The 139,806-nt window shown below is 47.9% G+C and overlaps 3 protein-coding genes and 1 non-coding gene across 4 annotated transcripts; 3 read left to right on the top strand and 1 right to left on the bottom strand.

The window, feature by feature from the left end:
- Positions 1-49,266: 49,266 nt before the first annotated feature.
- Positions 49,267-98,799, bottom strand: LOC126524262 (heparanase-like). The gene is made up of 10 exons (XM_055067403.1): positions 98,325-98,799; positions 94,685-94,854; positions 78,139-78,314; positions 76,857-77,027; positions 75,660-75,810; positions 73,817-73,864; positions 62,334-62,534; positions 56,222-56,459; positions 53,284-53,636; positions 49,267-49,362 (listed from the first exon to the last, which is right to left on the bottom strand). The coding sequence occupies exons 1-9, from the start codon at positions 98,556-98,558 to the stop codon at positions 53,325-53,327; spliced, it is 1,701 nt and encodes a 566-aa protein (XP_054923378.1). The 5' UTR covers positions 98,559-98,799; the 3' UTR covers positions 49,267-49,362; positions 53,284-53,324.
- On the top strand, positions 56,643-57,971 carry LOC140216299 (uncharacterized). The gene is made up of 2 exons (XM_072286686.1): positions 56,643-56,667; positions 57,073-57,971. Exons 1-2 carry the CDS (start codon positions 56,643-56,645, stop codon positions 57,969-57,971), a joined length of 924 nt encoding a protein of 307 aa, XP_072142787.1.
- Positions 66,600-66,792, top strand: LOC126524783 (U2 spliceosomal RNA). The gene has a single exon (XR_007598066.1). It is a non-coding gene; the product is annotated as a U2 spliceosomal RNA (small nuclear RNA).
- Positions 98,800-116,685: 17,886 nt separating the features above from the next.
- Positions 116,686-119,887, top strand: TAF1B (TATA box-binding protein-associated factor RNA polymerase I subunit B). Its single transcript, XM_050172932.2, has one exon. It carries the CDS (start codon positions 116,995-116,997, stop codon positions 118,951-118,953), a length of 1,959 nt encoding a protein of 652 aa, XP_050028889.1. The 5' UTR covers positions 116,686-116,994; the 3' UTR covers positions 118,954-119,887.
- The last annotated feature ends 19,919 nt before the right edge of the window (positions 119,888-139,806 follow it).

Here is a 139,806-nt window from a genome sequence, read left to right as displayed (position 1 = left end):
TCTTGTTCATCTCTTTGAGGCTCACAGATGGCCGTAGCTTCTGGCCTACAGTCTCCTACGTGCGGCGTACTAGACGGACAGTCCCGGTGAAGAAAACGCCGGCGACGTCTTCGTGGCGCTGCGCTGGGTACAGAGCCGGAGCATAGATGAGATTGGAACTGCATACGTCTGTCACCATCCCTTGAGAGCTGTCGACGTTCAGAAGGTGTGTACTTTTCAGCGGCGTCACTTCTCTGTGCGCCGTCAATGACAGGCGGCGTACCAGGCGACATCATTGTTGACGATGTTGAACGGGTACTGGCTGGAATTGTTTCGATGGCTGTCAGGAGCGAAAGGAAACATCGCTCTAACATATACAAAAGCAGAAATACCGCAGCCAGGCGACGTTCAACTCTGGCCAGCTGCACCGTCGCGTCGGTAGATGACTGGCCGTTGGGACTTGTGTATTGCAGATTGCTCACGTCGGCTTCCAACCGCTGGGGTGCGAGAGCAGCGTTGTCCCTTTCCGTTCTGGCGGAACGCGTGCGGAGCATTCGCTCCGTCGGCGCAGGGGCGAATGGGAGTGCGCACGTGATAATCTCGTGTACTCGAAAGGCGCCAGCTTTCGCTGCCCGAAGGTCTCTTTCGACTTGATAGTGTGAGAGCGAGTTGCCACCGATGATTGTGGAGGTATTCATTCCAACGTCATCTGGACTCTTTGCAGAGCAGCATACCCCCGAGTCCAAAGAAGAGGTCGAGTTCTCTCCCATTGTGACCACCAGGCTCTAGTTGTGACAAATGTGCAGCAAAATTAGGATCTAACTTTTCGTTGCTTTAAACAGGTTGCTCGAAGCAGCTTCCATCGGCTCAAGGGCGAGAAAAGTCTGCGACTTGCCTTTCTTTATGCTTGCGACACGCGCCAGCGACCTCGGCGTTTCAGTATGTATATATATACCACTCGCAGCGTTCTCTGAACCGTCAACGTTGATTCGAAGATAATGCAGCCACCGTTCAGTCAGATCGGCCGTAGAAGCAGGACTGAGAAACTCGCTGCGGTCTGCAGTACGCCATACGGCGTCACCATGGCTACTTGCTTATCTGACAATGAACCACTGCGGATGCGCGAGGTGTATCGAACACTCGTTGGAAAGCACTTGAACTTTATCGCAGTTTCACGTTTTGTTTGCCTTTCGTGATCAGGCAGGCACCGTTTTTCCTGAACGATGTCATTGCGTAGCATATCCATTCCTTCTTGCTCTAGGTGGATACATATAGAGGCTGCGCATTTGTATCGGGCGATGACGGTGAGTCCAACGTTATCTTCCCGCACCGGCACATTTATTTTCTCACCCCTCTCCAGCGACTATTTAGAGTCATATTGTGCACATTGGTATCGTATGGTTTCGTCCAAATGCTTCCTGGACGTCTTACGTATTATTTGCTGCTCTATTAAAGTATCCTACTGCTGGGGGGGGGGGGGGGGGGGGCTGCTGCTGCTGCTGCTGTTGCCGTGCATACTGAAATACTGAAACAGTGGTAATAGATACGCCGGTTAGAAGACTCACACTAGCAGCGCTGTGCATTGAGCAGATTCCATAGCCCGATGACCGACGCTTCCACCACCACTGCGTCCGAAAACGTGCGCAGAAGAGATTTATTTCGCAAACTTCTCCCGTGATTGCAGAGTAATCCTTCGCACTATTGTAGGGCTCGAGAAGTACAAAGAGAAACTTGCCGTCGTTTTCGTATTTTCCCATTTCATTCCTATGATACGTGATAAACAAATATAACGACACCGTGTCCCACTTCGAAATATTATTGAATACGTGTTGCCTCTCACAGCTAAAATCCGCAGCGAAAGTGACACTATTGCGGCCCAAGTTTGAATTTATCAAGTACAGCACAAAAGTTCACGCATTTGGTAAGTCGATCTGCCTCAAAGTAGAGACATATTCACCTACAACTTAAAGTTTTTCCAATCCAATCAATGAGCAAAAGCACGCACTGCGAAATGAAACTCTGTGGGCTCTGTGTGAGATCAACTCTGTGTGCAGAGATTTCTCCCTGGTAACTCCAGATGAGGAAATGGGCTGAAGCGAAAACATGTGGGAACCATGTTGTAAGAGTACAAGAATAATTCTGAACACTATTTCAGCACTTCAAACCACCTTGTGCTCACGTAACTAAATTTAGAGGCAGAGGTAATACTGTTTAGGGTTTCACGCCTTGTGCATAGCTCTACAGTCCACAGTATTGTTTACAGGTCCGTTAAAGAGATGAAGAAAGGAATAATGCTAAAACGTTGTTTACCGTCATCGCCGCACAACAGAATGGTGTAGTTTTGTTGTTGCTGCTGTTAGCGTAGTTTTTATTGTCGTTATCGTCGTTAACTCCACACACTATGTCTATGCACAAGACTGAGGTTGGCTCTGTCTATGGCTATGTCTACGCAAAACACTGAGAAGGTGATAAAACAATCACCTAGCCAGCTAAGCAACAAATAAACAAAACAAATTAATTCGTACAATAACAGAAAGTAAGCAGAATCCACGCAGTGTGAGAATCAATTTTATGCGAAGCATTTTGAGGGTAGATGGATAGCAAGCCTTTTTATGAGCTGCGCAAGTGTCCTGACTGCAATCGTCCTCGTAAACGGCGATCGTGTCTGTGACGAAAGCTACAAGACCATAGCACGACCACCAAGGCATCACGACGACGTTGTTGCCATGACGACAATTGCGTGAAAACGACGTCGATGTATGGTTTGACGACGGTGGCGTGATGCTTGCTCAGCCCGCCATTTCTTTTGCGCTTCCTTTTAAGAAGCAACAACTTCTCGCCTATGAACCGTGGGGAAAGTGACTGAGGCCCACGGATCTGCTCTGGCAAAAGCATACTGTGGCTATACGACGCCGCTCAATGGGCAGTCGTCTCGAAGCTTTACCTGCTACCGGGTAGAAATTGCGTACAAATTAGTTCACTCGTTCTTGGATGGCTCAAGTTCCATGCAGCGGGACACAGTCTGTTTTTGTTTAATATGCCTCAAATGAGGTGAGAGGGGAACCTAGCTGCAGCACTTGGTAAAATGCAACAAATGTTTCGCGTTTCGCTTTAATATAGCCCGAGATCAATAGCATAATGGCAGCAGTAAAAAAAAATATTATAGCCAGAGCTCACTATTTGCATTCTCTCTTGTCCTTGTCCTTTTTTTGACCCTCGCTCCGGTATACCTTCTGCCTTTGAATTGTCATTGCCTCTAGCGTAGTCCGACCACTGCTTGATATATATATTTTTTTCTGCGCCAGAACAACTGGCCTGCGGTTTTCCATATTTAGGAAGTGCTAATACCGTGAAATCAAATCAATACCAAAGTCCCCGTACGAAACTTTGTCTCAGTTTCCACTGCATTTTTCGCCCTAACATCGGATATGCACCTGCTTTGTTTTCAACGCTTCTTTCCCACCTCCGCAGCCCATCAAGTCTGCAGCCTTCAGGTTTCCACACGGCACGCATTAGAAGGACGGCGATGATGTGAGTCGCTTCTTTAGCAGCGTGTATGTGCTCGTGACCAGTCGCTGTGTCTCTCTGCTGGCATACGTGCCTTGCCTTGTATGGCAGTCTGTGTAGGCGCGACGAAATCAGTGCCAAGTCGGCAACCGTGCGCATACACGAGGCCCACCGCGTTGCGCCGCGCACTCGAGCGCATGATCGAGATAAGGAAGCCGGCGCCGGCCACCTTGGTTTACTCAGCCTCCTCTCTATGCCCTCCCTTCCGCACAACACAATAGCCTTCTTTTTTTTCACAGTTTGCCTGCCTCGTGAAGGTGACACCGGACGCGCGATTCCGTATGGCAAGGTTGGACAATGTTGCACCTTTGGCACTGGCACCTCTTTCACGCAAAGAAAAAAAGTATTTTTTTCCCGCTTTTCTGTGTGCCTTTCAATACTAATCACCGTGAACGCTTTTTTGACAGAATGTCTCCACCCACCCGTGAGCATCACATAGACTTCCCTATAAGGAACAGATTGACGTGGACGACGAATCAGAATGCAAGGAATAATTCAATCAATCAATCAATCAAGTTTTATTTTCGCCGCAGACAATACGTTGTTACTAGGAAAATAAGGGGCCAGAGAAAAAAATGGCTGTGGTTCAGCTAAGGTTAAGCCCAGGATGCGAAGCATACTAGCCTTTATTTTACTGGCCTCGACGAGAGCGCGCCGCTCTTTTATACAGCTGTTGTGACGTCAGTGCCCTAGCGCGAGGAGCGGGAGTTAGACCGCAGTACCATCTGTGCGACCGCAGGCGAGCGCACGAGCTGAGACCCGGCTATGTAGCTACGCGGCCGCAAGCGAGCGTACGAGTTGAGCCTCCACTTTTGCAGCTGTTATGACGTCATATGGTAGCTACGCGGCCGCGCGCGGCGCAGCAAGGAAGAGCGTGGTTGTGTGGCTAGTATGCTTCGCATAAAAAGCTGCATCTGCGCAGCTTGACTAAGCTCTAGCCACCCCTTACAACAGCAGTGACACGACGATTTGTTATCTTGATTCAGTTATATAAACATATCAGCAAATAAACGATAAGACAGTCCGATCACAAATGACAATTACAAGAACAATTAGAAGCATAAGCAGTTTCAATACAGTCAAACAAACAGGTCAAATAAGGTTTTGTTAGTAAGGGCCAGAACGTCCACACCTTTCCGGTCTAGCTCATTTAGTGCAGTTGCCAGGGCGTAGTCAAGTTTTTCTTTACCATAATGGGTGCGCGATGAGGGAACGTAGTATGGCGGTTGATATCGGAATGGGTAGGGAATTGTACTTTTCCTGAGATTTGATAATTCTTGGAATAGTTCCGCCCTACCTAATGTGGCGTTTTTATAGGTTCTTAATAATTTGTATTTGTGTATATTGTGGATTTTTAGAGTTTTATGTTTGTGAAAGAGTGGTTCTGTGTGTTCTAAGAACGAGGAATTTTCTGTAGATCTAAGTGCTTTCTTCTGAATAAGGAAGAGTTTCTGCAAGTTCAATGCTGTCGTGTTTCCCCACATTAGCATGCAGTAATGTAAGTGAGAGTTAAAGAGTGCAAGATATAACATCTTTTTAATGTTGACTGGAAAAGTGTGACGGTTCTGGCTTAATACACCGGCGGCTCTGCTTAATTTTGGTAATAAAGTTTTCACATGTTCATTCCAAGACATGTTTTCTGAGAAAATGACACCTACAATTTTAACAAACTTTTCTATTTTAATTTTGAATGGCCCGAGAGCAATATGGTCGTCTATATTTTCTAAGGTACCTGGGGTGCGAAACAACACACACTTAGTTTTTGACTCATTAAGAATGAGCCTATTGTTCTGGCACCAAATCTGCAAGTTGTGACAGAACGCACTTCCCTTTTGTCTTACAGCATCAATGTTTTTTCCTTTAACGAGCACCGCGCAATCATCGGCATAAATAACATATCTACAATCCTCATATATTTTTACAATGTCATTAATATAGAAAAGAAAGAGAATTGGTCCCAGTATGCTACCCTGTGGAACTCCAAATTCAATAGACCGTAGGTGAGATTTATGCTTATTTACTTCGACTTATGAATGGCGCGCACTCAAGTAAGGTTTAATAAGTTGTAGTGTTGTGCCACGAAACCCATAATGCTCTAATTTATCTAACAATATTGGATGGTTGACTCGATCGAAGGCTTTGCTAAAGTCTAAGAGTATACCCAATGTCATTAACTTATTTTCAAAATTGTTTAATATTTCTTCCTTCTGAGCTAGAAGTGCTGTCTCGGTGCAGCGTCCCTTTCTGAAACCAAATTGGTAGTCCGTTAAAAGGTTATATTTTCTAGTAAATTTCTCAATGCGAGAATTAATCACTTTCGCGAGTCCCTTAGAGAATACAGGCAAGATTGACATAGGGCGATAATTACCTAAACAATTTTTGTCACCATCCTTGTAGATTACTCAAACTCTTGCTACCTGCATGTTGTTTGGAAAAATCCCCGTCAAAAGACAGACGTTATATATGTGTGTAAGCGCTGGCGCAATTAAATCTATGACGTATTTGATTGGTTTGATTTCTAGATGATCTACATCACGGCTACGGCTATTTTTAAGCTCCTGATATAATGCTACTTCAGCGATGGATGTAGGCAGTAAGTACATTGTGTGGGGTAATCTCGGAATATGATTAGCAGCTTCATGACAGTATGTACTAGTGCCAATTTCAACAAAGAAATCGTTAAAAAGGTTAGCTAATTCCTTTCCACCAACCTTTTTGTTATGTATAACAAGGTTGTCAATCGTGGCATCCTTAGTACTCTTGTTTAATACCTCGTTAATTTTCCTCCACACTTTGCCGCTATCACGCAAGCAGTTGTTGTCAAATACACGCTTATAATATTCGCTTTTTGATCTTTTTATATCTTTATTCAACCTATTTCGAAACATTCTAAATTCTTTTAATTTTTCCATGCTACGTGACTTAAGAAAGTTGTCAAAGAGTTTGTTCTTATGCTTAATAAGCTTGATATGTTCATGTGTGATCCATGGTTTACGCAACCTGTTTTGTTTACGGTATGTGCGTAATGGAAAAGACTCGAAATAATGTTTCTTGAAGATTCTTAAAAATGAGTCATAGCACTTGTTGCTGTTTTCAAAAGTAAATGTTTCCTTCCAGTCTGTTTGAGCGATCTTATCCCTAAAATTTTCTGACGTGATAGATGATATTTCCCGGTACGTGAGTTCAGGCCACTCCTTTTGTTTCAATGCGCTGTTACGCTGAAGGATACAAAATGTAGGTAAGTGATCACTGATGTCACTGTTTATGACACCAGAGAAAACGTTATAAGGATTTAAGTTAGTAATGAATAAATCTAGCACAGATGCAGTTGAAAGAGTAACGCGTGTTGGCGTTGCTATAACATTCTGAAAACCATTACTCTGCAACAAAAACAAAAAGTCATTCGCCCGGCTTGAGACCTTTTGAACATCGATATTCATATCACCGCCTATTGTTAGTAACCATCAATTTTCGTTGGCACAAGAAAGTAAAGAATCAAGGTAGTTTAAGAACGTGACGAGATTGCCGCTTGGCGGTCTGTACAGCACAGCGAACACAATCTTATTTTTCTTAATACAAATTATTTCAATATCACTGGTAACGGTGCTAAATTTGTGTAGCATTTCAAAACCTGGTACAGCAACCTGAATGGAGACTCCGCCACCTCTGCAATTTTTCTGATTTAAAAAGAAATGATTGTAACACGGTAAAATAAAGTGATCTGAGTTTTCACCATACCAAGTCTCAGTGAACATGAGTGCATCAAATCTAACACTGCATGATTCTAAAACGGTGATAATTTCGTCAAATTTATACTGAATGGATCTTACGTTTAAATGAAAAAGCTTAAAAAGCCTGTCTGGATTCTGAGTTGTGATACCGCGTATGTCCTGAGGTAGCACACAATCGGTAGCCATGTTTGCACATGCTGGGAAATCTTAGTGCTCGCGCCAAGCATGCGCACTCTTATCCTGCCGCAGTAATCTTGTCCAGATCACTCTCGCGTCTTATTGCCACAACGGCTGACGCTTCATCGCGACGGGCAAAAATGCCACCTTTTTTGACCCAGACAAACTTCCAGGCATGTTCGCGCTTGCGCGCAACTGCCATACCAAGCAATCTCTTCAAAAATTGGCACAGGTGTTCATTTACAAAGATAGGCAAATTTGCCTCTGTTTCGGAAGCTTCCAGTGACAAACCCAGGTTTCCGTTCGTAAGTTTTGTTTTCTTTGCCTTCTCTAAGACTTTGTCTCGCTTTTCGCGCTTTATGAACGGTACAATAATGTTCTTTGTTTTGTCTTTGGTTGTCACCCTGTGAATTACGTCTATATCGCTGGCGGAGACGGGTTCACTGATGGCCGCACCTATTTTAGCGAGGATATCGGTTAAACACTCATTCGGAGTTTCCGCAACGCCCTTAATCTCAAGGTTTCTGTTGCGCGAGTACTGCTCCGATTTCACAAGACTGGTTTGACATTCAGCCAGATCCCTCTCCAATGATCGAACTTGCTGCCGGAGCACTTCATTTTCTTTCTTAAGAGAATTATTCTCAGTCAAGGTAGCATCAAGTCACTGGTTAGCATCGTCAAGGCTTTTATGAAATTCATGCTTTGCTTCATGTCATCAATATCGGCCCGGAGCCCTCTTTCTTCCGCACGCATGTTTCTTTCAAGGGATTCCTTTAAGTTTTTGAATTCATTCCTTAGTTCGTCTTTGAGTTCTTCTAGCTGTTTTGAAAGATCCCTAGCCATTTCTAATGACTGCAGCAACGAACAAAAGTGTCACACTTTGTGGCAGCGGTGACAGCAAAACTATACTTACTAAACTTCTAGAATATCTGAAAAGTTCGCTAACCTGCAATGTGCAACAGTCAGGGATTATGCCTTCTGCTCCGCCGCTGTCACCGCTGCCAAATGATGCGTCCGCGAAACAGCGGTAGCTTTATAGCCAGGGGGTGGCCACGTGTTCCGTCGTCCAGCCTGCGCAGTCAGGACTCGATGAACCAAGCCTGTGCGCTGCCGCTCTTTGTTGTAGACTTGCGCTGTCTTCTTGCGCAGTCCCACCTGCCCGTTGGATAAAGCTGTCGCAGTGACGCCTTGAAGTAGGTGCAAATCTGCAATGTGCAACAGTCAGGGATTATGCCTTCTGCTCCGCCGCTGTCACCGCTGCCAAAATCAGAATGCAAGGAATAATTATGCGTTGTTGCGCGGCAAGATGGTACCTTTAAATTAAAGGGTCTTCGCAGAAAAACGACGTCTGAAAGTACTTGATTTAGCAGGCTTAGGTCACTATAGCACGTGATTGCACTGACGTGCTCTCGGCACAAATACAAACGCGACAAAATTGAAAGTGACTATTTAGGCTGCGTTATTGCGCATACAACTTTGCCTGCATTTGTAACAGCTGCTCAACTCAAGCTCATCAATGTATGTTTGGGCTCACGCGTATGTTTAACGACCCACTACGGAACGTCAGAACATCACAGTACCTCCAGGTTACAAAGGCCAGGTATTACGATAGTTTCATTTTCTTGTTCGTGTTTCCAGTTATGTTGATGGTATAGGTGCTGTTCCTCATCAATCGTCGCTTTGGGTAAACGTTGACGAATTTGCACAAGCAAGGCACATATACTATGGGACTCGGTGAAGCCCCTGTGCTCCTAACGTCCCGAGATAAAATATATCGAGGTAACGCCAGTCTTACATTCAGCTGTCGTCGTGTTCATCATCTCGCTCTCCCGACATTGGCCGTGCATGATTGGATTAGTGGTGTCACGTGGCATTTCTGCCGGTTAACAGAGGTGTTTATTTATTATGACTATTATTATTATTATTATTATTATTATTATTATTATTATTATTATTATTATTATTATTATTATTATAAATATATTGTTTTCAAAAGTTTGAAAAGCACGGTAAACGGCAGAAAACGCGCGGATTAGGGCTTACCGAACAGAATACACTTTCAAAACAAGCACGGATACTGATGATAAATCATGTGTGTTCAAATCATGCGTGTTGAGAGGTTTGGACGAGGATTAGAGCTGGAGGGAATCGGGAAAGGGAGCTCGGCGCCACCTTGAAACTTATCTAGCGACGACCTTATGTGCTCCTTGCGGTGCGGTATAGAAGGGGCGGGGCAGGTGTAGCGGCTCCATCTAGCGCCCTCTGAGCGAACGATGACTCTTGGCTGTGAGATTGCGATGAACACTTTCGCGACATTTTGCCACTCGCTCTAAGGTGATTCGGCAATGACTGTCAAAAAGGCTGAGGTGAAGTATGAAAACACTAAGTACAACCTTCCTATAGCAAATAACGTTTCCCAACAATTTGAAGCCACATTTACAGTGTAGGAGGTTCCGCCTGCAGCAAGTTGTCTACTGTCTTCTTCTCTGACGTAATGCTTCTTCATTCAAAATCAAATAAGTACTTATTTTCATCTATCCTTTCGCCGTGATCATTGTGTCTTGGTTTCGCGTGTTATGAACTGAAAAATTCCCGAAGAAACACACACACACACACATATGCGTGTGTGTGTGTGTGTGTGTGTGTATTTGTGTGTCAGTGCAGCGTTGAATCACAGGCTCCTGCAGAGAAACCCGTCAAAAAAGTCTTAGTCGAAGAAGAGTGGTGACCGTCATGTGCACTGCCAGCGGAAGTGCATGCAGCAATACAACGCCTGCTTTCCTCTTCTTGCTGTATGCCGCAACAATGGATTAATTGCGATGAAATCATTAATCTAACATATACAAATGTATATGCCTTTGTGAATTCTTTGTCATTGCAATTGATGTAAAGAAAAAGAGAACCTCTCCTGTCTGGGCAGCACTGCTGCCTGCAGTATTTTGAATATAAACAAAATAAATAAATAAATAAAATCGAAAAATTAGAGGGATAGAATTGTCCCGGGAAATGCACTACTGTTAATAAAATAACCTCGAGCGCATGTCGAACGGGTGGCGCAGTGCTGCAGTTGGCCTGCCGAGGGGGGGGGGGGGGGGGGGTCGTCGAGCCCCTCTTTAAAGATTGGAAAGCGTGCCCCCACCCCCCTCCGGGGCCCTTCTGAGTTTTAGTGCTTCCCCCCCCCCCCCCCCCATCTACTGACGCCACTGCACGTCGTTATAATGAGACAATCCTGTGTGAATATGTTTGGACACACGCGCCGTGCATGGACTACACAGCGGTGACGCCAGATGGCGCAGCGCGTCCAGATCGGGAATTATGATCTTTAATGAGAAGAGTATTTACGTGGTGTGATTTCAACGTCAAGTCATACCCATAGTTAAGTAATGTAAGTACCTCTGCATACACATAAACTAAGGAAAGACGTACTCTAGCACCCACCCAAGATAACCTTAAAATAAAAGGGAAGCGGAATGCAGCGATAACGAAACTAAGAATTCACAAACGTCTTAAGAGGAAGCTTCAGCTCAGGCCCAACTCCCACGCGGCCTATTCAAATACATGTGAAAGGCAAAAACGTTTTTATGAGATAACCCCTAGACCGATTTTAACGCCATTTGTTGAAGTTGAGGGAGAAAGTTAAGTTCTAGTGACTGTTGGAAGCACGATTTCTATTTAGGGTTTGAATTTTGTATAAAGAATTTTCAAATATTTGACAGTTTGAAAAAAAAATAGAAGCACGAAGTTACAAATTCATAGCTCTGAATCAAGAACAGATATCGCGGTTTTGTAAAAGGCATCCATTAGGTCATTCAAAGAGAAAAAATTCGATATGTCATTTTCCATCTTACGTGAATTTGTTACGTTGTTTAGAAGGGTTCTGCAAAAGCGGTATTACCATATTACGGAATGTTTTGATATTCATGCGTAACATATCAATTTTGTCCGCTTTAGATGTGCTATTCGATGCGAATCACAGAATTGTATCATCATTTTTCGTTGTTGAGTTACAGAGTTGTAAACTTGATAATTTTGTTTCTTGAAAATTTCAGATTTTGCCAATTTTTAATAAAAAGTTGACGACCTAACTCCAAAATTCTAAACCAAGAGTCACTAGACTCAGTTCTTCTTTTAAATGCAACAAACCTTGTCAAATTTGGTGCAGTAGTCGCCGAGAAAAACGAATTCTCCTTTTATATGTATTTACATAGGAGCACCCCAGCTAAAGCTTCCTCTTAAGCGTGCTCCTATCTAAATTATACATATAAAAGGAGAATTCGTTTTTCTCGACTATTACTGCACCAAATTTGACGAGGTTTGTTGCATATAAAAGAAAACTCAATATTTAGTGAACCCTCGTTTCCAAATTTTGAATTAAGTTGTCAATTATTTATTAAAATGTGGCAAAAATTAAAAAAATTTCCGAAAACGAAACTATCAAGTTTACAACTCTGTAACTCAGGAATGAAATGCGATATCCCAATTGTGTGAATTGCATATAATAGTACATCAAGAGCGGACAAAATTGATATGTTACACATGAATCTCTAGAAATTTAATAATATGGAAATACAGCCTTGTCCGAAACCTTGTACACAGCGTAACTTATTCACGTAAATTATAAAATCACGTATTAAATTTTTCTGCTTCCAATGGTCTAGTGAATGTCATTACAAAACCGCGACATCTGTTCTTGATTCAGAGCTATTATTCGTAAACTTAATAGTTCTATTTTTTCACAACTTCGTAATATTTTAGAATATCTAACAAAATTCAGGCCCTAAATCGAAATTCCGCTACCAACAGTCACTAGAATTTAACTTTCTCCTCAATTGCAACAAATTTCATTAAAAATCGGTCCAGGGGTTATATAAAAACGCTTTTGCGTTTTACATGTACATGAAAAGGCTGCGTCGTAGTAGGGCCCGAGCTAAAACCCCCTCTCCAATGGATGAAGACGGCAACATCTTCGAAGGTGACGACGCACAGCGATACATCAGACACGTTATTAGACATAACCTCGGCAACAAAGAAAGCGTAGTCCAGGCTCAGACAGATCCAGCAACGAAAAAGCCAACAAAAATGAATGGTGGCGCTGGCTAACACTCCCAGGGTTAGTTCTAGTAGCAACACATGAATACCCCGACATAGTTTTTCAATATAGCGACAAACTCTATGAGTACCCCGTGTTGTTCTTGGTGTGTGCGTTGGCTTCTTATGACGTGATTAATAAAAATCGGACCCTTCGGTTAACCACGTTTCTTCTCGTTCATGGCGAATGTTGTGTTTCGAATATCGAAGCAGTAGCGCTACCACGTATTGAGAGGAGCCGTAAGGACGTGTTCCGACCGGGGACATACCTGTACACTCTAGCATCGTAATAGCAAGTGGCGTTTTACCGTGTGCCGGAATGCCGGAGGGAACGCAGGTATCGCCACCAGACACCTAGAGAAACATAGGTGGCGACCTAATCTTCTCGCGGGTGCTAATCTTCTCGCACCCGCGAGAAGATTAGCACGACGAAGGAGAAAGAAGGTCGCCACTCCACGCGCCGTTACACGGGGGTCGCGAACGCCGCTCAACTGGCCGGAATGGCCTTCAACAGCAACAACAGAACAGCCTTGGCTTGGACCACATTCCCCGTCAGCCAGAAGGCTGACGACCACGGCGGGGAGACCGCGGGAACCAGTGCTGACGGACGACCGAGGCCGAGGGAGTGCACCTAGCTGTTGCCTCCATGACGCAAAAGGAGGATCCAGCCAAGATGGAGGCGGCCCTGCCCAAGACGACCCGGGCGAAGCGGAAGCCGGATCGATGCTGCCGGTAATGGCGGCAGCCCATCTCAAGAGGCCACTACCGTCAAGCGCCCGCGTGCAAGGCCTGCCGATAAGGACCCGTCTCTACCAACGACGAGGTCCTGGTCTGTGAAGCCGGCCACGCCGAAAGCCATCGCCAGCACGGCTTCTGTCAAAGTGAGGAAGGCTTCAGAGCAAGCGGTAGAAGACGCCGATGCGGACGTTCCGTGCACCAGCGAGCCACCTTCACGGAAGGCGCAAAGGGTGAGCCGCAAGACGCGAACACGGAGCTCCTCCCCGTGCGATGCCATCTCTGCCACTGCTCAGGCAGCCAATTGTCGACACCGCTCGCCAGTTCACTCCCTTGGCGCCAGCAGTTACCGCGTCAATAAGGGGAAACACTCGTCTCGCAGCGGCCGCGGTGGCAACAAGCGCAAAGGCAGCCGCCGAGGAAATTCCACCACCGACTCGGACAGTAACCATGGAAGAAAGAGGGGCCGAAGCAAGGACTGATGCCGCCAGTCCAAGAGCAGCACGTCTGCAGAGAGCACTAGCAACAAGAGCGGCATAAAGAAAGTCGCCACCACGTCCGTTGTCGCCATTCGTCGTCGAGCAGCGTAGCCAGGCGAGTCGAATCGAAGACGACAATCGCCTTCGATTTCAAAGAATTGAAGCCGATTAAATATTGAAGATGAATTTCGAAGATTCTAAGAAGATTAAATTTCGAAGGTTCGTAGACGACAATGAAGAAAGCGTGGTTTGTGCGTCTGGGAAATAATTCAAAATAAATGTTGCTTTCAATATGTTTACTCTTTTTCAATTATTCTCTGCGCAAAAGGTTTCCAAGTATGGTTTTTAGAGCACAGCTCTAAGGTACCTGTTCCTGGGCTGAGCGTCGGCGTTCTTTAGCTTAACCGCGCGAAAGTGCTCGTGCCTCTACTCGCTCGTTTGTCGTTAGTGGCTCGTGCTCGTGCCACTGCTAGCGCCTTCGTTGTCTTCTTCCACAGCTGTCCCTGATGCCGCTCATTATGCCAGCGTTCCCATACTACCCCTCGCACTCGTGCCACTGCACGCGCCTCCTTTGTCTCCTTCCACAGCTGGCTCCGATGCCACTAATGATGCCGGCGTTCCCATATTGCCCCTCACGCTTGTGCCACTGCTCGTGCTTCCTACGTCTTGTTCAAGAGCTTGCTCCGATGCCACTCATCATGCCGGCGTTCCCATACTGCCCCTCACGCTTGGGCCACTGCTCGCGCCTCCTTCGTCTTGCTCCACAGCTGGCTCCGATGCCACTCATGATGCCGGCGTTTCCATACTGCCCCTCACGCGTGTGCCACTGCTCGCGCCTTCTTCGTCTTGTTCTACAGCTGGCTCCCATGCCACTCATCATGACGGTGTTCCCATACTGCCCCTCACGCTTGTGCCACTGCTCGCGCCTCCTTCGTCTTGTTCCACAGCTGGCCCCGATGCCACTCATCATGCCGGCGTTCCCATACTGCCCCTCACGCTTGTGCCACTGCTCGCGCCTCCTTCGTCTTGTTCCACAGCTGGCTCCGATGCCACTCATGATGCCGGCGTTCCCATACTGCCCCTCACGCTTGGGCCACTGCTCGCGCCTTCTTCGTCTTGTTCCACGGCTGGCTCCGATGCCACTCATGATGCCGGCGTTTCTATACTGCCCCTCACGCGTGTGCCACTGCTCGCGCCTCCTTCGTCTTGTTCTACAGCTGGCTCCCATGCCACTCATCATGACGGTGTTCCAATACTGCCCCTCACGCTCGTGCCACTGCTCGCGCCGCCTTCGTCTTGTTCCACAGCTGGCCCCGATGCCACTCATCATGCCGGCGTTCCCATACTGCCCCTCACGCTTGTGCCACTGCTCGCGCTTCCTTTGTCTTGTTCCACAGTTGGCTCCGATGCCACTCATCATGCCGGTGTTCCCATACTGCCCATCACGCGTGCGTCACTGCTCGCGTCTCCTTTGTCTTGTTCCACAGCTGGCTCCGATGCCACTCATCATGCCGGCGCTCCCATACTGCCCCTCACGCTTGTGCCACTGCTCGCGCCTCCTTTGTCTTGTTCCACAGCTGGCTTCGATGCCACTCATCATGCCGGCGTTCCCATACTGCCCCTCACGCTTGTGCCACGGCTCGCGCCTCCTTCGTCTTGTTCCACAGCTTGCTCCGATGCCACTCAGTATGCCGGCGTTCCCATACTGCCCCTCACGCTTGTGCCACTGCTCGTGCCTCCTTCGTCTTGTTCCAAAGCTGGCTCCGATGCCACTCATCATGCCGGTGTTCCCATACTGCCCCTCACGCTCGTGCCACTGCTCGCGCCTTCTTCGTCTTGTTCCACAGCTGGCTCCGATGCCACTCATGATGCCGGCGTTCCTATACTGCCCCTCACGCTTGTGCCACTGCTCGCGCCTCCTTGGTCATCTTCCACAGCCGGCTCTGATGCCACTCACCATGCCTGTGTTTCCATACTGCCCCTCACGCTTGTGCCACTGCTCGCGCCTTCTTCGTCATCTTCCACAGCTGGCTGCGATGCCACTCATCATGCCGGCGTTCCCATACTGCCCCTCACGCTTGTGCCACGACTCGCGCCTCCTTCGTCATCTTCCACAGCCGACTCTGATGCCACTCACCATGCCTGTGTTTCCATACTGCCCCTCACGCTTGTGCTACTGCTCGCGCCTCCTTCGTCATCTTCCACAGCTGGCTGCGATGCCACTCATCATGCCGGCGTTCCCATACTGCCCCTCACGCTTGTGCCACGACTCGCGCCTCCTTCGTCTTGTTCCACAGCTGGCTCCGATGCCACTCATGATGCCGGTGTTCCCATACTGCCCCTCACGCTCGTGCCACTGCTCGCGCCTCCTTCGTCTTGTTCCACAGCTGGCTCCGATAAAACTCATGATGCCGGCGTTCCCATACTGCGCCTCACACTTGTGCCACTGCTCGCGCCTCCTTCGTCATCTTCCACAGCTGGCTGCGATGCCACTCATCATGCCGGCGTTCCCATACTGCCCCTCACGCTTGTGCCACGACTCGCGCCTCCTTCGTCTTGTTCCACAGCTGGCTCCGATGCCACTCATCATGCCGGTGTTCCCATACTGCCCCTCACGCTCGTGCCACTGCTCGCGCCTCCTTCGTCTTGTTCCACAGCTGGCTCCGATAAAACTCATGATGCCGGCGTTCCCATACTGCGCCTCACACTTGTGCCACTGCTCGCGCCTCCTTAGTCTTGTTCCACAGCTGGCTGCGATGCCACTCATCATGCCGGCGTTCCCATACTGCCCCTCACGCTTGTGCCACGACTCGCGCCTCCTTCGTCATCTTCCACAGCTGGCTGCGATGCCACTCAGTATGCCGCCGTTCCCATACTGCCCCGCACGCTTGTGCCACGACTCGCGCCTCCTTCGTCTTGTTCCACAGCTGGCTCCGATGCCACTCATCATGCCGGTGTTCCCATACTGCCCCTCACGCTCGTGCCACTGCTCGCGCCTCCTTCGTCTTGTTCCACAGCTGGCTCCGATAAAACTTATGATGCCGGCGTTCCCATACTGCGCCTCACACTTGTGCCATTGCTCGCGCCTCCTTCGTCTTGTTCCACAGCTGGCTCCGATGCCACTCATCATGCCGGCGTTTCCATACTGCTCCTCACGCTTGTGCCACTGCTCGTGCCTCCTTTGTCTTGTTCCACAGCTGGCTGCGATGCCACTCATCATGCCGGCGTTCCCATACTGCCCCTCACGCTTGTGCCACTGCTCGCGCCTCCTTCGTCTTGTTCCACAGCTGGCTCCGATGCCACTCATGATGCCGGCGTTCCTATACTGCCCCTCACGCTTGTTCCACTGCTCGCGCCTGCTTCGTCATCTTCCACAGCCGGCTCTGATGCCACTCACCATGCCTGTGTTTCCATACTGCCACTCACGCTTGTGCCACTGCTCGCACCTCCTTCCTCATCTTCCACAGTTGGCTCTGATGCCACTCATCATGCCGGTGTTCCCATACTGCTTTTCGCGCTCGTTCCACTGCACGCGCCTCCTTCGTAATCTTCTACAGCTCGATCTGATGCCACTCATCATGCCAGCGTTTCCATACTGCCCCTAGCTCTACGGAGGCAATGGGGTTACTGGCCCACCGTCCGTCGGTGCGGTGATTTCGGTCTGAAATTCTTTCCCTCAATATATAGCGTAAGGAAAACACGCATAGAGCTGCGCTCAAATTTCGCGTTAGGGAGTGTCATAGTTTTCGGACATTTTTTACAGCGAAGCAGTTAAGGGCTTGTTCCCCCAGTATCGTGTCCGTGTGTAGACACAAAACTATCATCATCAGGATTGGCTCCAGCGTCGTCGTCTTATTCCACAGCTGGCTTGTCGGCGCCCCTCGGCGCTACGGTGCAAACCCGCGCAGTTTGCAGCACGAACCAGCCAAGTGCAGCAAGAACGAGCGCGTGTACAGCACAAAACAGTCTGCCCCAGCGTCATAGCAGTAAAGCTAGCTTCTCTTCCAATATGACCCAGCTCTTCTACAGCGTTAGGGGGGAGCATCGCGCATCACGATTCAAGCGAAGAGTGTCGTATCCCAACACGTGGTGAAAACGTCAGAGCACCGAGGGCACGTCCGAGCGCGCGGTAGGTTTTAGTGCTTCCGGTTGATTTTTTCCCATGTCCATTCGCATGGAGGAAGGAAAAATATCCTCCATGTCGGCAAATCTCGATTATTTCTCCATGATCTCGACGCAAGAGGTCACGTGTTGGGCCGACGCTGAGCAAAGGGACTGACGTCGCAAAGCGTTCGCTTGCCAAGGCTGGTTGCGGGACGTAATGCTCATTACTAACATTTTCCTTCATTTTCTCGCCGGTGCCCCAGTGACTCCCAGCGAGCGCCAGCGTCCTCAGTGCGATTCAGTTTCAACAGAAGCGCTGGTTTCACACTGGAAGGCGCTGGTTCTTGCAGTAGCACAGGTTTTGCTCTACAATGACAAGAAAGGTTCCTTAAGTTTCGTTGATACTGAGCGGAATCGAGCCACTACCCAATGGTTCATCAAGGAGAGCAAGCCGCCGCATTAGCATGCTACGCCACAAATGCACTGGGTATGGGCCGCTTTTCAATGAACGCCTTTGACGACAACGCTTTAGCGAACTGCATCCTGAATGCAGTGGGTATGTGCCGCTTTTCAGTAACCCTCTAGCCAACATAGGTGTCTCAGAATATGCCACTTAGCGTGCGGAAAGCGAGGGAAGAACCGAGGGAACGTTCGCAAGCACTGGCGTACCATGCTTGTTGTCTCGGAGGCCACACTTAGACTTCTCAGCAGTGTCACTAGATGGCGCAGCGTGTCGTCGTTGTTGTCAACATCAGCAGCAGCAGCAGCAGCAGCTCAGCTCCATTTTATTCTGTTAATGTCAGTTAGAATATCGGCTATCCCCGTGTGCTCTCTCATCCATACCGCTCTCTTCCTGTCTCTAAACGTTACGCTTGGGAGTTTCTCCTCGGCATAACGTCATCTGGGAAATTAGCCGAGGCCAATTTAGCCACCTCCTGCTGGGCCTGTCCAGTTGAAACCAGGAAGCTCTCTTTCGTTCCTACGGTTTGTTTACGTCGATGAGGCGACCACCTCGCCCAATGGTGCGCTGACGCGTCCGGCTTCTTGTGTGGCATGCTAGTTTTGCTCGTTCGGTTCAATAGCTTCACTTCCTTGTTCAGTTTGGGACAATCCTTGGAATTCGCCTTGTGTGGTCCATCACAGTTCGAGCACTTGGTTTCTTTCAATGTGCATAAAGATGCGTCATGACTGCCAGCGCAAGCGGAGGCATGCCGTCTGGCCTGCGCAAACAGTGCTGACGTTGCCTAAGTTTAAGCACCTGCGACATTGTAGCGGTCGGTGCACATAAGGACGCACAGGCTGTCTGATGTAGCCCTCCTTGACGTGATCAGTTAGAATGTCTCCCTCGAAAAGAATCTTGACGCTCGTCGACAGGCCGAAGCGATGAAAGTTGAAAACCTTCACTGTTGAGAAAAGAATTTTTTGAAATTATTCGTCGCTGTAGTCAATGAGGACATCGGAAGTGAGCCCTGCCCCAGTGCGACGAGTGTGTGCGACGAACGAGCCCACTTCTATATGTCCTTGTACGCGCACGGCTTTCAGATTTTCCAGGGCGGCCTGCGTCGCTAGTTCCACCATTACTACGGGATTCTTGTAGTTGAACTGTGCTTTGTTAATTCCTGCAATAACCAAAGTACAATGACAGATGTTCAGTGTCTGTCTGTATACCGAATTTAAAATCCACTACACGTCGAGAGGCACGTATGCAATCGTGTAAGTCCGAGTAGGCTGTCCGGTGGGACCTTGTTCACTCCCGTCATTCATTGTTCTGTGGTATTTCTTCTTGATTTGTTTCCCTTCCACGACGGTGTAGCTGTTGGCAGATTCCATGGGCTCGCTGTTGGAGAAAAAGGAGCCTGACACCTCCGTGTCAGGGGGCGAGGCTCGCACTTTAGCACTGAGGCCCAAGGGCGAAGAGACGGGCTCGACCTCGACGCAGGAGTTGGCGTGCCGTCTGTCATCGCCTCGGACGACTTCTCGTTCTAAAAGCGCAATTAATCCTTCACTGTAACATAAACTATCAGAGCGAGGCAAGAAACTACGTTTGGCCACTTCACTTTGTCTTCGTCGCTCCCCCGTGGCGTACTAAGCAGTTTACAAAGAGAGACCTTGGTAGGGTTCCGGTATTCCTCACAGCGGCTAAAAAGGACAATGGCAACCCATGGCAGCTAACAGAACAGCAGACCGAATTACAACGCGAACAGCTTTCTTTTGCTGTTTAGCCCGTTTTGTGGTTGTCAGTAGCCGGACATTTTCAGCCGATACAAAGGCGCCAATGCAAATGGCACGTGCTTTTGCGGAACCGATTTGCGGGTCACGTTCGTTGCCGAACGCCAACTATCACCTTGAGACGCGCTTGCTTTGTGGCGTTTGGCGGTTTAGATAATGTGGTCGGTGGTGGTGCTTTGTCACGCTTGTACACTGCCTGGGCAGATAGCGCGTGGGCGCATTCGTCGCACCGGAGTCCACTGCGGGCCTCTTGCCGCTTTGTTACACCTCTCGTTTATACCTATTTCTATATTGCCTGGGATATATTAAAGGGAAAATCAGACATCCACCCGTTTGTAGCGATTGCTACAAAGGAAACCCATATAGATTCCTCGAAAGAAAAGCCTCACAGTTGAAGAAAAATTCGTCCTGGTCCGGGACTCAAGCCCGGGACCACCGCCTTTCCGGGGCAATGTTGGGCCAGGACGTATTTTTCATCAATTGTGAGGCTTTTATTTCGAGGAATCCGTATGGACTTCCTTTGTAGCAATCGCTACGAACGGGTGGATGTCTGATTTTCCCTTTATTAATTACTTCTCTCCACCTTGCGGGTTTCCGCAGAACTATTATGTCAAACTCGTCTCTTTGCTTCGTGTTGTCGACAAATTCGACTTCGCTCTACCATCTGCTAGCCGCCTGGTTAGCGCAGATGGTAGAGCGGCTGCCCCGGAAAGGCGGTGGTCCTGGGTTGGAGTCCCGGACAAGGACGAATTTTTCATCAACTGTGAGGCTTTTCTTTCGAGGAACCCGTATAGGTTTCCTTTGTAGCAATCGCTACGAGCGGGTGGATGTCTTATTTTCCCTTTATTAATTACTTCTCTCCACCTTGCGGGTTTCCGAAGTACTATTATGTCAAACTAACGCTTGGGATTTGCCTGATTTAAAGCAAAACTTAGAGAGAGAGAGAGAGAGAGAGAGAGAGAGAGAGAGAGAGATGCAAAGCAGACAAAGGCAGGGAGCATAACCAGAATTAAAGCCTCCGGTTTGCTACCGTGCACTAGGAGAAGGGAAATGGGAAGTAAAGACGGAAAGAAGAGGGGAGACAAAAAGAAAAGCGTGAATGAAAAAGGGGGGACGGGATGGGATCATTATAGTCTTTCTCATAGGCCACTGCCACGCAAAAAGGTCAACAAAGCCTTGACCGACTTTCGGTACGATTACAGTTATATACAGTTAGATTACAGTTACAGTTACAGTTAGGCATTCCAAGGCTGTCTGTTCTGAAAGTGGCCTGTCGTCAAGGCGTGCCAACACGGCCGCTAGGGATAGCCGGTGCGCGCTGTATCGAGGACAGCGGCAAAGTACGTGTTCTATAGTCTGCTCGCCCCCGCAGGGACCACAAGGCGCGCTCTCGTCCATAGCGACTCGGAAGGCGAAAGACCGTGTGAAAGCCACACCAAGCCACAGTCGGCAAAGTACTGCTGTCTCGAGTTGGGAGAGTCGAGATAAGGGTGGAAGTCGAAGGGACGGGTCCAGTTGGTGTAGGCGTGTGTGCTTCAAGCTTGGTGTGTTCCATAAAGATCATATGACTTCACTTGCAAGCACGAATTTTCATTGCTGCGTCTGTTCTTGAGAATAGAATGGAGTCTTGCGAGCCTTCCCCATGTGCGAATCGGCATGTTCATTGCCCATTATGCTACAATGACTTGTAATCCACTGTAACGTGATGTGTCCTTGCTCGACGAGATGGTAAAGCAGCAGTCTGATTTGTTAAACTAGTTGTTCGTGGGGTCCTCGGCGTAAGGCAGAAACCAAACAATGAATAGCAGCCTTGGAGTCACTGAACACGCTCCAATTCTTGGGCAATTCATCAGAAATTACGCCAAGTGCACAACGAATAGCAGCGAGCTCCGCGACAGTCGATGTAGTTTGGTGAGATAGCCGAATCTTTACGGTGGAGGTCTTTGCAGGAAAGCTCACCGATCTTGCAGACCCATACTCCATGGTTGAAGCGTCAGTATATAGACTATGATGCGCGCTGTATGTCTCGTACAGCACGAGCAGTGAAAGCTGCTTGAGTGCTGGAGACGAGAGTTGTGCTTTTGTTCGTATTCCTGGTACCATTAGTCGAACTATTGCTTGAGCCAAATACCATGGGGCAAACGGAACTCTCGCTGGAGCTGTGTAACCTGATGGAAGGTATGCGCGGTAGGGCAGGACTGTCTGACAAAAGGAGGCACGTGGTCGATCCTCTCGCATTGAGGCTAGATGATGGGCAGGGGCTCGAGCAAGGTGTCTTACGTGTGCTCTGAGCGCTTCCACGACTATATGGGTCTTGGCTGGGAAATCGTGTGCAAGCGCAATTGTTTCAGCTGTTGACGAGCACCGCGGCAATCCAAGACACACTCTAAGTGCCTGGACCTGGGCGCTTTCGAGTGTACGGATATTATTAGTTCTGCACGTGTTGGTCAGCACAGGCAAGCTATATCGCAAATACCCAAGAAAGAGCGTCCTGTATAGTTGCATCATTCCATGTACTTACGTACCCCAGGTTTTTCCTTCAAGAAACTTGAACACATTAGAAACATAGTAAAATATCCGGCCTCAAGGCGGGAGACCAGCAGGGAAGAAAGCGGAGGTGCGCCGCCGCAGTCGTGTCGACGCCGGGTCGTGGTCACCATTTCCGTCGTCGTGAAACCGTCGTCGCCCTCGTCACGGTACCCGCCGTGGTTGGTCAGTGGCTATGGTGTTAGGCTGCTGAGCACGAGGTCGCGGGATCGAATCCCGGCCACGGCGGCCGCATTTCGATGGGGGCGAAATGCGAAAACACCCGTGTACTTAGATTTAGGTGCACGTTAAAGAACCCCAGGTGGTCGAAATTTCCGGAGCCATCCACTACGGCGTGCCTCATAATCAGAAAGTGGTTTTGGCACGTAAAACCCCATAATTTGTTGTTTTCGTCACGGTGTCATGTCATCTACTTAAACATGTCGGCGGTAGTTGGTGGCGCCATGATCAAACACCGTTATCGATGTCAGCAGTGTACTTTTGTATTGTTGCTAGTGCGTCCATTTGATTTCTGCGTTTCGCATAACCTATTCGTGTACATTGAAAATCATCTTCCATGGCTCTCTGCAACAATTGTTTTCATGTCGTTGTTGACCTCAGGCGACCTCCTCAAACTCAGCGTCACCCTCAACACAGAGCTACAAACAAGATGACCCTGTCTAGCGCCGCAGCTGGGATTCTATGTAATGTCCCTGGCGAAATTTGCTGGGCATGGCGCAAGCTTTGGAACTTCGTATATTGTGCGGCGTACTTTGAGCCCCGCTCAGATCCCGATAGCAGTAGCGGCTGTAGCGCAATGGTATTTCGGGACCACAACATGCAATACTGCAGCGGGCGAGGACGAAATTGCGCGAATCGCAAGCAAGTTGATTCTTGAGAAAATATGGCCCCTCCTTAATATGCGTGAAATTTATCAGGCAACAAAATCGCCGCGTCAACTCTAAGAGGCAGCCTACTGCTATGGCAGTAAATGAGTTCAAAGTCGGATGAATCACTCAAATCTGCTGATGCATGCATTCATTTCTCTTGTGAGATATAGAAGAAGCACTCATTAAACCTTTTGTAATGCTCGCTGATTCTTGAAATCAATCGGACCGAGCGACCATATGTCAGCGACACTTGAGGATCCATGCTTGTCGGTATCTCGAGCATGCCAAAACTCTGTGCTAGCTCCTCTCGTTTTATGTTCACGTGTTACCAAACCTTTCTTTTTTCGAAGACACCTGGACTTCACTGAACTAAACGTCTGCAAGTTGCTGCCACTGTCCTGCCGAATAGCTCGCACACAGGACAAACTTAACGGATTTTCTACGTAATTATGCCACCAAACAACACCTGAGTATCATCACTTCAAGAAATCTACTCTTGTAGATACATAATTCCTTTATTAGAACAAAGTTTCCTTTGCCTTCCTCTGACGGGTTTTCGCACGTCGGTACAGTCGGTTTATCGCCGAGTAAAGTGGGCCGATCCCCGAGACAGTACGTTAGTGAACAGCGTTGATCCCGCAGGTCGTGTAATAAAAACAGGGTCAATCACTCAGGCAATGCAATCTGCGGTTTCGTGGATCGCGTGGTGGGAGTTTCCGCTTCTTGTCGTCTTGCCAGGAAGGCACGTAATCACTGCTCAGCAAAGCACGATAGGTGAACAGCTAAGCCTGAAGTACATAAAGGGAACTATCGGTGTTTAAACGCCGAACTTCGTCCGGCGGCAAATGCATCACTGCGAACATCCTGCGCCATGCCACCGCACATTTATGTGAAGTGCCAAGTTCATCTTGAAACATGCCTCCATGTAAACTGGAAGTCACGTGCTCGTTACCGCGAAGCGGTACGACACAAAGCTTTTGCGATGAGAAGAACTTGAGCAGGTCAAGCTACGCAATCGGCCCTATTATAATGCTGCGGGCATCTTGTCTCTCTTTTCGTAGCAGTTAATTGAAACGCTTCAATACAGCTTCGCTTATCGTTGATTTCATCATGTGCGTTGGTTCTGCCGCCATTCTTTTTCTCCGTCTATTATCTTTCACCCAGTGCAGGGCCGACAACCCGGTTCAGCAGTCGTGCTTGACGTCCCTACGTTATCGCTCCACTGGGGAGAGGTGCTCTCCCCCTAAGCTGCCGGAACACAGGCTATGTGGTAACACCGACTGGACGGAGTCCTGGAAAGCACATGCAGTGAGGTGCCCACGCAAGGTGTAAGTATTCGATGAGTAAGACAGAGGGAGAGTGTACAGATTATGGAACCTGAGGGCTTGTTAACGTAATCTGTACGATGGTTAGGGCTAGCAGTAAAAGGATCTATGACAGGGCGGTTTCTACGAGAGACCTTCGTTTTTCTCGAGTCAGGATTCGCATAGCCGGTGAACCAGCGAAAACCTCCGTAATGTATATTCAGCTTGTTCAGTTTACACGCACAGCGCCAGTGTTTGTGAGATGGATAATTTGTCAACTATTGTTACTGAATTGTGTGCGCAAATTTACAGAAATCGAGAACATTTATACAGTTTTGTAGCAGAAAAAGGTACTTTTTGAAAAACCTACGGAATAATTGTGAGTGCAACAACGATTGTATCATGCTTAAATAATATATTTTTGCGTCGCAATGACAAATCTCGAAAAAAATGTCCGACAACTACAGTACTCCCTAATGCGAAATTTGAGCGCGGGTGCATAGGTGTTTTCATTTCGGGATATATTGAGGCAAGGAATCTGAGACCGAAATGACCGCACCGACTTGCAGTAGGCCAGTGCCGCAGCACCTTCGCCGAGGGAGGGGCAGTATGGGAAAGCTGGCATACTGAGCGGCGTCGGAGCCAGATGTGGAAGAAGACGACGACGAATGTGCAAGGAGTGGCACGAGTGCGTTCGCGAAGTTACGCCGAGGGACGGTGACGCTCAGCCCACGAACGGGCGCCTAAGATCTGCCCTCCAACAAGCTCACCGAAGTCTTCACGGAACTCCGGCTTTTTCGAGTAGCTAGCAGCAGAACACAGCGACATCTGTCGCAGAATTGTAGATATAAGCAAGGATGCTCGTGCGACCAGGAACTTGTTTTTGCCAAGCCTCAGACGCTTCGACAACGGAAGATAAGATTACCTAGTGCAAAGAAAATGAGCACCTGTTGAGATGTCTAAGTGAATACCGCGTTGTCCTTATCGCAGCGAGCTTGCGGGTTCCATTCCCGGCAGCGGAGGTCGCATTCTAGTGAGGGCTGAATGCAGAGATATTCGTGTTTTTAAATTTTGGTACAGGTTATGAAATCCGCGCTGGCCGAAACTAATCTGACTTCCTGCACTGCACACAGCCTCTCATAGACCGAGCATTCCTCTGTGACGTTTGATTGCGTGAGTCAACATCGAATGACTATCGGTTCACTGGTCGAACAAACGCGCGGATACGCAGCTGCTCTATTTACCACGCACAATAGCATATGTTAATGTTCATGTAATCATGATAACTTCCCATTTCAAAGCTCGCAGTGGTATGTTGCAGTAGCAGGAAAACAAAACTTAATCAAACGTTCTGCATTCATAGCATGGTGACTGTCATGCGTTCCGTCCTTATCGCAACGTATCCTGCAATCTTGCGACACATCACAGCACACCCCCCCTCTATCGTACACAACGCCTTACAACAAAATCTTGATGGACAGGTGAAGAGTTCCCATGGCCCATAAACCATCTTCCTCGATCACTGACGCGCTGATTGGCCCGGCAAGATGCATGGGCGCATTGTCGACTAGCCTAGGCATGATGATCTCCTGCCTCCGTGATGGCTGCAACCGGTGCACACGGTTGCGGGTTGCGTCAGTCGGGTGATGTATTGTGAGCACCAACTCGCCTCGAAAGGGCCACGTCATCTTCTCGTTGCCACTGCATGCGCAGAACTGCCCCTGGAAAGACAGAACGACGTCTCCTCTCTTCGTCTCGCAGATCACGCTCAGCCTCACACTGTAACCGGACACTTCCAGAGGAGCGCTGGACACTTCCTCAGAGTAGCCTCTCGAATAATAGTAGACGCGACTCACTCTCTGAGCCAGGTTGAACGGGATCCACGTTTGCGAGGACGACGCGACGTAGGATGCTGAGCTGAGCGCACATTCGAACTTTGTCTGTAGAGACAGGAGCTCGCGAAGCGTTTCGCTAAGAACATTGCTTGCAGACTCTGCAAGGTTGCGCTGGAATTCCTGATGGTGACGTAGCTCAGTCGTAGCTCCTGTGAGGTCGTCAAGCTGATTCCGATGAGGACGACTCACACGTTGGCTCTCAACTCCAGATGCTACTGCCCTGGAGGGCACCGCCGGCGATTTCCAGGTGCTGTCACCATTCGGAGACTTCCCACCATTCGTCATGTCGGTCTCGTCTGGTACAGCCATTTCGTGCGCCTTAGTCGTCACCGACAGCCGGCTTTCAAGCGCCGCCGACAGCTGGCGGACGGTGGCCTGCATTTTGTGGCTCGCCTCTAGCACCGACAGCAGGCTCTCTCCTGTTCGCAGCGAAGCTGAGCTCGTCAAACGAAGTTGCTCGTCGATCTCAGCCTTCGCGTCTCGAATCTCTGGTGTGGCCGTCGGACGAAGCGAGTCAGTGATATCTGTGGACTCTTGTAGTCGCATGGCGTAACTTGTCATTACCGGTCTGTGAGATGTCGCCATGCCTTTAAACGGCGCAAACTGTAGGACTTTCGCCGCGGAGTCGTCAGAGACATTATACGCCGCCACCTGGCGACTACCGTAACCGCTGGCTTGAGCAATGGAAGCGTCTCTTTCTGAATTTCGATCGTGCTTCGACTCACCATTGTTCCCTCGTGAGCTTTCGGCCCGTGATGTTTCTTCTCTTGGCTTGCTCCAACTCGTCTCCTTGTCGCTGGAAGACGGAAACTTCTTCGCCATTGTAACAATTGGCCCTGTGCTTTTTCCTTGTTTAGCACGAATATCCGGAGGTGCCTCCGTGAGCATGGGCTTGCAAATCACGCAAAAGAGCAGCACAAATATTTAAACTCGACATGCTTCATTTGTGGCTTCGCCAGCGCGCATCAAAGCATAGAGCAGCCCGACTTGTCGAGCGACAACCATTCTCGTATGTTGGTGGAGCAATGCCGAGACGGCAGAGCGCAATTGGTGTACGCTGGCGGTCGAGCTGATTACCGGATTAGTCAGACCGTTACCACAGCAATGGGCTGATAAAGCGACAAAATACGCCCAGGTGTTATCGTACAGTAGCCCGCCGAGCGGGTTTATTCCGGCACTAAACCGCTGCCGGCTCACTCTGCAGATATCGTGTTTGACTGACAATGGTGGCGGGTGAACACATTCGACGTGTTTTTAGGAAAGATGAGAGAGGCCAGTGAGGGAATGCGTAGGTGAGTAAACAACAAGGAAACTTCTTCGAACGCATTTCTCGAAAATAAGATATGACAGCCTCAAGTAATGTAACCTGAAAACAAACGGAAATTAAACGTAAATGAAACACTTAGAATTTTTACTAGGATATTAAAACATATCACATTTGTAAGAATTCATGGGCGTTTTATAATGGCGTTATTATGTTTAAGTAGCAATTGGAGCCTGAACTTGCTCTGTAAACAACCACATATACAGAGATCGTTGTCGATGTTTATCAAATTCAGGGATAACTTTCTAGATTTCCACAACGTTACTATGACACTTTTTTTTTCAGGCGGACATGTCATTCTAATGCAACGGAATTATTGAAAGCTGTCGCTGACTTTTGTAATTATCAAAAATTATTTCTGCCGCAATTTTCTTCAGACATCGCTGCCTGACGCGCCAATAACCTTCATGACTACGACGCAGAAGGTCTTACTTTTTTTCTTCATTCATGGGCTCTGCACGTTTCCTACAGCGCGTGCTGTACAGTTTTGTTTTGGTGCGTGGTTTAGAGCGGGAAAACGGGCAGAGAATAGACAGTGAGGTGCTTCTCTGTCACTCTTCTGTCCTTTTTTCAGCGCCCAAACAAGAATGAACAGCTACCCTGAGCACCAGCTTGCTCAAGAAGTTCTCTTGGAATACCCACCATGCTCCTCAGCTTTCAGCCTTCTTAGCAGCATAACGACTAACTATTTCTGAACGAGTTTTCTTCAACTTTTTTATCGCAGCAGGACTCAGTATGCTTTCAAAAGGCATATTTGTGTAAAGGAGGCACAAATGCGTGAATAAACCAGAAAGAAGGTGGCAGGATAGCAAATAAGACACGCGGGGGCGCCGTTCCGATGAGAAACTTATAGGTATGAAAGAAGCCGTCGAATATCACGTGCTTGTGCATGATGTGCCACAGTGGTTACGATGAGGCGACATTACATGCAGATGTTTTTGTCGTGACTTTTTGTTTTATTATGTAGAACACAAGTTGGCTTTCTGTCACCATTTCTCGAGCGAATTCCGCGGTATAAAAGGCAACTTGCTTCTGTTTACAACTGAAGCAGATGCCGTAGTTCGCGCCACTCCAGTCCTTTTTAGACGTCACGTGAACACATGCTCGCAGCTTCGCAGCGGGCACCGACATTTTTCTACGCTCTACTAACGCACTTTCCCACTACCCTGCGTTCCGCAAAAGCTCTTTCACGTTTCGTAACTTCAGCACGTGTCTTGTCGATCGCTGGACTTGGGCATGCAGTCAGAACACGAAAACCGCGAAAATCCGAAGAAAGCTACCGCTTTAAATACAGCGACCCCGTATCAATATTGGAATCAACTTCTCGACAATGTCATCTTTTCGCACAGTGTATTCGGTCAGTCTGCCTTTTTTTAATGAGTGCCCATGTTGTTTGTGTAACGATGAGCACTGCTATTACTTTTATGGAGCGCCGTTATGCTAAAACGCAAGTAACACTCATGAATCAGAGTTTCAGACTATCGCAAAACCTTTTAATTGTGATGCAGATTGATGCAAGAGATTTGGGCTATTTGGTACTTGACATTCAGAGCGGAAAACCACACAATAGCATAAAATAGTACAAATGATGTTCACAAGAGCAGAAAATTTGGCAAGTTTGTTCAGATTCATGGTTTAAGGCTGAGTAAGGGACAACGGCGAAGACAGCGAGTCAACAAACTTAGGCGCTGAACTAGCAACCAAAAGTTTATTGCAATATTTATTTATTTATTTATTTATTTATTTACGCACACTGCAGCCTCGGTGAGGCTATTGCAGGAGTGGGCAGTGAGGGAGTGAAGAAAAAAGAAAGCGAGAGAACAAAATACAGGCACAAAAAAAAATATGAATATCAAGTAAATGCGATGGTTTTCAAAAATTCTTGCATAGGTAAAGAGCGGATGCTTTCTGGAAGTGAATTCCAGAGTTCAATGGGCAGTGGAAAGAAGCTGTGCTTGAACATCTCCGTTCGGGAAAAGAAAGCGATGAGGTTAAGTTTATGAGAACTCCTAGTGATAGAAGGTGTACAAAAGGTCAAATAATTATTTAGTGCAACAAGGCGCTCAGAATGAACCAGGGTGCGGAAAAATTTCATGCATTCTAAGCGGCTGCGAGATGAGAGAACTGTAAGACCTGTAGCTGTATAATGGGAAGAAGGGGAAAATCTCGGCTATAGTTGTGAAAAATGAAGCGCACTGATTTCTTTTGGACTGATTCTAATTATTTAATATCGGATTTCTTATGAGGATTCCATATGATGCAGCCATAATCAAGAATGGGGCGGATAAGTGTTTTTTACGTCAGCAGTTTGGTATGCTCTTTGGAGCCTTACGCAATGAACGATGGAGGTAACCGAGACGTCTAAAGGCGTTGTTACATATCATATCAATGTGTTTCGACCATGACATGTCATGAGAGAAATGAAGACCAAGGTATTTAAATTCGGTTGCTTTTTTTTAAATCCTGACCACGGAAAGTGTACGTGAAAACTGATGGAGATAGGCGTCTGGAGAAGGACATGGAAACAGTTTTAGAGAAATTAATGTTCATTTGCCATTCCTTGCACCACCTACCAAATTTTACAAAGGAGTCATTAAGTAAATCATGATCCATTGGTGTGTTAATATTATAATAGAGGACACAATCATCAGCATAAAGACGAAAATTAACGGACACGCAATGCGGCAAGTCATTAATATAAAATAAGAAAAAAAGCGGGCCTAAAACGGAACCTTGTGGGCAGCCGGATGAAACACTAACAGGAGAGGAAATAGATGCCGTTAAAGTGCACAGACTGAGAACGCTGGGTTAGGAAGCTATGTATCCAACCAACCAGAAAATGGTTATTTAGAATGGAGTTAAGCTTGTAGAGGAGTTTTGGTTGTGGGACGGTGTCGAAAGCTTTGTATAAGTCAACGAAAATGCCGTCAATCTCTTCGCCTAAATCTAATGACTGAGAAATGTCGTGCGTCAATTCCATTAGTTGGGTAGTAATGCTATATACGCGACGAAAATCGTGCTGGTAATTGGATAGGATATTGTGGCTTTCGAAAAATTCCGTGATGTGTTTAAAAATTATATGTTCGAGTAACTTGCATGAGTGGGAAATTAATGGAAATGGGTCTGTAGTTCTGCAGAAGTTTAGCGTTACCGGATTTGTATATCGGAATTACCTTAGCAAGCTTCCAGGATTGGGGAACAATGGTGGTGGATAATGATCTACGGAAGATAACGGAGAGCTATCTGCTTGTCCAAAGTGAGTAGCAAACGAGGAAGAAATTGGGTGTGTCATTGGGGCCGCAGCTCTTTTGAGCACCTAAATTGAGGATCATGTTCACAACACCTGTACTAGAGACGACGATGTCTTCAATAGGAGGGTATGAGTCACAGCTAAAAGGTGGAAGTGAAGAGTTATCCTGTGTGAACACGGAATGAAAATAGGTGTTAAAAGCGGACGCAATTGTGAGTGAATCTGAAACTGTGACGCCATTAACAATTAAACTGTTAAAAGTACTGTTACTTGGCACTATCGATTTCCAGAACATACGAGGGTTTGTTTTCATTCATTTTGGCAAAGTAACAGCATGGTAGAAATCCTTGGCAGATGTCAGTTTCTGGCGAAGTTCCTCCTTGGCATCATTGAACTCTGCAATTTTGACAGGATTACCATTTCTTGCAGACTTGCGCAATCTCGAAACAGGACGCGATAAATGCAGTAGTTCTCTTGTCATCCACGGTGAATTGATATTTTTCTTTTTTGTTGTCAAGGGACCAAACTGGTTAACACATGTTTCAACAATATGCTCAAAAAACCTTACGGCAACATCAACAGCGCTGGTCAAAGATAATTCATGAAACTTCTCAAACGATTCGCTAAGTATGTCGGTAATTGTAGCTTCACTGGAGCGGCTAAAATCACGAAAAGTATAGTACTAAATCCGCGGTTTTAGAACAATACAGCAAACTGAGAACAGTACGGCTTTGTGGTCATAAACCCCGTCAGTAACACAGCACTGGAAGCCACTCTCGAAAAGACTATATATATATATATATATATATATAGCAAGCCCTATGAGCGTTGCTGTCGAGAAACTTTCTATCTTATACAGCCCCCGATGCAAGAGTGATCGCGTCCGCTTTAGTGTTTGCGGAAACAAAACGCAGCCAACAAAACAGTCCGAATTGCAGCTCGAGCGAAATCGTATGCTGTATTATCTCGTTGCTGTGGGTACAATCTTGCCAATCATTCATCGCAAACTGTGCCGGTCGCACCCTTACCTGTGGAAGATAGCTCGAGAAAGGAAATCGTTCGCTTCTTCCGTGTTCTGCGATTGCACGCGGAACTGTGCTGTCGAGTGACGCGCAGCGATAGGAGTTGCAATGGCCGGGTTGTTTAGGGCCATATTTTGCGCTCACTGCGCGTGAGCTTTGCGAGCTCATGATAAGCCACATAGTTGCGCATCGACATAAGTAGTCCGTAGCGCAGCAGCGACGTGGAGGCACACCCTCCTCCCTCTCTCCCTCCCCCTCCGAAGACCACGACTGTTCGTAGTACTTTTCATGCACGTGGTCCCTGAGTAAAACAATATGGCAGATGACGACTTCTAGAGGTTCTTGATTAACCGAAACGGTGCGATCACTTATGCTCATGGCTGGTGGATGCAGAATAGACCAAGGCAGGGTGAAAAACACAGTGCTAAATCAGCCCCTGAAGTTTTACCGTAACTTTATATATATATATATATATATATATATATATATATATATATATATATATATATATAGACACAGTAGAATCTTGTCATGCGCTTAGCGTATTTATATATAAATTTTTTCTGACCACGGTAAAACTTCAGGGGCTGATTCAGCACTGTGTTTTTCACCCTGCCTTGGTCTATTCTGCTGCCACCAGCCATGAGCATAAGTGATCGCACCGTTTCGGTTAATCAAGAACCTCTAGAAGTCGTCATCTGCCATATTGTTTTACTCGGGGACCACGTGCATGAAAAGTACTACGAACAGTCGTGGTCTTCGGAGGGGGAGGGAGGGAGGAGGAGGGTGTGCCTCCACGTCGCTGCTGCGCTACGGACTACTTATGTCGATGCGCAACTATGTGGCTTATCATGAGCTCGCAAAGCTCACGCACAGTGAGCGCAAGATGTGGCCCTAAGTAACCCGGCCATTGCAACTCTTATCGCTGCGCGTCACTCGACAGCACAGTTGCGCGCGCAATCGCAGAACACGGAAGAAGCGGACGATTTCATTTCTCGAGCTATCTTCCACAAGTAAGGGTGCGACCGGCGCATGCAGTTTGCGGTGAATGATTAGCACGATTGTACCCACAGCAACGAGATAATAGAGCATACGATTTCGCTCAAGCTGCTATTCGGACTGTTTTGTTGGCTGCGTTTTGTTTCCGCAAATACTAAAGCGGACGCGATGACTCTTGCATCGGGGGCTGTATAAGATAGAAAGTTTCGCGACAGCAACGCTCATAGGGCTCGCTTACGAGCCTAAAGTGGCAACCACACGCAATGACTTTTCAAGTCGCTCGACCTTTTCGCGTTCTTCTAGCGCTGCAGAATGACCTCGCCCAAACTCAGAGGGAATGGTGAGTCATATGGTTGCTGGGGGCTATATCAAGCATCATGCTAATGTACAGACATTTTCACTTTGCAAAACTGTCATGCTTGCGCAGTACATCTGCGTCGTTCTTTGAAAGCCGTCAGTTGCATTGCAGAAACATTGACATATAACTAAGCGACTTATCGGTAAAACATTTCCCTCTTACTCCACTTCAGGATATATATCGTGGTGCCACAAAACCTTGAGCTTACAGAATTAGCTATCATGCGCCTCCGTACATTGCGACAGGATCCTAATAGAAAGGTGAAGCGTTTCCATTGCCCAAAGACCCTCTTCATCAAGGGCGGCTGCTGAAATAGGACCAGCGAGGTGCACTGGTGGGCTGTCGGCGAATCTGGGCATGATGATCGCCTGTCGTCTTGACGGCCTAGCCCTGTGCACGTGGTTGCTGACTGAATTTGTCGGGTGGTGTATCGTCAGCTCCAGCTCGTCGTGAAAGGGCCACGCCGCCTTCTCATTGGCTGCGCACGCGCAGAACTGCACACGAAAACGAAGTGTGACGTCTCCCCTTTCCTTCTCGCAGATCAAGGTCAGCCTCAAGGTGTAGCCGGACAATTCCAGAGGAGCGCTGGACACTTCTTCGGCGTAGCCGTGCCAGTTGTAACAAACTCGGCTCACTCTCTGTGCCAGCTTGTGCGGTAGCCATGTCTGCGAGGACGACCCACTGAGAGACATGGTGGTGAGCGTCGATTGAACACTACTCTTCAGCGCCACTAGCTCGCGAAGCACTCTGTCCAGAGAGGAGTCGACTAATTCGAGATGGTATGCCGAATGTTGTCGCAATGCTTCCGCATCTGTGGCCAGGTCTTCCAGAGGACATCGATGACTGCGAGTTGGAATTCGGTCTCGTGGCACTGCTCCTGATGCGATCGAACTGTAGCGGTCTGCGTACAAAAGCGTGCCTCCGCTCTCTTCTCTCGACGTAGGCGTTTGTGTGTTTTCCTGGGTTCGTTCTGATGTCGCCGCTTCGTGCCTGCCAGGTACAACTAACGGGCAGCTTTGTAACATCGACGATAGCTGGCAGACGGTGGCGTAAACTTTTTGACTTGTTTCGTATAGGGCGAGTAGGTTTTGTCCGCCTCTCAGTGAAAGCGACCTCGTCGAACTAAGTCGCTCGCGGATTCCGTCCATCGCGTCTCTGGACTCTACAGCTGTATCTGGATGAGGGGAGTTGCTGGAACCTGCTGGTGGAGGGCGCTGAATGTTACAATCTGCTGCCACCGACTGTCCGGTCTCGGTTGTCTGGATTCCTGCTACCTTTGACGCAAGTTTCTTGGCCACCTGCACATCGCAGTAGGGAAGGGAATATATTTGCACGCTGTGCCTGCCGGAACAGCTCGCCTGTGCGATATGGCCGTGCGCTTTCGTGTGGCACCGGTAGCACTGTGAAGTCGATTCATCGGTGTTACTTCCGGCGTTGATGGCTTTATCTTCGTCTTGTCGCAGCGAGCTCGAACTCGGCGTTTCCTCGTCGCTCGAGCAAGAAAGCTTCTTTGCCATGACGCCGACTACCTCCTTGGTTTCAGCTTGTCAGCGCTTGCTTCTTTGCGAGAGGTGGGTGCTTAAACGTCTCTGCTCTGAGGGCCCGTGGGAAACTGCGCGCACAGTCTAGGTAATTAATAAGTGCACGAACTGCAAACGTCAACCATAACAAACCCTCGCGTGTTACTCGTTTGACCCGCGCGGATCACGCTTGCATAGTCGCAAACGTCGCTTCCGCCTCTTGTACACCGGTGGCCATCCTGCCTTCGATAGCGTGGGCAGATGAAGAGGTGACAATGTAAACTTGGCGGTGCATGCACGTGCTCGTTTTATGCGTGTGACTCAAAGCGTTCCCATAGCAATGGGCTGATACGGCTTTCCTGAGGGTGAAGGTCTTATCATGCCTAGCCCGCCACTCGGGTTTTCCCGTTGTCGGCTGATCTATTGCACGATGATTCACGAGCCCTCACATTTGAATGAGAAAAGAAGTCGCTGATTACACATTCTGCAATCTTTATGGGTGGCTGCTCTTTAAAGCCGATATTTCCCAAGCTCATGAAATATTTGCGTTGGTATTACCATGTAGGGAAAAAGACAGGAGTGTTTTTATGACGGTGGAAAATCATGCTTGCTTTCTTACTCGATGATTCTAAGCAAAAATAGGAAATGAGATGAACGAACAGAAGAAAGACATTAGATGGCACGACTTGTTTGGGCGTACTCCATGCTGATGAGGAGGTTCTTGGCGAGTTATTACATGGTTTAAAGATAGCATTTGAAGAAATACCAACCTCTAAAATTGCAAGCAAAATATTTAAAACAGTTATTGCGTGCACACCAGAAAGGAGTTATTAAATTCGATTCCGAAGCGTGTTTTATCAAAAGAACAGGAACACAACATTTCAAGTACTTGAGTCTCCACTACACAGGAGCAATGCTCTTGCGATTATTCGCACCATATTCTGCACTGTAAAGAAATCTAATAAGCAACATAACACGCACTATATCTAATACAATTCCATATGAACACATGTATTCTTTCTTGTGATCGAATTGCTCACACGAGATTTTACTAGATATGTGATACTGCGTATATGAGCTTTACCTTACGACAGGGGGACGGCTGACAACGCCGTCTAGTGAGCGACATGATCATGCCCCGCTGTCTTGAAAGGCTTTTTGTGCTATTGAGTAAAAATAAGTGGAGCGCTAATCTGTGCCAGTTGCTTCAACCAGATACGTTAAGCTCGGCCATAGTGTTCTACACACCTCTAAGCATTTCAAGCGTCATCGCACCAAGGGCCTTAAGATACAATAAACGTAGCAGGTACAATCATAAAAAAAAACCGAATCATATTTCCAGAAAAGCATACGGTGTCGATTATTCTGGCCAACCAAAGAACACAGCTTTTGTTCACAAGCCAGACTACTTGTGTAACAAAACCTTATATAAAATGCTCACGTTACAACATACATAATGTATATACAACACAAGATACACAAAAAGCCAGCATAAGCTTCTGAAGAATCGACATATGGCATGAAATTAAGTATATTCAGAAAGGTTGTCATAACCTATACGTATAACTGGTGAACTTTTTTTTTTTGTAAAAAACAAAATTACCTACTGTTTTCTTAATTCTTTATCTGTGTATGTTTTCTATCGCTACTTCATAAATCCTCGCTAAAGTTTGTAAAGATTTCTGGCACATAATATATTTGCATTTACTTGAATAGTTGTCGTAGGCACGGGCTTCAACACGCGTCTCTGTTCATCTAAGTACGGTATCTTTTCTAATCCCTGTCTTAAAGTAGTAGTAATGCTAGCGTAATTTTATTATGTTCTAAAGCAGGGCTACCAGCGAAGGCGTGACGAGTAGCTAAATGGTTTCTCTCATTCACTTCTTCAATAACCATAGCGACACAAACCGTGTTTCTGTAACAAGGAACCCTTTGCAACCTTTATCGCAATCACTGCTGAATTTTCAAAGTTTCAAGTCAAGTCGTCTATCTCCTATTCGTTACACACAGACACAGGACTTGCAGAAGAAAGGCTGTCTCATACAACTTGGCAAAGCCCCCTCTTTTCTGTTTTTGCTTCTGCACGCATTATTTCAAGCAGTAAAAAGCAAAACGTTGTGAAACCGGAACGCTGCTTTGTATTTTTAATCACTCATCATCATCATCAGGCTATTTTATGTCCACTGCAGGACGAAGGCCTCGCCCTGCGATCTCCAATTACCCCTGTCCGGTGCCAACCGATTCCAACTAGCACCCGCAAATTTCCTAATTTTGTCGAACCACCTAGTCCTCTGCCGTCCTCTACTGCGTTTCCGTTCTCTTGGTACCCATTCGGTCATCCTTATGGTCCAACGGTTATCTACTCTATGCATTACATGACCTGCCCAGCGCCATTTTTTTTCTCTTCATGTCAATTCGAATGTCGTCTTTACCCGTTTGCTCTCTGATCCAAACCACTCTCTTTCTGTCTCTTAAGGGCCCCATGCCTAGCATTCTTCGTTCCATCGTATATATTCTTGCCTTTGTTATTCAGGAAGGGATTCAGTGTATGTACTATTCACGTCATCATTACAAAAGTGGTTTTGCTTCTCGCGCTTCGCCACACTGGGCAACCAACATAAGTTCGTTTCAGCGTTTTCGGTTTCAATTTTGCTGTTGTATTATCGTCGTTGTTGTCCTTTACTTTTGCGAACTTCTTTGTCTTTACGACCTTTCACCGGCTTTTTTCGGTGAAACACTTCTCGCGTGTAGCCGAGTGTGAGTGAGTGAAAAACTTTATGAGCTCTAAATTCGCTGGTCTTCTGCGGTCTTCAGATGGAATCGTCCATCTTCTAGCACAACGGTCGGTTGCCCTTAGTCCAGGATTCCGCTGGATGCTGCTGCCAGTTGTACTCGCCGAATTAGACCTTCTTGGTCGACCTGGCGATCGCTGGAGAGCACTCCCTCCCATTGATCTGCACTCGGGTTTGGTATAACGGGTACCACGTCTATCTTATGGCATGCCCATGTTATGTGATACAGCGTGGGTGTTTCGAGGCACCAGGGGCATTTGTCATTGTATTGTGTGGGATAAATTTTGCTGAGTACGTTTAGGTTCGGGTACGAGCCCGTTTGTAGCTCTCTGCTAAGGGAGTGGTGCGGTGGTGGATACCGCTTTCTGCAGCCCTTGTAGTAATTTAGTATCACCGAATAGTTTTGGGGTACAGGTTCGGTCTCCTCGAGGTCGCCTACTTTGGATGCTCGGTAATAAGTGTACCCTCGAGCTATCCTGTCCACCTCTTGGTTCCCTGCCACTCGTATGCCTAATTGGTTCTTCTATTGTTTGTCGTTGTGTTATGTGGTCTCCGGAGCGGAGTATGCGGAGCGCTCCGTGCCCTATTCTGCCGCGTAGGTAGTTGCGACACGCCGTTTGTGAGTCTGTAAGGATTGTTAGAGACCGTTTTGATCGATATCCCTCCGCTGACGCTAGAGCGACGACCGCTTCTTCAGCCTCGACTATCGTACAGCCTTGTAGTGATGCGCTGGTGATCTCGCGTATGTTCGAATCAATCACCATTGCTACCGCGTTGCTGTTGCTCTGCCCCGCTGCTCTGGCGTATGTGGCTGCGTCCACATATACCGTCGTTTCTTGGGGTGCTAATGTCTTTTGTAGGTATTCAGCCCTCGCTTCTCTGCGTTCTTTGTGTAGGTTGGGATCCATGTTCCGGGGTATGGGTGCTACATTTAGCGTGTTGCGATACTCGTCCGGAATTGTTTCGGTCCTCTGTATCTCTTGAAGTTGATCGGCGCAGCCTAGTTTCTTCAGGAGCTCCCTGCCAGATGGGGTCTGCTGTAGTCTGCGTTGTTGGGAGACTATAGTGTAGCCGACCTTTTGTTTGACGTGTTGATGTGGCTCCACAATCTGCTCATCAACTCTGTAGTGGCATCGATGCAGTACACAAAATGACAGCGTTTTCGAGAATAAGCCCGTATACGTGGCACAATGCCATACGGCGCGGTTACTATGCAATAATTAAGAGTGTGCATTTATTCCATACACAAGTAGATTAGCACTTTATGTGTGAGATTAGGCGGGTAGAGAGATTGAAGGAGTAATGCAAAAAAAAATTATGGCAAGGTAGACAGGACACCGCGCAAGCATTAGTGAACTTGCCCAGTTCAACTGCCCCGGTGGTGACCTCGCGAAAACTGCCAGAGCCCAGAGGTGTATGGCTGTCCCATACCCCCAGCGTACCCCAGCCTCCTACTCCCTGCCCCTCGTTTCCGTCGCAGTGACAGGGAAACCGGAAGCCAATAGGAGAGAGAGAGAGAGAAACAAAGACGACTCAACAGCAGTGGTGTCGTCTGCGTCGTATCCAGCGGGCTAAATTAGCCCGCTGGGTAATGCGGCGATCGGCCTCGAGGTCTTCCTTTGAGAATATAGTCGTTTAGCACATTTAGTTTTGATAGTGGACGATTGTCCAGTCTATCAAGGACAGCAGACATCATTTACCATAATGTGTTACTCTTGTCCTGGGGCATGTGCAACAGTAAGCCTAAATGTCTAATCGTGAGTCCTCGGGTCGGTACGGCCGCACAAGTTCCACTCAAGTTTCCACTTGTGTTCCATCACAGAAAGAAGGAAAAAAAACAGAAATTGGCCAGGAGTGCCGATTTTTGGGCTAATTGGTCCGTTGCGCTACCTCAGATCATATCGCTGGATTCACTCGGACAATAAAAAGGACAGGACGTGCGCTAAGGACACAGCGCACGTCCTGTCGTCTTTCTTGTCCGTGGGAATCCAGCGGTATCACCTCAATTACAGTAATAGAACAATACTTTTTTTCCGTTGTTTGAAGCAGTGACTACGATAGCCTCGCGCAAGTACGGAGCGGGCTGTTGACTTTTGACAAATACTGTACATCTTGTGACGATGACGTCAGATGAAAGCACACCGTCGCACATAGTCCCGATAACCACAGCTCGCGAGCATATTGCTCCCATAGGGTTCGCGTTGAGTCCAGGGGCGAAGGGAGTTATTTGCGTTAAAACGGCCGCAGCGGCACGTGTTGTACCGATCGAAAGCTGACGGGAATTAATCGCTTCGTTCATCGGCTGTCGCGCTGCAGCAGCTGCGATTGCATATGCTACGTGACATGGAATGCCGCACTCTGACCTGTACACTTCAACATAGTATTCGATCGCGAATCCTTGTCTCGCATGTCGTCAACTGCAGCGGCATCTCAGTTTAGTGGGGATTCGTGCGCTGGACTGACGATGTTCTGACGTGTGTGTTGTCTTTGGTAGGGTCGGCCGCGTCTAAGATAAGGGAGCGACAGTAACATAATGGAAGCTAAAGTAACCAACAGCCAACTTTTTTACTTTTCTGGCCGCGGCAGAACGATCGCGCACCTTCTTTCTGGGTGCCTTCGTTGCATCCAACAAAGAGCTTAGCGCTCGTCCACGCAGACCAGATGGACAATGACTAACTCACCAAAAGCAAAATTGTGGCGCACCAGCCTTCAGGAACGTTGAGCACGAGAGGCTATAAAGACGATGCTGGTTTACTTGCTTAAAAGAGACCGGGTTTTGCACTACGTTATGACTGCGCGACATTGCGCACTCTGTGAATTTGTACGTTTCCATGGCAATGAAATTGTTTTTTGCCACGGAAAATCAGTTATGCAGAATCCCGCGAAGTGGAGAAAGTACCACGAACGCGAAAAAAGAAATGTATCACGACGCTACAAAGGAAACCCAAACGGTTTTCCCAGAAAGAAAGCTTCGCAGTTGAAAAAAATTTCTCCTCCCGGACCAGGACGAATTTTTCTTCAACTGTCAAGCATTCTTTCTGAGAAATCCGTATGGGTTTCCTTTGTATCTTCGCGCTACATTCGGGTGGATGACAATTTTTCGCTTCACTGTTTGTTGCTATGCATCGTCTTGACGGAGTGTGATAGCGCGCCCACAGTCCTACACTGTTCATCCGTATACTTTCCTTACTTCTTTTCTTTGTTTTCCTTAATTTTCCACGCCCTTTTTCGCCGACCCCAGTACAGGGTAGTCAACCGGCGACATCCTCTGGCTACTCTCCCTGTTTTCACTTTTATTTCTCTCTCTCTCTCACTCTGCTTTTCTTTCTATACTCTCAATGGCACTGCCGCACTTCTTTTTCTGAGAGAGAGAGAGAGAGAAATTTACGGAAAGGCAGATAGGTCGGCCTGAACTATTACTTGCTCTGGCCTGCTACTCTACACTGGGGAAATTGCGACTAGCCTCTACAGCCGCCTTTGAATACAGAGGGAACGCTGTTGCAACAGGGTAGCTGCGTGGGCTTTTGATGGAACAGTAATTCGAAGAGATAAGGCCTTATTTACCGCACAATTCACACGAAACGGGCTGAGTAGCACCTTCTATTCGCGAAGAAGCACTCTGTCCTTTCACCTTCCTTCCTGTTACCCACTATCCAGACCGAGGTGCCTTCTGCGGGGGGCACCCGAACCTTTACCGTTCCACGTTTAAACGGCCTCCCACAGGTAGTGGGAGCGGCCTCCCACTACCAGTGGGAGGCCGCTCTTTCCAGCACAGTCCTGGACGACCAGAGAAAGCTGACTGACCGGGCCAGCCAGATTGCAGCAGCGAATGAGGCCCTGACAAACGAATCCGATCTCTGGGAGCGAGTAAGTAAAGAATAAACAAATTTTGACAGCGAAGCTGTTTATGGCTAAGGTTCTGTGGATTTTTCGTGTCCGTCAGCAAATCTGCGTGCGCAACAACTCAGCTCCCGAATTTTATGTAATATCGCTTGATTCTATGCAAAAGCTTATATGTCTCATCATTTGTATATGCATCTTCATTGAATTTTTTATCAACAGGCACCATATTCAATATAAGTAGGCGATCAGGTAGGTAGTATTTATATTATTTTAATGCTCACGAGGTATGAGCCATTTCTTAAGGAGGTATGTGCCGTTCATTGTCTTACGTGACTGACAAGTGTCTCGTTAGTAAGGCATAGAAATACTGGCGCATTTAATAACAGTGGTGATACAAGAATGTGTGTGCGTACCTATCGTCACGATGACCAGTGATGAGGGCAATAAATGTGTTCGAACCTGTGTTCAAAATTCTGCCACCCCTGTGTCTTGCGCTAAGCAGCGTCGCTGGTCATCCACCTCAGAGTGGCATGGCTCATACTTTTCTTACTACTACTACTACTACTACTACTACTACTACTACTACTACTACTACTATTACTATTACTACTACTACTGCCGCTACTACATTTTTTTTCCTTGCATGAGACTTGTGCGCTAAATGTGCGCGTATGCTTTTGTGTGCAGTCTGGCAGCTGCAGTATTCGTTTTGTCTGTGACAGAAAACTGTTTATAAATACCTGCTAGAGTAAACAGCAGCCGCGGATATAAAATGATGCAAATTTTATTTTCCGCTGTTACAAAGGAAAGAGCCATAGCACAAAAGCTACCGAACTAAGCAGTTTGAAGTTGCGTCCACTCCCACGAGTGGCAGCCTCGGTCAGCAGCTGTATACGCGAAACGCATAAAAGAGATAAGAAAGAGGGAGAGAAGTACTTCACTAGCACATTTTTGAAGACAGGCGCGAATGAAAAAGAAATGAAAGACTCGTAAACAGGCAGAATCACGAGCTTTAATACTAAGTAAGCTATACATACAAAGCACAATTATTCAATTAATTAAAATATGGGGTGTTAAAACTTGCCACAATTGTGATCTCGTTAAGAGGCGCGCCGTAGTGAGGGCTGAGCATTAATTTTGACCACCCGTGGTTCTTTAGCTTGCACCAAATGCACGGTACACGAGGATTTTTTGCATTACGCCTCCATCGAAATGCGGCCGCCGCGGCCGGGTTCGAGCCCGCGACCTGCAGTTCAGCAGAGTCAACGTCTTAAACATATTGGACATAGAGGAAGAACTCAGTAGGAGTCCTTAACTGATTGTCTTTTTAACAAGTTTGTCGCCTACGCTCTTTAAGGAAGTAAAGGAAAAGTCTATATCGTTGTTGCAGATGAGCTCTTTTGGAAGTCAGGGCAATGTAAATCGGAGCATCTGTTTACAGTAATTACTACGACAACAGCTAATATGCCGATGTCCATGACAGCAATGGCAGCACATTGCTGTATTTTATATAATCTTTGGGCAAATGTCCGTAGTTTACCGATGACTCAATTACTTATCTACTTCTCGCAAATTACCCTGCGCCCTTACTCAACTGCCGACGTAGAGGTAGTCCCACGTGGTCGTCAACACATTGCGCGCTCGTACACGAGAATGCCGCTGTCGCGAAAAAGCACACAAACAATGCTGAAGATAATCTGCCGTGTGACAAGCCGTGTGACATGAATGCCGTGTGACAGCTTCCCCCGTTTGTTCGTGCTGATACTACTGCAGGCGTGATTCACGCTACCCGGATATAATTTAGTGTCAAGGTATGCCGACTGGCACGCGCAATCTGCCCCAAACATATCTCTTCACAAAAAAAAAAAAAAAAGAACGCCATGTCATGCGCCAACTAGTTAACCAGTCACAATTCCGCACCAGTTTCTTTTAATTCTTTTGAAGGGCAACTGCAGCATTTTATTTTTATTTTGTTGTTGTTTCAACCATGTCAGGATAAGTGGTGCTTCAAATTGACTGATTCTCGTATCGCACGTTGAGTGAGAGGATTTCCTTAGAAGCTTAAATGGAAATAATTTATAAGATTCAAAATGGTATGTATTGAAACGCAACCCTGATGAACTGGGTAGCTTGGAGAGCTGCTTCGTGTGAATCGTCGGAGCGTATACCTTTCGTGAACGCGATTAGCATCGGCACCGTTTCTTCGCACGCCAACCGCGTTTTTTGATGAAACCGTCATCGAATTCATCATTTCCAAATATAAATAAGCTTTATAAAATCAATGAGGCGTTTCAATAATATGACCGTTCCATTAAGTGCACTGTGTGCTTTAGGGATACCTGGAGCCGACGTGATATGCGCAGATTTCATGTCCTGATTTATTATTAGATTGTGAAGAATAGGTGGGCGCTCAGAGGCACCACGTACCAGACACCCTACTCCTCGGCCACCGTCGTCTGTACGCGAAGTGATGACGTCAGTATAGGCACAGTGTGGGCAACAAAAGAATTGTACATACGCCCCCGCGAGTCAGGAGCATGTATGACAATCTTCTTTGACAGTGAAAGAAAAGACGCAGCTGGAGTTTCGTCCAGATCCACCGGCTAAGAAAAATCCGCCACAGTTGCCATTTAAACAAACATTACATAGAAATGCTAAGTTTAGCCACGCTTCTGGAATTGCGAATGGGTAAGTCGTGGGCGAGCACAAACATGGTAGCCGGAAGGCACGCAAAAATGAAAGAAAAAACTAACGATGCAGAAAACAAGAGTTTCTAAGCCCCTTTGAAATTCGAGCGACAACATCCCGTGACCTCATTGGCTGCGTTCACATAGTGCTAGTTAGCCGTCTTATACTTATGAAAGGGCTATTTTTAATTCAAAAGTAAGCACAGGACAATCTCGTGATTAACTTTCTAAGGACATGCTATGCCCCAAGGCGGTTGCTCTGCTCTAAGTACACGCCGGACTTATGTTATTGGCTACGTTGTTTCTGGCCCGCAGAATCTTGTACGAAATGCGAGCAAGCGAGCCTTTCATCATTCGTCCTCCGGAGGCCCCAACGCCACAAAATTTTGCTGTCAGCTACACAGAAACCCAAACGAGGAAAATACTTGTCCACATGGGCAGGTAACTTTTAATCTATTTTTATTCTGCATGCCTATTCTTCGTCACACATGTGAATCAGTCCTGCTTGGTTAATCTTATTGACACGAACTAATTATTGTCACCAGATGGTGAACGGTATACCAATACTCCGTGTCTGGGAAACCGTACGCGTCTTTATAGAATGTGTAGCGAACTACTCATTACCTTTATGTCATGCTTATTGGATGATATATTCGATTCTATTTGATTTTGTTTGAATTACATTGGGGGAATTTAGGGAGACCAGGTTGCACGGAATCTTTTAACGCTTCACATTTGTGTTGCATTTAATTTTTTCGAGAGCAAGAAATAGTATGTGTATGTAAACGCATTAAAGGCGGCTTTATTAATCGTCTCTGTGCTCGGCACGAATTAATGTGCGGATAAACATGCCCTACGTAGGCAAGTATATATCCGGATGTACCTATGCTCAATGCGACATTTACTCAACTAGCATTATTTAAACTCCCTACCCTGTCATCACTTTAGAAAAATCCAGCACTGCGATGTAAACACTAGCAAGGCGTCCCATTCTAATTTTCATCAAGCAAACCATGCCTTAATAAGCACGTCATATATGTGTTTTATTTTTAGACTGTAGAATGATAGCTTCACCTTCGGTGACTATTTTCTACCTGTATATAATTACTTAACGTAGTGGTGACGCTTGTCACAAAAACTGCATGAAGGAAAAATAAACGCAAAAGGAAAAACAACACTAGATATGCCAGCTGCGATCAACAGGTTTATTCAATGTCGTTTTTAGATCATCGCTTCCTACTTTGGTCCCGTTTGTTTAACTAAAAATAGGGGAAAAGGATTAGCGCAATGAACTTTGTCTTCGAAAATTGAATTGATGTTTACTTCTTGCACGGAGTACACAGTAATATATGCGAACAAAATGCATTTAGATCGCTAGCTCGAGGCTAGTTGAGTTGGGATCTATAAAATAACTATGTAGAGGAAGCAAAGCCATGCAGATAGCACACACACACGTACTTACCAAGCTATAGTACGCAACAATAAACACTTTACATCAAACAATGTATACAATGCATTTCAGAGACTCTTCAAAGTGCAAATGGTGTATACTGAATATTTACGAGTAAAAGAAAATGCTCAACAAAAAGGCAAGCGGTGGATGTAATATTGCACATGGAAAGGAAGGACACTAAAATACAGTTTTAATGGTCCCTGAAAATTAGCGGCATGTTTAACTACGGTATGGCCTTCATGCATGTGCGCAATCTGAAACCGCAATAAGTGCATGCGGCCTGTCAGTGCATTATGCAGCCGTTTTCTCGCCCAGCTAGACTAATCTGCTTAGGTTTAACTGCAAAGCTGCTATGCCAGCAACGTGCCCACTTCCGCCGTAGTTGCGGGGCCCTGCACTGGCAAGGAGGTAGAGCAGCGACAGCGGCGTAGGTCACCGTTCTTTCTTTCTTTCTTTCTTTTTTTTTTTTTTGAGGGTGGGGGGAGGGAGTGCCTCATACGATTACGAGGCACGCCGTAGTGGATGACTCCTAATTAATTCTGTCCACTTGGCGTTCTTTAACGTGCACCCAATGCGTGGCACACGGGCGCTTTTGCATTTTTGCCCCCACCAAAATGCGGCCACGGTGCTGGTTGACGGGCGGGCTTTGCTGGTTGCGGGTGCGGTGAATGACGTGAGCGCATGCGGCGTTACGCGCGGGCGCGGAGGTGGAATTTGACGGCGGGCGACGGCTAGCTGCGCAGCTCATTTCTTCTGGCTGAGGATTCGGCGGTTCGGAAACTCGACAGTGACTGCTGGATCTCTCGGCGGACGACGTCAGAAATGGAATCCACCTGAGACTGGGTCGCAGGGAGCATCTTTCCTAGTTCTTCACGAACAATCTTGTCAATTGTTGCCTCTCTCAAGTAGTTGGAGCAGAGGGCTTGAACTCCTGCCGATTCTGGCATCGAGAGACCACTGAATTGTCTCGTGCGCATTTGCAGCGTATTCTCGATCATCGTCGCTCCTTGGCAGAAATTCTGCCGCAGTCTTGGCCGGGTAGCACATCGGTCAGGCGAAAAGGTTTTGCTTTAGATCGCTCGTGAGAAAATGCACATGCATCTTTCTCCTGAGACATTTCCGGGTCGATAGAACGGAAGATGGTGGAACGGAAGCGTCTTGTTGAGGAGCTGCACTCGGGCTTACAATAGAAGTCCAGCCCATTCTCCTCTGATGACGCTTGTTGAGGTCTTTAAGAACTCGCTGCAGAACAAGTCCCGTGTTGTTAAGGACGACCCGATTTTAGAACCAAGTCCTCTTCCAATGAAAATTAGACGTGACGCAGCTTGTCCTCTAGTTTCCACTTGTTTTAGGTTTGCACTCCCTCGAACGTCTCGAGCCAGGTCTCCGTGTCGTCTGATAAAGCTCCATGGTTCGTGGGTGGCTCCCTGGGTTGTTGAAGCATAATCGTTTAATGCGGCATCGGGCTTGATGTTGCGACTCCTGACTTGATCTTTCTGCTCTCCTCGGATAGAATTCCACGCTACGGGGGCAAGTTTTATAGTGTGCGACATGTTCGGTGGTCCGCGGCGACGTTGGCGTTGTCTTCGCGGTTGGCGCTTGCTTCACGGCTTTGCGGTGGTGTCCAAAGCATAAACGATGAAGCAGTTTCCCCAGATGTCCCATTGTAGTGACGGCGAAGAACACAGCAACAAAAGGTGAGAGTCACAAAACTAACTATGTATTGGGTGAAGCTGCGCCAAGAAAAAAGCAAGCGATCAATGCACAACGATCACGGCGAGAACATTCATCAATCATCGAAATCTGGTGTGCGGATCAGACGCGTCGGCTATTTGTAAGTTACTCACTGAATCTTTCAGGGAAATCACTGGTGCTCGTGATTGGCTTTCACTGATGCTCTTTTTAACGCGATGGCGTGAAGGGCCCCGTGCCGCACGAAATCCTGTATTGGCGTAGGCGTGCGTCGCCGGCGTCCGCGGCTTTGAAAATCATCCCCTACCACGCGTCCCTAGCCACGCAGGCCCTTCGCGTGGTTCATAGGCGTTGCTGAATTAACAGAATTTCTCAAAGTAAAATGCGTGAGAGAATTTGTCAAGTACTGCTCACACACAGCCTGCAGTCATGGTAGCGTCCGATTGTAATTTGCACATGCGAGAAAACAATTCTGTTGCACCGAAACTCAAACACAAACCCCTTTTAATGCGGTGTTACAGCTGCCGTTTGAGGTCTGTCTAAAAGTTGAACCGGCGCGGTCCGCACGGTTCATTGCAACACCATCGAAAAAAGAACCACGAAGCTCTCCTTCGTGCATATAGCGTTTGCCGCCAGCGTTTTCAGGAAAATATTGCGGTTACATAACCTGCAGTAAGAAGCGCAGTCAGGGATCGTCGAATACTATCGCGTTCCACTGTTCGAAACTTAAGCGTCCTCCCAAATTTTTTTACCCACTGTTTGCTCTGAGACTTCAGCTCCATCTCGTAGTCATAAATCAAAGTTCCGTCACTGGTGACGGCCCTTGCCAAGAATTCATCGTTGTCCACTAAGGTTTCCGCTAATGCAACCTTCTTTCTGTTGGAACTTTTCCTCAGGAGTCCGCAGTTCCGGCGCCATCTTGGCGCAGACCTTAATTTTTAGTCAGCTTACGATGAACGGACGACATTCCCAAACCAAGTGCTTCGGATATCAGTTTAACAATAATTCGGCGGTCCGTCAGCACAGAGCGCGCACACAATCGATGTTCGCACGAGGGGGTATGGCTTCCTGATTTCGCGTACACCTTGGAAATTCACAGAATTCCCCGCCAGAAATACACTAAATTCACTTAAACGCAGTTGCTTCCCTTACAGTATTATTTCCATAGATCTCTCGTAACTTTTCAAGAACTTTAGGCGCATTCTTGCCCAATAAAATCGCAAGGAATTTATTATTGATCCTTTGTTTTGCCTGTTCGTCGATCTACAATTTTACAAAATTCACGCATAAATGTCTGCCTTACCTCAAAGCACTCGGGCTCGTACCAGACACAACTGGGTCCTTTTGAGTGGAGAGAGCGTGAAAGCGGGGCCACCACACCCTCTCTCTCTTTTTTTTTTGCTGACTCGCTGTATCAACTTTTGCGACAGATCTCGTAGAACCCCAGATGCTTAGTTTCTCATGAATGCTGTGCAATTCAAACGGAAGACGTCAGCGAAAATTGCACTTTTAATTGGTAGATCATTGTGTAGTCCGTACAACAGATTTCTCATAAGCTCTGGTCGGCAGCTATTGAATCATATTTTTATGAATGAACAAAAAAAAATCATATCAGTCCTCCCTTCAGACGCATGCTTATTTCGTTTTTATTGTTCGGCTGCGCTCGGCAACGCCACGTGGTGCAACGTCTTTCGGTGGTCGCGCTGGTGCGGGTGAACCTTGAAGAAATACAGAGAAAAAAAGAAGGACGGCGACATTAGTCGAGAGGACGCGGAAAAGAAAAGCGAAAGAGACGCAGACTTTTCTCAGACATCGGGCTATTAGCGTCACGTCTCCCAGTGACATTAAAATGTCGTTCGTATTTATTCGGGCAGATGACGCCACAACGAATGGCTTGCATTTGTAGTGTTAGTGTTTGATACAGTGTGTTTCCGAAAATCGGTTAGAAATTCCTTTAGAATGCGGAAAATTTGATAATTAGGTGGTTCCCTCGGCATAGAGTTTTTAAAATCTCTCAAGACATAACTACACAACTAATTAGGAAAATAAGATAACTATTGAGCATAAAAGACATGCAATTGATCCTATGCAAAGGGGGGGGGGGGGGGCAAATAAACAAAAAAAGCAATACGAGGACACCTAAGCACTTCTTATGAGTTGTGAATGCGAAAGCATTAATGTCCAACTGAACGCCGCTGAGAGGTCCTTCCAGTTATGAACTCTTCGCAGGCAAGCGAGCGCGTTGCGACGCTTGGCGCGTTTTGATTTGGCTTAACCGTGCGCAGTTCGAACGCAGGAGAGAATTTACGCGGCGAAGAAATGCGCGAGTAACACAGGCTTCGGTGAGAGAGAGTGATGACGACGTGGCGTCGTGGCGATGCCCTCTCCCCTCGCGCATCACCTGACATGTTAGCGCGGAAGCAGGTGTTCCTTTCACCCGCTCTGTTCCGTGGAGGCGCGCTCATGCCGTGCCGTTGAAGCCAATGGGACTTTAGGGGCGTTTGGCTGCTACAGACCACAGACACTTGCTTTATCGCTCAGAGGGTCATTTGGCGCTTTCGCATCAAATGCGAGTTTAGTTGAATTAAGGGGCACGTTAGAAAACCCCAGGTAGTCAAATGAATCCTGAGTCCCCCATTACGGTGCGTCTCATAATATTATTGTGATTTTGGCGCGTGAAACCTCAGAATATAACTTTTTCTCTGTTAAAAATACTTTGTCTAATTTTTATTGTCACCTGTCTAATTACTACCTTGAGACATTGTAAAATCTATGGAACTGTGACACGAGGAAATGCCAAGGACATTACTTAGTTATCGCATTTTCCTTGTATTTAAGACCTTAAGTACACCTTAAGCGCACCTTAAGTATTTATTCATTTCACCAAGAAGGATTTTCTATCTCGCTTTTTGTTTGTTTGCTTCAAAATGGAATTTATTGTAAAAGAACACCACCGGAAGCGTGTTGTTTCGCCAAGTAAGCTCCGTAAAGCTCGTCACAACAATTTTAGTGTTTTTCAAGCACAACGGGGTGATCATTTCTTATTTTTACGTAATTTGTAAAACTCGCCTGTGACGGCTGCATTCTCGTCCACGAGCTGGATTATTAAAAGAGGCGGACATTACTTACACCAAAAATCGGAACACATTATCAAATAAATACCAGTCATTCACAACTTAACTTCCTAATTATTTACTTTACGACCATATTGCAATTTACGAATTCTAGCCGGTGAGCTTACGAGGAGTATCCACTGAGAACGAATTTTGAGGATGGAATGGGTTTCCAGATATGTGCCATCAAACTTTGGCAATGAATATCTCGAAACTGGTGTCATCCTGAAAATTATTTCTAAAAGGATACGCCTTACAAACTCACCAGCTGCAATTCGTATATTTCAACGTGTGCAGTAGAGTGAATATATAAGAAATTAATTAGGGGGTTAGTTCAACATGTGCTTCGATTTCTCGTGCAAATATGTCCACCTCATTGAATAATCTAGCTCATGAATTAGAATTGCGTTACCTGCCAACGGCGAGTGTAAAATTTTCGGTAAAACTTCAACATGATCACCCGCTAGAATAAAAGAATTCCGGCTTGGCGTGCCTTCCCGTCAGGTGTAAAACATCTTCCTTTCACAGAAGGAAACGTACAAGCCCAGAGGAGGCCGGGAGGCAATGCGCCCTCGCAGTCATCCCTGATGGCCGCTCAACTGGGAGCTAATTGGCTTGGCATAGCGTCACAACTTGTCTATAAAACGCCCAGCTGGCAATGAAACACATGTAACACGGAATGTTGTTGTGTGCGTTTTTAAGGAATCCGACTAATGAGAGCAAGGTTGTACTCTTTCATTTCTGTGGACATTTTTGAAAGGCTCTATTCGGTGTGCTTAGAAACCTTGCGGCTAGCTAGTATGGATTTAATGTGAGTACGGGAAAGCGTCAGAAGGCAAGAAAGCCGGGGTGTGGGAGAGAGGTGGCGCTCTCGAAATTAGGAATGTTTTATCACCAGAACATGGCGGTGCATCTTGCCGCTTCACTTTTTATTTAAATAGTTTCTGGTGCACACCACATACTGTTGACCCGTTTAACTTGACGTTTGAATGTTTACGAACTTAGGACTACCACGAATAAAAATTTTAAAGAAGGGAGACGTGCCAAGCGAAGAAACATTCTTGAGGATCGAAAATATACAGTTTGTTGCATGAGAAGCACCAGCATACTGTCACATGGTAGTGATGTATAAAGAACTTAGTTGCGATACTGTGAAATACTAAACTAACTTTTGTTGGGCGGACCTGTGCCCACAAAAGCAGGTTACACTTGAAGAACGGCGACAGCGGCAAGCACAGTCGGCGATCGTCAAAATCTGATCAGCGGGTCAAGCGCGTCGGCTTTTATACATCAGTCGTCGAATGTTCCAGAGTAATCGCTAGAACCCGCGTGCTTTCCACAAAGTTCTACATTATTCGCGTCGCGCACACATGCAATCAGATTACACAAGGTTCGGTCACAGACAGCGGATGGAACCATCGATAACATTCCAGAAACTTCCCACACATGCAAGCGCGTCCTGCGTTGTGCAATAACATTTGTTAGGCGGTGAAATGTGGTCGCTCGATAATGATAAGCAAGTAGACGTATCTATACTGTCACGGACAGCGCGGGACTTTCTGATGACCGAAGTGTGGTTGGACCTCTAGCGGCTTTGGTGTTTAGTTCCGTAAGCATTTTGTTCAAAGATGTCACGCTTTGCGCACCAGTTTCCTTCTGCGTCCCTGTGTCGGAAAACGTATTACGTGGTCACAGACTTTCTTTACAGAAACAAGTAAACTTCTAACGCATGAATAAGCCATCTACCGTGGACAGGCCTTCAAAATTTCTAAGACCGATTGGAGAACCTTGGCGCCAGTGTTACAGCGATAGTCCGCGGTTTCCCGCTTCAATGCAACTTTTATGACTTTGCTATGATATGTCGCTATGATTACTTGGTTGCTACAGAAGCCTTATGCGCAGCTCGGTACTGAGGTTCTTGTTCTGTGGACCTTCCTTTTCCTTCCCGTTGGCGTCAAAAAATGCATGAAGTTAAGGCAATATGCCCCCTAAGCTCACTGCAGTACAGCGTTCTTTTACAAGATGGACAGGTAAGTTGGCTTGCTTTGAAAGAGCTTTAGAATATGACTACTTCGGAGTCGTCCACTGATGCCGTTTATGATTACTTTGTTTCTTACAAAGATGCGCCTTAAAACGCAGAACACAAAATCTAGTTTCGCGGTAATGGCGATATTGTAAAGAATGTGCTTTCACTACTATTCTTTGTCGCCGTGTTTAGTGTCTCGTGAATACCTAGAGTGTAGAAGAAACACCTGAGAAATCGTTGAAGACACACGTATGTTTTCGAGCCCCTTAGCACTCTTCTAATAATAACTGCAACCCCCCCCCCCTCTCCCGTGAAATAGACCAAATATACATCCCGCTTCATTTGAAAAAAAATATCCTACTGCTGGTATCCACAATGAGTACAGTGGTTGTTTGAGGTAGCTATTTTTGTGATGGGGCTTGCGCGCGGATACACCTACAAATAAGTCGAGGGGTAAAAGCACCCACAACAGCTGGAGCTATATAAAAAAGCAACCTCACCACATTGTGCGAGCCTCCTGCAGGACGGAGCGACGGGGTGGTCAGAAGGTCCCGGTGCAGGCGGGCGCCTTGTAGTCGGCGAACACGAAGAAGGCCATCGAGTAGGCGCCGATGGCCATGGGCTGCCGCGGGTGGAGGACGGCCGGCACGATGTCCGGGAAGCGCAGCGACTCGCTGAGCGCCAGTGGGCGACCGTTGAGCAGCACGTCCTCCGCCACCAGGTTCCCGGCGGGGTCGGGTCCCACCGCGTAGGCCATCACGTGACTCGCCTGCAGCTCGGGATCCTTGGGCGTCAGCACGGCCGTTTCGTTGGAGAGGTTCAGGCCGAACACGATCACCGCGCCCCGGTGACCCTGCAGTGGAAGCGGTCCCGGGTGCTGCCACGAACTCTAGCACCCGTACGCACAGGCGCCGACTACCGGGAGGGTGTTGTGCCGGGGTTCGAGCCCCCTCCGAAGTTTTACGAATGGTCGAGCGCCATATGCCACAACGCGTGCCGGCGAGGCTTCCGCGAATGCCGAAGCCGACCCTCCCCCTTGAAGTGTCATTACCGGAGTTCCGTTGCCCACATCATTTGAGGTGTCTTTTGAGTTGCCTCTAGCTATTCACTTAAAATTTTATTATGCCTAAAAGCATACTTCATCATTGTTGGCGCGGATGCAGACGAATTTTAATTAGTAATTTCTCTTTATTTCTGCAAATGCTGACATAGGAGAACAAGCGCACTAGAAGCAAAGAAGCACCAGCGGCGGCTAACTAATCCGTGTTTTTTCGTTTCAACATTCTTTCTTTTTAATTTGCACTGTGAAAACCATGTGCAGACACAATATATTTCAATATATACAAAGGGCAAACTTTATTATATTTTTTCAATAGACGCAGGTAGCTAACAATTATTTTTAATGGTATGGATAGCCTGTGCCTGTAGAGAGAATTTAAATGTCGCTGTATGTTCACCTCGATTCAAATTGATTTGTGTGCTTTTCTTGACCATGAAAAAAAAACTGCAGTCTTCATGACTAAATTCACTGCAGAGGTCACATGCAGTTGATTTCACATGCCCTTGATAAAAGACTGCCGAAGGGGTCACTACAGTCTGCGGTGACCCCTTCGGCCGAGATCAAGGTTGTGTGAAATGCACGTGAATGATGTGTGTCTCAGTATTGCTTCCCTTTCCAGTAGGCAATGCAAATAAAAAAATGGAGGTAGCCAACCAGCAATTACTTCTATTACTCATCATCATCATCATCATCACCAGCCTGGTTACGCCCACTGCAGGGCAAAGGCCTCTCCCATACTCCTCCAACTGCCCCGGTCATGTACTAATTGTGGCCATGTTGACCCTCCAAACTTCCTGATCTCATCTGCCTTGCTAACTTTCTGTCGCCCCCTACTACGCCTCCCTTCGCTCGGAATCCAGTCCGTAACCCTTAATGACCATCGGCTATCTTCCCTCCTCATTACATGTCCTGCCCATGCCCATTTCTTTTTCTTGATTTCAACTAAGATGTCATTAACGCGCGTTTGTTCCCTCACCCAATCTGATCTTTTCTTATCCCTTAACGTTACACCCATCATTCTTTTTTCCCTAGCTCGTTGCGTCGCCCTCAATTTAAGCAGAAGCCTTTTCGTAAGCCTCCATGTTTCTACCCCGTACGTGAGTACTGGTAAGACACAGCTGTTATACACTTTTCTCTTGAGGGATAATGGCAACCTGCTGTTCATGATCTGCGAATGCCTGCCAAACGCACCCCAGCCCATTCTTATTCTTCTGATTATTTTACTCTCATGATCCGGATCAGCAGTCACTACCTGTCCTAAGTAAATGTATTCCCTTACCACTTCCAGTGCCTCGCTACCTATCGTAAACTGCTGTTCCCTTCCGAGACTGTTAAACATTACTTTAGTTTTCTGCACATTAATTTTTAGTCCTAGGCCTCGACCTATGCCTAGAGATATTCAATCTCTAGGCATAGGCTAACCACTTCCATTACTATGGATAGCCTATGCCTAGAGATTGAATATGCTGCTGTATGTTCACCTCGATTGAAATTCCTTTGCATGCTTTGTTGACCCTGAAAAAAAAACCTGCAGACTTCAGTGACCCCTTTGGCAGTCTTTTATCAACGGCATGTGAAATGCACGTGAGTGATTTATGTCTCAGTATTGCTTCCCTTTCCAGTAGGCAATGTTCACGACTAGTGGGGAAAAAAATCTAATAATTTACAACATTTATTAGGGATGTAAACAACGCTACTTGGATGCTGAGGTCCATAAATATAAATAATTCACCCAGTAACCAAAATGAGGCCACGCCGGACTCACTCGAAATCAGATTCAATATCAGGCATGCGCAGCAGCGCTTATATCGTACTCGGCGTAAAAAAAAAGCAGGCTGCAATTTTGCCGGAAAGACGAAGCAGTATTAGTGATAGCGAGGTGCAAGACAACTACATGGATGAGCATTACACAACTGAGAAACGTCATTCCCTTCGTGGTGCGAGGGGACTCGGGCTGTGAAATTCAACCGTCTCCTACCATGAGGTCTTCTAAATACCCATTATATGGCCGTCACTTCAGTAAGCAATCCTTCTAGGTATTATGAATGTGTGTACGGAGAGTACACGCGTTCTCATTGTCTCACACGTAACTTTTGGTTTCACATACTTAATCTGGCTTTAACTTTTAGCCGTCAGGCAGTGCGTGCTACAGCACGTTCTTACATATTATCTTAAAGCCGAGATGCAAGTTCGGAGTGGCTTCGGATTTTACGAAAAAACATACCATGTGTTCCACGAAGTGTTCACCCACCGCTGCACAGCGAACGGGGCTGCCATCGAGTTTGTGTCAATTTGCTCGTAATACGGGGTTTGTGTGCAACCCCCCTGTATTTTTTTTAAATGAAAGCAAAATGCCATTGCCTAGTGCGCTCGCGTACCTTGATGGCCCCGTCCCTGAGGCAGTGGGCGTAGAGGCGCACCGCGTCGTCCCTGGGCTGGGTGCGCAGCTGGAGCGCGCGGGTGCCGACGAGCCGCTTGTGGACCAGGCTGATCCAGTAGTCGGGCAGCGGCCGAAACTCGTCGTCGGCCAGCAGCCGGTTGTTGCCCTGCACCAGGTCCCGGCGGAACACCACCGACACGCCCTGCCTGGCGGCCGTGCCCAGCGTGTCCAGCCAACTGCGACGCGGGTCGCGTTTGAGTTTCATTGCGATAGCAGTCGCGTGGACGCTCCAGGCAAAATTTGGCGTCGCCGTGATGTTCCGTATATATTTAGGTATATGTATGCTATATGTCATGCATGCGGCATATATTGCCGCACCATTCTATCACTAAAGTTGATCGTACCGTTTCCGTCTCGTCATGGCGGAGGCGAACATCTTTCAATGTAGATGTCCCCCATGATTTATGTTTCGGGGTGCGGAGGCACAAGGGGCAGTTGTAGTGCGGTGTTGTGGCCGGTGCTTGTGCTTAATTTATAGGTTGTGACCCAGTGTCGATACAAACAGCTCCACAGAGGCGCCATGCCGCCCCACAATAAGAGTTTCATACAACTCGTTGCAAGTAATTCGATAATTATAATAAGTTACTTCTTGTCATTGTACTGTCACGTTGTAGTGTCAACGCTATACGCGCAGTAGTATTATAGTAATACCACCAACATGTGACACTCGTATTACTTGTGATTTTACTCGTATTACTCCATGAAGAGGGATAACTCCATCGGATAATTTTTTTCCCAGTGGCAGCAAAGCCGACAATTTCATCAGAATTTTTAGTGGTCATTTACTAGCTACAATTACTAGCCCCTTCGTTTTCTTCATACACGTGAGCAAACGCTACGGCAAATGCCTGCGTAGTAACAATGTATTCCTCCTTTTGCTGCCGTGCCCACAGCCCGTGTTCGATATGTTGTGTACTCTGAGTGTTTCACTGCGGTTACTGTTGCTAATGGGAGGCGACATAGAGCCAAATCCTGGACCAGATCCTTCTATTGCGGAACAATTAAAATTAATTGCGACAGACATTCAAGATATCAAGAAAGGGAAAACCGTAACAAATCAGAAGCTTAATAGTATTGAAAAGAAGCTAGAAAAATTAGGACACCTGGAAAAACAAGTCTCCAATTGTGTGAAAAAAGTAACTGAGTTAGAGCAACAGCTTTCGATAATGACGAAAAAAGTCGATGATTTAGAGAACAGAAGCCCGCGATCCAACCTTATCGTTTTCGGCATAAAGGAACAAGAAGATGAGACCACCGAAACACTTCACACAGTAGTAACAAATGATATTCTGAAAGATAAACTGGATTTGACGATATCGGGGATACAAAGAATTCATCGACTCGGTTGTCGAAAGGCGGATAACGAAGGCAAAGTTCGGCCAGTTATCTTCAAACTGCAAGACTACCGTGATAAAGAAAACGTTTTACAGAACTGCTCTAAACTGAAAGGATCTGGTTACTCAATCAGCGAAGATCTTTCACGATATGTCCGGGACGTGAGGAAAAAGTTATGGAATCGAACTAAAGAAAACCGAGACAGGAAAGAAAAAGTAAGGTTAATGTACGACAAGGTGCGAATAAATGGTCGCCTTTTCGCTTGGAACAATGATAGTGACGACATCATAGAACTGACACCAAAAAACGAAGAAGAAACTAATGCAGAACCGCGATCCACCCGGTCGCGATGACAGTTACTTTGATAAATCTGAATGCTCGCAGCATTATCAACAAAGCTGAAGATCTTGAGGCTATCTTGCTAGCACTTAAACCCGATATCGTCACCTTAACTGAAACATGGTTGCACACAAATGTTTCAGATAACAAAATTGTTCCACCCGGTTATGTGATTGAGCGGAAGAACAGGGGTCAAAGGGAGGGGGAGTCGCCATTCTCATCAAAAAAGGCATAACTTATGTTGCAATGCCCGCCGTTCCGGAAGTAGAAGCTGTATGGTGTGAAATTTATCTCCGAGAAAGTTTTGTACACGTGGGCTCCGTCTATAGACCACCAAGCGCGGACGCAGCGTATCTTGATCCCCTGTATGATTTCATGCAGAAGCACATGCCTGGAGGCAAATTTATCCTGGCTGGCGACTTCAACCTTCCTGATGTAAACAGGAGCTCTTTGGGTCCGAGAATGGCAGAAACTAATCGCATTCTAGATTTTATGTTCACATTCAGCCTTAAACAACTTCTTCTAATGCCTACTCGTATTCAGGGAAGCTCCAGCTCTGTCTTAGATTTAGTTTTTGTCACTGATAATTTCGTGACAACCGATACCCATGTAGAAGTGTTAGACGGCTTGTCGGACCACAAACTTGTCCTGTGTACTTTGCCTATGGCATGTGTTATTCGGAAGAAGGGCCCTGTCAAATATATATTTGCCTTTAATAGGGCAAATGATGCTGCTATCATGACGTATCTTACCCATGAATACCATGACTTCTATAATCTTTGTACTGACGACCAGTCACATATTGACGATGTCTGGCTGAAATTTCGGGCACATATTATGTAGTGCATTAACTGTTTTGTTCTGAAAATACCAAAGGTGACGAGAAAACACAATCCGTGGATTACACGCGATATAATCCATTTAAAGCGTATAATCAAGAGGCTAAGGAAAACTGAAAAGTTATGCACGTACTCTGATTACAGCTCGCGTTTACATTCTCTTACGACTTTATTAAAAGGCAGAATTCGTGGTGCTAAACACCATTTCAGTAGCACCACTTTAAAACATTTCATCCAGGACTCGCCCCATAAATTTTGGCGTTACATCCACTCTCAAAACAGCAACCGCGAAGCATCCCCAGTGGAAAATGAAGACAGAGCAAATGCCTTTAATAGCTACTTTCAATCGGTGTTTACGAGTGACGCAGATGCCTCAACATACCCATACCCATTTACCTTTGGTTCTCAACAGAGCAAACTAGCTGGCTCTCCAACTTTATTCGAAACTGGTATACTTTCTATGTTACTAAATATCGACGTAAGAAAATGTAGCGGCTCTGATGGAATTCCGAACGAATTCTTAAAACGATATGCAGAACCTATCAGCAAGTACTTGCATCTGATATACTCAAGATCAATACGTGAAAGTAGCCTCCCAGCAGAGTGGAAAATCGCTAAAATTGTTCCAGTGCATAAATCGGGAGCAGCTTCATCGCCAGCAAACTACCGGTCTATATCTTTGACTTGTACTTGTTGTAAAATGCTTGAACATATTATCTTGAAATTTATTACAGAATTTGTAGAAACTAATCAAATCCTTCATCCAAACCAGCACGGCTTCCGTAGTAGGTTATCCACTGTTACGCAACTAATAGAAATATCCCATGACCTTGCACAAGCCCTTAACAACCAGTCTCAAATCGATATGCTCTTTCTGGACTTATCAAAAGCCTTTGACCGGGTCTCTCACGCGAAACTAATTTTCAAACTTAAGAACATACTCGGAGACGGGCCACTGATTTGCTGGATAAGTGATTATTTGTCCAATAGGAAGCAGTTTGTGCATCTTGGAGACCATTCATCTGATTCTGTTCCAGTTGTTTCCGATGTACCTCAGGGCACTGTTCTGGCTCCCCTCCTATTCTTACTCTACATAAATGATATCGCGAAAGAAGCTAATGTTAAAATCCGGCTGCTTGCAGATGACTGCGTGCTTTACCAAGAAGTCATGAACTATGACGACCAAATTAAACTCAATAACGCATTAGGTCGAATTGGGCAATAGTGCAAGGATTGGCAGATGTCCATCAATTCAGAAAAAACGGTTTCAATGACGGTTACAAAGAAAAAACAAAAATTAGATTATCCTTATTCCATTAACAATGCCATCATCCCAAGTGTTTCCGAGCATCGTTACCTAGGACTCATCATTTCTTCTTACTTGACATGGACTACGCATATCCAAAAGATAACCAAAAAAGCAATGCAGAAACTGTTCTTCAAGAGAGTCTTGTGTCACTCTACATTTGAAACTAAATACCTTGCCTATGTCACACTTATTCGGCCGATCTTAGAATATGCGAATATAGTCTGGTTTCCGCACACCCAAAATGATTGAAAGTAAAGCCGTCCGTTTTCTTTATAACCGCTATATGCGTTTGAAGTTTTTGTATATGTTACTCCACAACTCAATTAATCTAGACTACTTGGACTTTATAAACCTTAAATCCACTCGTCAGACTCGACAGATGCACCCACATAGACAAGAAGAGTTCTCTTGCAATAATAACACGTTTTTGTTTTCCTGCTTTCCACAAGCTGTGCGAGAATGGAATGAATTAAACCCGTGTGTTACCACGCAAATAACGTTGTCCAATTTTGTTGAGCTTGCCGAGAAGGCAGTCCTCTCTTTTACTTATTGATATTATTTGCGTCTCTGTATGTGTTCCCACCTATCCTGTATTTTCTTAAGCCAGGATTGCAAATGTACATATGTGTCAAAAATGTTTACCCACTCCTGTAATAACCCCCATGGGGTTGACAGTATGTTGAAATAAATAATAAAATAAATAAACAACTCTCAGAAAACAAGTTGGAAATAATTTTACAACTTTTGACAACGTGAACTTCCCGGCGAAAGAAAAGCAATATCGGTGGGAACGTTTTCCTCGCTGTCTTACGATAGTCAATTGCATATATAGAGATTCTCGGCCCTCATGACGTCTTGCTCATGCCAGCCTAAGCGGCCAGCACTTCTCGTATAGGCCTATCAACGACTTACGTCGTCATTTAACGGCGAGTTTGTGCGTCGTCTGCAAAGTGTCAATCGCCGACTTACACAGCTTTTGACAAAGAACGGCGTTTGTTAGCTGCTTGTCCTGGTTGTATTTCACATAACTCTACATAAAAGAACGATCCGTTTGCCTACGCTAATCTTGTCGCCTTCATATCTGATACCCTGTATGGCAATCGCACAGATACCGCTATACTTCGCCGAATCTATTCAAAAATATTTCCCACGATGGCATGTAGGGCGATGAACCCTCGAAATTGTCGGCTAAAGGGTGTACTCATTCACAAGCTAGAAATTCAGTAAATGTTATACCGAAAAAAAAAAGTCGTAGTTTCGCCCGAAAGGTGAAGCATCGACTGCAATAGCAAATTATCAGGCAGCTATATGAAGAAAGGATAATATATTTATCAGCCATATAAACTTGGAACCATTCGATTACTAAGTTAACAAGCATGGTGTCAGCGCGCACAGGCAAACATGAACACATCCCAGTTGATAATAGCGGACACTCGCCGTCAGAACGTTGGCTCGAGAAAGCACGGCAGCAGTAGCGAGCGAAGTGCCCTTCATGCTGCCTATAGCTTCAACGCAAACTGAGAGGCGAGAACACAGCTCGCACAAAGTTACGAGGCGTCTGCAAATGGCTTCCAGGATAGGGCGCGAGCGTCCGCGCGCGGCCGAACAATGTACGCAGTTGCTACCGGAGTAGAACGCCGCCCCCATCCCTCCCGAACTGCCTCCCTACTTTCCCCCGTTGCGCGCGCGAAATTGAGCCGCGATCATCGGTTCCCTTTGCGCGTGGCCGCGAAATACAAAGCTGCTGCCGCATGACAATGCCGCCGCCCATCCTCCCACAGCCTTTCGCGCGACTCCCTTTCCTCCCTTCTGCGTGTCAGATTGAGCCGCCATCGTCGGGCTTCCTTTGCGCGCTTTCACTCAAATACAGCATACGGCGAGCGGGGACGGTGTTGTCGCTCTTGGGCTTTGCACAGAACATCACGGACACAGCGACACCGACGGCAAGAAATGCGCCTGTAGTGTCCATATATATGCTATTGCAATTAATAACTGCTCTGGCCAGCGCATCTATGCCTGTACACTCCAAAAACAGTTCTCGAGAAATATTGATATTGAAAGTAGTTTGCTGCAACAGACCCTGTCGTTGCTGAAAGAGTGAGCGTAATTGGCTGGCGCGCCTGCACTAGTATATACTCCTTATATTGTTCAGGGCTGTACTTGTCAGGTAGCGTACAGGGCTGCATGTTCACCAAGGGTAGCATACATAGGAAGGCAAGCAGGCTTACACGAGCGACGATGCATACGTGTCCGAGACGGCGAGCAGTCCGTCGCCGGCGGCTGAAGCGGCCTCCGTGATCCACAGCGACTTGTGCAGACCGTTACGCCTCAGCACTGACCACAGCTGCTGAATGCTGTCCGAGAGGCCGCGCAGCGTCGTCCCATTGAGGATGTCGGCCACAGTTCCCGCCGGGTGCCGGTGGTGGTAGCTGCCAAAAAGAATACGTACACAATGTAAGTTAGGACAAGGGGAAAAGGGACGTCCCATTGAAATAGAGTACGGCCGTGATCAAATGCCTCTATAGTCGCTCTCGGAAAGAAGTAAGGCGGTGTCGCGACATACTATGCGTTTTACTGCGATAGCAGGTATACGAACACACGAGACACGTTCGCGCCTCCGCCGCCGCTGTCGTCGTGTTGTATGCCGACATCTACGGCCCGTACGCGGCCTGTGCGTGGGCGGTTACAAGGCCTGCAGAGGCGCGCAGTGCGGCGGGCTGCAAAATCGACAAAACCAAGTCGATGCACCGCCACGCTTTGTTCGGCGGTGCGTCTTTGTCAGAACCTTGCGACAATTCAATTGTGACTGTTGGATATTACGTTTACAGGTACCGAAATTGGGCTCCCTATATATACTTCCTAGAAGACAAATAATTATCTACAGTTTTGCACTTACTCAGTACGGACGCCGATAAAAGCAAACGGGAGGATGAGGTAGCGCGAGGATGGATGCGTCGGCAGGGATGGACGCATTGCATACAGTGACGCCACTTTAGATGGCTGTCTTTACGTGTACGCCTGCTGTAGCTGTATGACATTAAACTTTGTTGGTTGGTATTATCTGTAAAAAAAAAAAAACCGTCAATTGCTGTGTCCTATATGCCAGGCCATCTATTTCTGCCTCCTGACGAAATTTGTGCATGTGATATGCGAACAACTCGATAGCATTGTGCAGAGTGTCGCCATGCCGGGATACCAACTGCGCTATGCCTAACCGGCTCGCGAACCGTTGTAATTTTTCTTGTCCGAACAGGAACTGAACCGGAACTAAAATGGGGCGAGCTGAACTCTCACCGAAAACAAACCGGTACTTAGTTCGTTTCCATATTTTGCTCAGAACTCATTCTAACCTTGCGAATTGACCAGCTCCGCTTTGTAAATTGCATTATGTGCCCTATAGAGTGAATAGAAGTTAAGAAACCGCAGTTAATTCCCATTCTTACATTGGCTTCATTGTCTGCTGGCATGCATATGGTTGCGACTACAGAAAATCGCGACCCTTCGTGCAGAGGAAGCTTTAGCTCGGGGGCACCTATCCAAATACATGAGGACTGAGAAATCGCTTTTCTTGGCAACCATTACACGGAATTTGATAAGGTTTGTTACATGTCAAATTGAAAAATTAGAATGTAGTAATTTTATCAAGCGAATGTTTCAATGAAACCGTCAAACTTAACAAAAAAAGAAACGCCGTTGGAAATTGTTAAATTGCACAGAAGGAAACTAAGAAGTTTACAAGTACCAACTCAGCAATGAAAAACTATATCACAGTTCTGTAAACTGCGTCTAATAAGACAGCTAAAGCAAACAAAACTGATATAATGGACACCAGTCTGAAATATACCAATACCTGAGTAGGAGTTTTGCGAAACCCTCGCAAACACTGTAATGAACTTATACAAGCTGGAAATTCATATATGGAATTTATCCGCTTTAGATTCTCTAATCGACGTAGTTTACAGGACCGCAATGTCTGTTCTTTCTTTTTGTGCAGACTTATGGATTTGTAAATCTCTCACTTCTATTTATTTGAAACTTGCCGATGTTGGGCAATTTTTGCGAAACACTCCAGGTTCTACATCAAAATTATGCTTCCTACAGTCACTATAATTTCACTTTTTTGTTTATGTCTAGGAAACCCCTTCAAATTTGATGCAGTGGTTTCCAAGAAAAAAAAAAAGATTTCTCCCTTCCTATGTAATTTAAATAGGCGCCCCTGAGCTATAAAGTATGCAGCGCGTACTACTACAATTAGGTATTCCCTGCGCACGGGTCAAACAGAGCCGATGCAGAGGGCAAGTAAAAAGACGCTTTGTAAAGCGTAACAAGTAGTACTTTGACATGCGACAACAAAACTTCGTCTTGAGCGATGCAAGGAGCTCGGCGGAGCAACTGGTGGAGCAACTGGTGGAGCAACTGGTGGAGCAAATGGTGCAGCGAGAGCGACGTAGCATACGGAAGGAGACACGACTTGAGTGCTACACTTTCGCTTCACTTCAATATACGTATAGGGTGGTCGTCTTTAAGTTTTACGGAATTCTGGGGCTTTACGTGCCAGAAACCGCGATATGATTATGAGGCACATCGTAGTGGGGGCCGCCCGATTAAGTTTGACCACCTGGGGTTCTTTAGCGTGTGCCCAATGCGTGGCACACGGACGTTTTTGCATTTCGCCCCCCATCGAAATATGGCGACCATGGTCGGAATTCGATCCTGCTCCCCCGGGCTTAACGGCGCACCGCCAAAGCCACGCGCCTGCGCGGTGGGTTGGAATTTTCGGAAGATCGCTTGAGGCATGCAGATAGCGTAATTCTTGTCGTTGAGCTTGATTATTCGAAAAGGCGAATATTACAAGCACGAGAAACCGAAACATATACTCAACTAATTAAATATGGTTAATTAATATTTAATTAATTGCATTACGGCACATATTGCAACTGATTAATTGTAGCCGGTGAGTTTGCAAGACGCATCCACTTGAATTAAATGTGCAGGATGACGCCGATTTCGAGATGTTATTTCCAAAGTGCGGGACGAATTACATGGGTGTTGCAGTTACTTTTGTGTTTGAATGTATGAAAGAGCGTCTTCTTAAAATAGTGGACCAACAGGGCATTTTTGCGGCGAGTTTGATGGCGCATATCTCCAAACTGGTCACATTTTGGAAATTCATTCCTAGCAGATACGCCTGACACTGTCACTGGTTATACAGTTCGTAAATTGCAATATGTGGTGTAAATTCATTAATTAGGAAGTTAATTGGTGAATTTTTGTTAGAAAGATGAATATGTGTTTCGGTTTTTTGTGCAAGTGATGTCCGCCTCTCTGAACAATCCAGCTCAAGGACGAGAATTATGTTATAGGCAACAGGTGATTTTTAAAAACTCCATAAAACTTAGGTCATAACTAGGCTAAAGATCACTTGAATAGGAAGAAATGCTTAGATGAAATTGCAATTCCTTTGCGTTCTTAGCATGTTCCGAAAATATAGTTCTACGCAAACAATAATTTAATATCAAGCAACGATGAAGGCGACGCAAGATGGAATGGCGGGATTTCTCTGGTGACGTAGTTGGAAATGGCACTTCGTCGTTTGTACCTTCATTCAACGTGACAGAATAGTGTTCTTGTTACTGCGTTAATACCCCAGCTTTGCTTTTGCAATGCGGATGTACACGAGAAGTAACGTGCGAAGCGTGGCATTTTTTCTGGAATAAGATACATTGTTAGAATACAGCATGTCGCAGAGAATAATTTTTGAAACGAGCACGAAATAGTTGCAAGTTTCTATGTAAGCTGTTTCTGTAAAAGTATTTTCGTATAAATAAACTTTTCTTTTATAGTTGTACATCTTGCAAAAATACGCAGCTGTAAACGCGCATCTCAACGGTTCCTGCAATTAACACACCGATATATGTTGCTTCCAAGCCGGCCTAGTGGCTATGGTGTCGGGCTGCTAAGCACGAGGGCGGAGGATCGAATCCTGGCCACTGCGGCCGCATTTAAATCGGGGTGAAATGCGAGAACATCCGTATACTTTGATGTAGGTGCACGTTAAAGAGCCCCTGGTAGTCCAAATTGTCGGAGCCCCCAGTACGGAAGGCCTCATAATGAGATCTTGGTTTGGCATGCAAATTCCCACATTTGTTTTATGCGGCTTACCCATTTACGTTCATCGCAGGTGGATGTAATGCGATATCGATTGTGCAGACAGTAAAAAATCACGAGTCATTCCACTCTGTGAATTTGGACAACCAGCGAAGCTGTTTAGCACACGACACGCAGGTAACACTATATTGAACAAAGGTACGAGCTCATTTATCGTGACTTTTTGTAAACATTAGCGTCGGTGACTGGGTTGCCGCCCTGAGAAGCCGGAGGAAACTAGACACGCGTGACGTTTCGACGGAACCGCCACCACGGAAGAGCGGAAGGAAATGAGGTACGCAAGCGGCTTGGAACGCCGACAAGGAGAGGGCGGTGCGAACGCAGACATGGCCGACGCGGGTGAACGTGTAGTATCTGTTGTTATCAGCTTAATATCTGATACTTCTTCTACTTAAGACACCAGATATTAAGCTCATTTTTTTTTTTTTTTTTGCAAGTTGGCGGAGTGCTTGAAGCCTGGTTCACCTACGCCGCTTGTCGGCCAGGTATTGCACTATCTCCGGGATCGGTCCACAGTTTTTGCACACGCAGAAGAAAAATGCACGGAACCCTTGCCATACACAGCTTTGCCGTTAAAAAGAAGCGTTCACCCGCCATGGTTGCTCAGTGGCTACGGTGTTGGGCTGCTGAGCGTGAGGTCGCGGAATCGAATCCCGGCCACGGTGGCCGCATTTCGATGGGGGCGAAATGCGAAAACACCCGTGTACTTAGATTTAGGTGCACGTTAAAGAACCCCAGGTGGTCTAAGTTTCTGGAGTCCTCCACTACGGCGTGCCTCATAATCATAAAGTGGTTTTGGCGCGTAAAAGCCCCGAATCTAATACTTTTTTTTTTAAGAAGCGTTCGCGCCATCGCCGTTGAAACCGTCGTGGTGCCCTTGCATCAGCAGCACATACGAGGCACCCGCATAGAAGTTCAGGTCTCGAGAGATGCGCAGCGCGTTGGGGCTGCAAAAACAGCGAAGCCGGTGTTAACGCACCGTTGCCCCACGCTCAGTCGGTTCTGCCGGAGCCGAGGCTGCGCTCTCACTATATACCACTGCTGGTATTGTCTTCGTGCGAACACACGTAATTAGCGTTCCTGCTGAGAAGCTGCGTGCATGCTATACCGCGATTCAGAAACATGGTCTGAGCGGAACGGACAGTAAACGTCAAGGTGAATCCGGCCGCCAGTTCCCCAGCAATATTTGAGCAAAATCGTGCAAAAATCGGGTCTGTAACGCAAAAAGCGTGACATCTTTTCTGTAGGAATATATTGGGCGCGCTCTACAGAATCTACGTGGGGTTGGCGTGGGCCAACTTGAATGTTGGAGCTGGTCAACCTAAACTTAGGGGTAATATTGGGGTGGGCCAACCTAAATAAGGGGGCGAAAGGGGGGTGAGCCAACCTAAATTTAGAGCTGATATGGGGATGGGCCACCCTGAATTTAGGGGTGAACCAGCTTGAAATTTGGAGTTGGTCAACCTAGATGTGGGGGTGGGCCAACTCGAAATTTGAGTGGGTCCAGCTAAATTTGGGGGTGGACCAACTTGAAATTTGCGAGGGGTGAACAGGGAAACAAAAGCACAGACTAGGCTAAACACAGAGAAAGTGCGAGCCGAGCAAAAAAATGGTACGAATTGTCAGACAGTTCACTGAATTTTTGAAAATTTTCTACTGCTAATGTTATCGCGAAGCCTCTGAAACGTATGCAAATCCAAAAAGCATATAAAAGCGTTTGAAGACTTGCAGTGCAAGTATTCTACGTTATGCGTTAACAGCTGGCCAAAACCCATGTTTGTTCCTCTAAGTACCAATCTCTCTTCTTAAGCACTTGGATGCTGTATTTGTAGTTAAATGGCACATAAAGAATTTTAACCCTTAATTTGCTTTATCACAGGCAAGTTCTTTGCTTACGTTTGTTTACTTTTTGCCACTTTCGAAAGTCAACCTCTTCTATATGCGAAGCATATCTTTGTATAGTCGGAGCCAAGCTCAGAGCAAGACCGCGCAGAAGGACGCGCCAGTTTTTTTGTCGGAAAAAATGTGAGCTGGTCCCGGAGAGTGTGCAGTTGGAAAAGCTAATGGATCTGGTGCAAACAAAAACCGGATGTAGTGCGAATTAAGGCTGGCCACGGCGGCAGGTGAGGCAAGTGAGCGTCGATACTAGTTCCAACACTAACACCGAGGTCAATTCAAATGGGTCGCGAAGCTTGTGGCGAAAAGCGGTCTAGAACCAATTGTGACCGACACCTGCAAAGACGGTTATGGGAGCAGCGATTGAAGCGCGACAAGGTGAGGAGTGAACAATATTTTTTTCTTTGGGAACCTGTGGACGCGACAGTTTTTCTTCGGTGCCATCAAGCTTCAATCATAGAGTGTGACGTCTGCAGTGCTGCTGCCGGTGCTCCTCGTCACACCATCACGAAGCATGGTTTAGTATTTAGATTTAGCATTGCGCTGAAGGCGCCTCAGAACGCTTGTGCCAAGTCCCTAGATATTACGCAGGGGTAGGGAAGCTACAGTCGGTGACAATCTAAGAGTTACAAGGTCCAATTAGTTTCGTTTATTTGCCTGTCATCAAGTAGTTTCGCATGTCTAAACAACCGTTCTTTTTTTCTCGTCCAAATCGGTCTTTGTGTCACTGGTTTTCGGATTAAATCTAAACGGGTAAGTTTTCTCGGTGGTGGCACTGCTCAGCCATAGCTAATATTTTAGCTTGAAACGACTAGCTTTTACTTTCCTATTATGCTAGCATAGACATTAGCAGAGCAAAGTTGTTAAGCTGTGAAAGAACTCCAGCTTTATCGGCTCTTTCAGACGTGAAGGGCGAGTGCACTGCGTTTTTCTGGGAGGAGCTTGTTTGTTTTTGTCACCGATTATACATGTTTACACGTAGGCTCCTTACGCCAGCGCCACCTCACGCCATCTTGCGTCATCTCACAATTAACTTGCACCACTGCCGAAGGTACGAGGTGCACGCAGGCAATATCCTTGAGCAGCAGAATATTGTTCCGGGCATAACTGTGATTATTAACGAGATAAGAGGGTTTTACATTTGCTTTTTGCTTGATGCGTTACAGCGATACGTGATACGTTAGACGCTCCGCGCATGTTCGTCGCATACTCGGAAATATTGTGGCCGTTACCGGCCGGTAACCGGAATAGCCACCTATAAGCGCAATGACGTATAACAACGTGGCAACTGCCCATACAGCTCAGACTGCCCGTTTCGATCTGAATTCGGGCTTGTTACTGGCTCTCCGCCCGGACAGAAAGAAAAAGTTGACAATCACTCTAGCATACGCAGAGGATGAGGGCGAAACGCGCCCGCAAGAAATTCGTTGGGTGCCACCAACGGAACCCAATGGCACTCAAAATTTGGTTGCCACCAAAAGTCGAAGGTTTGACTCCCCCCAAAGGTCCTGGGTTCAAGTGCCTTAATTCACTTTACCTTAACACCAAAGGTCATGGGTTCCACTCCCTTCCAATGGTCGTCCGACAATCAATGGTGACACCATCAATTTTCGTACCATTGAATGTTGGTCCCACCAAAGGTCGAGGGTATGAGTGCCTTAACTATTTTAATTAACTGTGCCTTAATACCAAAATTCGTCCATTTGACTCCCACCAATGGTCGTGCAATGGTCGTGCACCAGCAATTCTTGTGCCATTGAATTTGGATTCCATAATGCCGGACGCTCACTGTAACAGCAAAGCTGTATATGGGTCAGATCTGAGGTGTCGTGGCGTCTGTGGGCAGAAACTATGATTATATGGGCCGATCCTGGTGATAGGGCAGAAAGGGTCCCAGCTCAATGGCACATACCCCAGTGGGCTCGGAGACCTGTAACGCGCCCTTGAACTGTTCTTGTCACAACTGGGGCTCCAAGAGGTCCCAGGCACAAGCGCAATAGCAGATGCTTTTGGAAAAAAAGTTTTGTACAACTTTTTCAAAAAGGTCTGTTAAAAAATTATCGGCGCCAACCTCGCGAACGCGTTCGTGCCACTGCTCGCGCGTTCGTTGTCGTCTTCTTCCACAGCTAGCTCTGTTGTGCAAAAAACTATCATAATCAGAAATGGCTCGAGCGTCGTCTTCTTCCACAGCTGGCTCGCTGACGCCCTTCGGCGCTGCAACGCGAACGCGCTCGTGCCAGTGCTCCCACGTTCGTGGTCGTCGTCCTCTGCCACAGCTGGCTCCGTTGCCGCTCATCATTCCAGCGTAGAATTTCACTTCTGTCATCGTAATAGGCAGGCCGCGTTTACGGGAGTATGAGCCATTGCTTAAGGGGGTATGAGTCATTCATTGTCTTACGTGACGGATATATTTAATAACAGAGGTGATACGCGAATGTGTGTGCGTACCTGTATCGTCAAGGTGACCACAGATCCCCAGGACAATATGTCCGTACCTTTGTTCAAAATTGTGTCACCTCTGTGTCTGCGCTAAACAGCTTCGCTGGTCATCCAACTTCACAGAGTGTAATGGCTCATGAAGTTTTTCGATACCGCCGGACAATGGGCTTTCGACCCACGAACCACTTAAGACATTCGCCTTAGTTAAGCAGTAAAGTGCGTAATCCCTTAGTCTTATCTGGCGCTGAAGGCAAAGCATTAGGTATGTTTTGTCGTTATTTTAGATCGGTTGTTTGTTTTGATGCTGATAGGACACCAGAGGCGGTGCCGAGCCGTAAAAGTGTTGATGTCATCTTAGTAGATGGCCCCACAACATTAGCACCGGTGATGCGTTGACGATGCCCAATTGTTCACTGCGCCAATAATTTGCTACTCAGCTCTAGTACGGTACATGATGACCGCTGAAAGGGCGTAGGGTGAGTCTCCGGAGCGCCACACATCAAATATTCAGTATTTTGCGAAAGAAGCATGCTTAGTAGTGTAAATGTGTTCGGCGTGGTCAACAAAGAAATGGGTAAGAGAGCCAATACGAACGTTGTCCTAAAGAAAACAGCGTCTCTCACGAACGCCAGCGAACGCTGCCTGTACCAGTGCATTTATGAACTTCAAAGAAACGCTGAGGCAGCGTCCCCAAAGAGGTTTTTTCTTTCGTGGCGGCACAAGTTGTCAACGAAGAAGAAACTCGACAACTTCGACTTGAGCGTGCTGCGACAAGTCTAGTACATGACTATTAAAAGAAGCACGAAGTGCCTATGGTGCTAAAGCTTGCCGCTAACTTCAACTAGGATGAACCACTGCCTTCACTTTCACCAGAAACAACGCCTCGCATGCTCAGGAAGATCAGTTTTCACTTTAATAAACGGTCTCGCAATGCTCTCCTTATTGAGGCTTACAGTGCCACCGTACGTGCTTGCGATAAATAAGAGAATAGCGGCGCCAAGGGAGGCCCATTTTCTACAATGACGAAACGTGGGTTAACGTAGGGCACACGCCCGATAAGGTGTGGGTCAATGAGAGGGTTAAAAGTGTTGAACAGGCCATCGCTAAGCGAACAAGGCCAGACACTCAGCTGGCCTGCAGAACCCAAGTGGTAAGAGGAGCCGATTGATTGTGACGCACTACGGGAATGAGAATGGGTTTGCGCCAGGTGCAGGAGAAGCATTTCAAGCGGAAAAGGGCACAGGAGACTACCACGGAGAGATGGAAGTGTCCCACTATGAAAAGTGGTTCTAAGAAACACTGCGCACCACATCTTTCCCCGGGCAGTGTGATAGCCCTGGACAATGCGCCGTACCACTGGCAAAAAAACGTTCCCCGCATGAGTAGCCTTACAAGAGAAATGCAGGCATGGATTTCACAAAACAGGGTTCCCTAGAGCGGCGATATGGTAAAGGCGGAGTATATGAAGCATAAAGATTGCGAAAGTTGATGACAACGCATGCGCTGTCAACTTCATTGCTGCCGCTGCGGCACACCTCGTTTTAAGGCTACCAGCATATCACTGCCAGCTCAGCCCTATAGAGCTGGTGTGGAGCGACATAAAGCGTTTTGTGGCTTCTGCGAACCACCTATTCCAAGTAAAAGAGCTGAAGGAACATACTGGCAGATTCCATTGCACAAGCAAGTCAACAGAAGTGGAAGAACAACGTAAAACATGCGATCGAGGAAGAAGAGAAGATGCGACAAATGGACCACATCATTGAAGACATTGTCGAGAACTAACAACCAGTTGTCAATATATACAGGGGCTGACAGAAGTTCTGACAAGGAGGACGATGAAAACTTAGGTGCCAGTGACTTCTCTAAATTTAGGCACTTCTAGTGGAACATTGCGTTGTTTGCCAGGCACGCATAAAACTTTAGAACACGATTCTACTTTGAATCGTGTTCCCGTCACAATTGCTCGTCACAGTTTGTGGCAGCCACAAACTGTAACGGGCAAGCGAAAATCGAGCTGTCGGGCTTCATCACCAAATCACCAAGCGAGTTTCGGCAGCACAATATTGAATGCTTATTGGCTTTAGTTTGAGCATGTAACGATGCGTCGTTGCCGACTGCTGCAATATGAGTAACGTTACTATAGCCACAGTTCGTGGTGCTCGGGAGAAGTTACTAGCCTTATCGTTTCTCTAAATTTTCAGGCGTAATAAACAAGCTGTGTCAACTGCGGGGAGCAAGTACCGACAATGGAGTTGAGACGACGCCAAAAAGACACCGAGCAGACGACGAGCATACAATGTGGCGCCGATTAACACATCTGTAGAAGTTTTGACCTTTCATATCGGTTAACGAGCCCTGCAGCTTCCACAGTGCTGCAAGGTACTATTGAAATGAGTGTAGCAACTTTGGCTCAGCCTTCTGAGACTGACCGAGTAAGGGAGGGGCATCCTCCGTTTTTTTTTTTTTTCCCAGCTCTGATATATTCGTCTTCTGGGGATGGAATCTTTTTGATTTTGTTGAAGTAACACCAATAACTCTCTCTGCGGTGGCGTGCTACTCTAGGAGTGAAAACACTCGGTACGTTCTCGCATCACGCTTCCTCACCCCTTTTTCCTTTGACTTCTACAGGTGGTTCCATTACAATATCTTGCTATGAATTCAACAACGGTCCTACGTGCGGCAAACACAGCGAAGTGGTTGTTCGTATCCCCACCGGCCTGCCGTACGTTCGCCAGGAAGTGCAGCCGCTTCACAGCAGCCGCTGTCTCGAGCCGAGAAGGCGACACGCCGCAGTTTCCCAAGTCCTGAGACCTCAGTGATGGACTGAATGTCTGTATGTGCACCTCCTGACGAAGCGACACCCTCAATGTTCTCAATGCTCTCGAATGTCCAATCTCTCCTTTCTTTCTTCTCGCCTTTTAATCCCTTTTTTTCCCTCCTGCGTAGGGTAGCATAACGAACGCGCGTCTCGTTGAAATTCATACCTATACATCTTTTCTCTCTCACTCTGCAAGCAGTTGAGCGCAGCATCGGGATTTCGCTTCTTCCCCGAGCGGCGGCTGCCACTTGGCGCTTTGATGGCGCAGCTGTGCAGCTGGTGGCCGCGGGCGGACGTTACACTTAAGTCCAGTCGCAGCAACAAACCATAATAATATTAAGATTATTAATAGCAATTATAGTAAAATAAATATAATAGCGAGATACTTACTGGTGGAACGTGACGGCGTCGATGCTCTTGTACGCGTCCTCGATGAAACTGTCGTGAAAGAAGAATGAAAATAATATCAGCTGGCGATCGAGCAACCTTGCCGTTCGTGCTCGTGGGCGGTCGCTGCTAAACCGCAGCAGTAGTAGGACAAGCATGACTCTCAAAATACAAACGGGTGACAACGACCTGTCACCGGTGCCGTAAGCTGGTACACGTTCTATTTCAGCGCTTATTTCATTATGCCAAATCATGAACATCGTCGTCATCAGCCTATCTAAAGGCCACTGCAGGACGAATTCTTCTCTAAACGATCTCCAATGACCCCTGTCTTGCGTCAAATCGCACTGTTCTGTACCTGCAAATTCACTAATTTGATCGCACCACCTAATCTTCGAGCGGTCTCGTCCGTCTTTACCGCCTACAGACACTCATTCTGTTACTGAAATTGATCATCGCTTATTTGTTCTAGGAATTACACGACCAGCTCAACTCATCTTTTTTCTCGATATCACAAACAGAATATCCGCTACCTTCGTTGCTCTCCAATCTACACCACCATCTTCCTGTCTCTTAACGTTTTGACTATCCGTTTTCGTTGCATCGCTCGTTGCGCTGTCTTAGATGTGTATTCAAAGTTTGCTATTAAATTTAACATACGTTGAAGTCGTTAAAAGGGTCCTGAAACTATGTTTGAATTAATCATAGCATGGACTAACTATTGAAGGTGGTCGCCTCATGGAATCTTAGTTCCCCCTCCCCCCCCCCCCCCCCCGAAAAAAAAAATCCAACTCATCGAGCTTAAGTGAAATTAGAAGTACAGTTATTGCAATTATGCGCGGCTTCCTCTCTCCTTTCGTCTCCACTAACGTGCTGGAAACTACACAGGGGGGTATAGCAAGGAGGGAAGAGCCCCATACAAAGGTTGGGTATCTTGGTTAATTTTATTTCATCTTAAACGGCGATACCTGCGGTTCACGCGCGCGCGTCGCTCTCTCGACTGGGCGCTTGGGCTGCCTCGCCTCACCACGCACCCAAAGCTGCGTCACCCACAGAGACTAGTTGGAGCACGCGGTTCTCAGCGGCCATGGAGGAAGGAAACTTCCTCCATGTCAGCGGTCAAAGCGCTCGTCGCGACACCCCGTGGCGGCCGCGGTATCGACGCTACGCAGCACGCCAGTGCGATATCCGAGGCCACGCGCGCCAGATGCAGCTGCGATTTGGTATTCTTTGGTATTTCGGAGATCTCAGACATATATTCCTTATTTATTGCACTCAACATTATAATTAAAGGAAATAATGTGAATGTTTCGCCATCTGTGTATTATTGTCACCATGTGGGTGCCCTTCGTCTTCATCGCGCTTGTGGGTGCATCAACGTGGGCTGTACCTAGGGTCATTCGTCGTCTCTCTCGGACTCATAAAGCTCAGCCCTTACTGTGACGTCACTATTTATTTATTTATTTATTTATTTATTTATTTATTTATTTATGTTCGTTTAGGAATTACCAGTGAAAAGAGATGGGTGGTAGCTAATTGGCACCGTCTGTTGTGTCGTGGTGGTGAAATGCTCAAAACTATATCCGGCGTGCGAACAAAGATGAGACATAAGTTTTTCTTTTTCTTTCCCCTAACCATAATATCCCTTAATCTTGTGTCTGGGCCAATGTGTTTGTTCATTCATTCTTAAAATGTATAAAATTCGTTTATCGTCCACTCGATTTCGCGCTCGTCGACGCGTGCAGCGCTGTCGCAGCACATTCCCCCTGCGTGCCCCGACAAAGTCATGACAGAGAGGCACGTGCTCGGTTCGCCTGAGCACACGGCCGTCATGCGCCCCGCCCACCTGTCGAGGAATGCGAGGGCTTCTGGCGAGGTGTCCCCGATGTCCGGACCCACAAGGTGGCCCTTCGCCGGCCAAAAGAGGAGCAGGTGCCGCAAAGCACCGTAGTCGCGCGCCAGCTCGTCGGCATGCACCAGACCGGTGGCCTCGAGCTCTGCGTGTGCAGGCGTGCAGCGCATGAGCTCCGCTGCACACGTGACAGCGCTACCATCTTACCACCAGAGCTCTAGTCAGCGCTTGCCCCTACGTCGCCTAGCTGCGCTAGCTGAAGTCCGCTCAGAGATGGGTGCTTTTGCTCTGTCCATGTAGATGCTATGCGAATGGGAAAATAAAGGCTCGTTGTTTCTGGCTAACATATCACATTCAGGCTGAATATTGTAACCAAAGCCACGCCATGAGAAGGGACAGCCAGTGCGGCTGTCCCTTCCTAACTCAGATTGTCACGTGGACTCTCCCGTGGCCTCGCATGTCTCTGGCGCATATGCTAGACCTATAGAGACAGTCCACGGCGCCCGAGCGGCATGGTTTTGGTTACAATACTGATCTCGTGGTCTCCCGTAGAATTTGACAAGGCGCTCTGACACAGCGATGCACTTGAGCTGGCGAAATAGGCCGTCTTCAACTTGCAGCAAGTGAGAATATAGGTAGTTCTGGTTATCCACTATACGCTCAATGTTTATTTTTTGCTCTTAGTGAAATGACGGCTGCCTGGCTTCATTTTTGGGTCATCATCTCCACTACAAAAGTACTTTCTTTTTTCTTAAAGTCCTAAGCTGAACCAACTGGGACTCGGGTTGCGGCCACTCTTTCATTACTGCACTGGCAAGTGGCTACCGGAAGAAACGTCAGGAGGAGTTTTTTTTTACTCTGAGACGTAACCTATATATGAATATCTGTTGTCAATGTCACACGATACATACGAACCGCAAGAGACGCAGCTCTTGCGCTGTCCTCATTCGCTGGGATTGAGCAAACTAAGGCATCAAGATGAAATCAGACGCGTACGTGGTTCCTCGCTTTTCCATGACCGTTAGATCGAACGGAAACGCAAAGAACAGAATTGGCCCTTGATTCCAATGAGTAAGAATCTGCACGTTGATCTGAGAAGATAAAACTAGATAGCCAGCCGCTGAAGCTACATGCGACGGGATCAAGGATGGGAGTACACGAGATTTCGCAGCCGGCGTTTGCCTCACGCACCGCTTCCGAGCTGCCAGTGCACTTTGAGCTTGAGCAGGTCGCTGAACCGCAGCAGACGCACGGCGTTTGACGAATCCCAGGCCCCGCTGCGCCGGTTCAGCCCGTTAAGACTGAACAGAAGCTCCCAGCCGACAGCCTTCACGAACGTGTTCAGACGAATCCAGTCGTCGCCTGGGGATAACAAAATCTGGTGTGTAGGGAGTCGAGAAGGCTCGCGTATTTAATTCACGCGATTGCCTGTTTGTCCTATTGGAAACGTAACGGCAATTATGCAGCCAGTGGGGAACTTGACGCTATCATTTCGTGTCTTCCACGAAAACAAAAGTAGGCTACAAGGGAAGCTCGAGTTAAAGAAAACTAACGGAGAGCCAAGCGCTTGTCAGGTGCTAAAATTTCAACACAACGACCTACATGTGTCCGTATACGACTGCAGAAGCGATCATTGAAAGTGGCTAGACACGTCGATTGCGACGAGCTGCATCCATGTTCCCTATATGTCCTGTCGCTTTCTGTACATCTGTCTGAGGGACAGAAGGCACGCAGTTTGGAATACTGAGAATTTTGCCATACCTAAATAAGGTACTTTGTGAGTGAGCTCGCATTCGCTTGTGTTTTATGACGGACAAATTTTATACGTTAGCAAATGACAGTTGTGCTCAGTTGACGTCTGCACCACGTTATCGATTTTTTTTTTACCTTGTGAGTTTAGACTGTTCAACGCTTTTTTTTTCCTTCTGTCACTTGCTCTCGGCGCATGAAAGCTGGTAGCATTGCGTCCGTGTTCTCCTCGTGTGTACCGTTTTGTCCTTTTTTTTTCTCATCTCAGTCAATCACCAGTTAGCTGACATTTGCACACCGCTGCTCCTAGTTATATTTTACGGTTTCTTTCTAACAACGGCACCAGGATATACTGCCACGCAGGGACACCATTTTGCGGCTCTATCTAATACGCGCAAGGCTCGCGTACGGGCCCGGCGAATTTTGTTAGACTTTTCCGATTTGGCACTCGTTCTAAAGGGAAAAGCTTTTGCCGTTTCGCGTTCTGAAGGGAAACTTTTTTGCCGTTTCGCGTTCTGAAGGGAAACGCTTTTGCCGTTTCGCGTTCTGAAGCGAAACGCTTTTGCCGTTTCGCGTTCTGAAGGGAAACGCTTTTGCCGTTTCGCGTTCTGAAGGGAAACGCTTTTGCCGTTTCGCGTTCTGAAGCGTAACGCTTTTGCCGTTTCGAGTGCTCCCCCACTGCTACCGCGGCCACCTGCGGCACATATGCCCTTCGCGTGTATACCGTGCATGACGAGGGGCCCCTTGTACTCCGGGTAGAGCAGGTTGTTCTGCCAGTCGCGCACCGGGTCCGGCGCGGTGCGGTTCTTCTCGCTGAACAGCAGCAGGTTGCTGGTGGTGCCGCCCACGCGAAGCAGGCTCGGCGCCAGCGACCGACACAGCGCCAGCAGGCGAGGGTTCCTGCGGCGTGAAAACATCACGCGTCGCTTCGGGCGTTGCGTATGGGGTGTCCGTGTCACCGCTGGAGCGCGGGTTCTCTCCGAGTAAGAAAAGTTTATGTCGGAGGACGTGCTTTTCTGTACCTAGAGCGTCGAAAGACATTGCAAGAGCCGGAAATACGCCACGACCACCACGTTCTAGACGGTACCTATTGCACACGGCGCAAATGTGAAAGACAACTCTTAATCCCCTGCAGTCATGGTGCGCGCGCGCATTTGTGCGCGCGACTTGCTTTTCCTGTTTTGTCCAGTAGTGGCAAGACAGTGCATCCTCTGCAAAACATTGCGGTTATGCATGTATGGCTCTTGAAATCACGTCAATCGTTGGGGCGGGGAGGGGGGCAGTGCACAAAGACATGATTGGCTCCTGCTACTCCATGGAAGTTGTGCACCCTGCATCAACGTGAAGAACATCCGTCCCCCCCAGCCTATTGTAAACATTTGCGTACGTGACATGGTTTTTGCAATTTCGGTCTTCGTTTTAGTTCACCACGCTTAGTATCGATACAGACGAACAATTTGGTGATGATGATGCAAAAGAACTATCTTTTTTTTTAGTTTCCACAATGCTTGCACTCAATGACTAACTTGTTGGTGTGCGCTTTTTAACGACAAACGCGTCATGAAGTATTGTGCAATAAATGCATGCTTAATTATTCTGTAAATAAGGCTACTTTTAGAGGTGACCCTTCTTTTTATTCTTACCACTCAAGACTGGAACTTTCTTGTCCAAGATCCTGTTTGTATGATATCAATTGCCGCCTTTTTTCACGCTTTAAAGGAATAAAAGACTGTTGTTACTAATAAACTTGATACATTAAGCTTGCTGTAATGCCTTTTAAAAGGCGATTCAGGCCCCTACTAAATAATTAAATAAGAAGAAAATGTAGGAAGCATCAGCCTACTGCGTTCATTTTACTGCAGTGGAGTGCACAGCGCCTTGTAATAACACTATGTAACGGACACATTAATCGGCGGCAGGTATACACACACTCTGACACACACACAGATACACACAACATATTATATATATATATATATATATATTGTGAAGAAGAAGACGCGCCTCGCGGCACAGCCGCATCGCCAACGCGCGGCTCGTCTCGGCTCGCGCTGTTGATTGCTGGCGTCCGTTTGGACAGTGCTTCGGGCTGCTTCGCCGTTCCCGGTTGCTGTGCCTTTACATTAGGAGCCGCCAATAAACCTTTTCTCAATTGGTGGAGGTGCGGGGTACTCAAACCCCGTCGCTTGAAACCCTGGAGCTGAGATCAAGAACGCTACCACCCGCCATGACCGACAGCTCCTCCTAAACGGCACCGACGCCACAGTCCGTCACCTGCACCGGCGTTCCACGACAACGGGACCCCAAGGTCTTCAGTGGTGCAGACGACGAAGACGTAAAGACTGGTTTGCGTCATATGAACGGGTGAGCGCACACAACAAGTGGGATGATCCAGCCAAGTTAACTCACGTCATCTTTTATCTGGCTGGTGTTGCCCAACTGTGGTTTCACAACCACGAAAGTGACGTGCCCACATGGTCAGTCTTCAAGACAACCTTTACGGAAGTGTTCGGCCGACCCGCTGTTCGCAAGCTGCGTGCCGAACAGCGCTTGCGCGCCCGAGCACAGCAGACGGCAGAAACGTTCACAAGCTACATAGAAGACGTCGTGGACCTTTGTAAACGAGTCAACGCCGCAATGCCCGAAGCTGAGCGAATTCGCCATATACTGAAAGGCATCGATGACGGCGCATTCCAGATGCTCGTAGCCAGGAATCCGCGCACTGTGTCTGAAGTTGTCAGCCTATGCCAAAGTTACGATGAGTTAAGGAAGCAACGCGCTTCGACTCGGCGTCCTTTGGGAAGCGACGACTTGTTGGCGAGCCTTGACAACATGTACGACCCATCCTCATTCTTTCAGCGGGTCAAGGACTTTGTGCGTGAGGAAGTTGCCCACCAACTTTCCTTAGTCCCCTTCACTCAGGAGCCCACCTCCCGTCTTCCAAACACGCTCCGCACCCTCATTTCCGAAGAGGTCGCCCAAGTTGTCCCTTCCGCACACCATCAGCCGCCTGCTGCCGCGAATCTCAACTCTACGCGGGCAGTGCAGCCTGTCGCCACGCCTCTCACCTATGCGCAGCCAGTCCTGCCTGTGGCCGCGCCTCTTACGTACGCGCAGGCAGTACGCAGGACTCCACAGGCGTCTTTCACGACCCAGTCCCAACCGCTGCCACCGGGAGCCCATGCTACATCTTGGACCGCACCGCGAGCTAGTCCTTGGAGGACACCTGACAATCGATCCATCTGTTATTCTTGCTGCACTCCCGGACACGTCTCCCGATATTGCCGCCGTCGCCCTCAAGCGTTCGGCGACGCCTCGCGGCCCTTCCAGTACGGCAGCCAGCCATTTCGCCAATACGCCGCTCCTTCCCACCAACCGTACGCTCGTGCTGACATCCCAGAATTTCCTTCGCGTCGCTCGCCATCCCCTCGCCGACGCTCGCTCTCCCCAATGCGTCGGCGACCCGCACCACCTGACTAGGAAAACTGAACGTCGCAGTTCAAGAGGCACGAACTGCGCCCCATTCGAACTCTCAAAGTCCTCGCGCCTCTCCTGCTACCGTGGTCGAAATTTGTGTAGAAGGTGTTCCTGCATTCGCTCTTGTGGATACCGGCGCAGCCGTTTCTGTGATAGCCGCCAAACTGTGCCGTTCGCTGCGCAAGGTGACCACGCCGCTTTCTGGACTGTCGCTTCGTACGGCAAGCGCGCAGCACGTCACTCCGCACGCAGCCTGTACAGTACGTGTGCTTATTCACGGCATTGTTTACATCGTCGAGTGTATTGTTCTTCCCGCCTGCACGCATGACGTCATCCTCGGATGGGACTTCTTATCCAGTCATAAAGCCGTGATCGACTGCGCACGCGCCGAAGTTGAATTTTCCCCTTGTGACGCACCCTTGGACGAAGATTGCGACCGCCCTTCTAAACTTACCGTGCGCGAGGACACAGATATTCCACATGGCTCCTTCGCCCTCGTACCCGTCTCTTGCGATGCCATCGCTGATGCAACGGTCCTCTTCACACCGTCCGACGTCTTCATGAGCCGTAAATCTTTCCCACTACCCTTCGCGACGCTTGACATGGCTGGCGGCTGCAGCAATATATACTTTTACAATCCCCTCTGTGCGCCTATTACGTTGCTTGTTGGTGAATGCCTTGGCTTCGTGGAACTCCTCGACTCTTCGTCTTTGGTTGACGTCCCTGGAGACTCTTTTGATGTCGACCCCGGCCAACCATCTTCGATGTCCGCGCTTGAGGGAACGTTCAGGGATGCGTTCTCGAATGCCATCGCCGATACCCTCACACCTGCCGAACGCGCCGACCTTCTTGATCTCCTGCACAAATTTAGAAGTTCATTCGACGTTTCACAACCTCACCTGGGCCGCACGTCGGAAGTGCAGCACTACATTGACACCGGTTCACATCAGCCGTTACGTTAACGACCGTATCGCGTCTCTGCCGAAGAGCGTCGTGTCATTACCACCCAAGTCGAAGATATGCTGCGCCGTGATGTTATTCAACCTTCGCACAGTCCCTGGGCATCTCCTGTCGTTCTCGTTCGCAAGAAGGACGGGTCTATTCGCTTTTGCGTCGACTGCCCTCGGTTAAATAAGGTAACGCGCAAAGACGTCTATCCTTTGCCGCGCATCGATGACGCCCTCGACAGTCTTCAGGGAGCAGAATTCTTCTCGTCCCTTGACTTGCGTTCAGGGTACTGGCAGGTCCCGATGGCTGCGGCCGATCGCCAGAAAACCGCATTCATTACGCCTGACGGCTTATATGAATTTAAGGTGATGCCTTTCGGGCTTTGTAACGCCCCTGCCACCTTTGAACGACTCATGGACAACACGCTGCGTGGCCTCAAGTGGTCTATATGTCTGTGTTACCTCGACGATGTCGTGGTTTTCTCGCCTGATTTTCCTACTCGCCTGCTCCGCCTCAGACAAGTTTTGACCTGTCTAACGAACGCTGGCCTTCAACTGAACCTCAAGAAGTGCCGCTTCGCCGCGCGATAGCTCACCATTTTAGGCCACGTTGTGTCCAAGCACGGCGTTCTACCCGATCCTGCAAAACTTCGAGCAGTCGCTGAGTTTCCGAAGCCTCAGACCATCAAAGAACTTCGAAGCTTAGTGGGCCTATGCTCATATTTCCGGCGCTTTGTTCGAAATTTCGCATCGATCATGGCGCCATTGACTCAGCTTCTGCGCGGTGACGCCGCCCTCTCCTGCTGGTCCTCTGCATGTGACTCTGCCTTTGCTACGCTGCGTCGTCTTCTCATCTCCCCACCTATTCTTCGCCATTTCGACCCGTCAGCTGCAACTGAAGTACATACAGATGCCAGCGGGGTCGGTCTCGGCGCCGTACTCGCCCAACGAAAGCCGGGCTACCCCGAATATGTAGTCGCCTATGCGAGTCGCACACTGACGAAGCCTGAGGCCAATTACAGCGTGACCGAAAAAGAGTGCTTGGCTTTAGTATGGGCACTTGGCAAGTTCCGACCATATCTGTACGGGCGCCCATTCGACTTGGTCACAGATCACCATGCGCTTTGTTGGCTCGCCAACTTGAAAGATCCCACTGGCCGCCTAGCCCGTTGGGCACTACGCATCCAGGAGTACGATATTCGCGTCGTATACCGCAGTGGACGCACACACTCCGACGCAGACGCCTTGTCTCGTTCACCTTTACCTCCAGACTCGGCCTGCGCAACAACTTCCGCACATTCCGTGTCATCTCTCGACATGGACTCCTTTGCAACCGCACAACGTCGTGACCCGTGGATCGCTTCTCTTTTCGACTATCTTTCTGGATCGTCGACCATCCCTGTATCCCGAACCCTCCGACGCCAAGCAGTTCATTTTGCCATTCGTGACCAGCTGCTGCACCGACGCAATTACACTCCTGAAGGTCGTCGGTGGCTTCTGGTGGTTCCCCGCAGCTTAAGGCTTAAGGTCTCAAATATGTGCCGCTTTCCACAACGATCCGCAGTGTGGCCATGCCGGAGTCTTCAAGACGTACGAACGAATTCGCCACCGCTACTACTGGCGCGGCATGTACAATTTTGTACACATGTTTGTTCGGTGCTGTCTTAACTGTCAACGCCGCAAATCGCCGCCTTTACGCCCATCTGGTGCCTTGCAGCCGCTCCCGTGCCCTGCCACACCCTTCGATCACGTCGGCATCGACCTATACGGCCCGCTTCCTATGACGCCAGACGGCAATCGGTGGATCGTAGTTGCTATTGATCATTTGACACGCTACGCCGAAACTGCTGCTTTACCAAGTGCTACAGCGCGGGATGTAGCCTCTTTCGTCCTACATCGCTTCGTGCTTCGACACGGCGCACCTCGGGAACTCCTCAGCGATCGAGGTCGCGCCTTCCTCTCCGAAGTCGTCGAAAGTTTGCTTTCGGAATGCCATATTATTCATCGGACAAGCACGGCATATCATCCACAGACTAACGGGCTCACAGAGCGATTAACCGCACACTTGGTGATATGCTCTCTATGTACGTGGCATCTGATCATGGTAACTGGGACCGCATCCTTCCATTCATCACGTTCGCGTACGACACCGCGATCCAGGCCACTACGGGATTTTCACCTTTCTTCCTCCTGTATGGCCGCGAGCCTACGCATACCATAGACACGCTCCTTCCATACCGTCCTGACGCCTCCGAGTGTCTACCTGTTTCCGACGTCGCCCGACAAGCCGAAGAATGCCGCCAGCTAGCGCGCTCCTTTACGGCAGAGCAACAGCAGCGCCAAAAAGAAAACCGCATCGACACGCATCCAAACACGACCTACGCTCCAGGCGTTCTTGTGTGGTTGTCGGTCCCTTTCCAAACGTTGAAGCTTTCCTCGAAACTCGTCCCGAAATTCGCAGGGCCTTACCGAATCTTGGAGCAAACATCCCCGGTGAATTTTCTCATTGAGCCCCTGTCACCACCTGAAGACTTGCGCCGGCGTGGACGTGACATTGTCCACGTCTCGCGTCTCAAGCCCTACCACGACCCTCTGCCTCCCGATTGTTAAGGCGCCAGGATGGCTCTTTTTGTCCGAGGGGAGATTGTGAAGAAGAAGACGCGCCTCGCGGCACAGCCGCATCGCCAACGCGCGGCTCGTTTCGGCTCGCGCTGTTGATTGCTGGCGTCCGTTTGGACAGTGCTTCGGGCTGCTTCACCATTCCCGGTTCCTGTGTCTTTACATTAGGAGCCGCCAATAAACCTTTTCTCAATATATATATATATATATATATATATATATATATATATATATATATATATATATATATATATATATATATATATATTGTAGTGGGTAATATGCATGTGGCACTGTGCGGACTGCCACCGCTGCGGCGCGAGACACGAGCGCGGGTTATTGATGCGAAGCGCTAGGACTCGTGATCTAGAGCTACCTGCGATCCCTCGAACGAGCTACAATAAACCCCATTTCATTTGGTGGAGGTGCGGGGTAACCTCGAAAACGAACTCCGAAGCCGGACGCTACCGACTGCTGCGACCATGCCTGACGAAACCACCCAGGAAGATGCACCACAGCCTCCGACGATCATCGTTTCCGGTGCATTGCGCCAGCATGATCCTGCCATCTTTAGCGGCACCGATGATCATGACGTGGAGGATTGGTTGTTATCTTACGAAAGGGTGAGTCAGCATAACAAGTGGGACGACATCACGAAGTTGCACAATGTGCTGTTTTACTTAACCGGCGTCGCGAACCTCTGGTTCCGAAACCACGAACACGATTTCACAACGTGGAGCAGATTCAAGACAAGTTTCACAGAAGTGTTCGGGCGCCCCGCTGTGCGCAAGCTTCGCGCAGAACAACGCTTACGGGGGCGCGCGCAACATCACGGTGAAACGTTCACAAGTTACATCGAAGATGTCATTGACCTGTGTAAGCGCGTGAATCCGTCAATGGCGGAACAGGACAAGATAAAACACATTATGAAAGGCATTGATGAGGACGCATTTCAAATGTTGCTAGCGAAGGATCCGCGTACCGTGGCCGAAGTTATCAACTTGTGCCAAAGTTTTGACGAGCTACGGAAACAACGCATCTTAGCTCGGCGCCCACCGCCTACGGAAGATTCGTTAGCAGCATTGGTTCTTGGCGACAACCACACAACTTTGCTGACGCAAATAAAAGAATTTGTGCGCGAGGAGGTCGCGCGACAGCTCTCGATTTTGCCGACCACGGAGAAGCCTTCTCAATATTTGGCTCCAGCGATCCGACAGGTAATTCAAGAGCAAGTGACCGAAGCTCTTCCACCTCCGTGTCAGCCGGCTCCCGTGGCCGCGCCTCTGACGTATGCTGAAGCCGCTGCACGGGCGCCTCGTCTGCCGGGATTCTCACCTCCGCCTTCAGCGCCTCTCCAGCCGGTGTTCTCTCATCCGCCCTCGCCTCGCCAGCAGGTCGCTGCCTTTTTCAGCGCACAGCAGCAAGGTACAAATCCTTGGCGCACTCCTGACAACCGCCCAATATGCTATGCCTGCGGTACACCGGGACATGTAGCGCGCTTCTGCCGCCGGCGCTTGCCGGCCTTCGTGGGCACCGCGCGACCACCCAGCTCCGGCTTCCGACCTTTCCGTATGCCTTCACGACCACCACCGGAAGTCTACGCTGCTGATGACATACCAGCACCGCAGTCACAGCTCTACAATACTCGTCGCTCACCTTCCCCTCGTCGGCGCTCACTCTCACCCATGCGTCCTAGGCCCAGTGCCAGTACTACTGAGGCGGAAAACTGATTTCCGCAGTTCCTGAGGCACGAACTGCGTCATCGTCGGAACATCAAAGTCCTCGTTTTTCCCCCGCTAACGTTATTGAAGTGTCTGTTGATGGCATCAAATGTCTTGCGCTCGTCGATACAGGTGCTGCTGTATCTGTGATTAGTGAGAAACTTTGCCGTGAATTACGGAAAGTGACCATGATGCCTTCGGTATTATTGCTTAGAACAGCCAGTGCACAACAAGTTCAGCCAGTCGCTATGTGCACTGCCAGGGTGTTGATTCGAGACATTTTGTATTCGATTGATTTCTTTGTGCTAACTTGTTGCTCCCAAGATGTGATTCTCGGTTGGGATTTTCTGTCGCGCCATCACGCGGTCATTGACTGTGCACGTGCTGAGGTTCAGTTCTCCGTTCTGTGCGATTTGCCATCTCACGACTTTCAAGTTCATGATGTTACCAGGATCTGTGTAGCTTCAGATACTGACCTTCCCCCTCACAGCGCGGTATTTGTCCCTCTTTCATGCGCATCGCTTGCCGAAGCGACGGTCATGTTTTCACCCGCTGCCGTCTTCATTCGCCGCCAGCCTATATTGTTGCCTTTCGCCCTCCTCACGGTTCACCATGGGGCTGCAGAAATACTGATTTATAACCCAAATTCGTACACTTTGGCTTTGCACTGTGGCGAGACTATTGGTACCATCCAGACTGTGGACGCTGACGTTATTGTGCAGTTCCCTGTTCCCGACGACGTGGATACTGCCAACGTAACAGCACTGGCACCCCATGCGCCATCTAACCGAGTACCACCGGATGTCTTTTGTCGCTCTATTGCCGATGACCTCGAGCCGACACAACGTGAGCGGCTTATTACTCTTTTAAATGATTTTCACGCCTCTTTTGACTGCAACCAAGCATCATTAGGCCGCACGAGTACCGTCTCTCACCACATTGATACGGGACACCACGCACCATTACGCCAGCGTCCGTACCGCGTGTCATCCACCGAGCGTCGTGTCATCGCCGAGCAAGTTGAAGACATGCTTGAACGTGGTGTTATCAAGCCATCCTGCAGCCCTTGGTCATCTCCTGTAGTACTCGTTAAGAAAAAAGATGGCTCGATTCGTTTCTGTGTGGACTATCGTCGCCTCAACAAAATTACACGAAAAGATGTCTATCCTCTACCGCGCATAGATGACGCCCTGGATTGTCTTCATGGTGCCGAATTCTTTTCTTCTTTGGACTTGCGATCGGGCTATTGGCAAGTGCCAGTGGATGAATCCGACCGCTCGAAGACAGCTTTTATTACGCCTGATGGCCTGTATGAGTTTACAGTAATGCCATTCGGCCTCTGCAATGCACCCGCGACATTCGAAAGGATGACGGACAATCTTCTACGAGGCCTCAAATGGAAGACGTGCTTGTGTTATTTAGACGACGTGGTAGTTTTCTCCCCTGATTTCACCACTCACCTCTCTCGTCTACGCGAAGTCCTTACTTGCCTTACCACCGCCGGCCTTCAACTCAACTTTAAAAAGTGCCGCTTCGGAGCCCGCCAGCTGACCATACTTGGCCATGTCGTGTCCAAAGACGGCGTCCTTCCCGACCCTGACAAACTTCGTGCTGTCGCAGAATTTCCGCGGCCGACTACAGTGAAAGAGCTCCGCAGTTTCGTCGGTCTTTGCTCTTATTTTCACCGCTTTGTGCGCAATTTTGCCTGCATCATCGCTCCCCTGACGAAGCTCCTGGCTGGCTCTGGTGACCTTCGTGACTGGACTCCGGCATGTGACCAAGCCTTCACCACTTTGCGTCGTCGGCTTACCTCACCGCCTGTTCTACGCCACTACGACCCGAGTGCACCGACTGAAGTTCATACCGACGCCAGCGGCGTTGGTCTTGGGGCCGTCCTTGCACAACGGAAGCCTGGCTTTCCAGAATATGTGGTTGCATATGCGAGTCGTGCTCTCACGAAGGCAGAATCCAATTATTCTGTCACGGAAAAAGAATGTTTAGCTATAGTTTGGGCCTTAAACAAATTTCGCCCTTACTTGTATGGCCGTCCGTTCGACGTTGTGACAGACCACCACGCGCTCTGCTGGCTTGCGTCACTGAAAGACCCGTCGGGGCGTCTTGGACGTTGGGCTCTTCGGATCCAAGAATTTGACATTCGCGTCATTTATCGATCCGGGCGCCAACATTCTGATGCAGATGCGCTCTCCCGTGCGCCCATGCGATCCGACGAAAGGCCACCTTCATCCATAGAGTGCCCGGTTGCTACGCTTGCTGTTACTGACATGCCGTCTGAACAGAGAAAAGATCCGTGGATTCTGTCTCTCATTGACATTCTTAGCAGTTCTTCAACGTCTACATGCCCTCGAGCCATTCGTCGCCAAGCCACCCACTTCGTGCTACGGGACGCCATCTTGTACCGCCGGAACTATCAGCCCGACGGTCGCAAACGGCTGCTAGTCCTCCCTCGCCATTTGCGTTCCGACGTATGCACGTATTTCCATGCAGACCCACAACAAGCTCATGCTGGCGTCCTGAAAACCTACGAGCGGCTCCGCCAGCGGTACTACTGGCGCGGCATGTATTCTTATGTCCGCAAATACATTCGGTCATGTGCAGCCTGTCAGCGACGCAAGACATCTTCTCATCCGACAGGCCCTCTGCAACCTTTACCGTGTCCTGCACGTCCTTTTGATCGGGTTGGCATCGACCTTTATGGGCCTCTTCCGTGCAGTGCTGCCGGAAATCGTTGGATAATTGTCGCAGTAGACCACCTGACAAGATATGCTGAAACTGCTGCACTCGCTTCGGCTGCTGCTCGCGACGTCGCCGCATTCATCTTACGGCATTTCGTCTTACGGCACGGCGCACCGCGAGAACTACTCAGTGACCGAGGCCGTGTCTTCTTGTCCGAAGTTATTAATGAGCTACTCGCCGCGTGCCGCACTATTCACCGCACCACTACGGCGTATCACCCACAAACTAACGGTCTAACGGAACGATTCAACCGCACCCTTGGGGACATGCTCACCATGTATGTTGCGTCGGATCATTCAAATTGGGACGACGTCCTCCCTTTTGTGACGTACGCATACAATACCGCCGTTCAGGCTACCACAGGCTTCTCACGATTTTTTCTTCTTTATGAGCGTGAACCATCCACTACCCTCGACACCGTACTACCATATCACCCGGATGCCTCTGAATTCACCCCTCTTTCCGAAGTTGCTCGCCATGCTGAAGAGTGCCGCCAACTGGCTCGCTCGTTCACGTCGGATACCCAAGGAATCCACAAAGATCGCCACGACAACGATCAGCCCACACATTCCTTCGCCGTGGACTCTCACGTCTGGCTTCGGCTGCCCTTCCAAGCTCCAGGCCTTAGCCCAAAGCTTGCTCCGAAATATCAAGGTCCGTACCGGGTCGTCGCGTGTACTTCGCCTGTAAATTATGTGGTCGAACCGGTGACACCATCTTCGGACAAACGCCGCCGTGGCCGCGAGACTGTTCACGTCAGCCGCCTGAAGCCGTACCACGACCCCCTTATCGTATCATCGCCTTAGGTCGCCAGGATGGCTCCTCTTCGCCCCGGGGGTAGTTGTAGTGGGTAATATGCATGTGGCACTGTGCGGACTGCCACTGCTGCGGCGCGAGACACGAGCGCGGGTTGTTGATGCGAAGCGCTAGGACTCGTGATCTAGAGCTACCTGCGATCCCTCGAACGAGCTACAATAAACCCCATTTCAATATATATATATATATATTGTACTGGAGAAGAACGCGCGGCAGGCACTGCTTCGAGAAAGACGACAACGTTTTGGTTGGAAGCCTTGTGTCTGTTGCCGAAGCTCTGTGTCCTCTCGCTACGTGCTCTGCTATCTGAGCGTCTAATCAATCGAACTATAACGCACCTTAACATTTGGTGGAGGTGCTGGGTAATAGTGGCGATAGACCATCTCACGCGTTACGCGGAAACTTCGCCTCTGCCCAACGCATCTGCGCGGGATGTTGCCGGGTTCCTTCTGCGTAACATCATACTTCGCCATGGAGCCCCCAGAGAGTTGCTGAGCGACAGAGGCCGCGTCTTTCTGTCTGATGTTATAGAAGCCCTGCTCAAGGAATGCAACGTAATTCACCGTACTACTACTGCATACCACCCGCAAACTAATGGCATGACTGAGCGCTTTAACCGCACTCTTGGCGATATGTTAGCCATGTACGTCGCATCTGACCAAACCAATTGGGACCGAATTCTCCCCTTCGTGACGTACGCTTATAATACCGCCACACAGACCACTACAGGATTTTCCCCCTTCTTTGTTCTTTACGGACGCGAGCCTTCCTGCACAATGGACACCATCCTTCCGTATTGCCCTGACACAACGGAGGCTACTACCCTGTCCGAAGCTGCTGCACACGCGGAAGAGTGCCGAAAGCTCGCCCGCACATTTACTTCGGCAGATCAGCAGTGACAGAAGCACCTTCGGGATATTCCCTCCTCTCTGGCACCCTATGCCCCTGACTCACTAGTCCGGCTTTGGGTTCCGGCTACCAGCCCTGGACTTTCACCAAAGCTTGTTTCCAAGTACCAAGGTCCCTACCGTGTCGTCAGTCAAACGTCTCCTGTGAACTACTTGGTAGAACCCCTTGAGCCGCATTCCGATAAGCGCCGCCGAGGGCGCGAAATCGTGTACGCTCAGCGGCTCAAGCCGTACTTTGATCCACCTGTGCTATCTTGCCCGTAGGTCGCCGAGACGGCTCTTCTCCGGGAAGGCAATTGTACTGGAGAAGAACGCGCGGCAGGCACTGCAGGTCAGTGTTAGGCCCATTATTATTCCTAATATATATTAATGACATAGCTACGAATATAACTTCAACAATACGGCTGTTTGCCGATGATTGTGTAATTTATAGACAGATAACCACCCCTGATGACGTTGCCATATTACAAAAAGATTTAACCACATTAGCTGAATGGTGTCGCGTATGGAAGATGGAAATTAATGCAGAGAAAACCAAGGTCATGACATTTTCTTCCAAGCTAACCTTTCCATCTAACGTATACACTCTACGCAATTGCATACTCGAACGAACCTCTTCCTTTAAATATCTGGGCGTTATTCTTACATCTGACTTAAGCTGGGCCATGCATGTTGAGCATATTACTAACAAGGCAATAAAAAAACTTGGCTTTTTAAAACGCCGTCTGTACCTTGCAAACAGTGACACAAGACTTCGTGCATACATCTCCCTTGTCAGAACAACCCTCGATTACGCCTCAATTATTTGGAACCCTCACACAGCTAACCTTTCTGATTGCATCGAATCAATTCAAAATAAGGCCGCCCGCTTTATTTTGCGCTCCTACTCTCCATATCAAAGTGTGTCAGCATTAAAGCAGACCCTTAATCTTCCGGATCTTGACACACGACGGAAATATTTCCGTCTGTCTTTTTTTCACTCCCTTTACTATAGTGGTTCATCTTTTTCATCTGCTCCCATCTTACCCGCCCATTATCTGTCAACCCGCAATGACCATGTATGCAAAGTGGCTCCCATATTTGCTAGGCCCAAAAAATTCCAAAATTCCCCTTTCGTGTTATCAGTGAACGAATGGAACGCCCTACCTGAAGATATTGTAACAATCACTGACCCGTCTGCCTTCCAATCAGCCCTGCGCACATTTTTAAATGTATAAAATGTTCAGCTGCCACTTCTTGACTGACCTGTGTTACATATATGTATAATTTCTAAATTTCCATTTACCCGCACCCACCTGCCACTTGTGCCTTGTTGAAAAGTGCCATGTACAGCAAATATGAATTGTACCATGTACTCTCGCCCAAATTACTTTACGTTTTTTTTTCCCTCTTTTTTTTTTCGTCTTTCTTTTACAAAGTGTTTCTTCTACCGAAATCTGTGCTTGTTGCCTTCAGTCATTTTTATTACAATATCATGTGTGAATTGTATCCCCCCCTATGTAATGCCTCTCGGGGCCTTTAGGGTATTGAAAATAAATAAATAAATAAATAAAGACGACGACAACGTTTTGGTTGGAAGCCTTGTGTCTGTTGCCGAAGCTCTGTGTCCTCTCGCTACGTGCTCTGCTATCTGAGCGTCTAATCAATCGAACTATAACGCATCTTAACAATATATATATCGCTCACACCTGCTACAAGAGGGCGGCAAAGCGCTAAGGACAAGTCACCTTGCATGCGGCAAACCTGGTAGTAGTTTTATTTCCGCGTCATATAAGGATACTAATGTTTGACCAACACTAGCTATCTTGACCACTGACGTGAATATGATATATCTCTAGCGGTTCCCGCACGGCTTTATCTCTACTTCTGCCCATGATGCTCACTCACCTCAGGAAGAAGTGGCTCACGGCAGCACGACCTTGAATACGCAGGAAGGTGCACTCTCATATCTTTTTTTTTATTATTGTTGGCGTGGTTCTTGATTTGCCCATTCACACAACACCCGGTCTACCCGATGTAGGTTTTTCCGCCGCTTAGCGGTAGCTGGTATGGACCACTTCAGTGGAACACTGCACGCAGTGCTTTGCGTGCTTGGCTTTGCATGTTTTCACAGCACATTCCGTGATTCGGGGGCACAAGCGAGCCATATTCTTCGGGGCGGAAGGCACAACAGCGACTGCACCTGCTAGCTCCACCTGTGAGCCGCCGGTCGTGGCTCACCTTGTGGAAATAAGGTGTCACTTGTGTCTTTCTTCGAGAATCCTGCTCAACTCCCTCACCCACCTTGCGATTAATGCTACGTTTGAGATTCTGCAGCAGGGTTTCCGCCTCTGAAGTCATAATCGAACGAGCGTATCCGGCCCTTAAAAGCTGGTGGACCCGATGCTAAAAACGAGGCTCGAGCTGGTGGGCACACGAGCATCTAAGCGCAAACTCTAGGCAGAGATATAGGCCATTGCCGTAGCTTCAGAAGAACTTCAGTTTGGCCTAGTTGGTGTTTACTGCATATCATATTGACCGCAAATAAAGACGGTGACAGCGGAAGAGAACACTGAAAGTTACACTTGAAAGTTATCGACCGTGTAGTGTTTGTGTTCTCTTCCGCTGTCCCCGTCTTTATTTGCGGTCAGTATGATATGCATTGCCGTAGCGTTTAAAAAGATTCAAAGCATTGTTAATTTCGTAGTGACTAGTTAAAGAATATTGTTGGTTTATTGTAATTAAAAAAGATCGTCCACGTATCTAACAACTTTTAACACACGTGTCCCCTTAAGGCTGCTGTCAAGGGTTATGTCCATTTTAGAAAGAAATAGGTCGCATAATAAAGATGCTACTAGGATAAAAGTACTACTGAGATAAGCGTCCAGTAAAGTGAAAAAATTGTCGGCGCTCAGACCAACAGCATTCTGAAACTCGATTTCATCTCAGTCATCAAACGTGTCTCTACAGAGCAGCAAACAAATCACGGTGCGACCCGCCGTGGTTGTTTAGTGGCTATGGTGTCGGGCTGCTAAGCACGAGGTCGCGGCACCGAATCCCGGCCACGGCGGTCGCATTTCGACGGGGGCGAAATGGGAAAACGCCCGTGTACTTTGATTTAAGTGCACGTTAAAGAACCCCAAGTGGTCCAATTTTCCGGTGTCCCCCACTACGGCGTGCTTCATAATCAGGTCGTGGTTTTCGCACATAAAACCCCATAATATTGTTGCGGAAGGATAAACGAAGAGGAAGGAAGAAGAAGATCGCGAGACGCTGGCTGTTGCGTGTTTTTGCTGGTCAGCCATCTTATAGCTACACTGACTCCGCTTGTGTATATATTGTAAAATACACTCTTTCTATCCTCGAAACATCCCCATAACCATTTTTTTAAACTTCCGGTGCATATAGAATAAAGGCTTGGAATTGAGTTTTACTAAAACATCAAGCAATAAGTAAGCTATCAACCGAACTGCTGCTTTTCAAAGATGAAGTACAAGGTTAGCTCTTCGGCGTTCTTTTATGTGTGGCCGTGAATCACCTGTAGAGCTTGGTGCATGAGACGTGTGCCGCGGTTAATTAGAGCACGCAGCCGAAAGTATCTCAGTAAAATTTTGAGACCGTGCGTGGCGTGTAGAAATAACAACCGTGACGTAAAGATATCTTTCCCTCCTGAGATGGTTCTGTTGTCTAATTTGCTAAGAACACTCCGATAATATTGTTGGCCGTCGACAGAAGAGCAGCGACACTTAAGTTGCTATATAGTCTCCTAAAACTCGCAATTATTTGATGCTGCTCAAGTGCCGGTGGGCCCTTCCTATATACTATATGGGGGATGACTAAACGTCAGCGAACGCAATGACTTACAAGCACGCTCACGAAAGACGATTTACTTGTTTCGCGAAGCCAGAGTAAAGATAGCAGGAAGCTATAAAGCTTCCCATTAAGAGGAATCAACTGTGTCTAACCCACACGTAAAGACAAAAAAAAAATCGTGCGCAGCTCATAACACCCACGACGGCTAGGCCGGAGCGCCGAAAGGGACCACTCACTCGAGGTCGAGTTCGAGCCAGTCCCACGACCGGCGGAAGAGCGCGGCGTCCAGGTTGAACGAGACGAAGCGCTCGTCCACGGTGTGCGCCGGCGCGCCCAGGTCCACGGAGAAGTTGCACACGCGGCGGGCACCCCGGACGCTCCCGCCGGACGGCAGCCACGGCGCGTCCTGCGCATGTCGCAAGTTGGTCGCCCATCGTTCCAGTCGTCCGGCCGCTCTCTTAGAGAATCTGCCGTCGTCACTTATCCTTGGAGCTCGGAGCTTGGCAGACCGCAGCGCGCTCATTCGAGCTGGCTGTGCCCCAAATTACTGCCTTTAACTAATTACACAACCGGATTGCGGCAAGCACTCAGGAAATGCTAGAAGAAATATGCTCCGAGAATTGTAGCCCCGAGGCAACATATTCTAAGGGCGTTAATTCGGAGGCTGTCACGTACCGGCTCCTTGATGTCCATTTCAAAAGTGTTCTGCGAAATGCCTCGATGCTCTATACTTAAATTTGCCCTTCTTTACATAAAAACATGTTTTTATATAACAAAAAAGAATACAGGAGCGACAACGTTGCAGTCTTCTGCAACTCTGACGACGCTTATTGATATTGATGCTACCTTTATGTTTCGTTGCAAGCTGGACATGCCTTAAGGAATCAACACTTTAATTCGTAAATTGTATATGTGCCCTTATGATATGGCATAAAAAGCTAACTAGTGATGCAAATCATGCCCGCCTCTTCCAGTAACCCATCTCAAATAGCAAAAGTGTGCTGTCTGTCACGACTACATTTTTTGTAAACTTTCTAATGAAATCTCTGTGTACTTCACTCATGCTCTGCCTCTCAAGAGCAATAATAAATGTTGCCCGGTCACAGAAGCTCGATATGCAGACTCCCGCGGTCTCGCATTCTGGCATTGTCCGCTTAATAAGGTGACATATAGCTGGAAGCAGAACGGCAATCTACATAAACATTGTCCTGGCAGATAGAAAATCAAGGCCATGAAGACAAAACACAAGCAGGACACACGCACCTCCCTTTCGTAACTCTCGTATCATCTCATTATTTTTATTTCTTTTTGCTACACATGATGCATAGAACACCCAGCAATCCCAAGGTCTCTTTTCTTTCTTTTGTCTTGCGGAAGTAAACCGCAGCCCATTTAAAAAGGACACCTCGCCTATCACTCACTCTTTTCCTGACAATCACTAAGAGTAGATAATGTATATAAGGTGGGTAAGGGGTATAAAATATTGTTCAGCTTCTTTTTTAGCGCGCTTCAAAAACGAGCTTAAGGAGCGGAAATATAACCCGCAGTTTTCTGGGAGTGTATGCGACGGCGTCTAAAAACCGTGCCGCTTTAGCTTTACGAGCGACAAAGCTTTCCTTGCGAACCTTCTCGGACTTTTGTGACCAAGGCTGCTAGGTACTGCGGCTATCTTACTGAATAGCCTTTACTTTAAAAACTCAGTCTTTCCACTCTGTGAAAAAGGATGACCAGCCAAGATGTCTATGTGGGCCCCTTAATGGCGAACTGCACCTCCGCCGCGGGTCGGCCCGGCATTGCACTATCTTCGTGATCGGCCCGCACTACGGGGAGTGCTTAACGCCTGCTGGACCTCAACACCATGCCGGGCCGACCCACGGCCTATCTTCGGGATAGGCAACACTATGCTTAACGCCTGCTTGACCTCCACCGTGGGTCGGCCCGGCATTGCACTATCTTCGGGATCGGCAACACTATGCTTAACGCCTGCTTGACCTCCACCGTGGGTCGGCCCGGCATTGCACTATCTTCGGTATCGGCAACACTACGTGGAGTGCTTAACGCCTGCATGACCTCCACCGTGGGTCGGTCCGGCATTGCACTATTTTCGGGATCGGCCCACACTACGGGGAGTGCTTAACGCCTGCTTGACCTCAGCACCATGCCGGGCCGTGGGTCGGCCCGGCATTGCACTATATTCGGGATCGGCAACACTATGCTTAACGCCTGCTTGACCTCCACCGTGGGTCGGCCCGGCATTGCACTATCTTCGGGATCGGCAACACTACGTGGAGTGCTTAACGCCTGCATGACCTCCGCCGCGGGTCGGCCCGGCATTGCACTATCTTCGTGATCGGCCCGCACTACGGGGAGTGCTTAACGCCTGCTTGACCTCCACCGTGGGTCGGCCCGGCATTGCACTATCTGCGGGATTGGTCCACGTGTGGGGAGTGCCTTTGACGCGGGTCGGCCCGGCATCTTCGGGATCGGCCACGTATGGGGATTGCTTAATGCCTGCTTCACTTTTGCCGGGACACTAAAGTGAAAAATGATTTCTTCTGCATACGTAAATTACCTTTCTACAACACCAAAAACACCACTCTTACAACGATAAGACGGTTGGTAAGCCAGAAAAAACGCAAGAATGAAATACGGGTGGCGAAGCTTACTTAAGTTCCCGCACCTGGTGGCTGTGACGTCTTGGATTTTGATGGCGTCTTCTAGCGCCTACTAATTATATATAGCGGTACAGATTGACTACATTGTGTTCTAAAGGAACCAAATATTAAACATGGCAAGTTTCGGGAACCTTTACTCAGCCAACGCGGCCCAATAGCGAAAACATAATTTGGAATCCCTGACGTCAAGCTGACGTACCGCCGCTGGGGTATCGGCACGAAATTTAAATACTGATACTTGGACCTTCATTTTCTCATCTAATAATCAAACTATTTTTTTAATTGACTGCCTGTAGGGTTCTCAAACAATGCTTCATTAGTATATACTGATTTATTGTTTCGCTTTAGTCTCCCTTTAACGCCTGGTTCACCTTTGCCGCGAGTCGTCCCGGCATTGCACTATCTTCAGGATCGGCCCACGTATGGGGAGTGCTTAACGCTAGCTTCACCTTTGCCGCGGGTCGGCCCGGCATTGCACTATCTTCGGGATTGGCCCACGTGTGGGGAGTAATGTGTCTACACACGGACCCGATCCTGGGGGAACTAGCCCATAACAGCTTCGCTGTAATTCGCTGTAAGATTGGTTGCGTCCTTGCTTCTTAATTATTAATTAAATAATTAATGACGACGACGAACGCGGAAGCAGCGGCACGAGCGCGTTCGCGCGGTAGCGCCGAGGGGCGCCAACGAGCCAGCTGGGGAAGACGACGACACCGGAGTCAATCCTGATGATAGTTTTGTGTCAACACACGGACAGGATCCCGGGGGAACTAACCCTTCACAGCTTCGTCGTAAAACAATTGAATTACGCGCCCGATGGTGGAACTGAACCTCGGGCCCCCCAGCACAGCAGCAGCCTGATGCTCTAACAATTAGGGCACAGTTGCTATAGTAGATTCCTGTTGTGCCTATAGCTATAGCTCTTTGAGAAGATCTAGGCGTGTGTCACCTTGCGTACGGGCGCGCGAAAGCACATGCGCGCGTGCCAGTTACCTTCATGCGAAAGACGCAGGAATCGAATGGGAAAATTTATGGCTTTGATTAACCAATTCACGAGAGCTTCGCTTCACATAGATTGTACGACGTGCAACAGATCTGCTTTATTTTTTTACGAGACACAGATCATAAGTAGGACTTCCTCCGTTCGAACTGAAAGCCCGAGTTGAATTTTACCGAACAACTTCATCCCTACGGTAAGTACCTGGTAGTTGCGTGCCGCGCTCGAAGGCGTCCATAGCACGGGCAGCACGTAGTAGAGGTAGAAGGCGTAGCAGGACACGCCCAGGGCTGCCAGGCACAAGAGCAGCAGTGAGATGTGCCCCACCGCCTGCACCGTGCTAACGGCTGCCTCTCCTTCTGGCTTGCTGGCCTTGGGGTCGGACTTGCGGGCCGCCGAGGGATGGCGGACACCCTTGGTCGACTCGCGGTGCGGCATGATCCTCGGCCGGCCTTCTTCTTCCAGTGCCGCCGCGCCCGAGCCCGAACCCCGTGCCGTTGCTTATGATGATGATGTGCCATCAAACCACGGCTCGTGCCCATTATTGTGGACGCTTAAGCTTCGCCTTTGAGAGTGGAACGCGACAGCATTCAAAGGTCTCTCGCTGCTTCTCACGCTTCCCGGCAACTGCAGCTTAGGTAAGCATAAGGTTTACCGGGAAACACTGGCGGCGAACGCTATGCACGAAGGAGAGCTTTTTAATACAAACGCGTCCTCTCTCGTGGGTCGATCGCGGAGGTAGTGCACAGCCGCGCAAAAAAAAAAAAAACTTTTTCAGGCTTGTGTTATTGTTTCGCACTTTTAATATTTAAGTCTGATAAGATTTGGCATAAAAGGTGTGCGGTGTCCGTGTTTTGTTTCACTACATTTGTTTGTGGGATGTAATTCTCGAAATTCCGAGGAACAACTTTGTCAAGAATGTAAGACAACGTATGAGAAACGGAACATTAGAAACATATATCTAAATATATACGGGAATTTTCACTCACGAGGACGCCTGCGCCGGATTTCAACGCGATAGCGTTAAGAGTCCCTGATGTATCGCCAACTTCATCGTCATCTTCATCGTGCCTTCATCGGCATTTCTCGGTCATCGTATCGACGCGAAGGGTCTGCGACCGAAGGACGACAATATCAAAGCCGTTGTTGAAGCCCCAAAGCCCACCTCGGTGAGTGAGCTGAAAGCTTTTCTCGGTTTCATAAATTACTATGGCAAGTTCCTGCCCAATCTGGCCACCATGCTAGCTCCGCTACATGCTCTCTTATCCAAAGGAGTCAAGTGACAATGGAGCCAGGGACAGGAGAAAGCATTTCAGCAAGTTAAGCAGGCAATTGTGGCTTCCAAGTTTCTGGCTCACTTCGACCCGGATAAGCCACTGCGGCTGGAGTGCGATGCATCATCAGTAGGCATTGGGGCCGTTTTGTCGCACCGCGTGAAGGGTGTTGACTACCCCATCGGATTCCGGTCCAGGACACTTACCAAGAGCGAGCGCAATTACTCGCAGTTAGAAAAAGAAGCTTTGGCACTGGTATTCGGCGTCGCCCGGTTTAAAGACTACCTGTACGGACATCAGTTCGTCTTAGTAACAGACCACAAGCCTCTTACTGGTTTATTCCATCCAGGTAAAGCCATACCACCGATGGCGGCCGCAAGAGTACAGCGTTGGGCCTTGTTTCTTGGCAACTACAACTACACATTGCAGTACCGGAAGGGCAGTGACCATTCCAATGCTGATGCCCTCAGTCGGTTGCCCTTGCCAGTAATGGAGGAACCGCGGGACTCTGCTGCCGACGAGTACGTTTTGTATGCCCACTCTCTGGAGGAAACAGCGCTTTGCGCCCGCGAGGTTGAACATCTGACTAATCGAGACACCAGCCTTCTGCAGGTTAAAAAATGGATTTCCCAGGGATGGCCGTCATATCTTCCGCAGGGCCATGAGCATCTCCGGCCGTACTTCAACAGAAGAACAGAGCTTACAGTCAGCCATAATTTGGTGTACTGGGGACACCGCATTGTTCTTCCCCTGGCGGCGGCAAGGCGTGTGTTGCGTCTTTTGCACGAGACACACCCCGGCATGACAGCCATGAAAACCACAGCGAGAACGTTGTTTTGGTATCCGGGACTGGATTCCGACATAGAGCGACTGGTGAACTCATGTTCCACATGTGCGCAGGCTGCAGCGATGCCACCAGCACAGATACCTTTGGCCTGGCCAGCCACCGGGGAAAGGTGGAGCCGGCTGCACGCAGATTTCGCAGGCCCGTTGGACGGACAAATGGTCTTAGTCGTCGTCGACTCGGAAACGAAATGGATGGAAGCCATTCCAATGAAAACTGCCACTTCGCAAACCACGGCCAACGCGCTAAGATCAATATTTGCACGATTCGGCCTTCCAAAAACCTTTGTTTCTGATAACGGACCACAATTTGTGGGCAAAGTTTTTCGTGAGTTTCTGGCACGGAACAATGTGCAACAACTCACAACAGCCCCTTATCATCCACAGTCGAATGGGTTAGCCGAACGAGCTGTGCGTACGCTCAAGGAAGGACTAAAGAAGAACCCCGGAATAGACCTCAAAATACGCATAGCGCGGGTTTTATGTCGATATCGCCGAACGCCCGTCAAGGATGGAAAGTCGCCGGCGGAACTCTTATTGGGGTACCAAATAAGAACAAAGCTGGACTGTATCGCTCCCGATGAAAGGTCACCAGAAATCCAACCACGAGTTGGAGGGTCTCCAGTTCAGGCAGGTGACCCAGTCTGGATACGCGATTTCCGAACAAGTCGTCGCAGGTGGATACCAGGAGTAGTGCGAGATCAACTGGGGTCCAGAATGGTCACTTTTGATTCCGGGAAAGGAATTCAGCGGCGACACTTGGACCAGGTGAGACGTCGAACTGTCTCAGACTCTTTCTCGACACAGAGGGTAGCCGTAAACCCTGCAGATAGCACTCCAATCACGTCGCGACATAGTCCGGAAGTGGCCCAGACGGATAGCCCGCCACCGTTACGAAGATCGACCCGACAGCGACGGCCTCCTGAACGCTTGGACCTGTAAGAGGGGGAGAAGTGATGTATCGCCAACTTCATCGTCATCTTCATCGTGCCTTCATCGGCACTGCCATGGTCATCATGACACGTGAGCAGCGGAACACACGGACGCCGGCTGCAATAAAGCTGTGGTGCTTGCGGCGTTACGTCTGACTGATGTCAGTGTTTTTAAGCCTAGTGAGACATATCAGTCCCGTGTCGCAGAAAATCCGGTTGAAGAGAAGCTTATTTCGACAAACTCATCCACAAAAATGGATGTCAACTTGGTTTCAAGTACAAGACAACATCCAAAAACCAACTACAATGGCACATACCATAAACATGGCTTCGTTAAGAAGAAAAAGCAATCATTGAGGTGACATCCAAGTCTGGCAGGTGTTCTGACCTGCCAGAAATTAAGGTGTTAGTACGGTAACAGCTGCGCCGTATTGCGCCCATTGCGAAGCTCTGTGAAGTGTGTCGACCATTTCCGCAGGAACTGGTCTTCGTTTAGAGTCCACACAAACATACAGCTAGGCGTTTGCGCACGCAGCGTAGTAGCGGGTACGTACCTCTCCTTGGCTGCCCCTGTAGCGCGGCAAGCACATCGTTCACACCACAACACGAAAGCTCCCACACACCACAAAACAACCTCGAAGAGTGCTCGCGGCTTTGCTCTTGAATTTTTACGAACGTGGAACACGCGCCACGGCAAGGTTTTTGCAACCGCACAATCGAACAGAGTATGTCGCAACGTTTCTTCCTGTCCGCACTGAAGGCAGCGGTTGTTGGATGTTATACCCCACGCTACAGTGCAGTTCCGCGTGGGCAAAACGCGCCAACCTCGCCTCAACCCGAAGTCGCGCACCTCAGCGGGCACGGCCGACGTATAGTCAGCTTGTATACCAGCTGACGCTCCTGCACATCTGCAGCTCTTCATGCGTCAAGCGTTCAAGTGCTAAACATTCGCTCACCTCCGTTGCCGATGTGTCAACTAAATCTACATCGGGCAAAGCTGATCTAATGCACTGAAGGCTGCGGCATATATGTTTATAAAATGGCGGTGGCTGCTCCGCCGTGGAGCCTGTACCTTTTTACCCAATATAAGAGCCTTCTGGAGCTTCCTATGAAATATTTTATAAGCTTCCTGCATGCTTGGATATTCGGGATTGTTCCCTAGGTCGTAGAAACTTCGCAGTGCGAGGGCGGGACTTATTGTTCTAATGCACGGGATGCTAAGCCCACCTAGGTGCGTTGAAAGACGAAGGAATGGTCGTGCCACTAATTCCGTTTTATCTTCCCATAGGAACCGCAGACTGTGGCTATAGCCTCTGCGAGGCCTTGCGTGGCGGGCGCGCTATGCGTGTCGCGTAGTAAAATGCAGCGCATATACTGAATTTTATTTTGTAGCTGCGCTCAGCCAGTGTGAACGAGAACTTTGATGCCAGTGACATCTCCTTTTTTTCTGCCTTCTTACGCAGGTCTCAGCATGTTTCCTGTATTAAGACGGCAAGCTGGGCGAGTTGGTGATTGAACATGTTCCTATGGGTGGGTAGCGCAACCCGGACGAAGGACGAGAGGCAGAACAGGCTCGTGTTGTGTTCTGCCTCTCGTCCTTCGTCCGGGTTGCGCTACCCACCCATAGGAACATGTTTCCTGTGCTATTTCACCAGATGTGAGGAACGCCACTCCCAGGACTCTGTCTCCCACTACCCATTCGACTTCTACACCAAGAGCGGATTTAAAGTTCCCAAGTGCCATTTCTTTGCTTTTGTCCTTGTTCAATTAATATAGGGCCCCGGGTAATTCAGTGTATTCACTAAATAGTCGTAAGAAGGCGTAGCAGCTTTCTTCGTTTCTTAAGTAAAGGGATACGTTGCCTGCATATGCAGACACCTTTATTTCTTCTTGCCGTTGCAGGGGAAAGCCACGTATCGGTGGACAGAGTGAAGTGCGGCGCAGCAAAGGATCGAGACAAAGAACGAAAAGGGGAGGCATTCTGTAATGGCGTCCACCTAGTTGACATGTCCATTTCGGTTGCTATTCAAGTTCTGATTGGCTGGGCTGAGTTCCGCATCCGAGACTGTGAGGTGCCACAGCCAACCAGCTCTTCAGCAGCAGACGAAATGGACATGTCCACTAGGTGGGCTCCTACAGAATACCTCCCCATGTGAGGACTCTGTGGACACCCTTGCTTGAGGCCGCGTCTGACAGGGAAGGAATCAATTATAGACGACCGTTTACTTCGCAGATACACCCGAGTACAAGAGACCGATCCTATTACAAACTCAACAGCAATACCGAATGCTTCCAATGCTCCAAAAAATGTAACGATACTCGACACAATCAAAAGCCCTCACTTGGCCTAGCGATACGAAACAGCTTTCGATTTTTGTCCTAAAAGCGAAGGTAAAATGATCCCTTGTCAATGCTAAAGATGAAAAAATTGATCGCCCTTGCGCACAACAAATCTGCGTCTAGCTGACCATGTCCGGAAGAGCATCGCTTATTCTTTTCGCCAGCATTAATGAGACTATCTTGTAGTCCGCATTTATTCATTTATGTCCATCATACTGCAGGCCGTGTGGCCCAGACTGGAGGGGCAGAGTAGAACAAAAAAAAAGATATGTGGCAGAATTGCACAATATAAAACCTAAGAAAGCAAACAAAACAGCAGAGAACAGCAATGTTACTTAGGAAGCACTGATAGTGAGTTTGAACTGAGGGTTTAAGAACACTTACTCCCGCGCCACAAGACGGCGCTTGTCAGGGAGAAGACTGCTTGATCAGAAGAATGGGTCGTAAAGTTTGAAAGTGCACCCTTGCAAGGAGAGCACGTCGACGCCCCGCGCTCGCGCGAAGTGCAACACCTCTCCCAGTTTGTCGAAGGACCGGAACCCCTGAACATTCAGAGACCGGAAATGGTCCATTGCAATGATGCAAACGAAAAACGCCACCAACTGGCGATGCGCGGAACTTTTTGGGAACTTTCGATTTACTCTCCGCGAACTGCTCGTGTCTTTTCCTGCTTCGCGTGCTCTCTTTATCTCTTGTTTAGCACTGTCCATTGCTTTTGCCTTAAGGAGAAGGTCGGCAACTTGATTTACTGGGTTCTTTACAAGTCCGTTGTTCGGGGCGTACGGCATCCGCTGGCTTGGGCCAGTGCCGTACCTCGCACGGTGCCAAGTGTCGGCGTCTCGGCCTACCGGAGGACGCGGCCTGTCGGTGAACTGGTTGGCTGGGATGTCGGCTTCGTGCGCTGTGAAGTCTGCTGACTGGTTGATTCCGTGTTCTGGAGGAGAGATCGCGTCGCTTGAGTTTGTTTCAGTTGCGCTGGCTTCGGTAGTGCTATTCTCAGAAGAGGGGAGCGGCGGCAACTGCTAGTCTTCCGAACTGTCTGAAGCCTCCAAGGAAGATACGTTCCTTTCGCATACGTTCCCGAAGTGGCCCTTTATCCCACACCTTGAGCCCACCTTCCTGATTCCTCGGTAGTCGAACATGATGCAGGGGCCTTGGATCGACGTAAAATTTGGCACGGATTTCGCCATTTCCACGCGAATGACTCTTACGCCGGTGCCGACTTTCGGTCTGCCTTTGAACTGCGGTTCCTGAATTGCAAGAACTTTTCCATACGGAGACAAGACGGCTGTAAGTGCGGCGTCTCCCACGTACGGACCATAGGGGGGGGGGGCACAGGGAACGCGGAAACGTCGAAGACTCGCGGTTCGACATGAGCGACAGGGACCTAGGCACCATTCAAGATGAAAAAACCCCGGGGCGATAGCTTAAATGGCGGCTGCTGCGGACGCGACAGCGCGACGAACTTCACTCCTCCCTGGTGTTGGAGGGTCTTAAGGCCTCCCGTCCCTACGGTTTCTTCGATGACGTCGATTATTTAATCGGCGCTGCTGCCCTTTGGCGCGCTGAAGGTGAATCCGTGCGCCTTAGGTGGGGGTTCACGAAGCACCATCCTCGCTTAATTGGACGGCTAGATGTAGCCCTGGCTACCACGGCGGGACGCGCGGCGCCTAGGCGTTGTTCACGTTGGTCGATCTCTGGGAGGGTGTGCTCCTCGCGCGTGAACGCGCGCTTATCACGGGACAAGACCGCCGGTGTCGGTGTCGGAATCGGTGACGTTGTCTGCCAGCAAAAGTAATCCGGGGCTCCGTCGACAACGGCCGCTCGAGCACAAGTTGGATTCGACGGTCTTGGTTTCTAGCTGGAATCAACAGCACTCGACGAACGGACACCGAGGATATCAATTTTTCCAAGGTGGGCCCTCGTTTTCCCACGATATTGAGACTTTGAAGTGTTCGACGCGCTGCATGGTGAGCTAAGCCTAAGGTTCGACATAGCGACGAGAAGCCACCGGCGGCGGCGGAGGCTCAGCTCGAAGACTATGATGGAGACCGTAGAAGGTACGGAGATCGATCCGGAAGAATTGAACGTGCCGGGGCAATGGTACGTTAGAAAGAAGAAAGGAAAAGCGGCCCCCCTAGTAAACAACGAGGCACGCCATATGGAACGGCAGCGAGCCGCCGAGAAGATCGCAGAGGGGAAGATGGCGGCTAAGTCCGTTGAAAGGCAATTTGTCCGGCTTCCGGACGGCGCCGAGATAGTAGTCATGAGGCCGCACGGCGGTCTCGTACGTCTAATGAAATACGGAAGTGCGTATTTGGCAGACGTAATACTTAGGGCGGCTGGCGTCAGTCCAGACGCCGCCAGAGAGGACGTCATCTTGATGAATGTGAAGCAACATTCCACTCTCGTCGGTACCGTCAGCGCGGAAAGGAAGCGAAAATACGCCGACTTGAAGCTCCTCGTGTTCGAAGGGGAAAAAACTGAAATGACTACGCACGTCGCTATGCCGGAGGACTGCGGAAAAGGCGTCGTGCATGAAGTCCCTTTGTCCTTCTCGGACGCAGAGATCTTGAAAAGGTTGCAAATCTACGGGAATCCTCCGGTCCTGGGAGTACGACGACTCGGAAGAACGTCGAGGACAGTTTTAATACTGTTCGAAGACAAAGAGGTGCCGCGGTGGGTGAGACACGCCCGTGGCGCAACGCTGCGCAATCTACCGCAAGAAGTACGAAGTTTGTAACGCCTGCGGGCGGCTCAGAAACCGCGAGGACGTCAGCCCGGACCCCGCGAATGTGAAGTGCCGTGGCTGTGGCATGGAGCAACCACCACAAGACCATTTATGTGAACCCAAGTGCCAACTGTGCCGGGAAAGGGCACCCGCTCAGTGACAGAAAATGTAGAGAACTCTACTGTGTTCCTTACGAGGTGAAGAAGAGGCAGTGGGAACGAAAGACCAACATGCTACAGCAGCAACTTCAGAAGCAGCAGCAGCAAGCCGGAGCGACTGCCGAGGTGAATTCCAGGGGTCGTTCCAAGGTCAGGCGCGGAAACGAGGACTTTAGCGTCAGAACCGACTTCTTTCCGAGGCTGGAGGAGACCACCGGAGGGCACCAGCAGCGTGGCCGTTCGCGGTCCCGCACCAGGGGGCGCTCCGGATCCAGACAAAGGGGGAGATCGAGCTCCAGGGACCCGGTGCACCCATGGACTAAGAAGCGGAAGCAGAGTAGGGACCGAAACAATGTAAGCTTTGGCAGTGGGGTTTCCCAGGCAAAAGATAAAAAAGATGAGGAGATCGAGAAATTACGGAAAGAGGTTGGGGAGCTTAAAGAGGTCATTAATAAGCTCACTCAAGAGTTGCATAGACCAAAATTAGAGGCGTGTACGGGGTCCCCCTCCACCCACAACGCGCAACCAAAATTGGTATCGGAACCAACCGGCCCGGTCTGCGACTCCCATGCAGCGTGCGGCACCGGAGGAGGAAAATATGATTATCGAATCGGCTAGACCACCCCCAATGAAACGCAAAGGGGAAGACGTTGATCCGTTGGTGGCACTAGAGAAACAATTAGAAGCCAAAATCGAAGCTAAATTTGATTCTTTCATGGCCCAAATTATGGGAGCAATACAGCTGACTCAAAGCCAGATCCAAGCCCTTACGGGTGAAGTACAAAAGCAAAGGGCAGAATTAGTAGCCATCGGAGAATGGCAACTAAAAGCGGAGGAACAACTCGACCAGCTCCAACATGGCCAGAGGCGCGCAAAGTGAGTCTTTAATCTGGCAGTGGAATTGTCGCGGCTTCCAGCGCAAGCGAGCGTTAGTGCAACAGTACTTGACGCTATTAGATGAGAAACCGCTAGCTATAGCTCTGCAGGAGACGGGCAAAGCAGCACAACTCTCGGGATACCAAGCTTTTTCAAGTGGCAGGGGTGAGAAATCTCGCGTCACTACGTTGATTAAGAGGAATATTGCGGCAATCGTGCACGAAATCAACTCGAGAGATATTGAGGCAGTGCTTCTGGAAATTATTACGGGACGAAAAGAGGAACCGAGCGTGTTCCTATTAAACTTGTACAGTACTCCACAGCAGAGAAAGGTGCGATTCAGGGCCCTCTTTCGCAAAGCTATTCAGGCAGCCGGGACTAATTCCTTGCTAATAGTCGGTGACTTTAATGCAGCGCATCCGGGATGGGGTTACGCTAAACAAGATCCAAAAGGTAGGCAGCTATGGGAGGACGCGCACGAGCTAGGACTCACCCTACACACGGACCCTAGCAGTCCGACCAGGGTGGGTATACCCACCCTGGTCGGACTGCTATACAGCGTGTGCGCAGACACCTCCCCTGACCTGACCTTCTCCAAAAATATGACAGATCTGAAGTGGAAAACTCGGAGCTCAATTTCGGAAGTGATCATTTCATTCTGGCCTCGATCCTTAAAAAAGGGGTGAAGACGCGTCGTGCTCGTCAACCGAGGATCACCGAATGGGGATTATTAAGGGAGAAGCGAGTGAAAGCTGCCATAGGGAAAATCACAAACATAGAGAAATGGACGGAGGTCATCGCGCGTCACGTTGAAGAGGCAACCAAGACGCTTGAAGGGGACGATGCCCCGGAAATAGTCGATAGCAAACTGCTTCACATGTGGGAGGCAAAACGTGGTATGGAGCGCAGACTAAAGAAGCAAAAATGGAACCGTAATCTTAGAAGGCGAATTGCTAGACATAACAAAGAAATTGAAAATTATGCGATCAAATTATGCGAACACAATTGGTGCAGCAGGTGCGAAGAGATGGAGAGGGGATGAGCCTTTCCAAAACGTGGGGTCTGCTGAGACACCTATTAGATCCGACCAATTCGAAAACCCTATCGGGAATTAGATTGTCAAAAGCCAGGCACGCGTATGAGGGTACAGACGCGGAATTTATGGACAAACTAATCACCATGTACATTGGCGATACGCATAGCACCCCCCTCCCGGAGTACGACGGAGCTCCCAATGAGGAGCTCGACGCACCCATCACGGAGGCGGAAGTCAGGGCAGTAACATTGGGACTAAAAACCAAATCAGCCCCGGGCCCTGACGGGATAACTAACAAAATTCTAAGAAATCTGGATGATGCCTCCATCAGCGCTCTGACGGAGTACATGCAAGAAATTTGGACTAAAGGTCACCTGCCACGCCAGTGGAAGATGGCAAACGTGATCCTAATTCCAAAGCCGGGCAAACCCCCTAAACTAGAAAATCTAAGACCCACTTCCCTAACCTCATGCATGGAGAAATTGATGGAGCGCGTAATCCAGACCAGACTGAAGCACTTTATGGAGCAGAACGACCTGTGGCCGCACGAGATCATCGGCTTTCGACCGGGCTTGTGCACGCAGGACGTGATGCTCCGACTAAAACATGACATAATCGATTCACGTTCTAGAGACGCCAAGGTAATCATCGGCCTGGACTTGACAAAGGCTTTTGATAATGTTAAACATGAAGCGATACTCCACGGTCTCCAAGAAATCGCGGTAGGCGCGCGAACATTCGACTATGTCAAGGACTTTTTGTAAGACAGGACTGCCTGCATGAAGTTCCAAGATATTGAATCTCCAACACTGAAATTAGGAAGCAGGGGTACACCGCAGCTAGGGCTCGGTTCTTTCCCCGTTCCTCTTCAACGTGGCGATGAGGGGCCTCCCCGAAGCTCTGAGAAGCATACAGGGGATAAATTTCAGTATGTATGCGGATGACATCACCCTCTGGACCAACCAGGGGAGCGATGCGAGCATCGAGGAGCGCCTGCAGGCGGCGGCGGACACTGTCGTGGACTATGCTGCCAGTAGGGGTCTCTCGTGCTCTCCGCAAAAATCGGAGTTATTCGTCTGCAACCCAAAGTCTCTCCGGTGCAAGCGTAGCTGGGAATTTGACATTAAAATAGAGGGGAAACCAGTCCCAAAGGTAAACAAAATCAGAATCTTGGCACTTTTCATACAAGAAAACGGATATAATGATCTAGAGGGATTTGCCAGATAAAATCTGGAGGGATTTGCCACACAAGCACTTGGCATATTTAGAAGGGTCGCGCTGAAAGGACGAGGCCTGAAGGAAAGAAGCTTGCTTAAACTAAACCCAAGCATACGTAATAAGCCGCGTGTGCTATGCCACGCCTTTCTTAAACATCAGGTCAGAGGAGAGGAGGAAACTCGACTCGCTCATTCGTCGGTGCATAAAGAGGGCCTTAGGCTTACCAATTACCACCTCCACAGAAAAGCTCCTCTCTATGGGAGTGCACAATACCGGGGACGAAATAGCGGAGGCTGTCAGAATTTCGCAGCTCAAAAGATTAAGCCGAACTACCACGGGCAGAGCTATCCTCGAAATGGTAGGCCTGCAAACAGATAGCGGACTACGAGGCAAGACAAACATCCCGCTGGACTGCCGAGAAAATGTTATCATTCCCCCTCTTCCTCGTAACATGCATCCCATATTCAACACGGAGAGGAGGGAAAAGAGAGCAGAAGCACTAATCAAACGCTTTGATTCAATGGACAGCAAGTCGGTTCCGTACGTGGACGTGGTAAGTGGCAAGTCGGGTGCGGCGGTCGCCTCGGTGGTCGACGGCCGAGGTGCCCCCGTATCAGCCGCCACCATTAGAAGCCGCAACTCGGAAACGGCTGAAGAAGTTGCGATAGCGCTCGCTTGCGTGGGAACGGAAGCAAATTTCATAATTAGCGATAGCAAAACGGCCATCTGGAATTTTGGAAAGGGTAGGATCTCGCCGGAAGCGGCAAGGGTTCTGGCCAGTAGACGGCTGAACAGAAAAATTAGCCTAATTTGGACCCCTGCACACACGTTCGTTCCTGGCAACGAGGCGGCCCACGAGTTAGCCCGAGCTCTCTACTTCCGGGTGGCTGTGGAACCACCCGACAGCCGGAACATGGACGAGCGTCTGCAAAATTATACGGAGATTGTCGAAAATTATCGGCTACGCAGGATACTGGTGCCACCACCGGATAAAAGTCTAAACAATAGAGAGGCAGTCGCATGGCGGCGCCTGCAAGCTGGGAACTTCGTAAACCCGGTCTGGGCATACCATGTTATGCATGATAGAGAAAATGATGAGTACAAACACTGTGGGGCGAGAGGGACCCTCGATCACATAATCTGGGAATGCGCTAGCTCACCAGGGGCTAAAGCAAACATAAATTGTAGAGAGGCCTGGGAAGCCCTGCTGCGGAGCGAGGACCCTACTCCACAGCAACACGCCATCCGCCTGGCGGAAGAAGCCGCGAAGAGTCAAGACCTCTTTGCTTGCTTCTAATCGCGGAGGTTCCGGCCCCCGTCCCCAAGGCCTGTGTGCCGGGGACGGGGGCCGGAACCTCCGCGATTAGAAGCAATACCCAACCACAACCACGCAGGCCCTCCACTTGGCGCATAGGCGTTACTGAGCTAACTGAATTTATCAAATTAGAATGCGCCAGAAAAATCTCAAAGTCCAGGCTACAAACAACCTACGGACACGATAGCGTTGGATTGTAATTTGAATATACGAGAAAGTAATCTGAATATAAGAGAAAACATAATTTTTTATGCGGGAATTCAAACAAAAACCCGTTTTTCCTTCCTTACGGGGGAATGACCCACTGCTTGTAGCCTCTGCCTTACGTGGGTATGAGCCATTGCTCTGCTCTGCACTTCCTTCTTTCAAATACTTAGGGGTCATTTTTAATGAGAATTTACATTGGCATGAGCAAGCACAGAATCTATGAGCAAAGGTAGCATATGGCGGCTGTACTCTGATAAAAGCTCGCCAATATTTTCAACAAGCTGTACTATCGTGCACTGTATTTTTCATTATGTCACTGTCACGTAAGTTACCGCCTCGATTCATGGCGTGTGACGTACACTAGTTATCTAAAACCTCTAGAACGACTCCAAAAACGAATATTGAGAGTCGTAAGCCACGTTCAACTATAGGTAACATTTCCCAATCACAACGCGTTCTTTCAGTTCCGATGTTGCGCGACTACAAGATTGCTGTTCCGATCTATGACATAACTCATAGAAACTCGCCTCTTGCTGTTGATCATTTTTCCGTTCCTACTCACGTCATACGCGACATGCTTCAAATCGCGACTTTAACCTGCCCAAATGCCGTAAGCTTTATGGCGAAGGACTAATAGAATGTAATGGAACTAAAATCTCGAACATGAAACCCCTTGAGATAAAAACTGCATGTAATTTCCGCCAGACAAGCAAGCCATTTTCTTCCTGTCTACCCAGTATCTGTGAACTTGCGTGTTTGTTGGGAAAAAATGGTTTGAGTTTATGTTCATTGCATGTTAAAAATATGTATGTGTATATGATAACTGTACACCTAGCTATACGCGTGCATATGTATGTATGTATGCATATAAGCTTTATTTAAATTTTATTTAGTTAATTTTCGCGTGAGTTCCTTTTTTTTTCCTCTTAGCTTATCTGCGCTTATTTACTTGTGTGTTGTATTGGAACGGCCACTAGCCACTTTCGCACTATCGCTATCGAGCAACTATCGGTCCAAATAATCGTTTTATACATTTTCTTGTTCATGAAAATAAAGTTTGATTGATTGATTGATTGATTGATTGATTGATTGATTGATTGATTGATTGATTGATTGATTGATTGATTGATTGATTGATTGATTGATTGATTGATTGAAACGTTAGTGAGTGAGAAACCCGATGAGCCGATGATTGAAAGAGATTGGCAAATGAATACTGAAGAGCAACAGACACTGATCCTGTTCTTATTCAGGATCGGGAAGTTTGGACAGCTTGGAATGCATTCTTTGGCGCCGCTTATGGCACGAGCACCGCACACGCTGCCCGCGCCGTTTGGACGGGGCGTAATGAACTTCGAAAGCGCGTCCTCTGAAGCTGGGGTCGAAGGTCCTTGTCGTCCACCCGATCCCCGTCGACAATACTCTCTGAAACAGAAGTCTGCTGAGTCGCACTGGCATCCGTTTAAACATGGAGGCGGCGGGGGCAGCGGAGGCAATTAAGCAATGGACGTGTCATCACGTGATCAAACATGGTGGCGCCCGTGGGATCGCCGTGAGAAGGGTCTACACCCGGAATAACTTGTATGTAGACTCCCCTCCATTTCGGTTTGATGGTCGACTGTCCCACTGTGCTACCGGGGATGGTGCCCGTGGCGACACTGTTCTTGAAACATGTTGGTGCGTACAATGCTTTTCCCTTCTTTTTGAAATTTGTTTTCTAAGAAATCTAGTTGGGATTTTCGGGTAGCAGGCTTTAGAAAAAGGTCTATGCTGTCACATTTTTGTACGCCTAATAGAATTGCAAAGGTGTGTTTTAATAGCTGGGGATGCTAGCCAAGCCCTAGAGTCGGTACTTCAGGCGGTTGGGGTAAAATATCAAATAACAGGAAAACAAAAACAGCAAATAAGCAGTAAAGAACGTGAGAATAAATAAAAATAAATAAATGCAAGGAGGCCTATTCACGAAAATAGCGGAAATGAGGCGAAGGAAAAGTACTCACCTCGAAAAACCGAATCCAGAATGGAGTTATTTTTATATGCAACTTGATTTAAGGCATGTGTTCGGGGGAAGAAAAAAAAAAGGAAAAAAAATTTAAAGGCGCCTTTGTCGCACACAAAGGTGAAGCAAAACTCCATTCAGTTCTGACAGTGACGACGATTTTCAATATAGCTGGAGATATTGACTTGATGAAATGCCTGATATGCTACTTCACATGATTTGGGTTAATGATTAAATAAGTAATTCCAGTAACTTAAGAAAAAGGTAAACACGAAGGTGTTGTTAATGAAAAAGCATGAAAAAGATGCTACAGTTACAAAAAAAGAAAAGAAAGAAAGAAGGATACATGAGCGTAGTATATCTAAATGTGGTTGTACGAAAAAATCGAGTCCCTCGGTTCCCCTTATTCTTGTCACTTACGGTCATCACTCATCGCTAGGAGTGAGAATTGGGCAGGATTGCACATCGAAACAACACACAATGACACCGTGTTAAAGCGAACTGCGACAATATTGTTTACGATATCTAACATAGAAATGCCTTCCTTCTGCACTTAACACCTCTCATCTCCAGTAGATTTTCCGCCTAGCTTGCTGGTCGCCCCTTTTATATAACTCACATTATGAAGTAACGTGGGATACTTAGGTTAAAAAAAAAAAACGATTGCGCTAGATTTACTTATTGCTAACGTTGCTTTTGCGGCTGCTATCAGTGTTGAAAGAACGTTTAGATACTTTCGAAGACACGTGATGCCTCTATGACTGCTGGTATCTCGACTGAATCAAATGCATTTTCGTAATCTATGAAAGCCATTTAGAGAGGTTGATTGAACTCTGCAGATTTCTCATTTAGCTGGTTGATGACATGGATGTGATCCATTGTAGAGTATCCCTTCCTGAAACCTGCCTGTTCTCTTGGTTGACTCAAGTCCAGTGTTGCCCTTATTCTGTTGGAGATTATCTTGGTGAATATTTTATATAATATCGGAAGTAAGCTAATTGGCCTTATTGAATTCTCCCTTTCTCGTCTCCCTTTCTGTGGACTGGTATAATGTTGGCATTCTTCCAGTTCTCTGGGACACTTGAAGTCGATAGACAATTCGTATAAAAGGCCGCTAGTTTTTCAAGCATTATGTCTCCACCATCTTCGATTAAATCGACTGGTAGTCCATCTTCTCCTGCCGCCTTTCCCTATTTCATGTCTTGCAAGGCCCTTCTAACTTCATCGCTAGTTATAGAAGGAGCCTCTGTAACCTGTTCATTACTACTTTGAATAGAGGTATCGCGGCTTCTTTGGGTACTGTACAGGTCAGTACAGATTATTCCGCTGCTTTTACTATATATTCGAGATTGCTGATCATATTAGCCTATCTTTCAGTGCATACATCCTGGTTTGTCCGATGCTTAGTTTCCTTCTCACTGTTTTCAGGCGGCACCCATTTTTCACTGCTTCCTCAGTCATTCTCATGTTATAATTTCGAACATCTCTTGTTTTCTCCTTCTTTATTAGTTTTGACAGTTCCACGAATTCTATCTGATCTCATGAGTGGGACACTTTCATTCTTTGTCGTTTCTTTATTAGATCCTTTGTTACTTGGGAGAGCTTACCTATTAGTTGTCTTGGGGCCTTACCTCCCATTTCAGTTGCTGCTTCTGAAGCCAGCCTCGTTACGGTTTCATTCATTGCCTCTATGTCATCTTCATCTCTCTGTTCTAAGGCTGCATATTTATTTGCAAGTACAAGAGTGAATTGCTATGCTTTTACCCTTACTGCGGATAGGTTGGCCTGTTTCTTCTTGACCAATATTACACTTTCTCTCTTCAAATTGAGGTGAATTCTAGCCCTTACTCACCTATGATCACTGCACTTTACCCTACCTAACACTTCTAATCCTGCACTATGCTGGGATCTGCGGAAAGTATGAAATCAATTTCATTTCTTGTTTCACCATTAGGGCTTTTCCAAGAACACTTTTTGTTCCAACGCTTCCTGAAGAAGATATTCCTTACTTGCAGCTTATTCGTTTCTGCGAATTCTGCCAGTACATCTCTCCTCGAGTGTTCCTAGAATCCGCGTCGGAGTTGCCAATTGCTTGTTCACCAATCTGCTTTCCCCCCACATTTGCATCGAAGTCGCCCATGACTGCAGTATACTGAGTTTGCACTTTTCGCATCGCTAATTCAATATCTTTATAAAACTGTTCTATTTCTTCATCATCGTGACTGGAGGTTGGAGCGTAGGCTTGTACTACCTTAATTCTATACCTCCTATTCAGCCTTATTACGACTACTGCTACCCTCTCATTAATGCTGTAGAATTCGTCAATGTTGCCCGCTATGTCCTTATGGATTAGGAATCCTACTCCCAACTGCTTCTTATCTAGTAGTCCTCTATAGCAGAGGACGTGGCAATTTGTCAGCACTGTATAAGCCTCACCAGTTCTAACCTCACTAAGGCCAATTATATATCCCCCCAAAAACGCCTGATAGTTTCTCAGAGTCCTGCTAGGCTGTCTTTACTCGAGAGGGTTCGGGTGTTAAACATTGCAAGGTTCTGTTGCAACGTACACAGAGACTTAAGTTAATATTGGCGTGGAAGAGGTTCATTGAAGAGCGGGACATACCCAATGCATTCGTGGCGCACTATGGTCTATATTCACGTGGACGTAAGTGGGAATTTGTTGACCATGGCACATATAGCAACCTCTCACATGAGGTATAACCTGCGTGCAGTTTAAAGAAACACTGTTGAACAAAAAAAAATGCAAGACTGAAAGAAACTCGTGTTTTGCGGCCTTTCTTTAACGGATTTAACGGCTTTAACGGCCAGCCTGTTTCTTTGGCATCTGATACCTACGCTCATCGAAACAGTGGTTTTCATGCTTCGTGTAGGTAGGTGCAGCTAAACGTTTTCTATACCATTTAAAAGAAATGGTGACTTCCTAGACTAGCTACACGCATGTAGCTAGTCTAGGTAGGGTGTAGACATAGAGTTTCTCACGATATCTAATATAGTGAGAAACTCTTATTTTGACAGACAGAATGGTGCTAGCCAGGCACGTCTTCAAGGTGTCCTGGCTCTCCGAAAACGATGCAAATCTGAAGTTACCATATATGGGCATTGCCATAGAGTTTCTCACTATATTAGTATAGTAAGATTAATATAGCGAGAAGCTATATGAGCATTCCCATGCATACAACAGCGCCAGGTTTCTGCGTAGTAACGAGTGATAGAAGCCAGTCTCGAAGGCCATGTTTTTGAGTCCTGCTAGCACCAAAGACGATTGCTGGAGATAGAAAAACATCATGGTCAGTACGTTTTGCACACAGCTTATAGGTAATGACCAAAACTGGCTTGTACATCCTCCCAAATTTAGGGACCTTACTCATTTTGAAACCACAGTGACACCTGTCCCACAGTAACAAGAGTTCATCTCGGAGGTCATGTTTTACGCCCCAATCAACGTCACCATTGCTATGTTACCCCATTTTTTTTTTTTTTTGTGTCAAGCAGTTCGTAACAAGAAGATTTCAAAAAAATTTTCTGAGAAAATTGCTGTAGTATAGTTTAAATTTTGTTTAAATGTTTAAACATAAACGCAGTAATTTAGAAAGCTTTGTGAAAGTCGAGTCAATCCATAGCCTATCATGTGTCTGTGCGTTTCATTGTGCGCTTGTTGCTTGCACGTGTGTTGCAGCGGGAAGCTTGGCTGTAATAAGTCTTGTTGTTATGTCAAGTGGTGCATTTATTTACTAGTTTGAAGCCTAGTCACACTAGTCAGTGCGCACTGTTACGGATCGACGCTCGGCTTGGCAATGTGTTGTGATGTGATTGTGCGCTGTGCATCGGCGAGGGACTTCACCGTGCTGTTTGCCGATTCATACATGGGCCTCGGCGAGTCTCGCCCTGTGTCACCGTGATTAACTGCCTGTCAGTAGTGCTGCGATGGTTGTGTGCGCGTCCTGTGGCGGCGAGGACTTCGAAGAAGTCTCGGGCCTCTACTACTGCTCCGAGTGCAACACCCAAAGCCAAGAGGTGCGCGTCGAACAAGTGGACGATGAAGGTGCCGCACCACCTCCGCACGTCGGTCGCGCCTCTCCGCGGCAGTCGCGCAAGGAGATGGGCGACAAGCCGCAGGAGAGCAAGCGCCACTACCAGACGAACGAACTGTTCAACATGATTCTCGTGCGCCAAGTCGACGCGCTGGTATCGCTGGGCGCTTCTCCCGAGATCCGCGGGGTCGTGTGTCGGCTGTGGATGGACTACCTCGTCAAGCTAGAAGCCGTGAGTCGCGTCGAGGACGACGAGCGAACGCCCCGCCTCGGCGTCGCGAACCGATGGAGCGACTTGCGAACTGTCGAAGAGCTTCTCGCGACTTCCGAAACGAACGAACGCAAGCGTAAGAAACTGCAGAAAGCGCTGTTCGGCTCGGGTGTGCGGACGCGACTCACGCCGCGCTCGTCTCGCCGTCGCAAGCAGCTGAGGAACCGCTGCGCGGTCTCTCGAGCGCACAACCACGACTCGGAGTGCGAGGACATCTTAGAAGAAGAGGCCGCCACAGCTACGGATGGAGAACAGGTCTCCGACGACGAGTGGGAGGACTTTAGGTCGACAGCCGCCAAGGAGTATCTCGACCACGTGTCCAGCCGTGGCGTCAACGTGCACGACAAGAAAGTCGGCCGGGAAACTGAGGTGACCGTGATAACTCTCCAGCGGCTTTTGTGCGTTCTCTATTTAGGCGTTTTGATTACGGGAGATCCCATATTGCTGACTGATATCTTGAGGTGGGCCCGGGACGGGCACCTGCCGTACCTGCATGTTGTGAAGTTCCTGCCCGAGGACGCCAAGCTGTGGGGACAACAGTGGCGAACTTTCGTGAGACTGGCGATGCCCACGATTGACGAGCTTGCAGTGCAGGCGGCCCATTTGGCGCACTTCCTCGGAGTCCGGCACGAGCTGAAACAGCCGCCACTCCTACCGATCGTCATGCGCCTCGTGGCGGACCTCAACCTCCCTCTGGAGTTCGTGAACGTCTGCGAGCAAGTTCTTCGCACCCATCCCGACATGGTAACTCGCTGGGACGCGCCTCCCGCACGAACAGCACGCTCCGTGCCCCTTTTCTCTCCCGTCTGCGAAGTCAGAGCTGCGGCTCTCCTGCTACTGTCACTGAAGCTTACTTTCGGGCTAAATGGCAGCAGGGAGAAACGGCTGTCACAAGCCACCGAAGAGTTGGCCAGCCGCCATCCCGGAGCAAACCTGTTTGTGTGGGCACGCTGGGAGAAACACATGCGCTCCAGGGTCCTTTTGCTGCGTTCGAGCTGCTACATCTTCGAGCCTGAGGATCTCGATGACATCAGGGACGTGGGTGTCTTGTTTCGTCATCCTGACAGCATTCCAGGTGACCGTTGCATGGTCACAAAGGCGCTAAGGGAGGGTCTGCAGAAGTCATTTCGGGAGATGCATGAGAGGGAACTTGCCTTTAAAAGCGTGCCTGCAACTAGCTTTGCGATTTCACCAGCCATACGTTTCTTCTCTGAAAGGGTGGCAGTTTCTTCAGGGCTGAGGGTAATATTGGAGGAATCATTTCTTGACCAGGATGTGACATATCTCACCCGTGCCAGTGATGGTGTCGCATCTCTCGGAGGTTGGGCTGAGTTGTGCCAAAGGGAGCCAGAGTTTGCGGCCATTGTGCAAGACAGTTGTGACCGGTACTGGACGGTCGCATTGAGGAGAGTTTATGATATGAAGTATTCCACCATTGTGCAACACTCGCTCCCTAAAATTTTCCTTTTTCTATTAGAGGTGATTGCAGCCATTACACATTGCCCCCCAAAGGAGCTATACAGGGACCTTTTGCGGATTGAAGCGCTATTTGTGAGGCAAGACCATGTCCTTTATACATAGTATGTGCTTCACAGTGTCCTAATATTTATTGCAAAAACTGTTATCCTTTATTTACATTGTTGCACATTGTTATGTGGGGTTGAGGCAATGACATGACACGTGAGATATGCATTTTTCAGCTCTGACAATTGTTTTTTTTTGTATTGTCAGTATTACAATGTAATACTAAATCCAAAATCAAGAATGGGGCTGACAGATGGAGCAGCACATTGTGGTATAAAGGTTGTAAACAGGGATAAGGTGCCTCAGAAAAGTGGGCCAATGTTTTGATAGGAGGACCTATCTTCATCAAAGGCGGCCTTGTCATCCTTCGCATGCTAGCTTTAACGGGGTAGTAGAGTAATGGCACGTGCAGTTGTTGTCGGTGGCATCTGGCTGTAAAGGGAGAGACTGCAAAGTAAATGAGCGCTGTCGCCTGAGGTCTGTAAGCATGGTTTCTAAGATGAGGAGTCAAGTGTGGAAAGGCGGGAAGAACAAAAAATGACCAAGAGGGAAAAACAAAGAATAAAAAACAAAAGAAAAATACAGGCATAGGAGTATGTTGGGGGAGTGAGAGGTGAGGGACATTCGGGGGTATCATTGGTGGCATGCTTTTGTGGCTTTAGAAGAGCTGGTCAGCCGATCAGTGCGTGAGTAACAAAAAGACATCACTTGAAAGAATGACTTGAGTAGTGTAGCAACAATGTGCCAGATAATTTTCAAGGAGTTATGATGGTGACAGGGAGTCTTGGGTGCAATGAAAGGGGTAGCTGGAAGGCAGCGGCTTGGCCTTTCAAGGGACGTTAGCCTCAGTTGCTCAATGTAGGTGTCGTCACAGCGGTGTACGGAAGTCGCGACACCCTATGTGGCTGAAGTGCTGAAAAAGGTATCCTAGCATCTGGGACATTGGAATGTGTTGGTGAGAGTGTTTCAAAAAGATACAATAAAACAGACAAAAAAAAGGACGGGGGGGGGGGGAACCGAAACTGAAAAACAAATAGGAGGGTGACATCAGTAAAAGTGGGAGGGGGCAGGTGTATGTTAAAAAAAAGGGGTCCTACAGTTGATATATGCGCAAAAACTTGGAAGAGTATATTAAATTGAGTAGTAGGCAGAGAAAAATTGAAAATGGAGGAATAGGTGAGGTTAAGAATTAAGGTTAGCTGGTGGCATAATGTGTCTTGGGCCTTGGTTGATGTGAGAATTTCAGATTTAAGTTACAGCTTCTAGCAATTCTAAGTTGCCACGTGCCAAATTGATTCCTGTCGGGTGTAGGCATTTAAACTTGTGTACGAGGTATGATTCCGTATACTTCCTCTTGCGAGGTGAATGGAAATTTATTTGTAGAGTATAGAGCGTTGCTTTGTCGTATATATGGACCATGTTCATTGTAGTGCCTGGCTACTGCTTTAGGTAAATTGTGTTTTGTATCTGCGCGATGACTGTTGAGTCTTGTACTAATTTATTGCCCAGTCTCACCTATGTATGCTACAAACAGCACATTTTAGACAGTAGACTATGTTGCTTGATGTGCAAGTTTATGTGCTCCATTGAATATTCTGATGTCAATTTTATTGTTTGCTGAAGATAATTTAGAAATGCTATGCATTTATCTAGACTATCTTGACCGTGTCCCCATATTATGAGTATGTCGTCTATGTATCGTAGGTATGTGTGGGGCTTGTCTGTGCAGTGCGATTGGGAATCTGTTTCTATAATCCCCATAAATATGTTTGCATATCTTGGTGCAAAAGGCATACCCATACTTGTCCCATGTATTTGTAGGTAGTAACTCGCCTCAAATTCGAAGTAGTTGTGTGTTAGAAATAAATCAAGGAGAGACAAGTAGACTTTGTTTCTTTTATCAAAGATAAGCAATCGGGGATAGGAATGTTGGTGTACAGGGCCGTGACATCTAGTGTTGCGAGAATATGTCTTGGGGTAGTGGGCCTTCAGTATTAATGTGCTCCATAATTCTCTGCAGGTCTAGCATATCTTGTACAAATCACAGAAGTGTTTTAGGAAACTCACCGAGCAAGTGATTAAGGAATGTGGAGATACACTCTGCCAGATACACTCTGATACACTATCGGGCACCCTGGGATATTAGCAGTGTATAGTTCAGTGGATGGAATTTTATGAATTTTTTTAGGAGGTAGAAGTGCCCGGCAGTTTTGTTCTGACAGTGTTATCAGTTCATCAGCCAAAAGTGATTTCAGCCTGTTGGTAATTGTCAGTGTATAGGATAATGTTGGATCATTATGTAGCTTATGGTAATGTTCTGGGTTGCCTAGTTGTCTGTAAGCCTCGTGTTTGTACTTTTCTACTGTCCAAATAACTATACTTCCACCCTTATCTGCTTCCTTAATAACAATGTTATTCTGGCAACTAAGATTTGAAATGATATGACTCCAATGCAGTCATGCTTTTAGGTCGCTTAGGTGTCTTGGATTAGCTTATAATTTCTTTACTGACAGTTCTAATATATAGGTCAAGTTCTATTGCTTGTTCTGGTTCGGGCGTCCAAGTTGAGTGGGCTCTAAGTGGTGTCGTCCCGGTGTCTGGTATGTTGTTGTCTGCGAGGAAGTGTGGGATGCGCATTCATCGGGGAAATTCTGAAAAATCCTTGTGAAGTTCTAATTCATTTATTGTGTTTTTCATGGGACAAAAGTTCAGACAGTCGGTACAGATACCTGAAGGAACACGATCCACGAGGCCTACACGCACCGTACATACCTAAGATACCTGAGTTAGGCGCAACCGTCAGATATTCTCCCACTAGTTTGTGATACACCAGTTGACATCACACACTTCATTATCGATATAGGCAAAACACCCTCAACACACAGAGCGCCACAGAAACAATGAAGTCTGTGAATGACGTAATACGAACAATTCAAGCCGCTCGCCCAAACACACATATAACCGTAGCAACTGTTGCTCCCCGCCCTCAAAACAAACATGGCCCACTAATCCACCGAACTAACACATTCATAAAGCACAATGAGGTGACCAACAAACTCGACTCGTAAATTTTCACCTTGGAGCACTTCCACAAGAACATTGACACAGTGCATCATACAGAAATACATGAAACACTGCACAAACACCTAGCTTGGGACGGCTTCCACCTAAACCGCAGAGGAATACAGCTGTTTTCTTAACACACGAAATCCTTTGTTAACGACAAGTACAGAAAAGCACTGGTTAAATCTACCTCAGAGACCACCCCCACCGACTCTGCCAACCGTGCCACCCCGAACAACACAAGTGGAACGGTCACCTCAGGAATGCTCGAAACACAGACAGCGGAAAGTCAAACGAGCCACAGCACACACTACTCCAAAAACAGTGTCAACAGCAGTGCAAAAAGGCACAACTGTAACAGACAGCTGAAAATCCGCTACCGAAGCGTTCGCACAGACACCCACACGCCTGCCTGCACACGCACAGAGTCAAACAAAAAAAAGATGAATGACAGCCATCGCAAGTTAATAATTCTTCTCTGTCACGAAGCACCGAATTCCTACAGGCTAGAAAACTTATAAAAAAACATGCGAGCTGCACCTCCCATCTGAAAACATACACAGTCTGCACATGGAACAATATAATCCCTAAAGGACTAACACTGAAGGCTATACCTGCTCTAGGAACATACCATCGTGCAAACTAGCAAACAACGTTAAACAGTGGCTCACTGTCACTTTTGAATATCTTCAAGGAATGCGAAGAACAACTGGAATGTTTTAACCACAGACTTCAGAACATAGCTCTGACACCGGTTGAGAAGAAAGGTTTAGAGCATTACCACAAAAACAGTTTGGAAAATTAGTTCAAAAACAAAAGAAGAAAAGCAAGCTTTAATAAAAAAAACAACCTTCCAGAAAAACAGCCACCTCACGCCAACAAGAAGGACCTCGAATCTATAAATACCACATGTGGTGAAAGCCTCCACAAAATTCAACCAGTCTAATGTCGTAGACATTTCAAAAACATTAAGAAGAAATAGGTGTGCTCAGAAAGGGCCTAAACTTTTGTCCTACGAACAACACAATAAATGAATTCGAGTTTCACAAGGACCTGTGAGAATTTTCCTGATGAATGCGTATCAAATGCTTTTTCATAGACAACAACACACCAGATGCGGGGCAACATCACTTAGAGCCTAATCGACTTGGACTCCCGAACCAGAACAACCCATAGAGCTTGACTTATATATTAAAGCTGTCAGTAAAGAAATTATAAGGTAATCCAAGACACCTAAGCGACCTAAAAGCATAACTGCGTTGGAGAGTCGTATCATTTCAAATCTTAGTTACCAGAATGACATTGTTATTAAGGAAGCAGATAAGGGTGGAAGTATAGTTATTTGGACAGTAGAAAAGTACAAACAAGAGGCTCACTGACAACTAAACAACCCAGAACATTACCATGAGCTAAATAACAATTCAACATCATCCTATACACTGACAATTACCAATAGGCTCAAATCACTTTTGGTTGATGAATTGATAACACTGTTAGAACACAAAATTCTTAAAGCAAGCAACAAAACTGCCGGGTGCTTCTACCTCCTTCCAAGAATTAATACAATTTTATCCACTGAACTATATACTGCTAATATCCCAGGGAGCCCGATAGTATCTGTTATGTACTGGGAATTATTTTTTTTATTCGGGGCGAAACCATTTCCGGTACCGGCTTCCGTGGTTCGTGAATCCCCAGTAACGGCTGGTGGTCAGTCACGAACGTGACTTCTTGACCAAAAATGTACTTGTGGAAGTGGGTAACTGCAAAAACTACAGCGAGTCCTTCATGGTCAAGTTGTGAATAGTTACGTTCGGCAGCACTCAATGTCCGGGATGCAAATGCGATTGGGGCCTCTATGCCTTGGCTGTCCAGCTGAGTAAGCACGGCACCTACACCATAAGGTGAAGCATCACATGAAATCAAGAGGGGCTTGTTTTTGTCATAGTGTGACAGGACAGTCCTCGACAACAAGCACTGTTTGAGCTCATCAAATGCTTTTTGATGCCGTGGCTCCCACTTCCAAGTCTTGTGCTTTGCCAGAAGTTCATACAGGGTTGCTGCCACTGTAGCACGGCGCTCCAGAAAGCGATCATAGAAGGCCAACATGCCTAAAAATGACTACAGTGTCTGCCTACTTGTGGGCGCTGGTGCCTTCACGATAGCTTCCACTTTTTCCCCAGATGTGTGAATCCCTGCTGATTGAATCTTGTGACCCAGGAATTTAACCTCCGCTACACCAAACCGACACTTGGATTTGCACAATCGAAGGTTTGCCTGAGCCAGCCGCTGGAGAACTGACGCTGGGTGATCCTTGTGCTGTTTTGCTGTTGCTTCACTCACAATGATATCGTCCAGGTAAACACAAACTCCCGACAATCCGCTCAAGGTGGTATCCATAAACCGCTGGAAAATTGCTGGGGCGGCTGAAACACCAAATGGAAGCCTGTTTACCTTGTACAGCCCTTTTGTAGTGTTTACTATGAGAATCTGTGCTGTCGCTGGAGTCACACGAAGCCGAGTGTAAGCTTGAGCCAAGTCCAAAGTGCTGAAAACCCGGCCACCTTTCAAAGTGCTAAACACTTCCTCTGTTGTGGGCAGGGGGTATGAAGCCTTTTTTGCAGCCTCATTTACTGTACAGCGGTAGTCACTGCAGGCGCGCGAGCTTCCGTCGTTTTTCCACACCCATACTAGCGGTGTAGCCCAGTCTGAGTGTTGCACCCGCTCCCAAATACCGTCTTCTACGTACTTGTCAATCTGCACCTCTGGTGATGCGCGCATGGCAAAGGGCACAGGCCGTGCCTTCAACAACATGGGGCTTGCCCCCTCCTTCAGTTCCAGATTTACTGACGCACCCGTGTGTCCTGTGGTGTCTTCACGAAAAATGTCTTCATGCTTCTGGAGCATCTCGGTCAAATTGCCTTCCTCTGTTGTGTGGTGATTGCCGTGAAGCTTGATGCCCAGCCTGTCGAACCAATTGCGTCCCAACAAGCTGCATCCAGTGCCCTCGACAACGAGAAGTGGTAGCTTGCAAGCTGTGTTCTTGTGACGAACCATTACTGTCGCTGTTCCGACAACCTGCAGTTACTGACCTGACCAGGTGCGCAGATGTATGTCGTCCTGCCTCAGAGAGGGTGGGTGTGTATGCCATACGGTTTGAAATGTGTCTCTGCTAACCATGATGCATGCTGCACCGGAGTCGACCTCAAAAGTCACAGGTTTGCCGTGCACTGTAAGCGTGTGAGTAAACTTTGGGGCACTGAATCCATCTGCCACTGCACAGAGGTCATGCAATGTTGAAACCTCATGTTTGGTTTCGTTAGTCACATCCCCAGTCCGTGAAGTTTCTAAGGAGATGCTGCGCTGGTATGTCTTTTTCTCAGCCTTCTTCCTCGAAATAGAAGCGTTGGCTATGTGCCCTTGTTTCCAGCAGTAATTGCAAATAGTTGTGCTGAACTTACACATCTTGGGACTGTGCGGACCGTCGCAACACCAGCAGCGTTGCCCTTGGTGAGAATGCGTCTTCGAGATCGAAGCACTATCACCGGCGTCCGTTGCCGCCTTGTTGACTTCTACGGGATCAGCTTTTATCTGTCGTTGCTGCTGGACGGCGCTTTCCGCTCGAATGGCGAAATCATAAGCCTTGCAAAAGGTCACTGTCGAAGATTCTGGTCGTGAAGACCACACACAAAGCTATCGTGCAACATGACATCTAATGGCAGAAGCGTTGGATTGCAGCCCATAGCTCCCTGCAGTGTTGGTCATGCCCTTCCCTCAACTGGTGTCGCTGTGGCTGTTGTTGCCGTCAGCAGCGTGCCGAAATTGTAGCTCATAGCCAACTTGCATAGAGTGGCAACGTAGTCTTTTACTGACTCACCTGAAGCTGATCTCGCCTTTGGAACATCGCCTTTGTAGACTTCGGACGGACGAGGGTCGTAGTGTGCCTGAAGTGCGGCCACGATCTCGGCATAGCTCACTTGGTCGGGCGTCTTCGGTTGAAGCAGCGCACAAACCACGTCGTAAATTTGAGCACCGCACAATGTAAGCAAAGGTGCTCGTTGCTTGACAGGGTGAGTCACATCGTTGGCCTCGGAGAAAAATTGTAGCCAGCCGAACCACGATGCCCAGTTGGAGCCAGTAAACTGCTCCAAATGTGCAGAAAAATCATGCTGGCGCTCAGCCATGACTCACTGGATGCTCCACTATTCCCTCTGGGCTTCCCTGCCACGGGTGATCCACCTTGTCACCAATGTTATGTACTGGAAATTACCTTATTCCGCACGTAATACACAAAATGAACGTAGCCTTGTCAGAGAGATGGCGACCACACATCACCTGGCGCAAACACACTCTTCACGTGACTGTCCCACACCAGGTCTTGCCAGGGATGTGGCGCCACCCATCGACACAGTAGAGAACGTTCACGTGTAGTTTTGGACACTCCCACTATGCGGCTGCAACCGTTCGCATCCGAAGACTGAAACCCGAACTAATAATGGACACAACAGTATCAAACAACAACACCCCGACAGAGTGCATCTCCACATTCCTTAATCACTTGCTTGGTGACTTTCCCAAAACACTTCCGTCATTTGTATAAGATACGCCCCACCTGCAGAGAAGGACAAAGATGAAGTTAGCATCCAGTCCCTGTGGGCACCCCAAGTGCTCTACATGCAAACATATTGAATCTACTACTACAGTGAAAAAGTACAACATCAAATTACTCACACAAAATGACTTTGAGTTTCACTTGTACATCAAGGAACATAGTCTACTGTATAGAATGTGCCGCTTGTAGCAAACAGTACATAGGTGAGACTGGACAACAAAATGGACTGATAGGGCTTCAGCATGGCTTTGTGATGTCATACACAAAACATCTGTCACTTAAAGGAGCTCTACAACACGTCTGATGGTGATAAATATCATAGAAATTATAAATAGTACGTGTAATGCTATTGGCTATTCCATTGATTTGTCATCACAGTGTGTTGCCAAGCAGAAGGAAATAGTCCTTGTTTGTGAGCAAGGGTACACTACTATTAAGTAGTGTACACCACTGAAGCAATCTTGGCAAAGCCGCAGGACTGGTCATTGTATAAATTTTTTATTAGCAGCCTCTAAAGAGCACTTGATCAGAGCATGCACCTGGTAGTTGGCACTGCTGACAAGTCCCAGCACCGTGCGCAGCATTTCACTTCCTACATTTTTCTACATGTTTCAACGGTCGCCTAATGTGAGAGGTCATGCAGGTGAGCTGCACATTCTAGGTCATGCATCACTTCTGGTGAGTGGTGATGATGCTCTTCTCTCTTATTTTTTTTTTTTTTTTTTCAATTTTGTATCAGAAATGACTATTTTGGCAAGCTTTTTGTGACACTTCCGCTGGTATCACAAATGAAATATTTTGCTCTGAGGCTTCTCTATAATTATCTTAAACTAGGCATTTCGTGTGGTCCAAAATTTCATTGCAGTTGGCTTTTAAAACTCTTGGCTTTCTTGTTGCCAGCCAGATGTTCTAATCACTGCACTATAGCTATTTCAGTTATTTATTAATTTACTGATTGATAGATCAATCATTTGCTTTATTAGAAGTGGGGAAAGAGGAGGTGAAAAATGAATTGCCGCGGGCATTGTAACTGTCTCACTTATCGACACCCGCACTGTCCCACGGCCGTGAGAAAGATGGAGGTGGAAAGAAAAGAATGTGGAGGAGAAAAATATGATAGTTGTGGAGAAAAGTGGGGAAAGGGGAGAGCAATTTCAGTACAATGATGAAATATTAGAAGCATATTACACAATCCAACACACATGAGGCGACACAATTAGCTGTGCCACTTTTTCAACACTTCACAGAGGACTAAAGTCTGACTTTGGAAGCTGCAGAGTGCTACATCCTACAATGAAAAGGCAAATGTAAAGAGGCACGCCACTTTGCACATAATTCACAAAGGATTAGTCTGAGATTGCAAGTACTGGAACACTATGCACGACAGTGAGAACACAGATTTATGTTTATTGCAAGAATCTTCATGTTACTGCTAATAAATTTTAAATGGACTTAAGCACGTGTTTAAGTGCTTCTGTAAACACATCTTCGAGGGGAACCATTACGTCTGATCTGCTCTCGCAAGCGAAGTGTCGCATAACTTTTTTCGATGTGGCAAGTCCTGCCTGATCACAAGATGGTGCTCTATGGAACATCCAAGACAGATATTATTGGCTCCTGTACGTGCACAAGAGGGCCCATAACCATGGTGGAAGGTGAAAAGAAAAATGAAGCTGTCACCTCCAACTCTAACACACCAGAAACTCAAGTGAAAATTCGGCAGCATGTTACACTCCTGTAGCACATTAAGGCGACAGCCTGCTGCACACTTGGTAATGCATTAAGTTCAGCTTCTTCGGCTCGTTTTCGACGCTTAGCTGTGGCTTCACGCGCTCATGTAGTGGAGTCAGACTTGTGCCAATGACATTTCTCTTCGCCTTTACATTGCATCCTCTGAGCAGGGGAAAGCAGTACTTGCGGTTGGGCCTTGCTCCCACCGCTTCACATGTCGCACGTTGTCTCTCGCTTGGTGAGCATCCTCGGCCATAGCGTACTTCCGAGGGGGGTGTGCACTGCTTTATTTATGGTTCGTATGTTTGTTTTGAGCTTGTTCTTTATTGAAACATATGGTATTCTGTGTGTTGTCTGGGTGATTTCAATTAATGTATGCACGGTTTGCTTCACTTTGCTGAGTGCTTGTAGCCTCTGCCTTAAGTGGTATGGGCCACTGCATCTTTGCTTACTTATGGGGGTATGAGCCATTGCTGATGATGACATTTTTTGTACCACTTCAGTAGATGCTGCATTTTTAAGGTGAAAGCCTTAAATGGCTCATTGTAATGGCTCATACCCGAAAAAAATGGCATCTAGTCGCATGGTTCAGAAAGTGTCACCATCATTTAGCAATGGCTTATGGTACAAAAAATATCACCATCAGCAAGGGCTCATACCCACATAAGACTAAGAAATATAATCGACTGTGAAGCGCCAGAGACGGTGATGGAGGAGCACACCAGGGCCTAGTGGATTGCGCGGCGTGCCTCGAAAGTACGCTACGGCCAAGGATGCTCACGAACCGATAAATGAGGTGTGACGTGCAAGGCGGCGGGAGCAACGCGATAGATCGCCAATGCAGCATTCACCTGCTGAGAGGATGCACTTACTGGCTACAAGCATGCCACACCTTTAGGTAGTGCATTAAGTGCTGGCATGTGTCATTGAGGAGGACGACTTACAGCGCCATACGTTCACATCACACTGTGGCTCACAATATCTTACATGAAGTGTGACCCCTTCAAAAGTACAATTAGTTAGATTACCAAGTGTGTAGCATGCTTTTGCCTTCACATGTTACAGGAATGTAACATACAGCCAAATTTTTTTGGGTATAAGCCATTGCAACGAGTTTACCGTGGCTTATGGGTGGGCATGGAAAAGTATTTACAGGAGGCTATGGGTCGTGGCATTACATCCAGTGCTGCTGCTCTGAGAAGTGTAGCAGCTGAGCAAAGGCCGGTTTCCTCATAAAACTTGATTTCACTGAGGAATTGCTCAAGACGTTCACTGACCCATGTGACAGCCAAAGCTTCCTTTTTAGGTTTGGCTATAATGCTTTTCCTATTCAGTCAGGGACCTCAATGCCTGTGTGACAATGCAGAATTGACTGTTTCGCTGAGGTTGAAGTGTAAAAGCTGCAATCTCAAATGAAGTTGCATCCACCAATAGCGTAATTGCATCGGAAGGATTATACTTGGCCATACACTGCTCGGAAGTAAGAAAGCTTTTGATTTTGTCATAGGCAGCTTGCTGGCTTGGTCCCCAACTGCACATGCTTGAGTTTTGGAAAAGAAATCCTACGTGGTTAACCATCTCAAAACTGTCAACAAACAGAGCTCACACCTGTCATAATTCCATTTTGACGAAGGCGTTGATCGTTGCCGAGTCCGGACTGATTTCACCTGCATTGACCATGACACCGAGAAACTTGATGTGTCATATATAAAAGACATTATAGCTTGTTCAACTGCACTCCTGGTTTTCGTAGACATAAATGGGTTCTTTCAGATGCTTGCCTTCTTCAGCTTGCATTGCTTTGAAACTGAGGATATCGTTTTTATATTGACAACTCTGTTGAGTCTTTTGAGAATCCAGCTCATTTGCCATTGGAAGTGTTCGGGCAGCGAGCAAAATCCAAATAGAGTCTCTCGAAACAGCATCTTTCAAATGGCATAATACAGGTTGTTAGCTCTTGACTATCTTTAGAGTCGCACTTGAAAAACTATACTTGTGGACAACTTTCTGTGGTAAGGAAGGGAAAGCTACAAGGATGGAACTTGTGCACTTGTTTAACTTCATTAAGGGATACGGCAGAATGTGACAGCACTTCCGACTTCTCAGAGCAGATAAGGAATATGTTAGCTTGCTGTTTGTGATGGTTTCACATTTGCAAAACACGAAAGAGCTAACCGGAAAAAAAAGAAGGAAACTAGAATTTAACACAAAGAGGTATGTTTTAAGCCATATTTAAACAAAAGTTCCGTAATAAATTATACATTATTTCTGTTCCCCAAGTTAATGAGATTGTGGGACTGTTTTCAGGAGTGCTGTCACACATGTGATTCGCCTCCATAGCTTTCCCTTTATCACAGAAAGTTCTTTCAGTATACCTGCTGCATCTAGTTTTGAAAAGATCTCAGTCTTCCCTAGGTGTCCTAGAATTTTCTCAACTGGATGTGCCTCTCTCACTAGACTATCTCAGTGAGGTGAATTATATCTGCACACATGGGGTAACTGCCTGATGTTATTGGTACGATGGCGGCATACCACTGCAACAATGGAGAATACGAATTCATCTTGGTGCTTGAAGTGAGAACAGTCGAGGACCTGGCTTAGGGTAGGTTATGTACCCCGAGTTCAAGGTCGCTTAATAGAGAGTCTTAGTTTAGGGGATGCAAGGCGTTGGGGCCCCTAGTGCTTGAGTGCGTTTGCATTTGAGTACGCAAGCAAAAACACGCTATATGTTAGCGGCCCCAAACGCAAGCCGCACTGAGGTCGCATGCACTCACAGCGCCATCAACGTCTGATTGTTGCTGTGTTATCATTTTTTTTAAATATGAAATCAAGCATATGAACTAAAGTACATTAAACTATTTTTAATAAAAGCAGTTAATATTGTGGGGTTCTCCTCCCGTGCTCTTGGGACAAAGGAACGACAACACAGTAGTGCAAACAATCACAAGGGCATTTATTGCACCTTTCATAGATCAATGCCTGCTAGCCGAGTTGCTATCCCCAAAACATGCCGATGGGCGCGCGACAAATCTACAAGTCCGACTCACCGCGACCGGATAGCGAGCGAATAAGTTCGCCCCATCCTGAATCCCAACGCCTGGCCGTTCGCATGTACGGTCACGCGAATGGTGGCGCGTTCCAAGGCGGCCACGCGAGACGGTCTCGCAGAAGCATGGATCGGCGCACGCGCGGTACGGCACGTCCGTACTGCTTCCTGTCCCGACCCAAAGAGGAAGCGCCTTCCGCTCCCGCACCCAAGTAACCTTGCCGGTAGCAGCGCAACACTCGCGCCATCTCTCGCGCTGCGCTTCAATCACTCCGACCGCCGCGGGCGCCAGGCCACGCGAGCCGTGCGGGAAAACCAACATATCAGGGGACACGTGAGGGTCGCGCATCCCCACAATATATATAAAAATGACATCTCTCGGCACTTGGCAAAAGATTTATAAGATTATCTATGTGCCTACATTACAACTCAGGCCGAACCGAAGTAATCCAAACGTACATTTGGTAACATGTTTGGTAAACTGTAGTTATGCGTCTCGTGCAGCATAATCCATTGGGGTCTGTTTTGTTTATTTAAAGCCTCCTGCAAATTTTGACATGCTGCCGTTGCGGCGACACCGTGCCGGTGTGCTCTGCGACCAGCTTCTTTACCACGTCGGCCGTGAAATGCACACATGCACACGTCCTCGCTGGCGCAGCCATGTTCTCCGTCTGTGTAGTGAGATGGGCGGCTTGTCTCGGCTGGTGTCGCTTCTCGCAAGTTCTTGTACACTGTGAGAGTCACGTGGGTAACCTGACCTCTTAGGGGCAGCGATGTTTTCGGCCGCCCCAACAACCCAAGGACGCAAGTAGACGTAGAGGTCTGAGTATGCGCAGTACCGTCGCCCCTAGTTCTTGCGTATGCAAGCCGCTTGCGTCCCCCAAAACTAAAACTTTATAATATTTCCTCCGTAAGCAGAACTTCCTTTTCTGCTGAAATGTTTAACAGTTTCATCACTCCAAAGCTTGGATTGCAGGTTGTCAGATGTCCCACTTTGCCAGCCTTGTCTAGTGGTTTGTGATCATGTTCTCTACAGCGAATGCAGGGTCTCATTTTTCCTTGGGATCTGAGTTTGTCTTTCCCTGTTGGCTTTTTTCCTGGATCTTTCTGTCTACATGGTACCGAACAATGCTTTTTATGGTCCGGGCTCTATAACTCACACCGGCGGTGGGTGCCACTCGAACTACCCGAGCTACCCGTGCTGCCTCACCCCCACTCCACACACTCCCCAATACTCCCTTCTCCAGAGACCACTAGTGGCGCGCTGCATGATTTATGGTGCTTGCAAGAAGCAGTGCGTGAGAACCCCTGCTGGTACCTTTTTTGCCTGACTTCGTCCGGCCACTGCCTTCCCAAAGAGGCTTTGCAGGCGTTCTCAGGAAGCAACTTGGGTGCGAGCCAACAGTGCAACATTACAAAGCAACAAATCCACAAACACAGAGAGAACTCCAAAGAAGACGAGCGACCATGCGTTTCAGTAAACAAAAAGTATGCATACATGAATCAACCTTCACAGTGACGTTACATCCTGCACCCAAGATCATAGGTCTCTTCAATTTGTCTGCGCTGGCTGCACTAGTTCCGCGATAGTTCCACCACCGTGCAACGAGCGCGCAAGACCGGTTCCAGCAGTTCACAACACTAGCGCCGCACTGTCGCTGTCAAAACGAATAGGCAAGTTCACAAAATGTGCAGGCCTTGTCATCTGCAGCGTGTCGCCAGCGTCGCTTCGCCAGCTCCCTAGGCGGATTCTTTGTGCCGGGTGCTCCACTGATTCGTGCTGCTTTTTTTCTTTTTCTTGTGTGGTGCATCGGACTTTTCGTGCGTGTGTCTATAAACGTGATCAAGATGGCTGCCTGCTTGCAAGCGGCTATGGAGCTGTTAGAGTCCGACAGCGACGAAGAATTCGACAAGATGTGCATTTTAGTTGCATGTTGTGTCGTCAGAAACGATCGTCATTGTATCCCTGGCTACTGTGAAACTGTAGTGGGCACATACTTCGAAGTGGAGCTCAAGAGACTCTTCCGGCTGTCTAGAAGGACTTTCGATGAGCTGAGCGCTCGCTTCATGGCATCTGCCTTCTTCCCCGATGCTGTACAAGGAAGGCGGCAGATTTTGGCTGAAAAAACATGCCTGATAGCTTTAGTCTACATAGGCTCCCAGAGCTCAATGTATGCTATTGGCGATAAATTTGACGTGACGGAGTCGTCGGTGCATGTCTGTGTCAACCGAGTCGTCAAGTTTGTGCACGGCATCAGGGACGAAGTAATCTGCTGGCCTGGCAGCGCGGAGATTGCCCGCGTGAAAGCTGGACTCCTTGCAAAGAGTGGTGGCAGGGGGTCCCGGAACAGTATAGGGTGCATCGATGGATGTCATGTGGAGATCCTTAGGCCGGATCAATCTGCACATTCTTATTACAACCGGAAGAAGTTTCCGTCCATTATACTGCAGGGAATCTGCCACGATAAAAACAGATTCACGCACGTGTTCGTCGGTTTTCCGGGATCAACACACGATGCGCGTGTGCTGAGAGAAAGCTCCTTCTTTCAGAACGCATCCACATTATGCGACGGTGGGTATCTTCTTGGGGACTGCGCTTACCCGCTAATGCCGTGGCTCATGGCCCCCTTCAGAGATAACCAGAACAGTTTTCCTTTGTGGAAAAGAAACTTCAATGGAAGGCACAGCCAACAAAGGGTGACCATTGAAAACACTTTTGGACTGTTGAAGCAGCGCTTTCGAAGGTTGTACTTCGTTGACGCCAAAACTGTAGTACAGAGCTGCTTCCTTGTAATGGCTGCCTGCGTTTGACACAATTTTTGTAATGAAAGGGATTTTTTGGAAGAGTTGGAGACTTTGCCACCTTTCGACGATGCAGGAAACCGAGAGCCAACAGGTCATATTGACCCTAATTTGTTAGGCTACAGTGAGGCTCTGAGGGAATACATTGCAAAGCAGCAATGCTAAGGCCAACGTTACTAGACTAGCTTCAGTTGTAAAACTCCCCGCCTGCGCGCTTACAGCTGCTGTCGCCACTTCTGTGACAGCCGCGAGATAGCAACGCTGTTCCATCGGGCTCCACTGCAGACGCCTCGTCACAGCCTTGAGGTCGTGTGGACGGGCAGTTGGCGCGTGTTTCACGCTCGCTGGCGTTCTTCCTTGTCCGAATTAGTGATACCACGAGAAAGTGGTATCCACCTACAGCAATAAGATTTATCACGCCAGTTCATTAATACTGAAAGAAGGGTAAACTGCACGAAAGGAAGAAACGCATACAGCAAAGCGCAGAAGCTGCGTTTCTAAATGTTGTGTGTTTCTTCCTGTCGTCTTAACATTTCACGCAGTTTAAGCTCACGAGCCTGAATATCTGGCCAAAGTGCGTGATTGTAAGATGATCTTCATCCCCACCGAAGCTTCTCACCACGCCAAAGAAGCGCTACAAAAAGAAAGATGAGGTCGGTCTTTCTACACACAAGCCAAAAAAAAAAAGAAAGAAAAGAAAGGAAGAAAGAAAAGAAGAAAAAGAAAGAAAAGAAGAAAAAGAAAGAAAGAAGTCGGATTTTTCATTCCGTGAAGATGCTTATTCAGCGAAGCTGAAACGTGCGGCCCCTGTGTTTATCACTGGGTTAATCCCGAGGGTTCATTAAAGTATTTCTCAGTTATGAGGTTACACACACAATCGGCTGTGACGGAGAGAACGACGCCACTTACGGTATGTCCGCAGTCCGCAGTTGTCGCTTGCGTTCGATGTCTCAAGTTAGCTCGGCGGCGTGGTTAGCAGCCATCGCCTGCGATTTGCCGCTTGTGATTCTTCGAAATTAAATTTCTTCAAAATTAGATCTTTCCGTTACGTAAGACCATGAGTGGCTCATACCCCGTAAATGCGGTCTCCCCATTACGACGACAGAAGTGAAGTGAAATTCTACGCTGGAAAGATGAACGGCCATGCAGCCAGCTGTGGAAGATGACGATGAACGCGAGAGCAGTGGCACGAGCGCGTGCCATTGATTTCGCAGAGAGTTCCCGGTCGGCACGAGGAATCGCTCTGTTTCACGCCGAGCGAAGCATCGCATTGCTGGGAGCACAGAAAGAGTGGTGCGCCGAACTGTCGACATCGTTCCGATAGCGGCCTATGTAGCCAGGTACGCAGCACGTCGGCATCGTCTGCTGATATTCTTAAGAAACTCGGCGAAGGCTACAGTTCCACGGATGACATGCTTGCTGAAATTTGCTGTCAACAACAAACCACAGAATACACCAACGCTGCACTGCGTGCTTAGTCCGGCCCGCCCGCGTAGCTGGCCAGTGAAGAAGTGAAGCCGGGCGCGACTGCAGTGCCATGAAGGCGCGGGCGAGTGGCGGTTCCGCGCAACGGCGCCGAGTTTTAAAACTGAAGCTAGTCTAGTAACGTTGGCTAAGGCAGCCTTGTTTTCATGAAGATTGGGTCATGCTACTGCCCTGCTGTATGTGTAGTGCTTGCATGAATTCTAGTGCTGTTCAAGTTGAAGTGAAGCGAATAAATGCGGAAACATATTTTGAACGTTTCCTTTTCATTTGGGATATGTAGCACACACAGGTCACGAAACACCAAAGTGCAAGTGTTTACTGTTTGTTTGTTCGCATGACATCGATGAGCATGTAAAACTTGGCCATGCGCTCCTCGTGGCGCTTGGCTCTGGCTGCATCCATTTTCAGCAGCGTTTTGGCAAGGACATTGTTTGAAGATGTCCTCTGCCTCTTCCTGGGGGCATGCTGGCCGGCACCTCCTCCATGTCCCTGGAGGAGTCCATGTCCCTGGAGGAGTCTATGTCCTCTGCGGCCACGCTTTGCACACATGAATACAAACATTACATCACTTTCTGTAGTTTGCACCAAGTACTTCACTAGGAAACCAGCTGCACAAGAATGGACACATGTGACATGCTTCTTTTGCTCTAACTGCTTAGGAAAATAATAAGCATTGTTTACAATGTAAATGTTATTCCAGCTTCTAGTCAGTGCTTAGCCTTGTCATGTGTGTTCCTTCTCATGTACCAACTTTAGTCTGCCATTCCAGTTGTAAGCCTACATACAAAGACAAATGCATTTAATGTAATTAGTGTACTTACTCTGAGTTTCCTACAGAGACTCCAGTCTCGAGGAGTGCTGGTGGTTTTATATGATTTTCTTTTTCCAACACCTTGGCCAGCTCCCTGGCGTAAGTTCTATTAGAACTATTCAGCGAGTCAGGTAGACATTTATTGGACTGGATACTCACTCCTCATACTCGCACGGCACACGGTGGTGCCCTGATGTATTTTTTGTTCTCGCTCTTTTGTAGCTGCACTCCAATGACTTCCATTTGTTTTCGACCTCGACAGCTGAAAGGGTGCCTCCAAACTCGTCGTTGAGGAGGTTCGCCAACTTTGCCCACAACATTTTTTTTGTCCTAAAGAAATCAAGCGAGAACTGAAACACGTGCTGCAGCAACTATTAAACTCAACTGCAAAAACAGGGGTCACATTTACAAAAGCATGCTGGGATGAAATATGAAATGCACTTTGGTTTGTATTACAATGATTGCCAGTGCATTCAAATACAGTAACCGCTTGGAAAAAATTCTCGCACTTTTGTCAAATCCATTTCTTTTTTTTTTTTTTTGCGTTTGCAAGCATGCTGAATAGAATCGGGGATGGACACATACATGAATCCCCCTTTCTGGCCGACCAGGTCCTTAAGGTTAACATATTTGTCGATTAAAAAGCGCGTTTTTGCTGCGGTCCAAAGTTCAGGATCAGCTTCCGCAGAAGCAGGTATAGGTGCAACTGCCTCTGCTGAGGTAGAGGCAGAGGCGTCTATAGCGCTTTCGTCGGAAACACATGGTTGGCTGACAGGTGTGTGCTCAGCTTGAAACACAAGAGTGTAGCATTCGCCATCTGAAAAAAAAAAAAAAGAACACAATGAGAACGAGCTGTAGACGCGCAAACTTAGCGAAGTGACCAAGAAGTCGCATAGGGTTCATTTCCCTTGACAGCACCAGTCTGTGGCGTTAGCGTGGTGCGACTTCGCTTGCGAGTACTAAAATGCTTCCTCAGACGGTCAGTACGAGCGCAGGTACGCGCAATTCGTGCACACGTAAAAGAGAATCCAGTCAAGTTTGCTGTTCACTGCTTGAAGCCATAGCAGACAAACAAGACCGCGCACGTGCTTACCATGTTTTTTCAGTAAGCCATCGAACAACACTCACCTGCTCCCTCGTACAGGTATCCATTCCCATCAGGAATGTACGAGCCATTGCTGCTAAGAAAAGCCATCACCGTCTTGGTACTGTCGCCGACAGCTATTTCCACCGTCGTCGGCTGCGCACTTGGAAAAGCACCCGCCATCGTGAACTGGCTGGCACTTGCTCCGAAGTGAGTGCAGCGCAGTCGTGAACTCGTCGAGAACTAGGCCTGCACTTGTACAAAAAGAAGAGGAAAGTGCAGAGGGCGCGCGCTGCACTGGCAAAACGTATACAACAGTGCTGCACTCTCTGAACTCGTGCAGCTAGTGCAGCCAAATCGAAGAGACCACGTTATTACCACCCAGCTGGTTGTCATGCATGATTAACTTGAGGTGTCGTCATGAATGATGCATGCACACATGTGGAAACAATACCAGAAAAGGGAATAATTCAATCGGGAGTAATGAATTGGTTACAGGAAAATAACCTTGGGAGCATGAAAACCTTCAGAATGAAGCACAAGACAAGGCATTGAATATCGCGTATATGCGCATCGCTACATTAACAACAGAAACACACCATAATGACATAATACCAAATGCTGCTAAGTACATTTCATGTGAAAGCACATGCAGTCTCTCCGGGTGACTCTCTGACACAGCTCCCAGAGACCATGGCAGGGACTACTCTTGCATTTCGTCCCCTGCACAGCTTTCCTGTGGCACCCAATCGGCTCTCGTGAGATGCAATAATGCATCGGCATTTGCGTTCTCCCTCGTTTTTCTGTGGCTGACGGTGACATTGTACCATTGTAGTGCCTGCGCCCAGTGGACAAGCTTCACGCCTGCGGGGTGCATTGTAATTAAATAGGTTAAAAGGTTGTGGTCAGACACAATATTTATTCTGGTGCCATAGACACCCACGTCGAAATTGCGGAGGGCCCATATTGCAGCAAATGCCTCCCTTTCTATTGTTGCCCATCTCATCTGAGTGCCGCTAAAGTGATGACTTGCAAATGATGTGGGCCGCTCTTCACCCGATTCGGTCATCTGCAGAAGCATCTGTGAACAGCAAGTACAGCTTGGAGGAATCCAGAGTCGGTAACATTGCCACAATACACAGGGCTTCTTTCAACTCGCTAAATGCCAGATTCGCCTCCATGGCCCATAGGATTTGAATGAGCACTTTCCTCCCTGTCAGTTCAGTTAGTGGTTTAGCAATCTGCGTAATCTCTTACATAATTTCTGTAATATCTGCAGAGACCCACAACGCTCCTGAGTTCGCACTTTGTGCATGTTCTCTATAGCTCTTAGATGGCCCTAACTTCTCTGGGTCTGGACCATGTTGTCCTGAGCCTACAACATGTCCCAGGTATTTTTTGGATGCACCATGACCTGGCATTTCTGCAGATCAACTGTCAAGCTTGCCTCAGGCATTGCGCTTAGAACATGCTCGAGGTATTCTAAATGGCCGGTCCATGTTCTGGAAAACACTGCTATGTCATCTAGGTAAGTGCAGGAATATTGCTGATGTACTGTGAGAAGGTCCTTCATTGCCCATTGGAAAGTGGCGGGAGCGTTCTTTAACCCGAATGGCATGACACGCCATGCGAATTGGCCTGGATGTGTCACAAATGCTGTCTTGTCTTAACTTTCCACATCCACGGGAATCTGCCAATAACCCCACCTAAGATCAATAAGAGTGATGAAGTTCACTTTTCCTACTTGATATATAAGCGCTTCCTGGCAAGCCATGGGAAATGCATCTTTCATGGTACCCACATTCAATGCTCTGTAATTGGCACTGCATTGATATTATGGCTGGCTTGCCATGTTTGCCTCTCCAAGTTCTGGTCACCTTTAGTTCTTCCGTGGTACACTGAAGACCATTTTGCTCGATCATTTTCCTTACTGTTTCTTCATTTCCCTGTTCTTCATCAACTCCAATGACCTTCATTTCCAAGTTCTTTTCTTTGGGATTTTTAGTGCTGAGTTTAGCACCCAACTCTGGATCATTTGCTATACATTCTTTCAATCTGTCAAGTCCTGTTTTAGAAAAAGCCATGATCACAACTCCCTCTTTTCCTGGTCGCATTTCGGGTTCATGTGCTCCCAACTCATGTGGGTCGGCCTTCCTCTTGATGAGTTTTTGTATCTCATCTTTGCTCAACTGATCTGATTTTACGATCAATGAGAACTTTGTCTTGTTCCTTTGTTTTTCTTTGGTGGCTTCGTAGAAAAACTCAGGTATTTCTTT

Source organism: Dermacentor andersoni, chromosome 3 (assembly GCF_023375885.2).
Source record: "Dermacentor andersoni chromosome 3, qqDerAnde1_hic_scaffold, whole genome shotgun sequence".
Lineage (NCBI taxonomy): Eukaryota > Metazoa > Arthropoda > Arachnida > Ixodida > Ixodidae > Dermacentor > Dermacentor andersoni.
Note: the sequence above shows the minus strand (reverse complement) of the source record. Positions and strands in the feature narration are given on the sequence as shown.

Bases quoted from the DNA above. Each gene is read 5' to 3' on its own strand.
- LOC140216299 (XM_072286686.1), top strand. From the start codon at position 56,643: ATGGCGGAGGCGAACATCTTTCAAT. The intron at 56,668-57,072 runs GTAGATGTCCCC...GTCATTTACTAG, and splicing joins GGAGGCGAACATCTTTCAAT to CTACAATTACTAGCCCCTTC.
- LOC126524262 (XM_055067403.1), bottom strand. From the start codon at position 98,558: ATGCCGCACCGCGAGTCGACCAAGGGTGTCCGCCATCCCTCGGCGGCC. The intron at 78,315-94,684 runs GTGAGTGGTCCC...TTCACGCCGCAG, and splicing joins TGGCTCGAACTCGACCTCGA to GAACCCTCGCCTGCTGGCGC. The intron at 77,028-78,138 runs GTATACACGCGA...TGTTATCCCCAG, and splicing joins GGGGCCCCTCGTCATGCACG to GCGACGACTGGATTCGTCTG.
- TAF1B (XM_050172932.2), top strand. From the start codon at position 116,995: ATGGTTGTGTGCGCGTCCTGTGGCGGCGAGGACTTCGAAGAAGTCTCG.